The 144,179-nt window shown below is 45.0% G+C and overlaps 2 long non-coding RNA genes across 7 annotated transcripts; one reads left to right on the forward strand and one right to left on the reverse strand.

The window, feature by feature from the left end:
- Positions 1-38,125: 38,125 nt before the first annotated feature.
- LOC130272580 (uncharacterized) lies at positions 38,126-54,940 on the reverse strand. 6 transcript variants are annotated; one of them, XR_008843624.1, is made up of 5 exons: positions 53,989-54,030; positions 53,770-53,827; positions 50,856-50,965; positions 48,424-48,531; positions 38,126-38,407 (listed from the first exon to the last, which is right to left on the reverse strand). It is a non-coding gene; the product is annotated as an uncharacterized LOC130272580 (long non-coding RNA). The 6 variants fall into 6 exon arrangements; XR_008843620.1 differs by lacking the exons at positions 53,770-53,827; positions 53,989-54,030 and adding an exon at positions 54,813-54,940; XR_008843621.1 differs by lacking the exons at positions 53,770-53,827; positions 53,989-54,030 and adding an exon at positions 54,411-54,564.
- A 1,363-nt stretch (positions 54,941-56,303) lies between these two features.
- Positions 56,304-108,037, forward strand: LOC130273401 (uncharacterized). The gene is made up of 4 exons (XR_008843983.1): positions 56,304-56,364; positions 100,958-101,028; positions 107,843-107,867; positions 107,960-108,037. It is a non-coding gene; the product is annotated as an uncharacterized LOC130273401 (long non-coding RNA).
- The last annotated feature ends 36,142 nt before the right edge of the window (positions 108,038-144,179 follow it).

Consider the following 144,179-nt stretch of genomic DNA (forward strand, 5'->3'; position numbering starts at 1 on the left):
TCCAATTCGTGTCAAAATTCTGGAGGGCTCTCTGTAAACAACTCAAGATTAAATTAAACTTTTCTTCTGCTTATCATCCTCAGTCCAATGGGCAAGTAGAAAGAGTTAACCAGGTCCTGGGTGATTATTTACGGCATTTTGTTTCCTCCCGCCAGGATGACTGGGCAGATCTTCTACCATGGGCCGAATTCTCGTATAACTTCAGAGTCTCTGAGTCTTCTTCCAAATCCCCATTTTTCGTGGTGTACGGCCGTCACCCTCTTCCCCCCCTCCCTACTCCCTTGCCCTCTGGTTTGCCCGCTGTGGATGAAATAACTCGTGATCTTTCCACCATATGGAAAGAGACCCAAAATTCTCTCTTACAGGCTTCATCACGCATGAAGAAGTTTGCTGATAAGAAAAGAAGAGCTCCCCCCATTTTTTCTCCCGGAGACAAGGTATGGCTCTCCGCTAAATATGTCCGCTTCCGTGTTCCCAGCTACAAATTGGGACCACGCTATCTTGGTCCTTTCAAAATTTTGTGCCAGATTAATCCTGTCTCTTACAAACTTCTTCTTCCTCCTTCTCTTCGTATTCCTAATGCCTTTCACGTTTCTCTTCTTAAACCACTCATCATCAACCGTTTCTCTCCCAAACTTGTTTCTCCCACTCCTGTTTCCGGCTCCTCGGACATCTTCTCCGTAAAGGAGATACTGGCCTCCAAGAAGGTCAGAGGGAAAACCTTTTTTTTTGGTCGATTGGGAGGGCTGTGGTCCTGAAGAGAGATCCTGGGAACCTGAGGACAATATCCTAGACAAAAGTCTGGTCCTCAGGTTCTCAGGCTCCAAGAAGAGGGGGAGACCCAAGGGGGGGGGTACTGTTACGCCGAGCGCTCCGGGTCCCCGCTCCTCCCCGGAGCGCTCGCTACACTCTCGCTATTGCAGCGCTCCGGTCAGATCCACTGACCCGGTGCGCTGCGATCCTGCCTCCAGCCGGGATGCGATTCGCGATGCGGGTGGCGCCCGCTCGCGATGCGCACCCCGGCTCCCGTACCTGACTCGCTCTCCGTCGGTCCTGTCCCGGCGCGCGCGGCCCCGCTCCCTAGGGCGCGCGCGCGCCGGGTCTCTGCGATTTAAAGGGCCACTGCGCCGCTGATTGGCGCAGTGGTTCTAATTAGTGTGTTCACCTGTGCACTCCCTATGTATACCTCACTTCCCCTGCACTCCCTCGCCGGATCTTGTTGCCATTGTGCCAGTGAAAGCGTTCCCTTGTGTGTTCCTAGCCTGTGTTCCAGACCTCCTGCCGTTGCCCCTGACTACGATCCTTGCTGCCTGCCCCGACCTTCTGCTACGTCCGACCTTGCTTCTGTCTACTCCCTTGTACCGCGCCTATCTTCAGCAGTCAGAGAGGTTGAGCCGTTGCTAGTGGATACGACCTGGTCACTACCGCCGCAGCAAGTCCATCCCGCTTTGCGGCGGGCTCTGGTGAACACCAATAGTGACTTAGAACCGGTCCACTAGCACGGTCCACGCCAATCCCTCTCTGGCACAGAGGATCCACCTCCTGCCAGCCGGCATCGTGACACCCACTGTATGATAATGGAGCTCCTTCTGCACCCGGCTCCCAATTGCGATCGGCTTCATCATCATCCACAAGTGTCCACGTCACTCTCTTCATCACCACTTGCCCACCTAGCGGAGGAACCAGAGGATGTCTTCTCCACTTCTTGGCTGGGCAGTAGCTGCAGACTGTCATCTATTAGATCATCCTCAGTGAATAGTGGAGCTGAACCCACAGCATAAGATACTTCTTTAGGAGATGGAACAGCATAGGTCAGAGGCATGGGATGACAGGGACTGCTCCCGGGCCATGCCAACTGTGGTTTGTGTCTTAGGAACCCACCGACTGTTGACTGGGGGTATCAGATGTCACTTGTGATTAAGTCGATGACCGTGTTACCCAATTGACGACAGCAGATGGGCTGCTGGTCAAGACACAACCGCTAGCTGATAACGGGAGCTCAGGCCTCTCGCTGCGACACCTGCTGCCACTCGCCCCTAGTCTGCTGAGACCTCTGCCTAAAGGATTTAGGACTCTGCCACTCCTCTGTGCAAGTCCTGGCACTTCTCTGCCTGACATACTTAGTGCGTATATGAGGGGAGTACAATACGCTTCACTTCGCTTAAAACAGTATTTGTCTAGAACAGCAGCAGTTGAGCACTTTTGGCTGTCCTTTCACAGTATCTAGGTCCTTGAAAGATTAACAGGAACAATATAGTACACTACTTAGATGTAGGTATGTGGTATGCACAGATGAGGGCAGAAAAATGCTCTACAGTACACTTAAAAAAGTATCTGAGTACAACACTAGCCGATGAGTACTTTTGGCTGGTCTTTCACAGTATGAAGGACCTTGACAGATTAACAGGTACAAAATCATACACTACTTAGATGTACATACGTGGTATGCACTGATGAGGGCAGAAAAATGTTCTACAGTAAACTTAAAAAAGTATCTGAGTACAACACCAGCCAATGAGTACATTTGCTTGGACTTTCACAATATGTAGGCTCTTGACAGAATAACAGGTACAAAATGGTACACTACTTAGATGTACGTATGTGGCATGCACTGATGAGGGCAGAAAAATGCGCTACAATACGCCCAAAAACTCAGCATTTTTGTAAAACACCTGCCGGTGAGTACTTTTGCTTGAACTTTCACAGTATGTAGGCCCTTGACAGATTAACAGATACAAAATGGTACATTACTTAGATGTAGGTATGTGATATGCACGTATGAGGGCAAAAAATGCGCTACAGTACATTTGGAAAATGTATTTTCATAAAACAACAGCCAGTGATTACTTTCCCCTGGCCTTTCACTGTATGTAGGCTTGGTACAGATTAACAGGTACAAAAAAGTGCACTACTTAGATGTATGTATGTGATATGCAGGTATGAGGGCAAAAAAATGCGCTACAGTAAACTTGGGAAAACGTATTTTTGTAAAACAGCCGGTGATTATTCTTGCCTGGACTTTCCTAGTATCTAGACTTGTTACGGATTTATAGCTACAAAATAGTAGACTGCTGTGATGTAGGTATGTGGTATGCACGTATGAGGGCAGAAAAGTGCACTACAGTCCACTGAAAAATACTATTTTTGCACAACAGCAGCAGTATACAGCAGTGCAGCACACACACAAAAAAGTGTATTAAACCCAAAATTGCACTCTGTCACAGAGTATTAAGAATGTAGTGAACTCAGTGGCGTTGCTAGGGTTGGTGTCACCCGGTGCGGTAGAAAATGGTGTCACCCCCATACCTACCCCCCCCCCCCTTCAGTAAGTTTTTAGCCTGTTGTGACAGACACCACTGTTGTAGCGCATTATGAGAAATTCCAGTATAATAATCAGATATACCAGTTGCCACAGAATGGGAAAGTGTTAAAGAAGTTTTCACCATTGAAATATACAGCTCCCAGAATTACTTAAAGGGGTACTCCACTGGAAAACATTTACTTTTATATCAACTGGTGCCAGAAAGTTAAACAGATTTTTAAATTACTTCTATTTAAAATCTTAATACTTACAGTACTTATAAGCTGGTGTATGCTCCACAGGAAGTTGTGTAGTTCTTTCCAGTCTGACCACAGTGCTATTTGCTGACACCTCTGTCCATGTCAGGAACTGTCCAGAGCAGGATAGGTTTGCTATGGGGATTTGCTCCTACTATGGACAGTTCTTGACATGGACAGAGGTGTCAGCACAAAGCACTGTGGTCAGACAGAAAATAAATTAAAAAGGAAAATAACTTACTGTGAATCGCTTATACAGCAGCTAATAAGTACTGGAAGGATTAAGATTTTTAAATAGAAGTAATTTACAAATCTGTTTAACTTTGTAGCACCAGCTGATTAAAAAAAATGTTTTCCAGTAGAGTACCCCTTTGAGCAGTGGTGAGGTTATGCTGGTAGTTGTAGTTTCACTGACCTAACTGTAGAACTGACAAGTGACTACAGCTCTGATGTAGAGAGGAGAATGTACAATGGTATCAGTGACTACAGGTGACATCTTCTCTATAGTGAGGAGAATACACAATGATATCTGACTACAGGTGACGTCTTCTCTATAGTGAGGAGAATACACAATGACATCAGTGACTACAGGTGACGTCTTCTCTATAGTGAGGAGAATACACAATGATATCAGTCACTACAGGTGACGTCTTCTCTATAGTGAGGAGAATACACAATGATATCAGTGACTACAGGTGACGTCTTTTCTATAGTGAGGAGAATACACAATGATATCAGTGATTACAGGTGACGTCTTCTCTATAGTGAGGAGAATGTACAATGATATCAGTGACTACAGGTGACGTCTTCTCTATAGTCTTCCCTTATCTAATTCAGATGGTACATACCGCCAGGACTTGTTCCAGCTAAAACTTCTCTCTGCAGAATGTGACGCCCAGACGTCTCCTCACTATGTCAGCGCATTCTCATCCTCTATATGAAAACAATTATTATTATAAACCTGAGAGACACTGTATCTTCTAAATATAATACTACTATACACTATACTCTTTGATTATAAACCTTCCATACACTGTACCCTCTGAATATAATACTACCACACACTGTACATTCTGAATATAATACCAACACATACTGTACCCTCTGAATATACATCTGCCACATACTGTGCCCCTGAATATAATACCGCCACACACTGTACCCACTGAATATAATACTACCACATACTGCGCCCTCTGAATATAAATCTGCCACATACTGTACCCTCTGAATATAAATCTGCCACATACTGTACCCTCTGAATATAAATCTGCCACATACTGTACCCCTGAATATAAATCTGCCACATACTGTACCCCTGAATATAAATCTGCCACATACTGTACCCTCTGAATATAAATCTGCCACATACTGTACCCTCTGAATATAAATCTGCCACATACTGTACCCTCTGAATATAAATCTGCCACATACTGTACCTCTGAATATAAATCTGCCACATACTGTACCTCTGAATATAAATCTGCCACATACTGTACCTCTGAATATAAATCTGTCACATACTGTACCCCTGAATATAAATTTGCCACATACTGTACCCCTGAATATAATACCGCCACATACTGTACCCTCTGAATATAATACTACCACCCACTGCGCCTTCTGAATATAATAATTAGAGATGAGCAAACTACAGTAAATTCAACTCGTCACAAACTTCTCTGCTCGGCAGTTGATAACTTTTCCTGCATAAATTAGTTCAGCTTTCAGGTGCTCCCGTGGGCTGGAAAAGGTGGATACAGTCCTAGGAGACTCTTTCCTAGGACTGTATCCACCTTTTCCAGCCCACCGGAGCACCTGAAGGCTGAACTAATTTACGCAGGATAAGTCATCAACTGCCGAGCCGAGAAGTTTGTGACAAATCGAATTTACTGTAAGTTCGCTCATCTCTAATAATACTACCACAAACTGCGCCCTCTGAATATAATACTACCACAAACTGCGCCCTCTGAATATAATACTACCACAAACTGCGTCCTCTGAATATAATACTACCACAAACTGCGCCCTCTGAATATAATACTACCACAAACTGCGCCCTCTGAATATAACGTTGCCATACAGTGCACCCTCTGAATATAATACCACAACTGCAGTAACACCCCTCAACATCCGTTAGCTGATGCTATTACAACGGGAGGGGGGTATTGGTGGTGTTGCTAGTGGATGATGGGGGTGCTACTACTCGGGGGGTGTTGCTGGAGGATGATGAGGGTGCTACTAGCCATCCCCCCTGGCAGTATCATCCCCATCATCCATCGGCAGGATCATCCTCCTGGCAGGAGCACCGCCATCATCCACCATCAGGATCTGCTGATGGAGGTGCTGCTGGGGGGGGGGGGGGGTGTTGCTAGTGGATGATGAGGGTGCTACTGCCAGGGGGGGAGCATTAGGTAGGCAGCAGTTCCCCCACATTAGGTAGGTCGCAGTTTCCCCACATTAGGTAGCATCTATTCCCCACATTAGGCAGCATAGATTCCCCACATTAGGTAGGTCGCAGTTTCCCCACATTAGGTAGCATCTATTCCCCACATTAGGCAGCATAGATTCCCCACATTTGGTACCAGTTCCCCCACATTAGGTAGGTACCAGTTACCCCACATTAGGTAGCAATTTCCCCACATTAGGTAGCACAGATTCCCCACATAAGGTAGCACAGACTCCCCACATAAGGTAGCATAGACTCCCCACACTTGGTAGTAGTTTCCCCACATTAGGCCGCAGGTTCCCCACAATGGGTCAAAGTCTCCCCACAATAGATCGCTGGTTATACACCCCCCCCCCCCCCCCCCCCCCCACACACACACACACACACAAAAACACATACAACACAGAGAGACACACACACAAACACACACACACACACAGTCAGAGAGACACACACTCACAGACACACACAGTCACACACACATGCACACAGTCACACACACATGCACACAGTCACACACACACAGAGTCTCACACACACAAACATAGATAGAGACAGACACACACACTCACCCATCCAGCGCAGCGCTCCTTCTCACCGGGCGCCGTGCGAGTGACGTAACTGACGTCCTCCTGCGCGGCCATACGGTGTGACGTCAAGCCGGCGCAGACGTGGGAGCGGAGGCCGGGCACAATGCTGGAGAAGGTGAGGGGGGTGTGATGATGGACGGGCGCACAGTGCAGGAGAAAGAGGGGGGTTGCTGATGGACGGGCACACACAGCGCGGGGGGTTGTGCTGACGGATGGGAGGCCGGTCGGGCACAGATGGGGGAGGTGGTGTCTGTGTAGCTGGGGGGGGGGGGATGGGGGTGCGGCTACGGAGCGTCTTGGTGTCACCCCATTAGGTTGGTGTCACCCGGTGCGGGCCGCACCCCCCGCACCCGGGTCGCAACGCCACTGAGTGAACTGCTGGTTATTATACCGTCCACAGACTAGTATAAGCAGCAGATGATTTCTTGTGGAAAAAATACACAGAATTGCGCTGAAAAATCATTCATGCTTCCTCTGATAAGGTTGATGAAGTTGAGGCAGCTTGTTGAAATGTATGAGGCAATGAAAAGCTATCTGCCCCTCTCTGATAAAATGCTGAATAAAGTGACTGGGAGGTTAATGGCTGGCATCAAAATCCTTTTCAGTGAGAACAAGCAAAGCACTGCACTGCTCTCTGTCCACAACGCTGATGTGACTAGCAGGTGGAAGGGGAATGCTGTGGTATGATCAATTCAGCATGTCTGTGTAACACACAGAGACACGCAGTCTGTCCTATCCCTCTGCAGTGTATGGCATGAAATGAGCAGCTGCAAAATGGCTGCCGATTAGATAGAGCTGTGACATGACTGAATGCTGATAGGTTGCATCCTGCATGTGATTCAGGGTCATCCCGCCTACCTCCCTTCCCTTCTTTCCTTTCTGCCTTCCCAGCATCCCCTGCCCCTTGTACTGACAAGTGGATCCGCCATTTTAGGTTTCCTGGAGCCTGGAATGCTGTAAAATGGAGTTTAATGAAGCGATTTGCGCAATAGAATCTCGGCGATATTCGCCTTCATTGCGAATCGAATATTTCCTGAAATTCGTAATGAATTTGGGTTTGTCTGCTTCGATTCGCTCATCTCTACTGAACTTTGAAGCCCTCTGACGGCTTCTTAAAGTAAAAACATGTGAACTTTATGATGGATATAAGATACAAAGAACAAAAGATGCCGGGAACTCACTGCTGCTTCTCAGTCTTCTTTATTAGTGCAAAATACTCACATACAGGTCACTGACGGGGAGGGACACATATCGGGAGGGAGGGGGGGTATGAAGGTGACAGCAGCTGTTGTTTTGCACAGGTTATATATAAAGTAGACATATTGTATATGTGAATCAATATATCATGTATTTGTTATGTCTATTTTCCTTACAAGCAGAGAGTGTCAAAGTAAAACAAATGCTAAATTTTTAAGTTTTTCATCAAATTTTGGAATTTTTCACCAAGAAATGATCCAATTATCGACCAAAATTTATCACTGACATAAAGTAGAATAACTATGTCATAATCAGAATGAAAAGTAAAAGCATCCAGAGTTATTAATTTTTAAAGTGGCAGTCGTCAGATGTGCAAAAAATGCTCGGGTCCTTAAGGTGAAAATGGGCTGGGTCCTTAAGGGGTTAAAGGGGTACTCTGGCCCTAAGACATCTTATCCCCCAACCAAAGGATAGGGGATAAGATGCCTGATCGAGGGGGTCCCGCCGTTGGGGACCCCTGCAATCTTTCTATCATCAGCCTCCAGAGCGAACATCTCTCAGGGCCTGGTGAATCACGATCACGGGGCCGCAGTATTGTGACATCACGGCTCTGCCCCCGTGTGACGTCAGTCCTGTTGCAACTCCTAAAAAGGGAAAAACGCTTGGAAAAAGTCACTGTGTCCTCCGATACCTCTGTGTGCATTTTAACCAGGGATACCTTATGCAATAGCAAAAAAAGTAAAATAGTCATCACAACTACCTAATACATGGGTGCACGCTGCTATGGCAAATACAAAGTATACAAAAAATACTTTAGGCAGCATTATTTTAGTGTTAAAAGGTATAAAAACAAGCTATTAGTTACCATGGGTTACCACATGTTGCCATACTTTATCCTTAAAGCCACTCTAATACTACTTTAAATATGCACAGTCAGATATAAAAACTTTTTATATGTTGTACATCTTGGCAAAACAATAGTGTTTCTAATATACTTCTTAGAAACACCAACACTGCCTTCAAAAATCCCACCACTAAGGGTCCCCATACCTCCTGGAACACTGATTAGTCCCACAGCAGCATGAGTGTTTCCAAGGGTCATGGACATTAGATGGCTGATTAAAAAGGCAGCAGGAGGAACACGGCTTGCAGCAACAATGCTGTAACACAGAGTTTTACCAAACATGGGCCTCCAGATATTGCAAAGCTACAACTCCAAGCATGCCTGGACAGTCAAAGTATGTCTGGGCATGCTGGGAGTTGTAGTTTTGAAAAAGCTGTGGGGGTCACAGCTGAAGGCAACACTTCTGTAAAAAAGAGTTATCAATGTACCTCCAACTATTCCAAAACTACAAGTTCCAGTATTACAGGACTGGATGACACACATGAATAACATAGGAAGATGTAAGTTATACATTCACCATATTTTTTTTTTTTTGGTAGAGTACAGGCAATCTCCTATAATCATTGTGTGTACAGCATAAAACCGGAGAGGAAAGGGTTACAGAGCAAGGCTTTTGTTACGCCGAGCGCTCCGGGTCCCCGCTCCTCCCCGGAGCGCTCGCTACACCCTCGCTACTGCAGCGCCCCGGTCAGATCCACTGACCGGGTGCGCTGCGATACCGCCTCCAGCCGGGATGCGATTCGCGATGCGGGTGGCGCCCGCTCGCGATGCGCACCCCGGCTCCCGTACCTGACTCGCTCTCCCTCGGTCCTGTCCCGGCGCGCGCGGCCCCGCTCCCTAGGGCGCGCGCGCGCCGGGTCTCTGCGATTTAAAGGGCCACTGCGCCGCTGATTGGCGCAGTGGTTCTAATTAGTGTGTTCACCTGTGCACTCCCTATGTATACCTCACTTCCCCTGCACTCCCTCGCCGAATCTTGTTGCCATCGTGCCTAGTGAAAGCGTTCCCTTGTGTGTTCCTAGCCTGTGTTCCAGACCTCCTGCCGTTGCCCCTGACTACGATCCTTGCTGCCTGCCCCGACCTTCTGCTACGTCCGACCTTGCTTTTGTCTACTCCCTTGTACCGCGCCTATCTTCAGCAGTCAGAGAGGTTGAGCCGTTGCTAGTGGATACGACCTGGTTACTACCGCCGCAGCAAGACCATCTCGCTTTGCGGCGGGCTCTGGTGAATACCAGTAGTGACTTAGAACCGGTCCACTAGCACGGTCCACGCCAATCCCTCTCTGGCACAGAGGATCCACCTCCTGCCAGCCGGCATCGTGACAGTAGATCCGGCCATGGATCCCGCTGAAGTTCCTCTGCCAGTTGTCGCCGACCTCACCACGGTGGTCGCCCAGCAGTCGCAACAGATAGCGCAACAAGGCCACCAGCTGTCTCAACTGACCGTGATGCTACAGCAGCTACTACCACAGCTTCAGCAATCATCTCCTCCGCCAGCTCCTGCACCTCCTCCGCAGCGAGTGGCCGCTTCCAGCCTACGACTATCCTTGCCGGATAAATTTGATGGGGACTCTAAGTTTTGCCGTGGCTTTCTTTCACAATGTTCCCTGCACTTGGAGATGATTTCGGACCAGTTTCCTACTGAAAGGTCTAAGGTGGCTTTCGTAGTCAGCCTACTCTCTGGGAAAGCTCTGTCATGGGCCACACCGCTCTGGGACCGCAATGACCCCGTCACTGCCTCTGTACACTCCTTCTTCTCAGAAATTCGAAGTGTCTTTGAGGAACCTGCCCGAGCCTCTTCTGCTGAGACTGCCCTGCTGAACCTGGTCCAGGGTAATTCTTCCGTTGGCGAGTACGCCATACAATTCCGTACTCTTGCTTCTGAACTATCCTGGAATAATGAGGCCCTCTGCGCGACCTTTAAAAAAGGCCTATCCAGCAACATTAAAGATGTTCTGGCCGCACGAGAAATTCCTGCTAACCTGCATGATCTCATTCATCTAGCCACTCGCATTGACATGCGTTTTTCCGAAAGGCGTCAGGAGCTCCGCCAGGATATGGACTTTGTTCGCTCTAGGCGTTTTTTCTCCCCGGCTCCTCTCTCCTCTGGTCCTCTGCAATCCGTTCCTGTGCCTCCCGCCGTGGAGGCTATGCAAGTTGACCGGTCTCGCTTGACACCTCAAGAGAGGACACGACGCCGCATGGAGAATCTTTGCCTGTACTGTATCGGTACCGAACACTTCCTGAAGGATTGTCCTATCCGTCCTCCCCGCCTGGAAAGACGTACGCAGACTCCGCACAAAAGTGAGACAGTCCTTGATGTCAACTCTGCTTCTCCACGTCTTACTGTGCCTGTGCGGATATCTGCCTCTACCTTCTCCTTCTCTACTATGGCCTTCTTGGATTCCGGATCTGCAGGAAATTTTATTTTGGCCTCTCTCACCAACAGGTTCAACATCCCGGTGACCAGTCTCGCCAGACCCCTCTACATCAATTGCGTTAACAATGAAAGATTGGACTGTACCATACGTTACCGCACGGAGCCCCTCCTTATGTGCATCGGACCTCATCATGAAAAAATTGAGTTTTTGGTCCTCCCCAATTGCACTCCTGAAATTCTCCTTGGACTACCGTGGCTTCAACGCCATTCCCCAACCCTGGATTGGTCCACAGGGGAGATCAAGAGCTGGGGTACCTCTTGTTTCAAGGACTGCCTTAAACCGGTTCCCATTACTCCCTGCCGTGACCCTGTGGTTCCCCCTGTAACCGGTCTCCCTAAGGCCTATATGGACTATGCTGACGTATTTTGCAAAAAACAAGCTGAGACTCTACCTCCTCACAGGCCTTATGACTGTCCTATTGACCTCCTCCCGGGCACTACTCCACCCCGGGGCAGAATTTATCCTCTGTCCGCCCCAGAGACTCTTGCTATGTCTGAGTACATCCAGGAAAATTTAAAAAAGGGGTTTATCCGCAAATCCTCCTCTCCTGCCGGAGCTGGATTTTTCTTTGTGTCCAAAAAAGATGGCTCCCTACGTCCTTGCATTGACTACCGCGGACTTAATAAAATCACGGTAAAGAACCGCTACCCTCTACCTCTTATCTCTGAACTCTTTGATCGCCTCCAAGGTGCCCACATCTTTACCAAACTGGACTTAAGAGGTGCTTATAATCTCATCCGCATCAGGGAGGGGGATGAATGGAAAACGGCATTTAACACTAGAGATGGACACTTTGAGTATCTGGTCATGCCCTTTGGCCTGTGCAACGCCCCTGCCGTCTTCCAAGACTTTGTTAATGAAATTTTTCGTAATCTCTTATATTCCTGTGTTGTTGTGTATCTGGACGATATTCTGATTTTTTCTGCCAACCTAGAAGAACACCGCCAGCATGTCCGCATGGTTCTTCAGAGACTTCGAGACAATCAACTTTATGCCAAAATGGAGAAATGTCTGTTTGAATGTCAATCTCTTCCTTTCCTAGGATACTTGGTCTCTGGCCAGGGACTACAAATGGACCCAGATAAACTCTCTGCCGTCTTAGATTGGCCACGCCCCTCCGGACTCCGTGCTATCCAACGTTTTTTGGGGTTCGCCAATTATTACAGACAATTTATTCCTCATTTTTCCACCATTGTGGCTCCTATCGTGGCTTTAACCAAGAAGAATGCCAATCCTAAGTCATGGCCTCCTCAAGCGGAAGACGCCTTTAAACGGCTCAAGTCTGCCTTTTCTTCTGCTCCCGTGCTCTCCAGACCTGACCCATCTAAACCCTTCCTATTGGAGGTTGATGCCTCCTCAGTAGGAGCTGGAGCGGTTCTTCTAAAAAAAAATTCTTCTGGGCATGCTGTTACTTGTGGTTTTTTTTCTAGGACCTTCTCTCCGGCGGAGAGGAACTACTCCATCGGGGATCGAGAGCTACTGGCCATTAAATTAGCACTTGAGGAATGGAGGCATCTGCTGGAGGGATCAAAATTTCCAGTTATTATTTACACCGATCACAAGAATCTCTCCTATCTCCAGTCTGCCCAACGGCTGAACCCTCGCCAGGCCAGGTGGTCTCTGTTCTTTGCCCGGTTTAATTTTGAAATTCACTTTCGCCCTGCCGATAAGAACATTAGGGCCGATGCTCTCTCTCGTTCCTCGGATGCCTCGGAAGTAGAGCTCTCTCCGCAACACATCATTCCTCCTGACTGCCTGATCTCCACTTCTCCAGCCTCCATCAGGCAAACTCCTCCAGGGAAGACCTTCGTCTCTCCACGCCAACGCCTCGGAATCCTCAAATGGGGTCACTCCTCCCATCTCGCAGGCCATGCGGGCATCAAGAAATCCTTGCAACTCATCTCTCGTTTCTATTGGTGGCCGACTCTGGAGACGGATGTTGTTGATTTTGTGCGGGCCTGCACTGTCTGTGCCCGGGATAAGACTCCTCGCCAGAAGCCTGCTGGTCTTCTTCATCCTCTGCCTGTCCCCGAACAGCCTTGGTCTCTGATTGGTATGGACTTTATTACAGACTTACCCCCATCCCGTGGCAACACTGTTGTTTGGGTGGTCGTTGATCGATTTTCCAAGATGGCACATTTTATTCCTCTTCCTGGTCTTCCTTCAGCGCCTCAGTTGACAAAACAATTTTTTGTACACATTTTTCGTCTTCACGGGTTGCCCACGCAGATCGTCTCGGATAGAGGCGTCCAATTTGTGTCTAAATTCTGGAGGGCTCTCTGTAAACAACTCAAGATTAAATTAAACTTTTCTTCTGCTTATCATCCTCAATCCAATGGGCAAGTAGAAAGAATTAACCAGGTCCTGGGTGATTATTTACGGCATTTTGTTTCCTCCCGCCAGGATGACTGGGCAGATCTTCTTCCATGGGCCGAATTCTCGTACAACTTCAGAGTCTCTGAATCTTCTTCCAAATCCCCATTTTTCGTGGTGTACGGCCGTCACCCTCTTCCCCCCCTCCCTACTCCCTTGCCCTCTGGTTTGCCCGCTGTGGATGAAATAACTCGTGATCTTTCCACCATATGGAAAGAGACCCAAAATTCTCTCTTACAGGTTTCATCACGCATGAAGAGGTTTGCTGATAAGAAAAGAAGAGCTCCCCCCATTTTTTCTCCCGGAGACAAGGTATGGCTCTCCGCTAAATATGTCCGCTTCCGTGTTCCCAGCTACAAATTGGGACCACACTATCTTGGTCCTTTCAAAATCTTGTGCCAAATTAATCCTGTCTCTTACAAACTTCTTCTTCCTCCTTCTCTTCGTATTCCTAATGCCTTTCATGTCTCTCTTCTTAAACCACTCATCAACCGTTTCTCTCCTAAACTTATTTCTCCCACTCCTGTCTCCGGTTCTTCGGACATCTTTCCCGTAAAGGAGATACTGGCCTCCAAAAAGGTCAGAGGAAAAACCTTTTTTTTGGTTGACTGGGAGGGCTGTGGTCCTGAAGAGAGATCCTGGGAACCTGAGGACAATATCCTAGATAAAAGTCTGGTCCTCAGGTTCTCAGGCTCCAAGAAGAGGGGGAGACCCAAGGGGGGGGGTACTGTTACGCCGAGCGCTCCGGGTCCCCGCTCCTCCCCGGAGCGCTCGCTACACCCTCGCTACTGCAGCGCCCCGGTCAGATCCACTGACCGGGTGCGCTGCGATACCGCCTCCAGCCGGGATGCGATTAGCGATGCGGGTGGCGCCCGCTCGCGATGCGCACCCCGGCTCCCGTACCTGACTCGCTCTCCCTCGGTCCTGTCCCGGCGCGCGCGGCCCCGCTCCCTAGGGCGCGCGCGCGCCGGGTCTCTGCGATTTAAAGGGCCACTGCGCCGCTGATTGGCGCAGTGGTTCTAATTAGTGTGTTCACCTGTGCACTCCCTATGTATACCTCACTTCCCCTGCACTCCCTCGCCGGATCTTGTTGCCATCGTGCCTAGTGAAAGCGTTCCCTTGTGTGTTCCTAGCCTGTGTTCCAGACCTCCTGCCGTTGCCCCTGACTACGATCCTTGCTGCCTGCCCCGACCTTCTGCTACGTCCGACCTTGCTTTTGTCTACTCCCTTGTACCGCGCCTATCTTCAGCAGTCAGAGAGGTTGAGCCGTTGCTAGTGGATACGACCTGGTTACTATCGCCGCAGCAAGACCATCCCGCTTTGCGGCGGGCTCTGGTGAATACCAGTAGTGACTTAGAACCGGTCCACTAGCACGGTCCACGCCAATCCCTCTCTGGCACAGAGGATCCACCTCCTGCCAGCCGGCATCGTGACAGCTTTCATGCTCCTCCAAGAGCAATGAGTCAGCAGAGTGAGGGAGGGGGAGGAGTCATTACAGTGCAGGCAAGAGAGGATAAGCCCCCCCCTTTGAGACAATTGAAAAGACATTGAGCAGCTATAATATGCAATTTTTTTGTGAAATATTGGTCAGAGAAACATAAAAATCATATGATCAGGATGAGGTACTGAGTTACATAACAGTTTTTTTTGTGGGATCTGACAGGAACACTTTAACCCCTTCCCGCTATTGGACGTATGCATACGTCCAGGCGAACTACACGTTCGCGCAAATGGACGTATGCATACGTCCAAGCGATCTCCTGCTCTGCTGCGGGCAGCGCAGGAGATCGCGGGTGGGATTCATCTGTCAATCACAGCCGGAGTCCCACCGCAGCTGCCGGGGCCGCGATCGCGCCGGCCCTGGCAGCATTAACCCCATAGATGCCGTGATCAGTTCTGATCACGGCATCTATGGTGTTTGCAGGGGGAGCGCTCTCCACCTGCCCATCAACGGCGGCGCCGCGATAAAATAAGGGGGATCGGGGGTGTCCAAGACACCCTCGATCCCCCTTGAAGAGATAGGAGTGAGGTGGCAGGGTTGCCACCCCTCCTATCCCTGCTACTGATCGGCGGAGCGACCGACCAATAGCAGACTGGGGGCGGGGGGGTTAAAGTTCGGTTCCCCCCCGCTATGCCCACCCATTGGTGTCCGGGCACAGCGGGGGGAACCGGTAGTAGCGGCGGCGGGGGCAGCGGCGGTCACTTACCCGGCAGTGGCTGTGTTCATGGCAGCGGTGGAGGTGAGTATGGCACTGCGTGTCCGGGAGTCTGTTGCCTAGCAACATCTGCAGGGCGACAGTTTGGAGAGTGGTCTCTAAACTGTGGCCCTCCAGATGTTGCAAAACTACAACTCCACCAGCTGTTTGCTGTGTTGGCATGCTGGGAGTTGTAGTTTTGCAAGATTTAGAGGGGTTCAGGCTAGAGATCACTGACAGTGGTCTCTAAACTGTAGCCCTCCAGATATTACAAAACTACAACTCCCAGCATGCCCAGACAGCAGTTTGCTGTCTTAGCATGCTGAGATTTGTAGTTTTGCAACATCTGGAGGGTCACAGTTTAGAGACCACTGTCAGTGATCTCCAGCCTGAACCCCTCTAAATCTTGCAAAACTACAACTCCCAGCATTCAGGAACAGCAAATGGCTGTCTCGGCATGCTGGGAGTTGTACTTGCGTGCCTCCAGCTGTTGCATAACTACATCTCCCAGCATTCCCTTTGGCAATCAGTACATGATGAGAGTTGTAGTTCTGCAACAGCTGGAGGCACACTGGTTGGGAAATACCGAGTTAGGTAATAGGTTCTATTACCTAACTCAGTATTTTCCAACAAGTGTGCCTCCAGCTGTTGCAAAACTACAACTCCCAGCATGCACGTTCTGTCAGTGCATGCTGGGAGTTGTAGCTTTGCCCCCCCCCCCTCCCATGTTAATGTACAGGTTACATTCACACTGGCGGCGGATTACAGTGAATTCCCTGCTTCAAGTTTGAGCTGCAGCAGCCGCAGCTCAAACTCCTAGCGGGAGACTCAGTGTAATCCGCCGTCAGTGTGATTGTAACCTAAAAACACTACACTACACTAACATAAAATAAAGAGTAAAACACTACATATACACACGTACACTGCCCCCCCCCACCACCCCCCCAATAAAAATGAAAAACGTATCCTACAGCAGTGTTTCCAAAACGGAGCCTCCAGCTGTTGCAAAACAAAAACTCCCAGCATTTCCGAACAGCCATTGACTGTCCAAGCATGCTGGGAGTTTAGCAACAGCTGGAGGCACCCTGTTTGGGAATCACTGGTGTAGAATACTACCTATGTCCACCCCTATGCAAATCCCTAATTTAGGCCTCAAATGCGCATGGCGCTCTCACTTTGGAGCCCTGTCGTATTTCAAGGCAACAGTTTAGGGGCACATATGGGGTATCGCCGTACTCGGGAGAAAATGCCCAACAAATTTTGGGGGGCTTTTTCTTCTTTTACCCCTTATGAAAAGGTAAAGTTGGGGTCTACACCAGCATGTTAGTGTAAAAAAAAACATTTTTGTACACTAACATACTGGTGTTGCCCCATACTTTAAAATTTCACAAGCGGTAAAAGAAAAAAAGCCTCCAAAATTTGTAACGCAATTTCTCCTGAGTACGGAGATACCGCATATGTGGGCGCAAAGTGTTCTGGGGACGCACAACAAGGCTCAGAAGGGAGAGTGCACCATGTAAATTTGAGGTCTAAATTGGTGATTTGCACAGGGGTGGCTGATTTTACAGCGGTTCTGACATAAGTGCAAAACAATAAATACCCACATGTGACCCCATTTTGGAAACTACACCCCTCACAGAATGTAATAAGGGGTACAGTGAGCATTTACACCCCACAGGTGTCTGACAGATCTTTGAAACAGGGGTCTGTGAAAATGAAAAATAAAATGTTTAATTTGCACAGCCCACTGTTCCAAAGATCCGTCAAATGCCAGTGGGGTGTAAATTCTCCCTGCACGCCTTATTACCTTCCATGAGGGGTGTAGTTTTAAAAATGGGGTCACATGTGGGGGGGTCCACTGTTCTGGCACCACGGGGGGCATTGGAAATGCACATGGCCAAATTCTCTCTCCAAAAGCTCAATGATGCTCCTTCTCTTCTGAGCATTGTAGTTCGCCCCCAGTGCACTTCACGTCCACTTTTGGGGTATTTCCATACTCAGAAGAGATGGGGTTACAAATTTTGGGGGGTATTTTCTGCTATTATCCCTTGTAAAAATGTAAAATTTGGGGGAAAACAAGCATTTAGTGTAAAAAAAATCTATATTTTTTTACATATGCAAAAGTCGTGAAACACCTGTGGGGTATTAAGGTTCACTTTACCCCTTGTTACGTTCCCCAAGGGGTCTAGTTTCCAAAATGGTATGCCATGTGTTTTTTTTTTTCTGTCGTGGCACCATAGGGGCTTCCTAAATGCGGCATGCCCCCAGAGCAAAATTTGCTTCCAAAAAGCCAAATGTGACTCCTCCTCTTCTGAGACCTGTAGTGCGCCAGCAGAGCACTTTTCATCCCCATATTGGGGGTTTTCTGAATCGGGCGAAATTGGGCTTCAAATTTTGGGGGGTATTTTCTGCTATTACCTTTTTTTAAAATGTAAAATTTTTGCTAAACCAAGCATTTTTGGTAAAAAGAAATTTATTTTTTTACATATGCAAAAGTCGTGAAACACCTGTGGGGTATTAAGGTTCACTTTATCCCTTGTTACGTTCCTCAAGGGGTCTAGTTTCCAAAATGGTATGCCATGTGTTTTTTTTTCCTGTTCTGGCACCATGGGGGCTTCCTAAATGCGACATGACCCCCGAGCAAAATTTGCTCTCAAAAAGCGAAATATGACTCCTTCTCTTCTGAGCATTGTATTTCGCCCGTAATGCACTTCAGGTCAACTTATGGGGTACCTCCATACTCAGAAGAGATGGGGTTACAAATTTTGGGGGGTATTTTCTGCTATTAACCCTTGCAAAAATGTGAAATTTGGGGGGAAACACACATTTTAGTTAAATTTTTTTTTTTTTTTACATATGCAAAAGTCGTGAAACACCTGTGGGGTATTAAGGCTCACTTAATTCCTTGTTACGTTCCTCAAGGGGTCTAGTTTCCAAAATGGTATGCCATGTGTTTTTTTTGCTGTTTTGGCACCATAGGGGCTTCCTAAATGCAACATGCCCCCAAAAAAACATTTCAGAAAAACGTACTCTCCAAAATCCCCTTGTCGCTCCTTCGCTTCTGAGCCCTCTACTGCGCCCGCTGAACAATTTACATAGACATATGAGGTATGTGCTTACTCGAGAGAAATTGGGCTACAAATTCAAGTATACATTTTATCCTTTTACCCCTTGTAAAAATTCAAAAATTGGGTCTACAAGAACATGCAAGTGTAAAAAATGAAGATTTTGAATTTTCTCCTTCAATTTGCTGCTTTTCCTGTGAAACACCTAAAGGGTTAAAACACTTACTGAATGTCATTTTGAATACTTTGGGGGGTGCAGTTTTTGTAATGGGGTCATTTATGGGGTATTTCTAATATGAAGACCCTTCAAATCCACTTCAAACCTGAACTGGTCCATGAAAAATAGCGAGTTTGAAAATTTTGTGAAAAATTGTAAAATTGCTGCTGAACTTTGAAGCCCTCTGGTGTCTTCCAAAAGTAAAAACTTGTCAATTTTATGATGAAAATATAAAGTAGACATATTGTATATGTGAATCCCCCAAAAAATATTTGGAATATCCATTTTCCTTACAAGCAGAGAGCTTCAAAGTTAGAAAAATGCAAAATTTTCAATTTTTTCATCAAATTTGGGGATTTTTCACCATGAAAGGATGCAAGTTACCACAAAAATTTACCACTACGTTAAAGTAGAATATGTCATGAAAAAATATCTCGGAATCAGATTGATAAGTAAAAGCATTCCAGAGTTATTAATGTTTAAAGTAACAGTGGTCAGATGTGCAAAAAAGGGCTGCGTCCTAGAGGTGAAAATGGGCTGTGTCCTTAAGGGGTTAATACATTCCTATCAGAGTTATTCTGGGCTTTGGAGCTCTTAGGTAGTAATATACATGTGTTTTGAGCTTTATTTCATTGCCGGTTCATGGAGAACTAGTTTGACACAAACCAAACATTTTCTGAAAATTCTGTGAGCCCGGCGAATTGAACTTTTCAAAAGTTCACTTATCTCTACTTATGTCTTATCTAAGGGCAGGGTCAAATGTAGCATATTTTTCTGCATATTTAACTACATAATTGCTGCTGTGTATTGTCCTACCCATTACAGTCAAGGGGTAGCAAAATCAGCTATGTATTTTGCGACCCATTGACTTGGGGAGAAAATATGCCGCAACAAATATGCAGAAAAATAAGGCTTGTGTGACCTTTCCCTAAATCAGAATGTAGCAGCATATGAAATTGACCCTTTCAGAACTGCTCATGATCTGAAACCTATGGTAGCCAGTAGAGATGAGTGAATTTTTGGAGAATTCGATTTAGCCGATTTGCAGAATTTCCTGTAAAAATTAGGTTCGGTCTGAATTTATTCATGGCGAATTGCAGGGCTCGAGTCCTGCAGGAACGCACAGGAGTGGCGTTCCTTTGCTTTTTCCACAGGAGGAACGCCTAATGTAACATTAGTCCTGCAGGACCGACATCTGAATTATTCTTACCCTCCCTCCGTCTCCTCCCCCAGCCCAGACTGCTAGAGGCTGGAGATGTAGGAACTGCGATGATGTCACCATCACATGTTGGGGGCGGAGCTCAGCTGTGGAGGAGAAGAGAGATCGTGGTTGAAGGACCTGTGTGATGCTGTGGAGGAGGCGGGGCTGAGCTGAAGGAGACATGTCACGTAAGGTAATTACATTGAAGGAGATTTGTTACAGTGTGTCACCACAGTAGTAAGGAGATTACATGAGGAGGAGGTTTGTTACAGTGTGTCACCCCAGTAGTAAGGAGATTACATGAGGAGGAGGTTTGTTACAGTGTGTCACCGCAGTAGTAAGGCTATTACATGAGTAGAAGGTTTGTTACAGTGTGTCACCCCAGTAGTAAGGAGATTACATGTGGAGGAGGTTTGTTACAGTGTGTCACCCCAGTTCTAAGAAGATTACATGAGGAGGTTTCATAGAGTGTGTCACCTCAGTAGTAAGGAGATTACAGTGTTATCATGATGGTAGGGACATAAGGAGGTTTTTGTATTATCAGAATGATAACCCCTTAAGAACATTGGGGGAGATATATAAAAACCTGTGCAGAGGAAAATTGGAGCAGTTGTCCAAAGCAAGCAATCAGATCGCTGCTTTCATTTTCAGAGGCCTTTAAAAAAATAAAGAAGCGTCTGATCGGTTGCTATAAATCTCTTAATAAATCTCCCCCATTGGATGTAAATATATATCTTGGTGCCCTGGTACTTAAAGGGATACTCCTCCCCTAGACATATTATCCTCTATCCAAAGGATATGGGATAAGATGTCTGATCGGGGGGGCACCGCTGGGGAACTCCGCGATCTCGTCTGTTGCACTCCGATGTCATCACTGCACAGAGCAAACTCGCTCTGTGCGTAATGACTGGCGATACAGGGGCCAGAGTATCATGACTTCATGACATCGTTCCTTGTGATGTCACGGCCCGTCCCCTTAATGCAAGTCTATGGGAGGGGCGTGATGGCGGAACGTGACGGCGCGAGGGGGGGGGTATGTATTAGATACCTTGGGTGAGTTCCCACACTTTTTTTTTTTCCAGGACTTGACCCCTGGCGAATTGCTATTAGAAACGTTTATTTCCGGGCTACAGAGAGCCTCAATAGGGGTGTAGAACACTTTGCTTTGTTCTAACACACATAGGGAGTGTGCTGTGTTAGTGAAATAATACTGTTATTCAGTATGACATGCAGATTGTTTTGAAAATATCCTTCATGCCATGATAATGTAGTGACAAGAGTTACCTTCCATTTAGTACTTCTTATCTGGCTTTTATGTATCAAAATTATTTATTTAAATTCTATTAAACTTTATTTAAAATTGTACAAGTCACTTTTCATCAATTATAAAATGAAAACATATTTAACCCCTTAAGCACCCATTTTGGCCTTAAGGACTCCGCAAATGTTATTTTTACATTTTCTTTTTTCCTCCCCGCCTTCTAAAAATCATAACTCTTTTATCATATAGTAGAAGAATGAAGCACTCACCCAGACTTACTTGTGATAACTTCTTTATTGTTCACCTGAACATGCGGGATATAGCGTGCAGGGAGGCAGGTGGTGGAGACGCGGGGGTATCAACTGGTGACGGGCCACTATAGCGCTGAAGCGCTTCGTCAGGCCAAGTGAACCTACCTGGCCTGGGCTGATGAAGCGATTTGGCGCGATAACGGCCCGTCGCCAGTTGATACCCCGTGTCTTTACCACCTGCCTCCCTGCACGCTGTATCCCGCATGTTCAGGTGAACAATAAAGAAGCCTGGGTGAGTGCTCCGTTCGTCTACTATATGCTACATGCTCTGCCACTGCTGTTTTCTACATGTCAGCACCTTTACAGACTCATCACAGCTTCCAGGGAGCCGTATTCTGCTTTTTTGGAACAGTGTCATAGAGCCTTTCTCACTGCAAAAGGTAGTGCTGAATACACCTCTCTCAGAACTTCATAACTCTTTTATATTTTCATTCACAGATGAGTATGAGGGATTGTTTTTTTCGTGTCCAGTTGTCCTTTGTAATGACATCACTCATTTTACTATAAAATGTATGGCACAACAAAAAAATTATTTGTGTGGGGAAATTGAAAAGAAAACCGCAATTTTGCTAATTTTTGAGGAGACCATGTAGTGGCTGAATGACACAGCGTTGAGGTGGCGGCAACATGAGGAGACCATTTAGTGACTAAATGACACAGCCTGGAGGTGGCGCCAAAATGAGGAGACCATATAGTGTCTGAATGACACACTTGGAGGTGGCAGCAGCATAAGGAGACCATATAGTGGCTGAATGACAGCGTGGAGTTGGCGGAAGCATGAGGAGACCATTTAGTGTCTGAATGACACAGCGTGGAGATGGTGGAAGCATGAGGAGACAATATAGTTGCTAAATTACACAGCATGGAGGTGGCAGCAGCCTGAGGAGACCATATAGTGGCTAAATGACACAGCCTGGAGGTGGCAGAAGGATGAGGAGACCATATAGTGGCTGAATTACACAGCCTGGAAGTGGCAGCAACATGAGGAGACCATATAGTGGCAGAATGACACAGCGTGGAAGGGGCGGCAGCATGAGGAGAACATATGGTGGCAGAATGATACAGCCTGGAAGTGGAATCAGCATGAGGAGGACATATGGTGGCAGAATGAGACAGCATGGAGGTGGCATCAGCAGCATCAGGAGTCCTGAAAGTGACCCGGTGACAGAGAGGGGCGGTAGGTGGCAATACCAGTACCCAGTGACAAAAGGTGGGTGAAAAAAGGAGAACTTGGCATCAGATGTGTGGCATCAGGCAGGTGGAAGGATCAGAATAGTAGCTGAGGCAGGTAGGCAGAAGAAAAGGTCTCTTTTGTCAAAGTGTTTGTGTGTACAAGTAAGTATTTAGGATATGCATTACAGAAAACTTAACTTTTAATATTATTCTTAGGATAAAATATATGGACCCAAATTTCCTAACAAAAGGATAGGTGTACAAAAAACACCATGTGCCATCTACACCAGTATTGCTGTGATGCAAAGACCTCTAAAAGATGGAAGGGAGCAATGTATGGGCCATTGCAACTGGTGGGGGTAAAAACTTCCCCTGTAAGGCCCAACTCTCGCACTATTAATTACCTTCTTCTTTTTAAGTATTACTCGCCTTAAAAAGGGCGACCTACACACGAACCGCTCCCTATTTTCTCCTAAAAACACTGTCATTTCCAAGAGTTTTTACTTGTAAATAGGGAGAGGTTCCTGTGTGGGGCCGCCTTTTTTAGGACAAGTAACACTTGCCTCCAAAAGGTGGAAGGGAACAAAGTATTGTCCATTGTAGCAGGTGGGGTAAAAACTTCCCCTGTAAGGCCCTCCTCTCGCCCTATTAATTCCCTAAAAGGGCGGTCCCCAGACAGGAACCTCTCCCTATTTCCAAAAAAAAATCCTGAAAAATGGCAGTGTTTTTAGGTGGAAATAGGGAGAGGTTCCTGTGTGGGGCCGCCCTTTTTAAGACAATTAACACTTGCCAAGAAGGAAATTCATAGTGCGAAAGTAGGGCCTTCCATCTTTTAGAGGTCTGTGCATCACATTAATACTTGGTGGTGTATGTGGCTCATGGTGTTTTTTGCACACCTTTCCTTTTCTTAGATATAAAAAAATTGGTGGGTGGAAATCCTGGCTGATCCATGCCTAATTCATCTTGACAAAGGCCAGTCTCTCCACATTTTTGGTGGACAGACAAGTTCTCCTTGGGGTAACTATGGCCCCCGTCACACTAAACACTCTCTGATGTCACACTACTGGTCGGGCAGTACAGCTTTTCCAGGGCAAATTCTGTTAGTTGCGGCCACAAATCAAGTTTGGCTGCCCAGAATTCCTGCGGATCTTCAAAGTGTGTTGGCAGGGTCATGTCAAGGTATACCACCACCTGCTGGTTCAGGTCCTGCTCCAGGTCTACCTGCTGCTGATGAGTTGCTTCACTATGGGTGAAGATAGGTACTCATCAGCGACTGTAGACTCAGGCTGCTGTTGATGGAGCTGGTACTGCTCCTGCCACCCCACCCCTCCCCAGAAGCCAGTGGATGGCAGTGGAAGGTGAGCGCAGAGGGATCCCCGAGTCTGACCTGCGAGAGCATGGAAGACGGTGCAGATAGGCATAGGCCAACTGACTATGTAGGATGTCTCTGTGGTAGGTCAGTTTACCCTCAGCAGGTGTAAAAAAGGACCCCATTTTGCGCCGGTAGCGAGGGTCCAACAATGTGGAGAGCCAGAAGTCATCCTGATGCCGAATGGTGACAATTCAGCTGTCACTACACAAGCAAGTAAGCATGCATCATGCCATTTGTGCAAGTGACTCGGAGGGACTACATTCCTCCATCTTCACTGCATACTACCACGGTGTGTCTGGGTCCTCTGTCTCGTCTTCCTCATCACCCTCTAGCTGCTCTGGCTTCTCCTGCTCCTCCCCTTTCAGATGACTATAAAAAACACCCATTTTGCGAAACCTTGCATGTGCTCCACTGTCTCCCTCCCCCTCCTCCTCTTCCAGGTCAGCCCCCACAGGGCTCATGTCTCCGTGAGATGTAGGCGCCATGTCTCCAGAGCCCTGACCAGCCATCGTTTCCAACATGTGTTGTAGTAAATGAAGCAGTGGAATGATGTAATCCTGGCGACTGACTAATAATGTGGCTTCCTCAAAGGGCCTGAGCAAATGGCAGGTGACACGTATGAGCTGCCACTGGTTGATATTGAAGTTACACAGGGGAGTCCCCCTATATGCTTGGATCATCAAGAAATCGGTGATGGCTTTTCTCTGTTCATATAGTCGGTCCATTATATGGAGGGTGGAATTCAAACGTGTGGAAACGTTGCAAATCAGACTGTTGGGGGATGCCGTTCTGACACTGCAGTGGTTTGTAGTGTACGAGAGGCTGAAGGATATCTTACAGATGGGGGAACACTTCAGGAATGTTACGCCTAGCGCTCCGGGTCCCCGCTCCTCCCCGGAACGCTCACGGCGTCTTTCTCCCTGCAGCTTCCCGGTCAGTCCCGCTGACCGGGAGCGCTGCTCTGCCATGGTCGTTGGGGATGCGATTCGCACAGCGGGACGCGCCCGCTCGCGAATCGCATCCCAGGTCACTTACCCGTTCCCGTCTCCTGCGGTCATGTGCTGGCGCGCGTGGCTCCGCTCTCTAGGGCGCGCGCGCGCCAGCTCCCTGAGACTTAAAGGGCCAGTGCACCAATGATTGGTGCCTGGCCCAATTAGCTTAATTGGTTCCCACCTGTTCCCTGGCTATATCTAGTCTCCTCCCTTGCACTCCCTTGCCGGATCTTGTTGCCCTTGTGCCTAGTGAAAGCGTATTGTGTGTTTAATAGCCTGTGTACCAGTACTTTTGCTATCTCCCCTGACTACGAACCTTGCCGCCTGCCCCCGACCTTCTGCTACGTCCGACCTTGCTACTGCCTACTCCCTTGTACCTCGCCTATCTTCAGTATCTTCAGCAGCCAGAGAGGTGAGCCGTTGCTAGTGGATACGACCTGGTCACTACCGCCGCAGCAAGACCATCCCGCTTTGCGGTGGGCTCTGGTGAAAACCTGTAGTGGCTTAGAACCGGTCCACTAGCGCGGTCCTCGCCATCCCTCTCTGGCACAGAGGATCCACTACCTGCCAGCCGGCATCGTGACAGTAGATCCGGCCATGGATCCCGCTGAAGTTCCTCTGCCAGCTGCCGCCGACCTCCCTACATTGGTCGCCCGACAAGAGCACCAGCTGTCGTACTTGACCACCATGACACAGCAACTCCAGTCGCAGCTACAGCAGCTCCAGTCACAGCAACAGCAGCAACAGTCACAGCTACAGCAAGTTCAGTCTCAGCTACAGCAGCAACAACCATCTCCTCCGCCAGCTCCTGCACCCCTTCCGCAGCGAGTGGCCACTCCTAGCCTCCGCCTGTCTTTGCCGGACAAATTTAATGGGGACTCTAAGTTTTGCCGTGGCTTCCTTTCGCAATGTTCTCTGCACTTGGAGATGATGTCGGACCAGTTTCCTACTGAAAGGTCTAAGGTGGCTTTCGTAGTCAGCCTTCTGTCTGGAAAAGCCCTGTCATGGGCCACACCGCTCTGGGACCGCAATGACCCCGTCACTGCCTCTGTACACTCCTTCTTCTCGGAAATTCGAAGTGTCTTTGAGGAACCTGCCCGAGCCTCTTCTGCTGAGACTGCCCTGCTGAACCTGGTCCAGGGTAATTCCTCCGTTGGCGAGTACGCCATACAATTCCGTACTCTTGCTTCTGAACTATCCTGGAATAATGAGGCTCTCTGCGCGACCTTTAAAAAAGGCCTATCCAGCAACATTAAAGATGTTCTGGCCGCACGAGAGACTCCTGCTAGCCTGCATGAACTCATTCATCTAGCCACTCGCATTGACATGCGTTTTTCTGAGAGGCATCAAGAGCTCCGCCAGGAAAAAGACTTAGATTTCTGGACACCTCTCCCACAGTCTCCACTGCAATCTGCGCCTAGGCCTCCCGCCGAGGAGGCCATGCAAGTGGATCGGTCTCGCCTGACCCTGGAAGAGAGGAATCGCCGTAAGGAGGAGAATCTTTGTCTGTACTGTGCCAGTACTGAACATTTTTTGGTGGATTGCCCAATCCGTCCTCCACGCCTGGGAAACGCACGCTCGCACTCAGCTCTCGTGGGTGTGGCGTCTCTTGATGCTAAGTCGGCTTCTCCACGTCTCTCGGTGCCTGTTCGGATTTCTACTTCAGCCAGCTCTCCCCTCTCAGCCGTGGCCTGCCTGGACTCTGGAGCTTCTGGGAATTTTATTCGGGAGTCCTTAGTGAATAAATTCCGCATTCCGGTGACCCGTCTTGTCAAGCCACTCCACATTTCCGCAGTCAACGGAGCCAAGTTGGATTGCACCGTGCGTTACCGCACGGAGCCCCTCCTAATGTGCATCGGACCTCATCACGAGGAAATTAAATTTTTTGTCCTTCCTAATTGCACTTCCGAAATTCTCCTTGGACTACCCTGGCTTCAACACCATTCCCCAACCCTGGATTGGTCCACTGGGGAGATCAAGAGTTGGGGTCCCTCTTGTTCCAAGGACTGCCTTCAACCGGTTCCCAGTACTCCCTGCCGTGACCCTGTGGTTCCTCCTGTATCCGCTCCTCCTAAGGTCATTAAGGACTCTGCCTGCCTCAGGAAATGCCTCTCCCCCCCTCCCAGTCCCATCAGGCAAACCTCTGTGTCCCCTCATGGCCCTCGTCCTGGTGTCACACTGCCCCGTGCCAGGTCTCGCCCTCTGCCCTCCCTCCCCATTCCTACTCCTGCTGTACTGCCTGCCATTGAGGAAACCATCCATTCCTTCCCGGTGTCCTCATCCCAGGGGAGGCAGTCACCGGACAAAAAAAAGGGGAGACCTAAGGGGGGGGGTACTGTTACGCCTAGCGCTCCGGGTCCCCGCTCCTCCCCGGAACGCTCACGGCGTCTTTCTCCCTGCAGCTTCCCGGTCAGTCCCGCTGACCGGGAGCGCTGCTCTGCCATGGTCGTTGGGGATGCGATTCGCACAGCGGGACGCGCCCGCTCGCGAATCGCATCCCAGGTCACTTACCCGTTCCCGTCTCCTGCGGTCATGTGCTGGCGCGCGCGGCTCCGCTCTCTAGGGCGCGCGCGCGCCAGCTCCCTGAGACTTAAAGGGCCAGTGCACCAATGATTGGTGCCTGGCCCAATTAGCTTAATTGGTTCCCACCTGTTCCCTGGCTATATCTAGTCTCCTCCCTTGCACTCCCTTGCCGGATCTTGTTGCCCTTGTGCCTAGTGAAAGCGTATTGTGTGTTTAATAGCCTGTGTACCAGTACTTTTGCTATCTCCCCTGACTACGAACCTTGCCGCCTGCCCCCGACCTTCTGCTACGTCCGACCTTGCTACTGCCTACTCCCTTGTACCTCGCCTATCTTCAGTATCTTCAGCAGCCAGAGAGGTGAGCCGTTGCTAGTGGATACGACCTGGTCACTACCGCCGCAGCAAGACCATCCCGCTTTGCGGCGGGCTCTGGTGAAAACCTGTAGTGGCTTAGAACCGGTCCACTAGCGCGGTCCTCGCCATCCCTCTCTGGCACAGAGGATCCACTACCTGCCAGCCGGCATCGTGACAAGGAACTGCTTGACAACCATATTGAACACATGTGCCATGCAGGGCGCATGGCTCAGGCTTTCTTGACGCAGCACAGAAAAAATGTTCTTCCCGTTGTCGGTCACCATGGTTCCCATTTCCAGTTTTTGTGTAGTAAGCCATGATTCGATTTCTTGATGAATAACTTTTAGCAGTTCCTCCCCTGTGTGACTCTGTTCGCCAAGGCAAACCATGTAAATAGCAGCGTGACACTGCCGTGCCCTACACACCTGGTATGCTGGAGGGGCACTGAGACCTGTCTGTGCAGTGGAGGCTGAGAACATGGTAGAGGATGAGGAGCAGAGTCACACACTGTCACAGGATCAATGGCCTGAGATTGTGGAGGCGGAAGCAGCGTGACCTGTCCAAGTTGCTGTTGTGGCTGGGCAGGAACCACATTCACCCAGTGAGCCATAAAGGACATGTGTTGTCCCTGACCGTAGTTGCAGCTCCACACGTCGGCGCTGCCGTGCACTTTGGTACACACCGACAGGCTCAAGGACTTGCCCACCTTCTCTTCGCAAAATTGTGCAGGGCTGGTACTGCCTTTTTTTGCAAAGAAATTATGACTTGGGACTCTCCACCTCGGCTCGGCACAAGCCATCAGTTCTCTGAAAGGTGCAAAGTCCACCACTTGTAATGGGAGGGACTGCAGCACCAGCAACTTGGACAGGAGCACATTCAGCTTCTGTGCCGTTGGATGAGTGGGCGCATACTGTTGTCTCTAGGACATGGCTTTGCTGATGGATTACTGGCGGAATGACTGTCTCGAAATAGGAGCATCTGGACCGACAGAAGATGGGTATGACACACAGCAACCTTCGGCTGAGGTGGTGGAGCCTTGGCTGGCTGAAGGAGGGAGCGGCGTGCTACAGGGTGATGCAGCAAGCTGGACCAATGCATCGGAGCCACGGTTTTCCCAGGACGCCTTATGGGGACACTGCATATGTTGACGCAGGCCGTGGTGCCAACATTGGGACCCTGACCAGGCTTCACCTTCTGTCGACACATCTTGCATGTGGCCAAGTTAACATCCTCCGGATGCTTGATGAAAAACTGATTAGCTGATTTCCCCCCCCCCCCCCAACAGTCTGCGCTGATTGACTGCTACTGTCGCCGACTCAAGGAACCCCTGTTCCACTACCTTCCGGGAAGGCAGGCTGCCGCAAAGCAGGAGGTCTACCCCGGGCACGTTTGTCTCCAGACTTTCCACTTCTGCCACCATGCTGACTGCCAGCAATTCTACAGTTAAGGAGTGGCTCTGGTTAGGCCTCGAATGTGAGTGACTGCCGCTGTCCAAATTAGTTTATGCTGAGTGTCACAAGGAATGAACACCAAACAAAAGTTTGGTACAAACGCCTTTCTCAGCAAAGTTTGGAGCGCACACTGGCGAAGGAGAAGTGCCTTTATTTAAGGAACACAATTGTTTTATATAAGGTAATCAAAAAGGGGAGGCTGTTTATCACATAAAAATCATCACGTTATGATTTGATTGGTTCTTTAAGTATATACGCTCATGTAAGCATTTATTAATCATAGTCATATGCCATTATATGATGCAGGCTTCCTGTTTATGAAGATTCCCGATGTAAGTTATTCTCCACCAGCTGCATATTTTTCAGTTAACCTCTTAAGGACTTAGGGCATACCTGTACGCCCTAAGCCCGATCACGGTGTGAAAAACGGGGTCACACCGTGACCCCGCATCACATCGGGTCGGTCCCGGCTGCTAACGATAGCCGGGACCCTGGGCTAACAGTGCGCAGCATCGATCGTTGTGCCGTGGGCTGTTAACCCTTCAGACGCGGCGATCAAAGTTGACCGCCGCGTCTGAAAACGAAAGTAAACGGTTCCCGGCAGCTCAGTCGGGCTGATCGGGACATCGCGATAAAATCGTGATGTTCCGATCAGCTGGGACGCAGGCGGAGGTCTCCTTACCTCTCTCCGCGGCGTCCGATCGGGGATTGATTGCTCCAAGCCTGAGCTACAGGCTTGAGCAATCGAGCCCCTATCTGACTGATCCCTGCAAAGCTATAGCTTTGCAGGGATCAGCATAGGAGATCAGTGTGTGCAGTGCTATAGCTCCCTATGGTAGCTATAACACTGCAAAAAAAGTGGAAAAAAAAGTTAACAAAGGTCATTTAACCCCTTCCCTATTAAAAGTTTGAATCACCCCCCTTTTCCCATTAAAAAAAAAACTGTGTAAATAAAAATTAAAATAAACATATGTGGTATCCCCGCGTGTGAAAATGTCCTAACTATAAAAATATATCGTTAATTAAATTGCTCGGTCAATGGCGTCAGCGGAAAAAAAAATTCCAAAGTCCAAAATAGTGTATTTTTGGTCCCTTTTCATATCATGAAAAAATGAATAAAAAGCGATCAAAAAGTCCGATCAATAGAAAAATGGTGCCAATAAAAACTTCAGAACATGGCGCAAAAAATTAGTCCTCTTACCGGCCCGTACGCGGAAAAATAAAAAAGTTATAGGGGTTAGAAGATGAGAATTGTTAACATATAAATTTTCCTGCATGTAGTTAGGATTTTTTTCCGAAGTACGACAATATCCAACCTATATATGTGGGGTATCAATTTAACCGTATGGACCTACAGAAAAAAGATAAGGTGTTATTTTTACTGAAAAATGCACTGCGTAGAAAAGAAAAACCCCAAAAGTTACAAAATGAAATTTTTTCTTCAATTTTGTCGCACAATTATTTTTTTTTCCGTTTCACCGTGGATTTTTGGGTAAAATGACTAAGTTCACTGCAAATTAGAATTGGTGGCGCAAAGAATAAGCCATCATATGGGTTTTTAGGTGCAAAATTTAAAGTGTTATGATTTTTAGAAGGTAATGAGGAAAAAATGAAAATGCAAAAACGGAAAAACGCTGAGTCCATAAGGGGTTAAATGTTACTTCTCCTTTTTGGACACTGCAAATGCTTTCTTGCTTTTTGGGCTTTGTCCCAGAGAGCAGGTTCCATCTTGGTTACAAGCAAATAAGAAGCTAATATATCTGATAAGGATAATAATGTTTTTCTGCAGCAATCATTTATCATCAATAGCAATATGTAAATCAGCAATCAATATTATCATAATTAGAGATGAGGAATTAGTTTAATATCGCTGTGATTCTATCATGCAAATCGCTTCATTAAACTCCATTTTACAGCGTTCCAGGCTCCAGGACACCTAAAATGGCGAGATCCACATGTCAGTACATGGGGCAGGGGATGCTGGGAAGGCAGGAAGGCAAGGTGGGAAGGGAAGTAGGCGGGGTGACCCTGAATCACATGCAGGATGCAGCCTATCAGCATTCATTCACCCCTGAGATGTCACAGCCCTATATAATGGGCAGCTCATTTCATGCCATACACTGCAGAGGGATAGGACGGACTGCATGTCTCTGTGTGATACACAGACATGCTGAATTGATTAGATAACGCAGCCTTCCACTGCTAACTGCTAGTCACATCAGCGTTGTGGACAGAGAGCAGTGCAGTGCTTTTCTTGTTCTCATTGAGAACAGTCATTAACCTCCCAGTCACTTTATTCAGCATTTTATCAGAGAGGGGCAGATAGCTTTTCGTTGCCTCATACATATCAACAAGCTGCCTTAACTTCATGAACCGTATCACAGGAGGCAGGAATGATTTTTCAACACAATTCTGTGTATTTTTACCGCAATAAATCATCTGCTGCTTATACTAGTCTGTAGACGGTATAATAACCAGCAGTTCACACCATTCTTAATACTTTGTGACAGAGTGCAATTTTGTGTTTAATACACAATTTTTTTTGTGCTGCACGGTTGTGTCCTGCTGCTGTGCAAAAATACGTTTTTTCAGCAGACTGTAGTGCATTTTTCTGCCCTCATACGTGCACATACCTACATCAAAGCAGTCTACTATTTTGTATCTGTAAATCTGTAACAAGTCTAGAGACTGGGAAAGTGCAGGCAAAAGTAATCAACAGCTGGGGTTTTACGAAAATACGTTTTCCAAGTGTACTGTAGCGCATTTTTTTGCCCTCATACGTGCATACCACATACATACATCTAAGTAGTGTACCATATTGTACCTGTTAATCTGTCAAGGGCCAACATGCTGTGAAAGTTCAAGTGAAAGTACTCACCGGCTGGTGTTTAAAAAAAAATACAGAGTTTTTAGGCATATTGTAGTGCATTTTTCTGCCCTCATCAGTGCATACCGCATACGTACATCTAAGTAGTGTACCATTTTGTACCTGTTAATCTGTCAAGGGCCTACATACTGAGAAAGGACAGCCAAAAGTAATCACCGGCTGCTGTTCTAGACAAATACGGTTTTAAGAGTATTGAGGCATATTGTACTCCCCTCATATATGCACTAAGTATGTCAGGCTGAGAAGTGCCAGGACGTGCACAGAGGAGTGGCAGAGTCCTGAATCCTTCAGGCAGAGGTCGCAGCAGACTAGAGGCGAGTGGCAGCAGGAGTTGCAACGAGAGGCTTGAGCTCCCATTATCAGCTAGCGGTTGTGTCTCGACCAGCAACCCATCTGCCTTCTTCGATTGGTTAACACGGTCATCCACTTCATCACAAGTGACATCTGACACCCCCAGTGCAGTCCCTCTCCTCCTATTGCCTCTGTTCTATGCTGTTCCCTCTCCTACAGAAGTATCTTATGCTGTGGGTTCAGCTCCACTATTTACTGAGGATAATCTAATAGAGGACAGTCAGCAGCTACTGCCATGCCAAGAAGGGGAGGAGACATGCGCCGCTTGCTCCGCTAGGCGGGCAAGTAGTGATGAAGAGAGTGACGTGGGAGGCGGTGTTGCCAGAGTTCAGGGTCCTGAAGCAGACACAGTGGAGGAACCTGAGGAGGACATCAGTGACGTGCAGACACTTGCTGATGTTGATGAAGCCGATCACAATTGGGAGCAAGGTGCAGAAGGGGCTTCATCATCATCAGGAGAAGAGAGTTGCAGTTTGCCCTTGAGGCAGCAGCTGAGCCAGGAAGGTGGTAGCATGGTTGGCAGTCAGCGCGGTGGCAGAAGTGGAAATTCTGGAGCCAAACGTGCCCGGGGGAGACCACCTGCTTCGCGGCAGCCTACATTTCCGGGACGTAGTGGAACAGGGGTTCCTGGAGACGGCGGCAGTAGCAGTCAATTAGTGCGGACTGTTGGTGGGAAAATCAGCTACTCAGCAGTGTGGCAGTTTTTTATCAAGGATCCGCAGGGGGTTCACATAGCCACATGCAAGATATGTCAGCAGAAGGTGAAGCGTAGCCAGGATCCCAAATGATGGCACCACGGCCCTGCGTCAACACATGCTTCGTCACCATAAAGCGGCCTGGGAGAACCGTGGCTCTGATGTTCTGGTCCAGCCTGCGGCATCACCCAGTGGCCAGCCGCTCCCTCCTTCAGCCAGCCAAGGCTCCACCACCTCAGCCGAAGAGAGCTGTGTGTCATACTCTCCTTCTGTCACTCCAGATGCTCCTGCTTCTCCCACTGTTAGTCAGCCATTCTGCCAACAATCCATCCATGAAGCCATGTCCTAGAGACAACAGTATGCACCCACTCATCCACGCAGAAGCTGAATGTGCTCCTTTCTAAGATGCTGGTGCTGCAGTACCTCCCTTTTCAAGTGGTGAACTCTGCACCTTTTGGAGAAATGATGGCTTGTGCCGAGCCGAGGTGGAGAGTACCAAGCCATCATTTATTTGCGAAGAAGGCAATACCATCCCTGCACAATTTTGTGGAAGAGAAGGTGGGCCAGTCCTTGAGCCTGTCGGTGTGTACCAAAGTGCATGGCAACGCAAACATCTGGAGCAGTAACTACGGTCAGGGACAATACATGTTCTTTACGGCTCACTGGGTGAATGTAGTTCCTGCACATCCACAACCCCAACTTGGAAAGGTCACACCGCTTCCTCCTCCATGCTGCCAGCCCATTGCTCCTGTGACAGTGTGTGACTCCGCCTCTTCATCCACCACTGCCCGGACAAGTCTCAGTGGCCCTTCAGCATACCATGTGTGCAGGGCACGGCGGTGTCACGCTGTTCTTCACATGGTTTGCCTTGGGGAAAAGAGTCACACAGGGGAGGAACTGCTAAAAGTCATTCGTAAAGAAATCGGAGCATGGCTTACTCCACGAACCATGGGAACCATGGTGACCGACAACGGGAATAACATCTTGGCCGGGCTGCGACAAGGAAGGGTGAAACATGCGCCCTTCATGGCATACGTGTTAAATCTGGTTGTCAAGCAGTCCCTGAAATGTTCCCCCTATTTGCAAGACATCCTAAGAATGGGAATTGCCTGCACTTCAGCTACTCGTACACTGCAAAGCACACCCTCCTTGAGCTGCAACATCAGAATGGTATCCCCCAGCATATTCTGATTTGTGACGTTGCCACACGTTGGAATTCCTCCCTGCATATGTTGGACCGACTGTACGAACAGAGAAAAGCCATCACTGATTTCTTGATGATCCAAGCAGATAGGGGTAATCTCGTGTGTAAGTTCAATGTGAACCAGTGGCAGCTCATACGTGACACCTGCCGTTTGCTCAGGCCCTTTGAGGAGGCCACATTATACGTAAGTCGCCAGGATTACGGGATGAATAACGTCATTCCACTGCTTCATAACCTACAACAAGTGTTGGAAACGATGGATGGTCAGGGCAATGGAGACGTTGTGCCTACATCTCCGGCCACATGAGCCCTGTGGGGGCTGAACTGGAGGAGGAGGAGGAGGATGAGAGGCACAGTGGAGCACAGTTTATGTTTGATGATATGGGCGGTCTTTCTAGTCCCCTGACAGGAGAGGAGGAGCATGATGAACTAGAGGAGCTAGAGGGTTATGAGGAAGGCGAGACAGAAGACCCAGACACACCGTGGCATTATGCAGTGGAGATGGAGGCAGGGAGTCCCTCCGAGTCACTTGCACAAATGGCACAAATAGTGACTGCCGAATTGTCACCATTCGGCAGCGGGATGACTTCTGGGTCTCCACCTTGGACCCTCGCTACCGGCACAAAATGGGTGCATTTTTACACCCACTGAGAGGGAGGACAAACTGACCTACTACAGAGAGATCCTGCATAGTCAGTTGGCTGATGCCTATCGGTGCCATCGTCCATTCACTAGCAGATCTTACTTGCGGGACCCTCTGCGCTCACCTTCCACTGCCATGGCTGCTGGGGAGGGGTGGGGTGACAGGAGCAGTACCAGCTCCATCAGCAGCAGCCTGAGTCTACAGTCGCTGATGAGTACCTTTCTTCACCCACATAGTGAAGCAACTCATCAGCAGCAGGTAAACCTGGAGCAGGACCTGAACCAGCAGGTGGTGGCATACCTTGACATGCCCATGCCAACACACCTTGAAGATCCGCTGGACTTCTGGGCAGCCAAACTTGATTTGTGGCCGCAACTTGCAGAGTTTGCCCTGGAAAAGCTGTACTGCCCGGCCAGTAGTTTGGCATCAGAGCGGGTATTTAGTGTGACGGGGGCCATAGTCACTCAAAGGAGAACTTATCTGTCCATGAAAAATGTGGAGAGACTGACCTTTGTGAAGATGAATCAGGCATGGATCAGCCAGAATTTTCACCCATATAAAGTTAAAAACATTTAAAAAGGAGGCATAGGAAGGGACCCCAAACCTGATCTGGGGCTCCCCCCACAAACAAGGACATCCGTCTAATCTCTCAACAATAAAGTGCAATTTTCTCTCTGTGACTTCTAGCCCCAACACAATAAAGCATATAATACACAGATGGCAGCTGCAATAATACAAGCAAATAATACAAGATAAACAATTTGTGCATAGAAAGTGCTCAACAATAGGTACACAGCAGGGTGAATGGGTATGGGGCGGTAAGTGTGTGTGAAAGGGGGGAGTGACTGGGTTAGGCATGGGTGCACAGTATGATTGGGGTGTTTATGCTCCGTTTGACAGGTTGCAGTGGGGAGCACACAGGTTTTTATTTATTTATAATTGTTTTTCATTCCTACAGACATGTAAATAGGATGATCATCTTTTTTCCCTTTTGAATCCAAAAACATAGGAAGCATAATGGAGGTAAGATTGAGTCAATATGCACTTATGCATACTGTTGAGAGATTAGACAGGTGTCCTTGTTTGTGGGGGGAGCCCCAGATCAGGTCTGGGGTTCCTTCCTATGGCTCAAGGTGACCAAACAAATTTAATAGTGTCACCTTGATAGTGTGCACTAGAAATTGATAGTTGATAGTGTGCACTGGAAATTCTTTCACATCGGCGACTACTAAGGATACTTTTTTTTTATCATGGTTTCTTTTAATTGTGATAGTTCATTCGTCATTTATTTGTTAACATGTGATTGCCACATGCAATATGTTGGCCGCACAGTTCAATCAATACGTGCCCGTATGAATAAACACCGTTCAAATATTAAAAATGGTTTTATGTTGCACAGCGTGTCGCGCCATTTTGCTATGGCACACATAGGAATATTGATGGTTTTAAAATTATGATTCTTGAAATGATTCCTGTGGATGCGGCTAATAGATACCAAAAACTTATTAACCGGGAATCATACTGGATCTTTAAACTGTGCACTTTATTTCCGAATGAACTTAATGAAACTATTGAAAATACCCGTTGATTTTATATTTGTATATCTGTATTTTGGTATTTTTAAGTGTATTTTCAAGTGTTGTGATTATGTGTATGTATATATATATATATATATATATATATATATATATATATATATATACACACACACACACACACACTCTAGCATGCACTTTACAGGTAGTGCAATACTTATAAATGTTTACAGTCTGTACTATTTTTGCACTTTGTTAAGGTGCTGCTGTCTGTCATCACTGCATGTCTGCATGTCTGCATTTTCGGTTAACATGTGATCTCCTTGCTGAATGATTTGTTCTTACAGCAATGGGTTAATTCTCTGGAGTATATATATGTGTTTCCTGTTCCCTTGCCCTTATGCCTGATGAAGCGCAGATGCGCGAAACGCGTTGCATGCTGGGAATAAAACAAATTGTCTACACTATTCTCTGGTCCCTCAGCACCTGAAGTTCCATTTTTGGAGGTGGATTGTGGTATTTCTGGTTATTTGTGGAATAGCAGCAGTGGGCTATTGATATATACCTTTCTCCATGTTGTGCTGGCCGTTGCACAACATTTTTTGGTAAGCGCTCATCCACATTTGGCGTTTGTCATTATTGGCGATAATACACCATGGAGCGCTCCTTCTCTCCCTTTTTCCAAACAAATTTAAGGCACTGCTCTCCAGTTACAAACATTCCAGCCACCATCATCACCGGGTACTGGTATTGCCACCAACCGTGTCACTGGGTCACTTTCAGGACTCCTGATGCTGCTGCCACCTCCAGGCGGTTTCATTCAGCCACTATTTTATCTGCTTATACTTCTGCCAACTCCAGGCTTTGCCATTCAGCCACTATATGGTCTCCTCATGCTTCGGCCAACTCCGGGCTGTACCATACAGACACTAAATGGGCTCCTTATGCTTTCCCCACCTCCAGGCTTTGTCATTCAGCCAATATAATAGTTTCTGATAGTGTGGTTGAGGGTATGTAACAATGGGGTTGTCACAGTTTGCTACTCTCACCCCTATTTTCAGTGTTCCCGAGGGAGACAGACAACAAGGTAATGTGGAGGGTACAAAATGATCGTTTTTCTTTTTAGAGCGCTACTGTGTCGCGACGGGAGTCAGAATCAAACAGATCAAGCCAGCACTTAAACAGGACTAACTTTTATTGGTAAAAGAAGTCAAAAGGTAAGAACAGGATAACGCGTTTCAGCGCACACTCGCATCTTCCTCAGGTCCAGAAATAAAAAAAATTGTAGTTCCACCCGCAGGATCCCTGGCCAGGGCTACACAAAATGGATACTGACCACCGGCTGTTGGAATTGACCATTTTGAAGTTTCTCAGTTCCAGTAGGCTTTAAGTCATTCATTCTGTTGTGGTTCTTCAGTTGCAGAATTAAGTTCTATCATATTTTCCTGTTCCTCCTATGAGCTAATGTCACTGGAACACACAAAACTCATATTGTCATCTAATGAAGGATCCTTTTCTTCAGAGAACATATCTATAATTTTATTATTTTGAATGTCAGGTGGTATTCTGACAATTTCTGATTATAAATGAATTTTATAATCTGGGACACAGGTAAAAATAAGTATTTTTAAGCATACTGTAGCACATTTTCTGCCCTCATTAGTGCATACCACATACCTACATCTAAGTAGTGTTCTATTTTGTACCTGTTAATCTGTCAAGGATCTATATACTGGGAAAGGACAGCCAATAGTACACACCTGCTGCTGTTCTGGATAAATACTGTTTTAAGTGAACTGAAGCTTATTGTACTCCCCTCATATATGCAATAAGTATGTCAGGCAGAGTAGTGAAATTTCAATTACTAAATCCATGATATCAATTTAAAAATCTTAAAATTTTAATTTAAAAATCATAGATTTCAATGGTCTCGTCATGCTGCTGCCAACACCAGGCTGTGCCATTCAGACACTATATGGTCTCCACATGCTTCAGCCAACTCCAGGCTGTGTCATTGAGCCCATATATGGTTTACTGATGCTGCTGGTCCTGGGAATAACATTTTTGTTATAGTAGCACTAGCTTCATTTCAAACTTTGTCTTTTTTTCTTAGGGATTGTGAAGCCCTGGGGTCTCCTCATGCTTCAGCCACCTCCAGGCTGTGCCATTCAGACACTGTATGGTGTCCTCCTACTGATGCCACCTCCAGGCTCTGTCATTGTGCTGACATGTGACATGGGACTCCTTGTTAGATTAGGTCCTTTGTACCCACACGCTGGGGGGCCCGGGACACTAAAACTTGGGAGTTGAAAGTTCCATTTCAAAATCCTCAATTTCAATTTCAAAATCTTATATTTCTATTCAAAATTCTTATATTTCAATTGTCACCTCATGCTTCAGCCACCTTCAGGCTGTACCATTCAGACACTACATGGGCTCCTTATGCTTTCCCCACCTCCAGGCTGTGTCATTCAGCCAATATATTGTTTTCTGATGCTTCTGAGACTGGGATATTAACTGCAAATATGTTCTGGTAGCACTAGCTAACAGAAATGCTTAATTGAGATTTCAAGCTTGATCTTTCAATGTAAGGGGTTATGAAACCCTCTTGGGTACTGCCGATGCCTGCTCCTGACTGCTCCTGTGTCTTTCAATTACATGGCTTACTGATACTTCTGGGCTTGGGCCTTACATTTTTGGATGTTTAGCACAAGCTAAATACATGCTTAATAGAAATTTCAACATTAATCTTTCAATGTAAGGGGTTATGAAACCCTCTTGGGCACTGCTGCTGCCTGCTCCTGTGTCTTTCAGGAATTACTTGGCTTACTGATGCTTCTGGGCTTGGGCCTTACATTTCTGGATGTTTAGCACAAGCTAAATACATGGTTAATAGAAATTTCAACATTGATCTTTCAATCTTAGGGGTTATGAAACCCTCTTGTGTACTGCTGATGCCTGCTCCTGACTGTGTGTTTCAGGAACTACTTGGCTTACTGATGCTGCTGGGCTTGGGCCTTACATTTTTGGATGGTAGCACTAGCTAACATGCATCTTCAATAGAGATTTCAACATTCACCTTTTAATGTTAGGGGTTGGGAATCCCTCTTGCGTACTTATGCTGCTGCCTTCTTCTGTATGTGTCATATAGCAACTACATGGTTTAGTGATGCTGCTGAGCCTAGGGCATTACCTATATATGTTTATGGTAGCACTAGGTACCATACATCTTCAATTGAAATTTCAAAATTCATCTTTTCTTATTAGAGATTGTGAGGCCCTATTGTCACCTCATCCGCAGCCAATATAAGGCTGTGCCATTCAGACACTATATGGTCTGCTCATGTTTCAGCCAACTCCAGGCTGTGCCATTCAGGCAATATATGGTTTAATCATGCTGCTGGGACTGGGTCTGGGAATTAAAATGTTGTTATGGTAGTACTACCTACCCAAAATCTTTGGTTTAAATTTCAGAATTCATCTTGTAATCTTAGGGATTGTGAAGGCCTAGTGTCTACTCATGCTGCCAACTCATGGCTGTGCCATTCAGCCACTATATGGTCTCCTCATGCTGCCAACACCTCCACGCTGTGTCATTCAGCCACTATATGGTCACCTCATGCTGCCAACACATCCACGCTGTGTCATTCAGCCACTATATGGTCTTCTCATCCTGCCAACACCTCCACATTGTGTCATTCAGCCACTATATGGTCTATTCATGCTGCCAACACCTCCACACTGTGTCATTCAGTCACTATATGGTCTCCTCATGCCTCAGCCTCATCCACGCTGTGTTATTCAGCCACTATATGATCTCCTCCTGCTGCCAACACCTCCATGCTGTGTCATTCAGCGACTATATGGTCTCCTCATGCTGCCAACACCTCCATGCTGTGTCATTCAGCCACTATATGGCCTTTTCATACTGATGCCACCTCCAGGCTTTGTCATTGTGCCGCTCTGCAGCAGTGATTCTAAAAGCGATGCCGGTAACCAGCATGTTGTTCTGAATAACAGTATTATTTCACTTCCCCAGCACACTTCATATGCGTGTTAGAACACAGCAAAGTGTTCTACACCCCTATTGAGGCTCTCTGTAGGCCAGAAATAGCAGTTTTTAATATAGATTTGCCGCAAATAAATTCGGATCGAAACAAATTTTTCAAAAGTTCGCTCATCTCTAATCATAATCATCCTTAACACTACCACCCTGCTGGCTCAGCCGCTGCCTCACGGGCAACCTGCAACCCTCTTCTTCTGATGATGAAGCCCCTTCTGCACCCGGCTCCCAAATGCTATCGGCTTCATCGTCATCGAGTTGTGTCTGCACGTCACTCATGCCCTCCTCAGGTTCCTCAGCAGTGTCTGCTTCAGGAGCCTGAACACTCGCAACACCACCTCCCACCCAACTCTCCTCATCACTACTTGCCCGCCTAGCGGAGGAAGCAGTGGATGTCTCCTCCACTTGTTGGCTGAGAAGTAGCTTCTGAACCCACAGCATACAAAACTTCTGTGGGGGAGGGAACAGCATAGGACAGAGGCAATTGGAGGACAGGGACTGTTTACGGGACATGCCAACTAAGGGTTGTGTCTGAGGAACCCACTGAATATTGACTGGGGGTGTCACATGTCACTTGTGATGAAGTGGATGACCGAGTTAACCAATCAATAACTGCAGATTGGTTGCTGGTTGAGACACGACCGCTGGCTGATACCGGGAGCTCAGGCCTCTCGCTGTGACTCCTGCTGCCACTCGCCCCTAGTCTGCTGCAACCTCTGCCTGATGAATTTAGGCCTCCGCCACTCCTTTGTGCACGTTCTGGCACTTCTCTGCCTGACATACGTATTCACCAGCTGAGGACAATACGCTCCACTTCGCTTAAAACTGTAGTTGGCTACAAAATCAGGTGTGTAGTTTTGGCTGGCCTTTCAGAGTAACTAGGCCCTTATGACTTTAATAGGAACAAAATCATTCACCACTTAGGTGTATGTACACTATACACTTATCAGAGGAGACAATATGCTTCACTACGCTTAAAACTGTATTAGACTACAAAAACAAGTGTGTACCTTTGGCTGACCTTTCACAGTAACTAGACCCAAAATAATTTAACAGGAAAAATATAAAGGACACCATGTAGATGTGCATACAGTTTACACTTATGAGAGGAGGACTATACGCTCCGCTACAAATTGTATAAGGCTACCAAAACAAGTGTTTAGCTTTTGCTGGCCTTTCACAGTAACTAGGCCCAAATTAGTTTAACAGGAAAAATATAAAGGACACCACGTAGGTGTACGTAGAGTCTACCCTTATGAGAGGAGGACTATGCGCTCCACTACGCTTAAAACTGTATTAGACTACAGAAACAAGTGTGAAAATCCAAAACTACCCCAATGGGTAACTGATCCCATGCTACTTACAAGAGCATAACAAAGACAAAAAAATGCGTTGTAGAGATCAAACAATACTTTATTAAACACACAGAAGCATTAAAAACCCATAAAAGGGATTGAAAGAAGTACAATACACATTATAATGATGGCCACAATGGACCAGACTAAAGAATGATGGCTACCAATAAGATAGATGTAAAACACAGGAATGTATGTAAACAAATCCTTACTGTTGGGCCTAAACCCACATGAGAAGATATAACATGATAAAACAGGTTGCTCTAGTGCTGAATAGATTATAGCAAAATATATAACAACATATAGAAAACCACAGTGGGACAGAGTATACCTGGGTAACCAACACCTAACCCAACGTTTCGCTACTGCTTCATCCGGGATGAAGCAGTAGCGAAACGTTGGGTTAGGTGTTGGTTACCCAGGTATACTCTGTCCCACTGTGGTTTTCTATATGTTGTTATATATTTTGCTATAATCTATTCAGCACTAGAGCAACCTGTTTTATCATGTTATATCTTCTCATGTGGGTTTAGGCCCAACAATAAGGATTTGTTTACATACATTCCTGTGTTTTACATCTATCTTATTGGTAGCCATCATTCTTTAGTCTGGTCCATTGTGGCCATCATTATAATGTGTATTGTACTTCTTTCAATCCCTTTTATGGGTTTTTAATGCTTCTGTGTGTTTAATAAAGTATTGTTTGATCTCTACAACGCATTTTTTTGTCTTTGTTATACAGAAGCAAGTGTGTAGCTTTGGCTGGCCTTTCACGGTAAGTAGGCCCAAATTAGTTTTACAGGGAAAAAACGCACACCACTTATTTACGCACAGGTTACACTTATGAGAGGACAATACGCTCTGCTACGCAACCTGTATTAGGCACTGAAATCAGGTTACTATGGCTTTTCGTGCTCATCCTAACTGGCCCCTGTTAGCTTTAGAGTTGTAGTACACACTAATGCTGCAGCACAGAGTCGCTGTGTAGTACAGCCCAGTACAGTATTATTATGCACTAATAGCAGGTGACAATGGCTTTTAGTGCTTAGCCTAACTGGCCCCTATAAGCTTTAGAGTTGTTGTACACTCCACTGCAGCAGTACAGAGTCACTGTGTAGTACAGCCCAGTACAGTAATATTATGCACTAATAGCAGGAGACAATGGCTTTTAGTGCTCAGCCTAAATGGCCACTATAAGCTTTAGAGTAGTTGTACACCCCAGTGCAGTAGTACAGAGTCGCTGTGTAGTACATCCAAAAGTGTACTTTCTCTCTCTCACTCTCTCCCTTCCCTGTCAGTGCTTTTCTGCAGTGATTTGGGATTGTGGTGAATCGCTGCTTTGAAGCTGTTTTTCTGTGCAACACACACACTGCTATATCTGTCTCTGCAATAAAACGCTCTCTGTGACATAAAATGCTGGAATGGCTGGCCACAAGATGGCTGCCGATTACATAGGGCTGTGACATCAAAGGGCTGGCTGCTGATAGGCTGAATGCTGCATGTGATTCAGGGTCCTTCTGCCTACTCACCTTCCCAGAGTTCCTTGCCCCATGTCTTCACATGTGGATCCGCCATTTTCGATGCCCTGGAGCCTGGACCACATTAAATGGAGTTTAATGGGGCAATTCGTTTTATCGAATGTCAGAGATATTCGGATTCATTGCAAATCAAATTTTTCTTGAAATTCATAATGAATGTGGATTCGTCAGATTCGATTCGCTCAGCCCTAGTAGCCAGCATCCCCAATATTAAGCTGTTGCTATCCGTTTGGATTACTGTACTTATGTCAGGGGCCTGCATTCTATTCATCCAATAATCTGTGTCTATGCCATAAATATATGTATATGGAATATCTGCTACATGTCTTCCTGGGGCTGGGGGGCAATCTATATATATAAAACTCAACGTGTGTGTGTATGTGTGTGTGTGTGTATGTATGTTCCACAAAAACTTCCAAACGGCTAAAGATATTAACATGAAACTTGGCACACATGTTACTTATATGTCAACAACAAACATAGGATAGGTAATTTAACCCTTACTCACCCCCATTTGCCAGGGACAGGGTTTATGTTTAAAGTCCTATACAAGTCTATGGAAAATATATGTTACTGCATAACTTCCAAAAGGCTGGAGATATTTTGATAAAACTTGGTCACATGTTACTTATATGTCCACTTAAAATATAGGATAGTTAATTTAACCCTTAACTACCCCCATTTGTGAGGATCAGGGTTTTTATTTAAAGTCCCATGCAAATCAATGGGAAATGTATGTTCCCACATAACTTCTGTACGGCTGGAGATATTTCAATACCTGGTACACATATTACTGGTCGGGATATGAGGATGGGATGGGAGGTCGAAATAAGAGGTAAAGATAGGAGGTCAAGATAGGAGGATGGGATGGTCGGGATAGGAGGTCGAGTTAGGAGGTCAGGATATGAGGACGGGATATGAGGTGGAGACAGGAGGTCGGGATAGGAGGTCGGGATAGAAACATAGAATGTGTCGTCAGATAAGAACCATTTGGTCCATCTAGTCTGCCCAATATTCTGAATACTATAATTAGTCCCTGGCCCTATCTTATATGAAGGATAGCCTTATGCTTATCCCATGCATGTTTAAACTCCTTCACTGTATTTGCAGCGACCACTTCTGCAGGAAGGCTATTCCATGCATCCACTACTCTCTCAGTAAAGTAATACTTCCTGATATAACTTTTAAACCTTTGCCCCTCCAATTTAAAACTATGTCCTCTTGTGAATACCAAAGTCCTAAAAAAATGCACCATACACTCCCATGTGCCCCAATGACACCCATAGGGGAGTGTGTACTAATCCTGTCAAGGACAGGGGAACTCCATAAATGAATGTATACAGAGAAATTGGAGTTATAACACCACCTTAAGTATAAACGTATAAATCTTTATTGAAAATGTTTTACATAAAAAACATATAGATGAAAAAAAGTGAAGTATTGCAATGGAAATGCAACACAGAAATATCTGGCGCAGAGTAAGAATAGTACATACAAATGAGTACATAGAAATTGTCCACACCCTATATATAGCAATCTATGAAATAACACAGTTTAGCCACTATGGGCTATACATACAAATGCTGCATAATAATGTATCAAGATTAGCTAGTAATATAGCCTAGAACTGGTGTATAGCCAGGTCTGAGAGTGCATAGTGAAATACAATGATATTGGGGACAACATATCTAAGTACTCAGTAAAAGTCAATGTGTAACCTACCCATGTGGGATAGCGAACTCTGCGACCGACCCCTACGATCGTTTCGGTTTCCCTTTTTCAAGAGATACTGACTATGTGAGTGGTGTGGTGGTTTATATGTGTTGCCATAATGATATAAATTACCTACAGCGGTGTGGAGATTCCATCGGCGCCTGCGCCATGTCCCGCCGGAACAAAGGCTGGCCCCACTTCCGGCGTCTACGTCCATCTGCGCAGGACCGAGAAAAATTGCATTGATTTGTCTATTTTAAAAACGATACCAAGACACTTTAAAGAAAAACATAATTGTGACCCAAACGGGTTAAAAATAAAAGGTATAGAAAAAATTCAAGGTAATATTCGTGGTGGTAATTTGAAAAAAACTTTGGCGCAAAAGGAGTGCCGCTGGATCATTATGCTGGATACGATGGTCCCTAACGGACTCAATGAGCAATTGAGCTTTTCCCCCTTTTTATAGGATAGGGATTATCATTATTATTATTCTTAGATATAGAGTCTCTATAGTGGCATCTCTCTCCCAGTGGTAGATGGTCTTGTTTGTACTCTCTTGGCTTGCAGCTTAAAACCTCCATATCTATTAGTCATAGTAAATTTATGGCCGATTTAATTCCCCAGATAGGGTATACTGGGGGGGGGGGGGGGGGGGGGGAATTCCCTACTTTTCAATTTCTCTCACTCTTCATGTGGTTCAATCTTTTTGATTCAACTCCATACTTTGTATACCCCAGGATATATTCGGGGTGTCATGTATATTAGCATAGGATCTATTGTGCAGCGTCCCTTATTTAAATATATAGGCAAACTATATCCGTCTGTCTCCAATTTGTTTTTAATATATCTTTTACCATGTGTGTCCGTTTTTAACAGTTTGTTTGTTAGCAGAACATTTTTGAGTTTATTTTCTAGGACCCATCTCACATGGTTCTACATGGTGGCTTGGTTGGTTTAGATGTTGGCAATACTGTATTACCCATTTGGTCCATAAGGAACCATCAGTGGATATGAAAATATTATATTCCTTGCATTCACTCTCTTTTTCGCTTGCAGCTTGGTGTATTCACGGTACACATTCATTTCACCATTTATTATAATATATTTTTCATTAGTCAGCTACATATATTTTAGTGGTTGAGACACTTATATTATTATATGATCACAGTTTGGATCTTCATGTGTATCACATTTAATATTCACCATCACACATTATAATATACATCTTATTTTATTATTTTTTTATTTTTATCTTTTTTTAATATAATTTTTGCACTTGATTGGTTATAACCAGTTTTTCTTGTATTTTGTATTTTGTCACACTAATATGATTTTGTGATCATGTTATTTTATGTCTTTTTCTCACTTGTATATTTTTATGATCCTCCAGGTATGTAAGCGAGTGTATAGTGAATGCAGTGATTACTCAGGACATTCTTCTCAGCGGTGCGATGTCCAGTGCGCCTGCGCCGTGTTCTTCGCCAGTGACGCGGCCCTCCGAAGCGACTGGAGTCCAGTGTGCATGCCCGGGAACACTGTTTCTCGGGCCTGCGCAGATGGACGTAGACGCCGGAAGTGGGGCCAGCCTTTGTTCCGGCGGGACATGGCGCAGGCGCCGATGGAATCTCCACACCGCTGTAGGTAATTTATATCATTATGGCAACACATATAAACCACCACACCACTCACATAGTAAGTACCTCTTGAAAAAGGGAAACCGAAACGAACGTAGGGGTCGGTCGCAGAGTTCGCTATCCCACATGGGTAGGTTACACATTGACTTTTACTGAGTACTTAGATATGTTGTCCCCAATATCATTGTATTTCACTATGCACTCTCAGACCTGGCTATACACCAGTTCTAGGCTATATTATTAGCTAATCTTGATACATTATTATGCAGCATTTGTATGGATAGCCCATAGTGGCTAAACTGTGTTATTCCATAGATTGCTATATATAGGGTGTGGACAATTTCTATGTACTCATTTGTATGTACTATTCTTACTCTGCGCCAGATATTTCTGTGTTGGATTTCCATTGCAATACTTCACTTTTTTGCATCTATATGTTTTTTATGTAAAACATTTTCAATAAAGATTTATACGTTTATACTTAAGGTGGTGTTATAACTCCAATTTCTCTGTATACATATGTCCTCTTGTGGTAGTTTTTCTTCTTTTAAATATGCTCTCCTCTTTTACCATGTTGATTCCTTTTATGTATTTAAAAGTCTCTATCATATCCCCTCTGTCTCTTCTTTCTTCCAAGCTATAAATGTTAAGGTCCTTTAACCTTTCCTGGTACGTTTTATCCTGCAATCCATATACTAGTGATAGGAGGTCGAGATAGGAGGATGGGATAGGAGGTTGATATGGGAGGTCGGGATAGGAGGTGGAGATAGGAGGTCGGGATAGGAGGACGGGATAGGAGGTCGGGATAGGAGGACGGGATAGGAGGACGGGATAGGAGGTCGGGATAGGAGGTCGGGATAGGAGGTCGGGATTGGAGGTCGGGATAGGAGGTCGGGATTGGAGGTCGGGATAGGAGGACGGGATAGGAGGTCAAGATAGGAGGACGGGATAGGAGGACGGGATAGGAGGTTGGGATAGGAGGCCGGGATATGAGGACTGGATATGAGGTCAAGATATGATGACGGGATAGGAGGTTGGGATATGGGGTTGGGATATGGGATTGGGATATGACAACAATATATGAGCACGGCATATAAAGTCAAAAGCTTCCTCCTTTGTTTATTTTCCTCCCCAACAAGGATTAGGAAGGAAAAACCGTAAAAGACAACTGCAGCATGCTCACCCTTATCCCCTATCCCCTATCCACGATCAAACTCTTATCCCTTATCCTGCGAATAAGTTGTTTTCGGCTGCAGATAGCCTTTAAACTGGTTTCAATTTACTCTTCCACCTGAAAGCACAAAGGGGAACATTTATCATTGTTGCTTTGGTAAGCGAGTTCTGTAGTCATGTTTTTTTTGTTTTGCTTTGGTTTTGCTTCTGTGTGACATATTTATCATACTATGACAGGAGTTTGATAAAAAAAAAATTGAGCGCACATAAGCAAAAAACAATAAATTACTTTCCATTTTTGTAAGCACACATAAGCAAGAAAAAAAAATGTGTATGTCTTTATTACATTTTTTTTAACACTCCCCCCCCCCCTAAATGTACTAGCCCATTTTTTGTCTTTTTTTCCCTTCTCATTTCAGATCCGTGTATGCAGAGGACTACTTTTTCTTATTCGGTGGACTACTGTCACCTGCTTGTTTTAATTAAATATTAATAAAATGGTTAACGGCTTGTGGGGGAGTGTTTTTTTCTTTTTTTGGAATAAAAGTTTTTTTTTAAACGTGTTGTTTTTTTATTTATTTATTTTTTTATTTATTTACAGGCTTAGTAGTGGAAGTCATCTTATAGATGGAGTCCATTACTAAACCAGGTCATAGCGTTGGCCCCAAAAACAACTAGCACTAACCACCAAATATTACTCTGGTACCCACCGGGGTGCTGGGAAGAGTCAGTACCAACAGGTCCGGAGAGCAAAAAATGGTGCTCCTGGACCTAAGCGGTAACAGGCTGGCGTTATTTAGGCTGAGGCCAGAAACAATGGTCATCGCCCACCTTAGTAACGTCAGGCTGTTGCTGTTTGGTTGGTATTTGAGAATCAAAATAGGGGGAAATTTATTTATTTTTTTATTTAATTATTTATGAAAAAAATAAAAAAAATGAACAATGCATAGGGTTCCCCGTATTTTCATTTTCAGCCAGATACCAACCAAGCAGCAACAGCTTGACTTTACCAGGGTAGGCAAGGACCATTGTTACTGCCCCCCCCCCAGCCTAAATGACGCCAGCCTGTTGCCACCTAGGCCCAGGAGCGTCATTTTTGATGCACTGGGCCTGTTGGTACCAGCTCTTCCAGGCACCCCTGGGGCGGTGGATACTGGGGTAATAACTGGAGTTTAGCACTAGCAGTAATTGGGGCTAATGTTAGCCCTGGCTTAGTAATGGACTCAGTCTATAAGACAGCTTACACTACTAAGCCTGTAAAGTAAATGTAAAAAAACAACAAGTTTTAAAAACTTTTATTCCAAAAAACACTCCCTCATAAGTCCTCGTTAACCATTTTATTAACAGTAAAAAAAAAGTGAGTTATCGTCGTAGTCTACTAAAAAAAAAAAAAAAATGGTTTGCACATTTATGGCGTTTTCCCCTGGAGAGAATGCTCATAAAGCAGGGTTTCCCAAACAGGGAGCCTCCAGCTGTTGCTTATCTACACCCCCCATCATTTCCAGACAGCCTTTGGCTGTCTGGGAATGATGGGAGTTGTGTATCTTGTTGAGCATTGGGTAGTGTTGTTGCAGATCTCATCTAGTTCTGGTAGAAGTTCAAGCCATTCTTCTGGTTTGGGTACAGATGCAGTTAAAAGCATATGGTCGAAGACATGATTCACTCTTCTTTCACAAAACCTTTTCCCTTGGGAAATTCATGGAATTGACAAAGTTCCTGAAACAATTGCACTTCAAATGCTGGCCCACGATCTATGAGTATGGCTTCTGGAAGTCTGAAGGTTTGAACCCCCTAGTTGTATAACATCATGGCTGTAGTTTTTACTGTGGGTCTTTCACAGGTACAACAATGACCCACTTGGAATGGTGGTCCACATGGTAACCTATAGCCAGAACGTGTTGGAACAAGTTTCACATTAACAAGGGCTACGAGCTGGCTTATTACTTTGGATAGTATGAAGTGGTGTTCTTGCATCCCAGTGTCGTTACACCACCATTAAATGTCTCCTCTCATTACAATCCAATAGGAGCATTTGCTAATTGTAGCTTCAGTCTTGTGTACATCAAAATGTCCAGACTGATCATGGTAAGTATCAAGAACCATGTTAGCATCTCTTTTTAGGATCAGGATCTGGTGGTCTCTCAGGATTAGAGACAGGATCCAGGGTATAGTGGTAGATTATACCTTTTTGAATGAAGAAAAGTTTTTTTTCTTTCTACAGACAGTTGAGTTCAAAATGTGAATACGACATAAGCGAGTTGGTACTTTACCATCCATGTTTTGCGCCGAGCTGGCGCTTTCTCAAGAAGGGCTTGAGAAAGCTCCAGCTCGGCACGAAACACTGTTGCCCGGCATCCTCCTTCCTCCCCTGCCTGATTAATCTGCCTCCTGTCGATATCACCCTGAAGCCACCCAAGCAAATGAGATTGTGATTCTACTCACCTGGCTGAAGTGCTGAAGAGGTGAGTTCTCCGTCTGTAGCCTTAGATATTGTATGTTTCATATGGACTGCTTTTCTTACACGTGAGCACCTCCTATCCACATAGTATCACCTGCGGATGACATCTTGGTTAGAATTTGCACTAGCCGTGGCTGTGCGATTAGTGGTTTTACAGTGCCAATGCTGTTTTTCTTTATCATGACAGTTTTTTAAAATACATGCCTGTAGGTATATTGCAGATAGCGTTTTTCGTGTCTGTATAGGCAGTGCAGCAGAGCGTGTGTGCTTTATGACAGGTAAAATTAATGGGAGTAAATTCTCCATTAAGTCCTCCAGAAAAAGGTCTGAGCCAGCCCTGATTAGAACTTAATCTTTCTTATTAGACAGCTTTGATAACTTTTTTCTGCTCTCCTCTTTCTCCAGCCTGTGTGAGCTGTCCTTTGAGGTTTCTCCACCCTATATACTAAATGAGCTGGTGCGCTTGATCAGCTTTTATAAGGTGGTCAGAAATAGATTGTCAGCATTTAAGGTCAAACACTGGTGAGATGGTATTATGCACATGCATCAGGCAAAGGCATTTTCTAAAACAAGCAAAAGGTCAAGGAAGGAGACACATGTTCTGGGTCAAATTAAGGTCAGTCACAAGGGAATCTGTATGGTATAGAAAGGGGCCAGGCATAGAGAGAATTTAGAAGACAATAGTCAATACACAGATACTGTATAAGGAGCAGATTTAGCACATCTTCGTTATGAGTGCTAAGGAAATACAATAAAGCTTAGGCACAACTAAGCATGGGCAGAAAGGGCATGTGCAAGCCCCCAAAATGCACACCTGGTAATATCAGGGGCTTGAGCATGGCAGCGGCAAAAGGAGAGTAGGGTACGAGACAGAAGTGGGCAGGGGTACATGACAGGATGCTGGAGGGGGGCACCCATCGGGGGCAAGGCAGAAGACAGTGAATGACAAGGCACCACTTAAAAGCACTTACCTGTGTTACATTTAGAAGGTTGCTTCATTTTACACTCAGGAAACAAATCAACACTAAAAAAATCGGTACAAAGCTGTCTATAGTCTTAAACCTACAACATGCTGAGATAAAGGTTTCATACAAAGATTCCAGTATAAACACCACCTATTTATTATAAGAGGGGATCACCAAAGATAAATTAATTTTATCCAATATCCAATCTAGTTGCTAATACAGAAACAAAAGATGGAACGTTTTGCAGTTTTTTTTTAAATCCTATTTAGTCAAATGGCTGAGATGACAGGGAAGATTTATATTGCCATTAATTATGCTGCATAAGCTATTAACAAACAAGAAGCATTATTTTATGAATGGAAAAAGGGAAATGAAAAATTAATGATAATGTCTCCCAGATGCTTTATTAAATAGGTTATGTACTTTAGAGAATCAAGAAGAGGACAGGAAGTCTCTTCCAGGGTATTTTAAAGCAGCAAATGTTTATCAAGAGAACAGCAAGATACAATTCTGGTAAAGGTTTTCTTTGAGTGCACATATTGGAAAAAAAAAAGAAACAGTATGGAACTTGTGGTAGAGATCTCTTCCATTTTAGACTTTTCACATTGATAAACTGAAAATCATTATCAGTAGGATAGTGCCCATAGACTCCACTGCTATGGGGCCCATGGGACAGTGGTATCCCTACGTGGTCCGCCTCTATGGGCCCCCCATCCAGGAACCTCATGTATGCTGTCTGGGACACCATCATTGAAGTCTGGAGTCCTGACCAAATTAAACATATAAAGGGGCATGTTATCTTCCTTCCTCCTGCACTGTCTGCAGGGCCCTCCTCCTCCTCTCAGGCTACTTCCTATTTTTTGCTGAAGGAACAGAGGACAAGGGGGTATGGCTGGGTGAGAACACAGTATACTGACCTTGTATGTGGAGTCCCTTAAGCTTTTATGCATTAAAAGCAGGGGTCAAGTCCTGGGGGAAAAAAAGGATGGGCACTCACCCAAAATTTACTCTCAAGGGCTGTTCGTGTATGACTCCTGCTAATGGGAACAGTGCTCCTGCTGTCATAAAAGTACAGGAACTCTGTTCCTATGCATTTCTGCAGGACTTGAACCCTGATTAAAAGGGAGTGTGCCTTTGTGTGTGTGCCTTTGTGTGTGTAAATATATATACTCTGTGTAGTGATCACAACACTAGAGCCTTATAACGTATAATACTCCCTTACAGTACTGGAACCTCATAATTTATAAAATAAAAAAACAGCACTAAAACCTTACAATTTGTAGTGAATTTTATGCCCATCTGACAGAATTAGTATTGTGTCTGACAATTCAATGAATCAAATATCTTAGGAGCAGGGGGAGATACCAAGAAACTTTACAAAAAGGTCTTTAAACAAGGCACTTAAGCTTTTTAATGACTATTAAATCTATTTTTGGGTTTGGGAAAGAATTAATGCAATACCACTGGAAACCTGTACCAGCCTGGAAGGTATTTTGCAGTTCTCCTACTCCGAAATGATGGTTGAGCATCATAAGAAGCACTATAGATTGCACTATAGATTGCCGAAACAGCTTTCGTGACAGGGAGGAGGAAACACAAAGCTTCTCAAATGGAAAGAGAGAACACATGAGGTTCAGGCTAAGGCATTCTCTTGCAACCAAATGCTTGAGTTAAATATATCTCATATACCTATATCTAGCCTATACCTAGGCCATTTAAGTAGGGTGCTGTATGTGTATATATGTAATGTATATATTTATTGCCAATGTAAATATTAGTGCTGTGATTAAGAATCCTGATTCCTCTTTCCCTCTGTTGATGATTTTACCTTGTTGTGTCAGTTATATTCGCCCTCCTCCTTTCCTGCTTTTTAGTAAAGCAGCTGATCAGACTTATGGTCATGTATGTTTATTCGGATAACACTATTATATACCTGTCTGCAAACACTACAGGTGCAATCTAAAATGTAGAAGTAGACAGTAGGGAGGAGCCTGAAAGACATAGAAAAGTGGTAAGTTTCACACATGGAGTGAGATCAGCAGGAGTCTGAACACCCAAGTACTCAATAGACTCCATCTGCAAGTAAAAATGGTGCTCCGAAACATAGCAAGGGGAGTGTGATGTTCATTGCAACACTTTTAGGCATGCTCACATTGGGGGAGATTTATCAAAACCTGTGCAGAGGAAAACTTGCCCAGTTGCCCATAGCAACCAATCAGCTTGCTGCTTTAATTTTTATGAAGGCCTGTGAAAAATGAAAGAAGCAATCTGATTGGTTGCTATGGGCAACTGGGCAAGTTTTCCTCTGCACAGGTTTTGATAAATCTCCTCCATTATGATTACTAAAATGCAAATAAATTGTCAGAGCCCTCAACAAAGTTGGGATAGGTATGCAGAGAGGAAATAAACAGAAGCTGGCTAGTGGAGACTGCCATATCTAAAGCCCTGTATATTTGGGTCAGCTCTGATAGAATGGTCAATATTTTACATTGTGTGTACACTAAGGGACAACTTTTCATTGACTACAATTGAACACATTATTACAATACAAATGGTACATTTTTAACTTTTTACCTTTAACTGTGAAAACTGCAGTTTACAGGCTTTTTATTCATTTGCATATCCAGAAGAATGAAGATAAAGGGCGAACGGCGGGGACAAACCCGGGCATGGTAGGCAGCATATTGACCAGTACTACCAGCCAGTATCCCTGGTTAGTGTAGGGGAGTTTACTGACAGTTTTCCTTTAAGAAAAACAAAACAAAATGGCCACTGGATAGCTAAATAGATTTTTACTCTGTGCGTGCGAACTTCAACACACATCCTGAGCCTTCAACACACATCCAAAGCTGTCTCATACTTAAAGGGGTACTCCGGTGGTTAAGATTTTTGGCTATATTGCATCTTTTTAATGTTCATGTTTTTTGCAATTCACATGTATTATATGTTTGTGTAGCGTGTGTCTTTTTTTCTTACCTGTTTGTGGGCCAGGAAGTTCTGTAGTTCTGTGTTGGATCTCTGACTGTTGTCCACAGGTTAGGATTAGGCTGTGGACAACATGTCATGGCTTTTTTTCTCTCTGTTCTTTCAGAACTGCATGAAAGAGATAGGCCACGCCCCCTCATCTCCCCCTCCTGGAGGATACAGGTGTGCATGAGAGCAAGAAGCCAGAGCAGGGGGAGAGAGGACGTACACAGCTCTTCACCTCCCCTCCCCCCCCCCCCCCCCCCCGACTTTGTCTTCTGAGGACGCAGGTCTGCACTGAAAGAAGATAGAGAAGATAAGAGTGTTATCTGAAGGGGAGGATAACAAAGTGCACGGGCTGGGGATGTATAGACTGCAGGGGAATAAATCTCGGACTGGGGATGATTTCTATGTGTGAAGAAGGGGGGGGGGGGGACTCCTGAATGACACATGCTGGGAGTTGTAGTCCCTGTTATGTGTGTATGCTAGTGTTTACAAACCAGTGTGCCTCCAGCTGTTGCAAAACTACAACTCCCAGCATGCCTGGACAGACTTTGGGCATGCTGGGAGTTGTAGTTTTGCAACAGCTGGAGGCACACTGGTTGGGAAACACTGTCCTAGCCTATTCAGCATATACATGTTACACCAGTGTTTCCAAATCAGTGTGCCTCCAGCTGTTGTAAAACTACAACTCCCAGCATTCCCTGACAGTCTTTGGGCATGCTGGAAGTTGTAGTTTTGCAACAGCTGGAGGCACACTGATTGGGAAACACTGGCCTAGCCTATTCAGTATATTACAAACAAAGTGCATTGTTTCCCAACCAGGGTGTCTTCAGCTTCATCAAAACTACAACTCCCAGCATGCCCGGACAGCTTTTGGCTGTCCAGGCATGCTGGAAGTAGTAGTTTTGAAACACCTGGAGGCACCCTGGTTGGGAAACACTGGTGTATGCCTTATAGAGGTGTGGTGAATTACAACCCCCAGGAGACTACAGAGGCAGTATGCTGATGTTATACCACAGACTGAAGACTCCTGAATGACACATGCTGGGAGTTGTAGTCCCTTTTGTGTGTGTGTATGCCAGTGTATCCCAACCAGGGCTCGTTATATTAGTGTGCTGTGTATAAAGGGCCGACCCGGGAAAATAGTAGGGAGGGTAAAGGGCGGTAAAAAAAAAAAAAAAAAAAAGGAGCCGCCCCAAACCAGCAAGGCATGTGGCATGCTGGGATTTGTAGTTTTCAGCACAGCAAGAAACAGGAAATAGAAGCAAAGATAGGAAAACAAAGTGGGAAATAAAAAGACAACAAAGAACAGAAATAGAGTCGCCTAAACAAGAATAGAAATGAAACAAAACAAATAGGGTAAGTCAAAAATGGAAAAACACATTGACCACCGGAGTACCCCTTTAACAAAAAGCACTTGTTCAGAAACCCATGTTAATAATAATTGCAGTAGAATATGAAAATGGTTTCCTTTTTTTATTTCTGTTTTTCTCTTTATGCAGTGTCAGAAATTGCCTAACTAAAACCTGAGGTTCCCATGGCCACCTTAGCAATAGAGCAGGTAAAGCCTACATTTTCTCTCTCATTAAGTACTGCTCTTAAGATGTTAAACACTTTGTTAAAATAAATGGTTATAATTGATAAATAAATGGACCACGGCTTCTATTGCTGTAAAATGAATAGATCATGTTCTGTGTACAATTTGTAACTTCCCGTGCATCCTCAATCCATTAGCTGCAATTATATTTGATCACCATCCTCACCTGAATTCCGTCAGCTGTTTTTTTTTTTTTTTTTTTTTATAATGTAGCAGTTGTCGCCACATGAAAAAGTAGGACATACTTCTTATCTGTACTTTATTATTCCTAATGACATTTAACAAGGCCATGCATGGAAAAATCACATACATTCTTACTTCTATTATTTTCAACACATACATTTTTGTGCAGCCTTTTACACACGTCATTTCTTCCTACTGCTCAGGAAAATGACCTTCTTATTGACTTGCCAATTGACCTGCAAAGAATTATTGTGTTCTCTTTGATATATTTACCTTTGCTGGTATCCACTAACAAGCAGTGTGAGTGAATCAACATGCTCAATACTGAATACGCTGCAGTATAGTGAGTATTTGATTTCAGCAACTGTTTCCTGTCTGTCATTGATCCTGTCATACCCCTGCCATATGGCTGATGTCACTAGCACAGCATATATACTTGCTTTCCATGATATGTGTATACAATCATCAATTGGAAAATGGCTCACACTGTACATACCCACAAGGATGTTACCTCACTGACGTCCCTGTGTGCGCCTATAGGAGAAGAGCGGAGCAGTGAAGAGGATGCGCGCGCATGGTAAGTCACCAGCGGCATGTCATCTTCAGTGTTCCGACCACCGCTCCTCTCCGGTCCCGGGACCTACTGCTATGGCCCATAGGCCATAGCAGTAGATTGTAAACCCGGAGCAGTGGTCGGAACACTGAAGTGGGCAATAAACAGGCAAACAGCCTCCAGCCATACACTGTATATTGCTGAAGGCTGTATGTCTGTGGGGGAACCTATACTGCACCTAATGTGGGGGAACTGTACTGCACCGAATGTGGGGGAACTGTACTGCACCTAATGTGGGGGAACTGTACTGCACCTAATGTGGGGGAACTGTACTGCACCTAATGTGGGGGAACTATACTGCACCTAATGTGGGGGAATTGTACTGCACCTAATGTGGGTAACTTGTACTGCACCTAATGTGGGGAACTATACTGCACCTAATGTGGGGAACTATACTGCACCTAATGTGAGGGAACTGTACTGCACCTAATGGGGGGGGGGGCTGTACTGCACCTAATGTGGGGGGAACTGTACTGCACCTAATGGGGGGAAACTGTCAGGGGGGGCATCACAATGAAGTGCTCCATCTTCCAGGCAGCCTTAATCTGGCCCTGGCCATGACAAAACAATACGTGTACAAACTTAGAAAAGTTGTACCCATATTGTTTGTCTTTAAAATGGCTCCACAATCTATGACCTTATGGGGGCATAATATGTAAATGTGTGTGTGTAAAAATGAAAAGTAAAACTAAATAAAAAAATATATGAAAAAAATAAATAAAAAAACAGCTTGTACTAAACCCCTGTAAACATCCCCTATACAGAAATGACCATAACAGAAAGGGGCTGCAATTTAAAACATTATCTTTGTTATTTTATGTTGACTTCTGGAGTTATGGTTGGCTCTTTGTATCTTTTATTCACTTTTATGTTTGATGTTGTAGACATTAATGTAATATTAAAAGGGTATTCTGGCCTTAGACATCTTATTCCCTATCCAAAGGATAGGACATAAGATGTCTGATCGTGGGGGTCCTGACCACCCCCACCCCCCCCGATCTTGGTGCAGCATTCTGTGCCAGGTGCTGCTCCCAAGACAGAGACATGATGCCACGCCCCCTTCATTCATGTCCCTCGAGATATCTCTAACAAGAGTAGGGTAAGGTACCAGAGGTACAGGAGTCACCCTTATTAGGGCAAGTCCCCCAGTTACGTACCAAACAGCTAGGGAATAGACTATCTGAGACAAAGCACTTTAGAGGAATACTCTTTTGACTCTTAGTGGTCTGTCCTAGGCTTAGTGAGAGGAGATTGGAAATTGGGGATTTTATACTCAACCCTTGAAATAACTACTGTTCTTAATTTTCCATTTCACTATCCCTATTGAGTGCCTCAACATTATGAGGTTCTGAGTGGCATCTCTGTTATTTATATTATGGGATCATTTTGTCGATTTTAATAACCCCATATTTTAGTACTTCTTACCCCAGTTTCATATTTGATGTGACTTTACTATGGTGGAGTTTTTGAGAATGCAGAGATTCCCAAGGATTCCATTCCTGCATTATCAATATTTTTTGTATTGTCATTTCATCAGATATATAGTATTTCTACCTGCTTTTACATAAATATGCATTAGAAGTGTGGAGATTGAATGCAAAATATGCATAGTAGGTGTCATGAACGGGGGGCAGGAAGAAGTGAGCCATAAAGTTGTCCCTAAGACCACTTTCCCTGCCTACTTGCCCATCCCCCCCTAAATGACAGATCAACAACTAGAAGCCGGTCCCTTCCTTGCGCTAAAGTGCATGGGCGTCGAAGTCAATAAAACAAACTGAACTGTACAAAGTCGGGGAACAAGTCAGGAACATAACAGGAATACAATGACCAACAGTCGGAGAACAAGTCAGGAACATAATGGGGATACAATGACCAACAAACAGATATGTAAATACAAACAAGGCAGAAAATAGCATACTAACCGGTCAGGAAATCAAGAGCACTGTTCACACTGGACTCAGAACAAGAAACACACTAGACACCCCACTCCAATCATGGTGGGACATCAATACCAAAGCCAAATAGGCTCCGAACTAGTGGGCACACTCCACTGAGTGATCAGGATACTAGCCTAAGAGGAAACAAAAATCCTTAATACAAGCAAACACGGGTACGGACACAAGATTAACTCACTCCTAGATAGACGGATTAGCTCAAGGCTCAGAACAGATTTTAACCTAGGAGACCTAGGATCAAACAATGTCAAAACAGGACTGACAAACGCACAGTTTGAATACAGACTTAGAAAACACAAAAGAGAATAAGCAATGCAAGAATACTAAAACCCGCCAAAGTACTCAAACAAGGCAAGTTAAAATCTATTTATCAAACAGGATAGATAACCATGGTTAAAACTCAGGAAACTCAGACAAAATCTAAGATGCAACATAAACAAGACTTGTTAAGAGTACAGGTCTAATAACCAGCCAGAACAGCACCTGGAGAGGCCTTATATATCATCCTAGTACTAAAGTCAGGAAGGTTAACTCTTCCCATCCCAAGGAGAGTTAACACTGAAACTGTTCAGACACAAATCTAATGACAGAACGTGACCCAAAGAAGAAAATACAAATCACAGATTAATGGACATTACAATAGGTCAATTTGTCCGAATTTTCTTTGTTCACTTAGCCATATTGTGTTTCTTCCAGTGTTTAATAGAGATGGGGGATTTTTTTTTGAAAAATTCGATTTGGCCAATTCAACAAATTTTCCAAAAAGATTTGGTTCAGTCTGAATTTATTGGCGGCAAATCTGTATTAAAAATGGCTATTTCTTGCCTACTGAGAGCCTCAATAGGGGTGTAGAACACTTTGCCTTGCTGCAACACGCATAGGGTATGTGCTGGGTTAGTGAAATAATACTGTTATTCAGTATGACATGCAGATTAGAGGCGTCATCATTAGAATCACTGTCGCAGAGCGGCGCAATGACAGAGCCTGGAGGTGGCATCAGTATGAGGAGACCATATAGTGGCTGAATGACATCGTGGAGGTGGCGGCACCATGATAATACCATATAGTGCCTGAATGACACAGTGTGGAGGTGGTTGAAGCATGAGGAGACCATATAGTGGCTGAATGACACAGTGTGGAGGTGGTGGAAGCATGAGGAGACCATATAGTGGCTGAATAACAGTGTGGAGGTGGCAGCAGCATGAGGAGACTATATAGTGGCTGAATGGCACAGCCTGAAGCTGGCGGCAGAAAGAGGAGACCATAAAGTGGCTGAATGACACAGCCTTGAGGTGGCAGAATCATGAGGAGACCATATAGTGGCTGAATGGCACAGCCTGGAGTTGGCGGCAGAAAGAGGAGACCATATAGTGGCTGAATGACACAGCCTGGAGTTGGCGGAAGCAAGAGCAGACCATATAGTGGCTGAATAACACAGTCTGGAGTTGGCGGCAGCATGAGGCTGAATGACACAGCCTGGAGTTGGCTGCAGCAAGAGCAGACCATATAGTGGCTGAATGACACAGCCTGGAGTTGGCTGCAGCATGAGGAGACCATATAGTGGCTGAATGACACAGCCTGGAGTTGGTGGCAACATGAGGAGACCACATAGTGGCTAAATGACACAGCCTGGAGTTGGCGGCAGCATGAGGAAGCCATATAGTGGCTGAATGACACAGCCTGGAGTTTGTGGCAGCATGAGAAGACCAAATAGTGTCTGAATGACACAGCCTGGAGGTGGCTGAAGCATGAGGAGACCGTATAGTGGCAGAATGAGACAGCCTGGAGGTGGCATCAGCAGCATCAGGAGTCCTGAAAGTGACCCAATGACATAGTGGGGTGGTGGGCGGGAATACCAGTACCCGGTGACTAAGGTGGGTGAAAAAAGGAGAACTTTGCATCAGATGTGTGGCATCAGGCGGGGGGCAGGATCAGAATAGTAGATGAGGCAAGGTAGGCAGAAGCAGGAGCAGACCATATAATGGCTAAATGACACAGCTTGGAGTTGGCGGCAGTATGAGGAGACCATATAGTAGCTGAATGACAGCCTGGAGATGGCGGCAGCATGAGGAGACAATATAGTGGCTGAATGACACAGCCTGGAGTTTGCGGTAGCATGAGGAGACCATATAGTGGCTGAATGAGACAGCCTGGAGCTGGCATCAGCATGAGGAGAACATATGGTGCCAGTATGATACAGCCTGGAGGGGGCATCAGCAGCATCAGGAGTCCTGAGAGTGACCCGGTTACATAGGGGGTTGGTGTGTGAAAAAAGGAGAACTTTGGATCAGATGTGTGGCATCAGGCAGGTGGCAGGATCAGAATAGTACCTGAGGCAGATAGGCAGAAGAAAATGGTCTCTTTTGTAAAAGTGTTAGTGTGCACAAGTAAGTATTGAAGATATGCATTACGTAAAATTCATATTTTATCCTAAGAATATTATTAAAAGTTATGTACCAAATTTTTTTTTTAAATCAAACAAAAGGAAAGGTTTACAAAAAACACCATGTGCCACCTACATCACAAAGTATTGATATGATGCAAAGACCTCTAAAAGGTGGAAGGAAACAACGTATGGTTCATTGTAACAGGTGGGGGGTAAAATCTTCACCTGTAAGGCCCTACTCTCGCATTATTAATTCTCTTCTTGGCAAGTGTTACTTGCCCTTAAAAGGGCGGTCCCACACAGAAAACTCTCCCTATTTCCACCTAAAAACACTGTGAAATGGCAGTTTGTAGGTGGAAAGAGGGAGAAGTTCCTGCATGCGGCCGCCCTTTTTTGGGCAAATAACACTTGCCAAGAAGGGAATTAAAATGGGAGAGTATGGCCTTACTGGGGAAGTTTTTACCCCCCACTGGTTACAATGGACCATACGTTGTTCCCTTCCACCTTTTATAGGTCTTTGCATCACATAAATATTTGGTGGTGTAGGTGGCACATGGTGTTTTTTTGCACACCTTTCCTTTTGTTTGATTTAAAAAAAAAAAATGTGGGTACATATATTTTATCATAAGAAAAGTTAAGTTTTAGCTAATGCATGTCCTCAATACCTACCTGTGGTCTCATGACAAGGAATGTTTGTAACTGGGGATCAGTGCCTTAACTATGTTTTGCACTATCCATATTTGTGAAGGTTTGGTGTGGCACCATGGTTAATCTACTCTGATGCATCAGGCATTGGTGGTTTTAAATCCTGCCTGATCCATGCCTGATTCATCTTCACAAAGGTCAGCCTCTCCACATTTTTCGTGGACAGACGAGTTTTCCTTGGGGTTGCCCTCCGCCGCACTAAACACCTGCTCTGATGTCCCACTACTGGCCGTGCAGGACAGCTTTTCCATGGCAAATTCTGCTAGTTGCGGCCACAAGTCAAGTTTGGCTGCCCAGAAGTCGAGGAAGGTCATGTTAAGGTATGCCACCACCTGCTGGTTCAGGTCCTGCTCCAGGTCTACCTGCTGCTGATGATTTGGCAGCAGCAAGAGCTTCACTATGCAGGTGAGGAAATCTACTCATCAGCGACTGTAAACTCAGGCTGCTGCTGATGGAGCTGGTACTGCTCCTGCCACCCCGAGTCAGACCTGCGAGAGGATGGATGATGGCACAGATAGGCATCGGCCAACTTACTACGTAGGATGTCTCTGTAGTAGGTCAGTTTGTCCTCCCTCTCAGTGGGTGTAAAAAGGCCCCCATTTTGTGCCGTTAGCAAGGGTCCAATAAGGTGGAGAGCCAGAAGTCATCCCACTGCCGAATGGTGACAATTCGCCGGTCACTACGCATGCAAATGAGCATGCATCGTGCCATTTGTTCCAGTGACTCGGAGGGACTCCCTGCCTCCATCTCCACTGCATACTGCCACGGTGTGTCTGGGTCCTCTGTCTCGGCTTCCTTATCTTCTAGCTGCTCCTGCTCCTCCTCTCCTGTCAGATGACTAGAAAAACCGCCCATCTTGCAAAACCTAAACTATGTTCCACTGTGCCCCTCCACCTCCTCCTCTAGTTCAGCCCCCACAGGGCTCATGTGGCCGTGAGATGTAGGCGCCATGTCTCCAGTGCCCTGACCAGCCATCGTTTCCAACACGTGTTGTAGTAAATGAAGCAGTGGAATGATGTTGTTCATCCCATCATCCTGGCGACTGACTAATACAGTGGCTTCCTCACAGGGCCTGAGCAAACTGCAGGTTTCACATATGAGCTGCCACTGGTTGACATTGCAGTTACACAGTCCCCCTATCCGCTTGGATCATCAAGAAATCGGTGATGGCTTTTCTCTGTTCGTATAGTCGGTCCAACATATGGAGGGTGGAATTTCAACGACTGGAAACGTCACAAATCAGACTGTTGGCGGATATCATTGTGACACTGCAGCTCAAGGAGGGTGTGCTTTGCAGTGTACGAGTGGCTGAAGTGTATGCAAAGTTTCCTTCCCATTGTCAGGATGTCTTGCAGATGGGGGGGGGGGAACAGTTCAGGAACCGCTTGAAAATCAGATTGAAGATGTGTGCCATGCAGGCTTCCTTATCACAGTGCAGACAAGATGTTCTTTCCGTTATCGGTCAGCATGGTACCCATTTCCAGTATTCGTGGAGTAAGCCATGATTCGATTTCTTGATGATTGACTTTCAGCAGCTCCTCCCTTGTGTGACTCTGTTCGCCAAGGCAAACCATGTGTAGATCAGCGTGACACCGCCGTGCCCTGCACACATGGTATGCTGAAGGGGCACTGAGACTTGTCCGTGCAGTGAAGGCCGAGGACATGGTGGAGGATGAGGAGGCGGAGTCGCACACTGTCACAGGACCAACAGCCTGAGAGCGTGGAGATGGAAGCGGCGTGACCTGTCCAAGTTGCTGTTGTGGTTGTGCAGGGACCACATTCACCCAGTAGGCCGGTAAGGACATGTATTGTTACAGCTCCACACGTCAGCGCTGCCGTGTACTTTGGTACACACTGACAGGCTCAAGGACTTGCCCACCTTCTGTTCTACACAATTGTGCAGGGCTGGTAATGCCTTCTTCGCAAAGAAATGACGGCTTTGGACTCTCCACATCAGTTCTCTGAAAGGTGCAGAGTCCACCAGGGAGGGACTGCAGCATCAGCAACTTGCACAGGTGCACATTCAGCTTCTGCGCCATTGGATGAGTGGGCGCATACTGTTGTCTCTAGGACATGGCTTCGCCAATGTATTGCTGGCGGAATGACTGACTCGAAGTAGGAGAAGCAGGAGCATTTGGAGCAACAGAAGATTGGTATGACACACAGCTCCCTTCGGCTAAGGTGGTGGAGCCTTGGCTGGCTGAAACAGGGAGTGGCGTGCCACTGGGTGATGCAGCAAACTGGACCACCACATCAGAGCCATGGTTCTCCCAGGCCGCTTTATGGTGACGCTGCATATGTTGACGCGTTGCCATGGTGCCAACATTGGGACCCTGGCCACGCTTCACCTTCTGCAGTCACATCTTGCATGTGGCCATGTTAACCTCCTCTGGATGCTTGATAGAAAACTGCCACACCACCAAGTAGCTGATGTTCCACTTCCTCCCGGGAAGGTAGGCTGCCGCGAAGCAGGTGGTCTACCCAGGGCACTTTTGCTCAAGATTTTACCACTTATGCCACCATGCTGACTGCCAAACATGCTGCCACCTTGCTGGCTCAGCTGCTGCCTCACAGGCAACCTACAAACCACTTCTCTTGGTGATGAAGCCCCTTCTCCCAAGTGCAATCAGCTTCATCATCATCGAGTTGTGTCTGCACGTCAATGATGTCCTCCTCAGATTCCTCAACAGTGTCTGCTTCAGGAGCCTGAACGCTTGCAACACCACCTCCCACGCCACTCTCCTGATCACTACTTGCCTGCCTAGCGGAGGAAGCGGCAGATCTCTCTCTCACTTCTTGGCCGGGCAGTAGCTGCTGACTGTCCTTTAGTAGACCGTCCACACTAAGTAATGGAGCTGAACCGACAGCATAAGATACTTCTGTGGGGGAGGGAACAGCATAAGACAGAGGCAATGGGAGGACAGGGACTGCTCCCAGGGCATGCCAACTGAGGGATGTGTCTGAGAAACCCACCGACTGTTGACTGGGGGTGTCAGATGTCATTTGTGGTGAAGTGGATGCCCGTGTTAACAAATCGATTAGAGATGAGTGAACTTTTAAAAAATTCAATTTGGCCGATTCGCCGAATTTTCCGAAAAAATTTGTTTCGATACGAATGTATTTGCGGCGAAACTATATTAAAAACGGCTATTTCTAGCCTGCAGAGAGCCTCAATAGGGGTATAGAAAACTTTGCTGTTTTCTAACACGCATATGGAGTGTGCTGGGGTAGTGAAATAATACTGTTATTCAGAATAATATGCAGATTACCAGCATCGCTTTTAGAATCACTATCGCAGAGTGGCACAATGACAGAGCCTGGAGGTGGCATCAGTAGGAGGAGACCATATAGTGGCTGAATGACACAGTGTGGAGGTTTTGCCAGCATGAGGAGACCAAATAGTGGCTTAATGACAGAGTGTGGAGGTGTTGGCAGCATGAGGAGACCATATAGTGGTTGAATGACACAGCGTGGAGGTGTTGGCAGCATGAGAAGACCATATAGTGGCTAAATGACACAGTGTGGAGGTGTTGGCAGCATGAGGAGATCATATAGTGGTTGAATGACAGCGTGGAGGTGTTGGCAGCATGATGAGACCATATAGTGGCTAAATGACAGTGTGGAAGTGTTGGCAGCATGTGGAGACCCTATAGTGGCTGAATGACACAGCGTGGAGGTGTTGGCAGCATGAGGAGACCCTATAGTGGCTAAATGACACAGTGTGGAGGTGTTGGAAGCATGAGGAGATCATATAGTGGTTGAATGACACAGCGTGGAGGTGTTGGCAGCATGAGAAGACCATATAGTGGCTAAATGACACAGTGTGGAGGTGTTGGCAGCATGAGGAGATCATATAGTGGTTGAATGACAGCGTGGAGGTGTTGGCAGCATGATGAGACCATATAGTGGCTAAATGACACAGTGTGGAAGTGTTGGCAGCATGTGGAGACCATATAGTGGCTGAATGACACAGCGTGGAGGTGTTGGCAGCATGAGGAGATCATATAGTGGTTGAATGGCACAGCCAAGAGTTGGCAGCAACATGAGCAGCCACTAGGCCTTCACAATCCCTAAGATTAAAACATGAATTCAGAAATTTAAACCGAAGATTTTGGAGAGCTAGTGCTACCTACCATAAAATTTTTATTCCCAGACCCAGGCCCAGCAGCGGTATCAGTAAACCATATATTGCCTGAATGACACAGCCTGGAGTTGGCTGAAGCATGAGGAGACCCCAGGGCTTCATAATCCGCAAGAAAAAACACAAGAATTTTTTAAATTTAAAATGAAGATTTCGGATGGCTAGTTCTACCATAACAAAATTTTCAGTCCCAGACCCAGGCCCAGCAGCAGTATCAGTAAACCATATATAGCCTGAATGACACAGCCTGGAGTGGGCTAAAGCATGAGGAGACCATTGAAATGTATGATTTTTTTTAATTTAAATTTAAGATTTTGAAATTTTAATTAATGATTTTGAAATTTAACTTTTTACTCCCAAGTTTTAGTGTCCCGGACCCCGGCGTGTGGGTACAAAGGGCCAAATCTAACAAGCCTCCACAGGGCTCATGTGGTCATGAGATGTAGGCGCAATGTCTCCATTGCCCTGACCAGCCATTGTTTCCAACACTTTTTGCCAAGGCAAACCATGTGAAAAACAGCGTGACACCGCCATGCCCTGTGCACATGGTATGCTGAAGGGCCACAGAGACTTGTCCGGGCAGTGGAGGCTGAGGACATGGTGGAGGAGGAGGAGGAGGAGAAGTCAAACAATGTCACAGGACCAACGGGCTAACAGAGTGGAGCAGGAAGCAGCATGAGTACACAAGAGGGGTTCAAAACCCCTAAAAATAAAAGGTGAATGTTGAAATCTCTATTGAAGATGCATGTTAGGTAGTGCTACCATCCAAAAATGTAAGGCCCAAGCCCAGAAGCATCAGTAAGCCAAGTAGTTCCTGAAAGACACAGTCGGGAAAAGGCATCAGCAGAACACAATAGGATTTCATAACCCCTAAGATTGAAAGATCAATGTTGAAATCTCAATTAATCATGTATGTAAGCTAGTGCAAAACATCCATAAATTTAAGGCCCAAGCCCTGAAGCATCAGTAAGCCAAGTAGTTCCTGAAAGACACAGGAGCAGTCAGGAGCAAGCATCAGAAGTACCTAAGAGGGTTTCATAACCCCTTACATTGAAAGATCAATGTTGAAATTTCTATTAAGCATGTATTTAGCTTGTGCTAAACATCCAAAAATGTAAGGCCCAGGCCCAGAAGAATCAATAAGCCAAGTAGTTCCTGAAACACACAGTCAGGAGCAGACATCAGCAGTATCCAAGAGGCTTTCATAACCCCTTTCATTGCACGATCAATTTTGAAATTTCAATTAAGCATGTAAGTAGCTAGTGCAAACATCCAAAAATGTAAGGCCCAAGGCCAGGATCATCAGTGAGGCAAGTAGTTCCTGAAAGACACAGGATCAGTCAGGAGCAGGCATTCACAGTACCCAAGAGGGTTTCATAACCATAATTGTGAAGTGTTGGTGTAGAAGCATGGTCAATCTACTCTGAGGCATCTGGCATTGGTGGGTGGAAATCCTGGCTGCTCCATGCCTGATTCTTCTTCACAAAGGTCAGTCTCTCCACATTTTTTGTGGACAGACGAGTTCGCCTTGGGGTGACTATGGCCCCGGCAGCACTAAACAACCGATCTGATGGCACACTACTGGCCGGGCAGGAAAGCTTTTCTATAGCAAACTCTGCTAGTTGCAGCCATAAATCAAGTTTGGCTGCCCAGAAGTCCAGTGGATCTTTATGGTTTGTTGGCATGGCCATGTCAAGGTATGCCACCACCTGCTGGTTCAGGTCCTGCTCCATGTCTACCTGCTGCTGATGAGTTGCTTCACTATGCGGGTGAAAAAAGCTACTCATCAGCGACTGTAGACTTAGGCTTTTGATAATGGAGCTGGTACTGCTCCTGCCACCCCTCCCCTCCCCAGCAGCCATGGCAGTGGAAGGTAAGTGCACTTACCCCGAGTCAGAACTGCGAGTGGATGGACCATGTCGCCGAAAGGCATCAGCCAACTGACTACATAGGATCTCTCTGTAGTCGGTCAGTTTGTCCTCCCTCTCAGTGGGTGTAAAAAAGGCCCCCATTCTGTGACGGTAGCGAGGATTTAATAAGGTGGAGAGCCAGAAGTCATCCCGTTGACAAATTATGACAATTCAGGTGTAATTTCGCAAGCAACTGAGCATGCATCGTGCCATTTGCGCCAGTGACTCGGAGGGACTCCGTGCCTCCATCTCCACTGCATACTGCCACGGTGTGTCTGGGTCCTCTTTTTCGCCTACCTCATAATAACCCTCTAGCTCCTCTAGCTGATCCTGCACCTCCTCTCCTGTCCGATGACTAGAAACACCGCCCATCTCATCAAACCTAAACTGTGCTCCACTCTGCCCCTCATCATCCTCCTCTAGTTCAGCCTCACAGGGCTCATGTAGCCGTGAGATGTAGGCACAGCGTCTCCATTGCCGTGACCAGCCATTGTTTAAATCATTTGTTGTAGGCAATGTAGGAGTGGAATTACGTTGCTCATCCCGCAATCCAGGCGACTTACAAATAATGTGGCTTCCTCAAAATGCCTCAGCAAATGGCAGGTGTCACGTATAAGCTGCCACTGGTTCACATTGAAGTTACACAGAAGAGTACCCCTATCTGCTTGGATCATCAAGAAATCGTGATGGCTTTTCTCTGTTCGTATAGTCTGTCCAACATATGGAGGGTGGAATTCCAATGTGTGGCAACGTCACAAATAAGACTATGTTGTGGGATACCGTTCTGACGCTACAGCTCAAGCAAAGTGTGCTTGGCGGTGTACGAGTGGTTGAAGTGCATGCACAGTTTCCTTGCCATTGTGAGGATGTCTTGCAAAAGGGGGTGAAGACTTGAGGAAGTGCTTGACAACCAGATTCAACACGTGTGCCATGCAGGGTGCATGTTTCCCACTGCATTGTCACAGCGCGGACAAGATGTTCTTCCCGTTGTTGGTCACCATGGTTTCCATTTCCAGTTTACGTGCAGTAAGCCATACTCTAATTTCTTGACTAATGAATTTTAGCAGTTCCTCCTCTGTGTGACTCCGTTCACCAAGGCAAACCATGTGAAGAACAGCGTGACACCGCCGTGCCCTACACACATAGTACGATGAAGGGCCACTGAGATTTGTACGTGCAGTGGAGGCCGAGGACATGGTGGAGGATGAGGTGGCAGTGTCGCACACTGTCACAGGACCAACTGCCTGAGAGCGAGAGCGTGGAGGAGGAAGCTGTGTGACCTGTCCAAGTTGCTGTTGTGGCTGTGCAGGAACCACATTTACCCAGTGGGCCGTAAAAGACATGTATTGTCCCTGCCCGTAGTTACAGTTCCACACGTCGGCGATGCCGTGCACTTTTGAACACACCAACAGGCTCAAGGACTGTCACACCTTCTCTTGTACAAAATTATGCAGCGCTGGTACTGCGTTCTTCGCAAAGAAATGACGGCTTGGGACTCTCCACCTCGGCTCGGCACAAGCCATCAATTCTCTGAATGGTGCAGAGTCCACCACTTAAAATGGGAGGGACTGCAGCAACTTGGAAAGGAGTACATTCAGCTTCTGCGCCATTGGATGAGTGGGCGCATACTGTTGTCTCTTGGACATGGCTTCGCCTATGGATTGTTGGCGGAATGGCTGACTACAAGTAGGAGGAGCAGAAGCATCTGGGGTGAAAGAAGGAGGGTATGACACACAGCTCCCTTCGCCTGAGGTGGTGGACCCTTGGCTGGGTGAAAGAGGGAGTGGCGTGCCACTGGGTGATACCACCACATCTGAGCCACGGTTGTCCCAGGCCGCTTTACGGTGGCGCATCATATGTTGATGCAGGGCCGTGGTGTGCACATTGCTACCCTGTCCACGCTTCACCTTCTGCCGACATATCTTGCATGTGGCTGTGTTAACTTCCTCCGGATGCTTGATGAAAAACTGACAGACCGCCGAGTATATGATTTTACCACCAACAGTGCTCAATAATTGACTGCTACTGCCGCCGTCTCCAATAACCCCTGTTCCACTACCTCCCGGGAAGGTAGGCTACCGCGAAGCAGGTGGCCTACCCCGGGCATGTTTGGCTCCTGAATTTCCACTTCTGCCACTATGCTGACTGCCAACCATGCTACCACTTTACTGGCTCATCTGCTGCCTCACGGGCAACCTGCAACCCTCATCTGCTGATGATGATGAAGCCCCCTCTGCACTCGGCTCCCAAGTGCCATCGGCTTCATCATCATCATCGAGTTCTGTCTGCACGTCACTGATGTTCTTCTCAGGTTCCTAAACAGTGTATGATTCAGGACCCTGAATGCTGGAAACACCACCTCCCACGTCACCCTCCTCATCAATAATTGCCCGCCTAGCGTAGGAAGCGGCAGATGTCTCCTCCACTTCTTGGCTGGGCAGTAGCTGCTAACTGTCGTCTAATACATCATCCTCACTGAATATTGGAGCTGAACCCACTGCGTAAGATAATTCTTTAGGGGTGGGAACAGCATAGGACAGAGGCAATGGAAGGACAGGGACTGCTCCCGGGCCATGCCAACTGAGGGTTGTGTCTGAGGAACCCACCGACTGTTGACTGGGGGTATCAGATGTTACTTGTGATGAAGTGGATGACCGCGTCAACCAATCTACGAAGACAGATGGGTTGTCGGTAGAGACACGACCGGTAGCTGATACCGGGAGCTCAGGCCTCTCACTGCGACTCCTGCTTCCACTCGCCCCTAGTATGCTGTGACCTCGGCATGATAAATTTAAGACTCTGCCACTCCTCTGAGCACGTCCTGGCACTTCTCTGCCTGACATACTTAGTGCGTATACAAGGGGAGTAAAATATGCTTCACTACATGCCTTTCACTGTATGTGGGCTTGTTGCAGATAAACAGGTTCGAAAAAGTACACTACTTAGATGTAGCGATGTGGTATGCACATATGTCAGAAAAAAAAGGCTCTAAAGTACACTTGGAAAGTATTTTCATAAAACACCAACTGGTGATTACTTTTGCCTGGACTTTCCCAGTATCTAGACTTGTTACAGATTTACATATACAAAAGAGTAGACTGCTTTGATGTAGGCATGTGGTATGCACTTATGAGGGCAGAAAAATGCGCTACAATGAGCCTAAAAACTGTAAATGGCTGTCCTTTCACAGTATGTAGGCCCTTGACAGATTACCAGGTACAAAATAGTCCATTACTTAGATGTACATATCCGCTATGCACTTAGGAGGGCAGAAAAATGCGCTACAATGAGCCTGAAAACTCTGTAAGTTTTGTAAAACGCCAGCTGGTGAGTACTATTGATTGGACTTTCACAGTATGTAGGCCCTTGACAGATTAACAGGTACAAAATGGTACAATTATTAGATGCATGTACCGGGTATGCACTAATGAGGGCAGAAAAATGCGTTACAATACGCCTAAAAAATTCTGTCTTTTTGTAAAACACCAGCCGGTGAGTACGGTTGCTTGGACTTTCACAGTATGTAGGCCTCTCACAGATTAACAGGTACAAAATGGTACACTAATTAGATGTACGTATGCGGTATGCACTGATGGGGGCAGAACAATGCGCAACAATACGCCGAAACACCAGCCGGTGAGTAATTTTGCTTGTACTTTCACAGTATGTAGGCCCTTGACAGATTAACAGGTACAAAATGATACACTACTTAGACGTACGTACGTACGGAGGTCGAGATAGGGGGTCAGGATAGGAGGACGGGATAGGAGGACAGGATATTAGGTCGGGATAGGAGGTCAGGATAGGAGGTTGGGATAGGAGGACTGGATAAGAGTTCAGCACAGGAGGTCGGGATAAGAGTTCGGCATAGGAGGTCGGGATATGAGGATGAGATGTGAGGATGGGATATGAGGTTGGGATATGATGACGGTATAGGAGGTCAGGATATGAGGACAGGATATGGGGTTGGGATATGACAACAATATATGAGGACGGCATATGAAGTCAAAAGCTTCCTCCTTTGTTTATTTTCCTCCCCAACAAGGATTAGGAAGGAAAAACCGGGCAACGCCGGGTACTCAGTATATATATAGAAAAGCCAGATGAGAGCAGCACATCCCCAGAAAAAAGTGCACGGATGGCTTCAGCCAGGAATCCAGGCCCAGGACTTCACTTGAATATCACCAGAAAGTCAGCAGCAACTCCAAATAAGGTGCAAAAAGAAAGTGTTTATTCACTTGCCTCACATTGTGTGAATAAACACTTCCTTTTTGCACCTTATTTGGAGTTGCTGCTGCCTTTTTGGTGAGATATATATAAATATATATATATATATATATATATATATATACATATACATATATATTCCCCTTACATCCTTTCTTACATATAAGACATAAAAAAACAAAAATACACATTTGATATTGCCATGTCCGCAAGGGCCCGAGTATTTTTTTGAACACTGTAATTTTGCTGTATTTAGTTAATCCGCCTTTGAAAAAGGGAAAAGAAAACAATCAAAAAGTCATATGTACTGCATACTGGTACTAATAAAAACTACAAATTTTTCTGTAAAAGATAAGCCCTAACATAACACCGTCAGGTGTCTAAGGTGGCAACACAAATTATTATAATAATTATTATTTTTTTATTCGCAATGTACTAAAAAAAATATATAAATTTGGCATCTCTGTAAGGCTGGAATTCCACTAGATTTTTGGGGGAAAAACACTAAGAAAAACGCGAATTCGGCAGCATGGCATTTTTTTCGGCCAATAAATGTTGCGGCCACATGTTACATAGTTACATAGTTACATAGTTAGTACGGTCGAAAAAAGACATATGTCCATCAAGTTCAACCAGGGAATTAAGGGGTAGGGGTGTGGCGCGATATTGGGGAAGGGATGGGATTTTATATTTCTTCATAAGCATTAATGTTATTTTGTTCCATGAATGTATCTAATCCTGTTTTAAAGCTGTTAATTGTTCCTGCTGTGACCAGTTCCTGAGGTAGTTCCTGATGTTAGCTCTAAATCAATGAGAAATCATAAAAGAATTTTTCAATTTGGCGTTTTTTCACTCTTTTTTTGGCGTTTTTCAGCTCCTTGGCGATTTTGCAAAATCACAGCATGTGGTTTTTTTTTCCCTTGAAATCTGGGCGTTTTTCTCCCATAGAAGTCTCCGGGAGTAAAAAAAAAAGGCCATGTGGGTTTTAACTTTTTTAACTTAATTTTTTTTATTAATTTTTATTCTATTTTGGACTATAGCGATCCAAAAAAGTGATGGAGATACCTTTTTTAATAAAATTTTGTAGGGTACCATTAAAAAAATGTATAAAAAAGAAAAAGTAGTGATGGAAAAAATTGTATTTAACAAAATTCATCCTTTTTTATAAAACATTTTTTTTTATTAATTTTTAAACAGGGATCAATTTATGTGTGTGGGCAGGTCACTAAAAATATAGCCGACAATAATAAAAATGTAGTATGTTTTTCACTTTTTTTCTTCATTTTTTAGGTGGTACTACTACTACTCCCAGCATGGAACATACTGTTCCATGATGGGAGTAGCAGTACCTGTGCTAATTGACAGATCGCCCCGGGCCCGTTGCGATCCTCCTGCATAATGTTTAGATGCGGCTGGCCGCTCTTCTATGGTCCCCTGCACTGCCGTACATATACACCTATTCATATTTCCCACAGAGAGCTGTGATTGGTCAGATGGTTCCAGCCAATTACAACTCTCTGTGGGAAATATGAATAGGTGTATATATATATAGTGCAGAGGACTAGAGATGAGCGAATCGAAGCTGACGAACCCGAATTTGTTAAGAATTTCATGAAATATTAAATTTGCAACGACTGTGAATATCGCTGCAATTCTATTGTGCGAACCGCTTCATTAAACTCCATTTACTGCGGTCCAGGCTCCAGGGCATCTAATATGGCGGATCCACATGTCAGTACATGGGGCAAGGAACGCTGGGAAGGCGGGAAGGGAAGTAGGCGTGATGACCCTGAATCACATGCAGGATGTAGCCAATCAGCAGCCAGTCATCCCTGTGATGTCACAGCCCTATATATATTCGGCAGCCATTTTGCGGCTCGTCATATCATTCATTACACTGCATAGAGATAAGACGGACATCGCTGTGTGTGTGTTACACAGAAATGCTCATTCCAGCAGCGTTTCACATCCTAGTCACAACAGCGTTCTGGTGGACAGAGAGCAGTGTTTTTTTTTCCTTGAAAAGGATTTTTACTGCAGCCATTAACCTCCCAGTCACTTTCTACAGCATTGTATTACAGAGAGGGACAGAGAGCTGTGTGTTGCCTCATACATTTCAACAAGCTGCCTCAACTTCATAAACCTTAGCAGAGGAGGCAGGAATAATTTTTCTGCGCAATTGTGTGTCTTTGTTCCACAACAAATCATCTGCTGGTTATACTAGTCTGTAGACGGAATAATACCCAGCAGTCCATTCCTAATAGTCTTTGACAGAGTGCAATTTTGTGTTAAGTACACAGCTTTTTTGTGATGCAGCACTGTTGCGTACTGCTGGTGTTGTGCAAAAATATATTTTTTTTAAGCATACTGTACCACGTTTTTCTGCCCTCATAGTGCATACCACATACGTACATCTAAGTAGTGTACTATTTTGTACCTGTTATTGTGTCAAGGGCCTACATACTGTGAAAGGACAGCCAAAAGTAATCACCTGCTGGTGTTTTACTCCAATACATTTATTAAGTGTACTGTAGCGCATTTTTCTGCCCTCACAAGTGCATACCACATATCTACATCTAAGTAGTGTACTATTTTAAACCTGTTAATCTGTCAAGGGCCTAGATACTGTGAAAGTCCAGGCAAAAGTACTCACTGGCTGGTATTTTTACTCAAATACTTTTTTTAAATGTACTGTAGCACATTTTTTCTGCCCTCATAAGTGCATACCACATACCTACATCTAAGTAGTGTACAATTTTTTTACCTGTTAATCTGTCAAGGGCCTATATACTGTGAAAGGACAGCCAATAGTACACACCTGCTGCTGTTTTAGACAACTACTGTTTTAAGTGTAGTGAAGCGTATTGTACTCCCCTCTTATACACAAAAAGTTTGTCAGGCAGAGTAGTGCCAGGACTTGCACAGTGGAGTGGCAGAGGCTTAAATTCATCAGGCACAGAGGTTGCAGCAGAGTATTTTCCGCAGTTGGTTCCTCAGACACAACCCTCAGTCAGCATGACCCTCATGCTGCTGCTGCTGCCACCTCAAGGCTCTGTCATTGTGCTGCTCTATGGTCTCCTCATGCTAATGCTAACACCTCAAGGCTCTGTCATTGTGCAAAACTTAATTAAGGTGCTGGTCCCCAGTTTCAGAAATTCCTCTGCATTACGGTCACTTTCAGGACTCCTGATGCTGCTGCTGCCGCCACCTCCAGGCTGTCTCATTCAGCCACTATCTGGTCTCCTCATACTGATGCCACCTCCAGGCTCTGTCATTGTGCTGCCATGTGATATGTTATATTTCGTCCTTTGTACCCACACGCAGCCGCCTGGGACACTAAAACTTGAAAGTTAAAATTTAAATTTAAAAATCCTCAATTTCAATTAAAAAAATCTTAAATTTCAATGGTCTCCTCATACTTCAGCCACCACCAGGCTGTGTCATTCAGGCAATATATGGTTTATTGATGCTGCTGGGCCTGGGCCTAAATTTTTTTTATGGTAGCACTAGATACCATAAATCTTCAATTTAGTTAGTGGGTTCCTCAGACTCAACCCTCAGTTGGCATGACCCTCATGCTGCTGCTGCTACCTCAAGGCTCTGTCATTGTGCTGCTCTATGGTCTCCTCATGCTAATGCTAACACCTCCAGGCTCTGTCATTGTGCTGCCATATGGTCTCTTCGTGCTGATGCTGCCACCTCCAGGCTCTACAATTGTGCCGCCATATGGTCTCCTCATGCTTATGCTGCCACCTCCAAGCTCTCTAATTGTGCTGCTCTATGGTCTCCTCATGCTGATGCTGCCAACTCCAAGCTCTCTCATTGTGCTGCCATGGATACTGTAAAACTTAATTAAGGTGCTGGTCCCCAGTTTCAGAAATTCCTCTGCATTACGGTCACTTTCAGGACTCCTGATGCTGCTGCGGCCACCTCCAGGCTGTCTCATTCAGCCACTATATGGTCTCTTCATGCTTCAGCCAACTCCAGGCTGTGCTATTCAGCCACTATATGGTCTCCTCATGCTACCACAAATTCCAAGCTGTGCCATGCAGCCACTATAAGGTCTCCCCATGCTGCCACAAACTCCAGGCAGTCATTCAGCCACTATCTGGTCTCCTCATACTGATGCCACCTCCTTATTATATTTGGTCCTTTGTACCCACACTCCGGGGCCCGGGACACTAAAACTTGGAAGTAAAAATTACAATTTAAAAATCCTCAATTCAATATCTTAAATTTTAATTAAAAAATCTTAAATTTCAATGGTCTCTTCATGCTTCAACCACCTCCGGCTGTGTCATTCAGCCAATATATGGTTTACTGATGCTGCTGGGCCTGGGCCTAAAAATTTTTTATGGTAGTACTAGCTACCATAAATCTTCAATTTAAATTTCCACCTGAACAAAAAATCTTTATTACAGATAGCATTGCTTTTATCCTCTCACACAATATTTTGGGTTCGAACCAAAAATATTTCAGCAGACTACCGGAACGGCGATGAGCAGGTGTTTTGCGCCATCATTCGCAAATCTTTATATGGGAGACTTTGAAGACAGGTTCATTCACCAACCACACACTTGGAGCAAGCATATCATATTTAAAAACATTACATAGACGATCTGCTTTTTATCTGGGATGGGACCGAAGAAGAATTTGATTCATTCACTACCCATCTAAATACAAATAAACATAAATCTGACACTAACAGGTAAATGCAAAAAAGAAGAAATAGAATACTTGGATCTGATACTAACATCCGAAGACACCTGAATCATCAATAAAACCTATTTCAAGACGGTGGACTGCAATAGTCTTTTAAACTTTAGAAGCTGCCACTTCCAGAAATGGAAAAAAAAGTGTACCATATGGGCAATTCTACAGAATAAGCCGGAAATTGCACCAAAGAGTCAGACTTTAAACTACAGAGTAAAAGAATAGAAAAAAGACTGAAAGAAAAGAGGTACCCCAGTAATATTATCAAAAATGCCTACAAAAAACTGTGGAATCTCGCAAAAAGAATCACTCTCCAAGCATCCGCAAAACAGATCAAACATCCTTTGATGAGCTAAATTTTATCACCGACAATACAGCAAACTTCAAGACCATTGGGAATATAATAAAAACACATTGGAACATCCTACAACATGACCCTATCTTGAAGAAAATCTTGCCAGATAAACCTGGCTTCACATATAGAAGGGCCAGAACGATCAAAAACAATATTGCACCAAGCCGCCTTAAGAAAATAAACAAGGAGAAACAATGTGGACCACTTGGCTGCATAAGAGGGTGTTTCAAGTGTCGCAACAGAACCTGTAAATTGTGTGACAACATTAGGGATCGAGCGACCACATTCAGCAGCAATCAGACAGGAGAAATCTTCCAGATAAAAACCCGGATGGATTGTAGCTCCACTCATATCATCTATCTAATAGAATGCACATGCCCTCTACAGTACATCGGCCGTATGTCCCAACAACTTAGGACCAGATTTAATGGACATAGATATAATGTTACTCACCAATATCAGAAACACAGCGTGTCAAGACATGCAATGGAGGCCCTCAATAGCAACTTCAAAGAATCCACGGTGACAGTGCTGGAGCAAATCCCAGAAGACACTGTGGACCAGTTTAGACAATTATGCAGACGAGAATCCTACTGGATGTATAGGATGGACACACTCTATCCCTCGGGTCTTAATGAATCACTAGAACACGTCTAGAACACGTCTAACTTCATCCTTCTACCTACAAGAGTCCAATATCAGACAATAACTTTACACCTGAAAATATCAAACCTGCTCGATAAACATCTTTAACAGTGAATAGGAACTTGGTTATTGCAGGATACAATTGTAACTCACAATAATATCAGTTTACCAGTTCCAGTATAAGTAACACTGTATTCCTTTATTCACCACCTGACTTACCACAGGAATAAGGACTCATCAAAAGAATGAGGATTTATCCATGATGATTCATATCTAATATATTTAGTACACCTGCCGATAAGAACTGTCATAGTCTCTGCCGCGCATAATTGGAACGCGGTGACCCTGGCTTCCCGGCTTACAATACCACTCTTCCACAAGTACATTTTGAACATGGAGAACAGTGAACCGAATATAAATATAGGTTGAATAACACATTCTTCACACTCACCCATTCCATCCAGAGTATATGCCCATAGGAGTTGTCAGAGTCCCCGCCGTGCATCTGAGCGCTGTGATCCTGTCTCCCTATCTGCAATGTCACCATCTCACGCATACTGCGTATATCTCAATGCGCAACACAACAGGACCCGGAGCACAACCTGCACGTCTGTTATACATATTAACCCTGATTTGCTAATGTCAACCCGACTCTTTTTGTCGGGCTGTGCGACCAAATTTGTGTCATCAATCCGAGTGTTTTTTAAACCCATCAAAATGGGTGTGGTTATCCCCAAAAGGGGCATGTTCCCAACAAAAAAGAAAAAAAACACTCGAAGTATGATGAAAAACTTACAGGAAATTACTGAAAACCGAGTGAATCCTACCCGCATCATGGAACAGGGTCTGTTCCATGTTGGGGGTAGTAGTACAGGGGCTGAGGGATTGATCGCATCGGGTTTCAAAAGTTATTAAGCAGGGGAGCGGGCGGCGTGCTCCGCTCCCCAGCGATGTACGATGTGTTTTACTTTCATTTTCAAATTCCCCGCCAGGATCCCTGAATGGCTCCTCATTACCGGCGGGGTTCTCAAATAAAAGAGCTGCGGTGGGGGAAAGATATATAGAATTGCTGGGGAGAATGTATATGTCTGGCTCCCCACAGCTTCTATATATCTTGCCCCCTGCTGCGCTATATGTCTTGTCCCCCACCCACCATCATATACCCACCGCAGCGTATGTAAATATATTTATTCCCCCACTATCTTATGCCCCCCACAGCGCATGTATTTATATATGCCTCTGAAGCTATGAATGACAAGGATTCTATTAGCCCACCCCAGCTTCCCAGCCAGATACGCTGCTAATAGAATGCTTGTCAATCATAGCGCTTGAGAGGCATATGTGTATAGAAGCGAAGTGGGGACCAGACATATAGCGTTATCTGGTCCCCACTTTGCTTCTATACACATATGCCTCTGAAGCACTATCATTGGCAAGGATTCTTTTAGCAGCGCATCGGGCAGCGGCTTCCCGCCCAGACGCACTGCTAATAGAATGCTTGTCAATGGTAGCACTGCCAGGAGCTTATGATCGCGATGCGGCAGCATATATATATATATATGATAGCGCCGGGGGGAATATATACTGTATTATATATATATATACACACACACACACACACGCGCGCTGTGGGGGGCATAAGATAGTGGGGGAATAAATATATTTACATACGCTGCAGTGGGTATATGATGGTGGGTGGGGGACAAGACATATAGCGCAGCAGGGGGCAAGATATATACAACACATGCGTTGCTGGGGGCTTATGATCGCACTGTGGGCAGCATATATATATGATAGCGTCAGAGGAATATATACTATATATATATATATACACACACACGCGCTGTGGGGGGCATAAGATAGTGGGGGAATAAATATATTTACAAACGCTGCAGTGGGTATATGATGGTGGGTGGGGGACAAGACATATAGCGCAGCAGGGGGCAAGATATATACAACACATGCGTTGCTGGGGGCTTATGATCGCACTGTGGGCAGCATATATATATGATAGCGTCAGAGGAATATATACTATATATATATATATATATATATATATACACACACACGCGCTGTGGGGGGCATAAGATAGTGGGGGAATAAATATATTTACAAACGCTGCAGTGGGTATATGATGGTGGGTGGGGGACAAGACATATAGCGCAGCAGGGGGCAAGATATATAGAAGCTGTGGGGAGCCAGACATATACATCTCCCCCCAGCAATTCTATATCTCTTTCCCCACCGCAGCTCTTCTATTTGAAAAAAAAGTTAAAGTAAAAGTCCACTGTATATGGCTGGGGAGGAGCATGCCGCCTGCTCCCCAGCTTAATAACTCTGATGCGGGCGACAGATAACTTCCCTGCGACAGAAAAAAAATTGAGACGGGCGACAGATTAGTAAATCAGGGAGAAAAATACTCGGAGTAAACCTGAAATTACTCCAAGATAAACACTCCATTCTTAGTAAATAAGGGCTATTATGTGCACCACTACATACCACTCTATATTAAATAATATACCCCCCTACTCCATGAGGATTCATATCCAATATATCCAGTACACATGCCAATAAGAACTGTCAGTCTCTGCCGCGCAAAATTGGAACGTTGTGATCCCGGCTTTCTGTCTACAATATCATCCTTTCACTGTCCCAAGTACAATGTGAACATGGGCCCATATTTATCATTGTCTTTAGACTGTTTTTTGTGTCTAAAAAAGGGGCAAAAAAGGCGCAAGCAGGGTTTTTTGCGCCTTTTTTGACCCTTTTTGTTTACACATCTCTGCTGATTTTGAGTTGCAATCCACTGATTTTGGCAATAGACATGATATGGAAGGGATTTATCATAGCGCCTTTTTCTAAAAAGGAGCAAAAAAAAGGCGCAAAGCCACTGAAAAGGCTCTAAAACTACACCAGCCCAGACATGGTGTAGCTTTTTGGTGTATGTGTAGACAGAAATTTCAGAAAATGTGGACCTGCACAAAATTATTCAAAGCTCTTTTACCTTTTAATAAATTTGGTGCTCCTACACATTATCAGCACACAAAAAAAAAGGTGTAAAAAATGCTTCACTTGCACTGCCATGATAAATGTGGGCCATGGAGAATAGCAAACTGAATTAAAATATAGCTTGAACAACACATTCTCTGCACTTACCCACTCCATCCAGCGTATATGCCCATAGGAGTTGTCATAGTACCTGCCGCACACGATCTGAGCGCTGCGATCCTGTCTCCCCACCTGTATTGATACCATCACACGCATACTGCGCACATTTCAATGCGCAACAAAACAGGACCCGGAGCACAAGCTGCACGTCGGTTATGTATATTATGTGCATAAACACATACCGCTCTGTACTACTAGTAACAGAGCCGTTTCACGATCTAATCCCATAGTTCAGATCCACAAATAAACTCCTTTTTTTCCTTTCAAACACAAAACACATATCAGAGAATTTATTATGAAGACTTATACACATCAAGAATTTCACACTGCTGACAAGTGCGATCCGCACATAGAAACATATGGCGAAATATTCCTCTACTATCAGACATCACTCTGACAGGTGTGATGGTTATGTCACCAGTGCGCGCAGTTCATATGGGGCGGTCCTGCACCGGACCTGTTCGCGTTTTTTTTTATTGTTTTAAATACTACCTGTATTCTTATATACTGTACAAGCCATTGTTCATTGAGAAAGAGTCAGCAGCCTCGAAACGCATTCGAATTGGCTAAATAAATAACATTTAACCTACCATTGGATGTTACTCTATTCTTGCGGAACGCGCCTGAATACCCGGATTTTCCTTACCTTTTACTTTGATGTCCATGATCAGCTGAGGGAATCAGAGCCTGATCCCCGGGAGGCAGCTCTGCAATCTAGTACCTACAAGCGCTTTATGGTGGTTGTGTCTGGCACACAACCCAGCAAGGTGAGCTCATATCTTATAGAGGCTACCTCCGTTGTCTGCTGCACACCTCCGCAAACATACTGCCCTTAGAAGAAGCTCTGCTCTATCTTTTTCTGCATTAGATATTTCAATTTAACTTTCAAAATTCATCTTTTAATGTTAGGGATTGTGAAGCCCTAGGGTCTACTCATGCTGCTGCCAACTTCAGGCTATGCCATTCAGACACTATATGGTCTCCTCATGCTGCCAACACCTCCGTGTTGTGTCATTCAGACACTATATGGTCTCCTCATACTAATGCCACCTCCAGGCTCTGTCATTGTGCCGCTCTGCGGCAATGATTCTAAAAGCGATGTCTGTAATCTGCATTTCATACTGATCAGTATTATTTCACTACACTCCATATGCATGTTAGAACAAAGCAAAGTGTTCCACACCCCTATTGAGGCTCTCTGTAGTCCAGAAATAGCCGTTTTTAATACAGATTCACCGCAAATAAATTTGAATCGAACCTAATTTTTTTGAAACATTTTTCAGAAGTTCACTCATCTCTACAGGGGACCATAGAAGAGTGGCCGCCCGCATCTATACATTATACAGGAGGATCACAGCAGGTGTCAGGAGTGACATCCGCTGTGATCTTTCCTTAACTAAAGGTACTACAGCTCCCAACATGGATCAGAGTGTGCAGTTAAGGACAGATCACAGCAAGTGTCACTCCAGACACCCGCTGCGATCGTCCTATCTATTGCAGAGATGCGGAGCGGCTTTCTCCTGCACTCCGCATCTCTGCTCTGTACTCCGGCCGGCCAGTGATATGAATAGAACTTTGCTCATTCATATTTCCCTCTGAGAGTGGGGATTGGCTGCAACCATCTGATCAATCACCACTCTGAGCAGAATATATGAATGAGTGATGTTCTATTCACATCACTGGCCAGAGTATAGTGCAGAGATGCAAGAGCTGTATCGGGCTGCTCCGGATCTCTGCTATATTATGGAAGATCGCATCGGGTGTGGGGATTGACACCCGGGGCGATATGTCTATTAGTACATGTAGTACTACTCCCATCATGGAACAGTCATGGAACAGTAGTAATAATACCTAAAAAATAAAAAATAAAATGAGAAGAAAAGGGAAACTGTAGCTCTCATGTTTCTGAAGAACTCCGGTGTATATGGATCCGCTGGATCTGTGTGGCCGATGACTCGGACTGTACCAGGGAGCAGAGTCTAAGGTGCTGCTGGTTTTCACCAGAGCTCGCTGCAAAGCGGGATGGGTTTGCATCTGCAGGCAACACCCAGGTCGCTACCCCTGGCACGGTTCGACCACACAGGCGGCTGAGGAGATGCGAGGCACAGGAGGGATGAGGCAACTCGTAGTCTGGATAGCAGAAGGTCAGGGCAGGCGACACAGTAGCGTAGTCAGGATGTAGCAGGACTTCGGTAGGCAGGCGGCAGAGGAGCAAGGTCAAGTCAAAAAAGCAGGAGATCTGGTACATGGCAAGGCAATACAATGGAACGCTTTCTCTAGGGCACAAGGCTACAAAGATCCGGCAGAGAACTGAGGAGGGTGGAGGAATTTACAAACCAGCCACAGGTGGATTACACTAAATGAGCGTACTGGCCCTTTAAATCTTAAAGCTCAGGTGCGCACACACCCTAAGGGACGGGGACACGCGCACCGGAGCAGAGAGGTGGTGACAGAGGCAGGAGAAACACCCGGAGAGTGACAGACTGGGGCTCGCATGCGGGCGCGTCCGGTGATGAGAGTCCCAGCCCCGTCGGCAGCAGAAGGTAAGGGGACCATGCGCTCACGGCCAGTGTGTGTGGCTGTAGCGCATAGCTTAACAGTAACTCCCCCTTTGGTCTCCCCCTCCTTTTACCAGAGAGAACACTCCTGAGAAGGTCACGGTCTAGGATATTCTCCTCAGATTCCGAAGATCTCTCCTTAGGACCGTGACCCTCCCTGTCGACCAAAAAAAAATTGTTTAACTCTCACAGTTTTTGCAGCAAGAATCTGTTTAACTTTGTAGATGTCAGATGAGCCGGAGACAGGTGTTGGGACAAGATTCTTTTGAGAGAACCGGTTTACGACAAGAGGCTTGAGGAGAGAGACGTGGAATGAATTGTGAATACGTAATGTAGCAGGTAGACATAGTTTGTAAGAGACAGGATTGATCTTTTGTAGAATCTAGAAGGGACCAAGGTAGCGGGGACTGAGCTTGTAACAGGGGATCTTAAAGCGGATGTATTTGGATGAAAGCCACACCATGTCACCAGTGAGAAGGACGGAAGAGGCGCACCAGAGGAGACTGGAAGAGGGAAAGGAGAACGGAGATGGCGTCTGTAGACAACAAAAAAGGGAGACGACCTCGTGGACTCGGAATCTTTAAGATTATATGAGAATTCAGCCCAGGGAAGAAGTTCGACCCAATCATCTTGGCGAGCTGAAACAAAATGCCGAAGATAAGTCTCAAGGATTTGATTAACCCTCTCCACCGGAGAAGTCCAGATTGATGTCTAGACAGTTACAAAGGGCTCGCCAGAACTTAGAGACAAACTGCACACCTCGATCAGAAACGATATGCTGAGGAAGACCATGTAAACAAAAGACATGCAACAAGAAGTACTTTGCCAGCTGCGGGGCAGAAGGAAAACCTGGTAGAAGAATGAAATGAGCCATCTTGGAAAACCGATCTACCACAACCCAGATTGCGGTGTTATTTTGAGAAGGTGACAAATCGGTGACAAAATCCATGGTGATATGGGACCAGGGAGTCTCTGGAATGGGTAAAGGCTGTAAGAGTCCTGCAGGTCTTTGTCAAAGGAGTTTTGTCACGGGCCCATGTTACACAGGACCGAACAAAATCAGAAACATCACGTTCAAGATGGGGCCACCAGTAGTGCCAGGAAATAAGAAGTAGGGTCTTGCGTATTCCAGGATGTCCTGCTGTCAAGGAAGAATGACCCCATTTCAGGACCTTGTGTCTCAATCTGGCGGGCACAAAGGATTTTCCCGGAGGAACTTGCTGAATTTCGGCAGGAATCAAACGGTCAGGAGGAATAATATGCCTAGGCGTGGAGTCCAAACCAAAGACATCAGAGGACCTGGAGAGAGCATCAGCCCTGATGTTCTTGTCTGCTGGACAGAAGTAAATGAAGATGTTGAACCTGGAAAAGAACAGCGACCATCTTGCCTGGCGGGGGTTCAAACGCTGAGCAGACTGAAGGTATAGAAGATTCTTATGATCGGAGTAGATGCTGACCAGATGAGAAGAACCTTCCAATGCTAGCTTGATAGCAAGAAGTTCACGATCTCCAATGGACTAATTCCTCTCAGCAGGAGAGAAAGTCTTTGAGAAGAACCCACAAGTTACACTCTTGCCCTTGGCATTTTTCTGAGTGAGACCAGCACTCACTCCAATGGATGAGGCATCAACCTCCAAAGCAAAGGGCCTCTCTGGATCAGGTCTTATAAGCACGGGAGCAGAGGCAAATGCAGACTTTAAATGGGAGAATGCCTCTTCAGCCTTAAGGCCAAGATTTAGGATTAGATGCCTTTTTAGTGAGAGCCACAATAGGAGCAACCAAGGATGAAAAATGTGGGACAAACGGACGATAATAGTTAGCAAATCCCAGAAATAGCACGCGACGCACGAGGCCAATCCAATACTGCAGACAACTTATCTGGATACATCTGCAGGCCCTGATGAGAGACAATGTAGTCAAGAAATGGAAGACAAGATTTCTCGAACAGGCATTTCTCCAGTTTGGCGTAGAGATGATTCTTCCGAAGTCGCTGAAGAACCAGACGAACATGAGTACGATGCACCTCTAGGTTGGAACAGAAGATCAGGATAGCATCTAGGTATACGACAACACAGGTGTAGAGAAGATCACAGAAGATATCATTGACGAACTCCTGGAAAATGGCTGGAGCATTGCAGAGACCAAAAGGCATTACTAGATACTCAAAATGTCCGTCACGAGTATTGAAGGCAGTTTTTCATTCATCTCCATTGTGGATACGAATGAGGTTATATGCACCGCGTATAACTTGGAGAAGACCTTGGTACCACGTAGACGGTCAAAAATTTCTGAGATAAGAGGTAGAGGGTAACGGTTCTTGACCGTGATTTTGTTTAGTCCCCTGTAGTCAATGCATGGACGGAGTGAGCCATCCTTCTTCCCTACAAAGAAGAAACCTGCTCCAGCAGGAAGAGGACTTACGGATAAATCCCTTTTGGAGATTCTCCTGGATATAGTTAGCCATGGCTTTGGTCTCAGGAACTAAAAGAGGGTACATCCTCCCACGAGGAGGAGTGGTACCAGGCAGAAGATCAATAGGGCAGTCGTAAGGACGACGTGGAGGCAGAGATTCAGCCTGTTTCTTGCAGAAAACGTCCGAGAAATCTTGGTAAGGTGGTGGCAGGCCAGGTAAAGGAGGAAGACGAGAAACAACTTTACTCAGAACAGGTTGGAGGCAAAAAATTTGACAGGATTGTCCCCAGCAAATTATTTCTCCAGTTGCGGGGAATGGCGTTGAAGCCAAGGAAGAACAAGAAGAATCTCAGAAGTACAGTGTGGTAGGACATATAATTCAATCTTTTCTTTATGCGATACTCCCACTTGCATGATGAGAGATTCAGTATGAAAGTGAACCTTACAGTTCAGATTTTGTCCATGAACAGAGGAGATGAACAAGGGCTTGGCAAGCTGAATAAGGGGAAGATGATACTTGTGGACTAAAGCCGCATCAATAGAGTCCCCTGCTGATCCGGAATCCAAAAATGCTGTAGCGCTGAAGGAAGACTTGGCTGAAGCGAAGACTTGTACAGGAATAGTTAAGCATGGATAGATAGTATTCACACCCAGGGATGCCTCTCCCACGTACCCTAGGTGCGGGCGAACTGTACAGTCCTTGAGAAAGTTCTCCGAGCTAGCACAGTACAAACACAAATTCTTATTGCGTCGTCGTGACCTCTCTCCGTGACGAGAACAATCTTCTTGAATAACCTCTTCGGCAAGAGGCGCAAGAGACAGAAGAGGTGGATGTTGGAACACAGGTGTCAGGCAGGCAGATTCCCTCTGAAAGTGCAATTCCTCTTGTCTTTCGGCAAAACGCACATCAATGTGGGACCTCCGCGATCAGACATCTTATCACCTATCCTTTGTATAGGGGATAAGATGTCTAGCAGTGGAGTACCACTTTAAGGCCCCAATGGTATACCAAGGGAAGGGGTTAAAATGTAAATGCGTATTGACAATAGCATTCAAAGGGCACTTGTAATGCTCTGAGCCTAAAAACATTGCAATTTATACATACATTAACATGTTATGTGCATTGAAGAAAACAGAAAATGAGCTATGCTCATTGGAAAACTTTTTTCTCTTTTATTGTCTTATGTAGCATTCATAGCATTCATAGTCATGGTATAATATTGGAAAAAATATTTGTTAAGGCTTGTATTGATCCTGGCTGATGGATTTACAGAACTGAGTCTGTAACTGAGTCATTCTGATTCTAGGGGTAAGCCATCTATTTCTCTTCCTGTAAATGTGACTCTTGCATATGATATATGGACAAAATGGCAAAGATTACTGAACCTTTTTAGCATTATTAAAGATTTGTCAGCATTAAATCTCAGCTGTAATACAGGACAGCAATGATAGTTATATACGCTGTTATAACTAATATAAAACCTTTGTATATTTGAAAGCATTGCCAGATGTCAATGTCAGTAAGAGTTATAAGGATGCTTATATCTGTACCAGTGACACATTGATAGTGTTAGGGTATGCATTCATCTTATTTCATCTTATTAGAACTGAATCTATGGTAACATCATTTGGGGGGAAAAAAGCAAGTTAATGTGACAAAAGATCAGGCTCCTCGTATCATTCTTCCCCTGTATATTTAGAAGACATTAACCTGCAAGAAGCCAGATCATAAGAGGATATCAGGAGACCACACTTGGGGGGATGGGGGCAGCACTATCTTTGTTTACTGCTGCCTAAGGCAAACTGTAAAATGGCAGAAAAATAAACAAAATTAAAAAAAAAATACTGAAATATAATTCATTGGATAGATAGATAGATATAGCTGTGCAAACACCATAGAGGAAGGAGGACTTTAAGTTTCAAACTTTGATCACTTCTTTGTTTTATCTTCTGACAAGTCACATTTCTGATGGTCTATATTCATGAAGGAGTTCATAAGCACATTTGTAAGGGGGTCTGTGATGGTGCTTTTCAACTTTTTCAAGCTCATAACCTCAAATCTTTGTTCACCAAGTTGTTCTCCACATCTATTGTCTTAAAGGGATACTCCAGCACTAAGACATTGTATCCCCTATCCAAAGGATAGGGGATAAGATGCCTGATCGCGGGGGTCCCGCTGCTGGTGACCCCCATGATCTTGCATGCAGCACCCCATTAGAATCAGTTCCTGATTGGGACGAAGCATTATGACGTCCCGGCCCCGACCCCGTGTGACGTCACGCTCCGCCCCCTCAATGCAAGGAGGGGGTGTCACAATGCTCTTGCCCTTTGATAGTCAGTAATCAGACCCGGAGCGAACACGCTCCGGGGACTGATTCTAACGGGATGCTGAGTGTAAGATCACGGGGGTCCCCAGCGTCGGGACCCCCACGATCAGGCATCTTATCCCCTCTCCTTTGGATAGGGGATAAGATGTCTTAGTGCCGGAGTACCCCTTTAACCCCTGCATATTTGTGAGATGTAACCTGTGTGTCTTCTGCTTGTGAGCTTAGATTTGCTTTTAACTTAAAGGAGGGAGGAAGGGAGGAATCCCGAAAAGCTTGTTTCTACAAAATTCTGTTAGTCCAATAAAAAAAGGTATTACAAGATTCTGCAATATGTTTTGATTTTGCGTCTGCATCACTGGACTAATACTTTTTTTTTTTTTCATCCGACGTCCAAAGACTGTTTGCACGCTTGCCTGTCCATTGCAGGCACTTACTCGCTAATTTCAGCTTTATGTGCACAAGCTCATACATGTGAAAGTTGCCTTTTAGTGTAAGTCACAGGATCTACTGAAAGAATGTGATCTCTGCCCTGATGCAGTGCAGGAATTAAGTTGTTTATCAGTTTCTGCACAGTGGAAGAGGAAGGATGCAGACAGGTTGTTCTGGAGATGTATTTGTTTTTAATTTTTTTTTTTTATCCTGGCACATATGGGGGCATATCCTAGGGACATACCTATCCACTGGGTGGTTGGCAGGGGCTACCTATCTACCTACCTGGATACCTGTCAACCTACCTGGCTACCTACCTACCTACCATACTACCTACCTACCAGGCTACCTACGTAGCAGCCTGCCTAGCTACCTGCCTGCCTATCCTCCATACTATTACTGAATAAAAATCATTATGCACGGACCATTATTGCAAATAATCCTATTATACAAAAGGACACAATATACTGGAACACCAGGAACACACATTAACATCACACAGTCACTGGATAATATATTTTATGCCGTTAATAAAGCACAGTACACAAACCAGTATTCTCCAGCCACAATAGAGTGTCGGTTTGTATTTGACTTTTCCTTTTCTGACCTTCTTTTCTCTAGGTATTTACTAATCTGTGACACTTTTCCCGATCTTTTTAGTCGCAGGGAAAAAATCTGTTGCACGGTAATTTCTGTTGCAGGATTCATCTGTCCAATGGTAAAATCTGTTGCAGGGTTAATACTGTCGCACATTAAAATCTGGTGCATGCATAAATCTGGCCCAGTGAAAATTCTGTCAGTTGAGAGAGAGATTAATAAATGTAATACAATTGTATACATATATGTATGTGCACACATATAGATAGATGTATTAAAATGATTATTAAACTGAATTGCTTGAAAAATATGAGGCAAGCAAAGGAGCAAACAGCCAGAGAATTGACTGCACTTTCTGAAACTTTATACATGCTTTAAAGTGTTGGGTTTTCTTCCCAGAAACTTCACATGATTTTCGGAGTGGTTTTCAGAAAAGACGTGTGATTTTGGATGAAATGTAGGGAACACGCCCCTTTTCCCCAAAACAACTCCCATTTTTTTTTTTTTTTCACTCAGAGTGATTCAGATTCTGACAGGCTTTTGTCTGTCGCCCATTCTGTTGTACATTCCGTGCGACAGAATTTAGGTGCAAAACCCCACAAAAAGAGTTGGAATCCTGTTAGTAAATGAGGGCCAATGTGTGTATAGTAGATCCCGGCTGTATACAGGCTCTTCAGAACATATTAGTGATTCTTCTGTATCTGGCCCAGACAGCCATGAAAATTTCTTCCATCCACAACTTGTTTCCTTAAAATCTGCCAGACAAATATCTTAGACTGCTTATGTTTCAACCACTTGTCCTTCTTTACAAACTTCCCATCCATAGTCCCTCAAACAGTAATAATAACTCCTCGGATAAGATATGACACTGGTAAGGTAAATTTTGCTTTTTTAATGCATGGTGCATGAGAAGGCATGGGGCTAAGTATTATACACATTTACATATATACGCATTCTTTACCATAAGAACTGAATTTATGGAACAGACTACCTCAGGAACTGGTCACAGCAGGAACAATTAATAGCTTTAAAACAGGGTTAGATACATTCCTGGAACAAAATAACATTAATGCTTATGCAGAATTATAAAACAACATCCCTTCCACTTATCCCCTTACACTCTTCCCTTCAATTCCCTGGTTGAACTTGATGGACGTATGTTTTTTTTCAACCATACTAACTATGTAACTATGAATTCACATTCAGTATGATTGTAGGAAGAGCTTGCTTCCTCTGTTCCTGTCTTCTCTGTATGTAGAGAGGTGTGTGTGGTCACGTCGAAGAAATAATCTCTAGCATTAAACATACCATAGCAGGGTTGGCCAAATGATTCCTCCTTCCTGCTTGGAGGGCACAGTAGCCTATGTGGCTACATATGATCCACCTTGGATTTATACATATATAGGAGAAGAGTGATCAAAACTTGTGCAGAGGAAAAGTTGACCAGTTGCCTATAGTAACCAATCAGTAAGTAAGCAATGACATTTTTTTTTTTTTTTTACTAATCTGATTATGCAAATTGTATGTTCATCTTCCATTTGGCAAACCACATAAAAACTAAACAAGTTTTCCTGCCTCCTGGGGGGGAGGGGATCTTGGCCATATCTTATGTAAAGAATAGCCTTATTCCTTTCCCATGCATGCTGAAATACTATTCCCATGCTCCTAGACATACTATCCCCCTATCCATGAAACCCCTCGCGATCTCTGTGCCGGCATGGCATCACAAGAGGGCGTGGTGTGACATCATCACCACGGCCAACTGAACCGAGGGATCTGAACATAATGTTCAGAATGCCAGTGCCGGCTCGGAGATCATGGGGGGTCCCAGTGGCTTGACTCCAGCGATCCGACATCTTATTCCCTATCCTTTGTATAGGGGATAAGATGTCTAGGGCAGAGTACCCCTTTAAACTCCTCCATTCTTCACAGGAGCTGGAAAAGCCCCAAGTGAAGCTGGGAAAAATGCTAACTTTTCAGAGAGAGGAAGGCTTAACATCACCTCTGTCCTTGGCACTCTACACCAGACTAAGTCACTAACTTCCCTTTACTCTCTGTAGAGAGGCTAGAGCTAAAGTAATTTTGCAACTTTTGGGGCTGGTTTGTTTTTTATGCAGTGCACTTTAAAGAGTACCTGTCATCAAACCATATTTTCTAAACTAACTCAGATTATCATTCCCTAACTACTCCTAACACCGCTCCTGCCTTTAAAAGAAAAAAATTCTAAGCTTTAAAAAGCTCAGTATCATACCTTTCCCCTTGCTCACATTTTGTGAGCTCCCTGCAGGAGAAAGTGGGTGTTCCCCAGCAGGCGCATCAATCACTGAAGCCTGCGAGAACTGTGGCTCGCCATGCCCCACATGCACTTCTTGAGTATGGTCTCCTGCCAGGCCAGGAGGCCTAATTGTTTGACTTGCGGCAGGGAACAGAACAGAGATATCTAGTGGCCATTTTTTCAATCACATTAAAATCATATAAAGGTTGAGAATATTAACAGCAAGTAAATAGCAAAGTCTTATAATTACATAAGGAACAATATATTAAAAGTTTAGTTTGCTGACAGGTACTCTTTACAGTAAAACTGACATGTTATCTTTATTCTGTGGGTCAATATGATTACAACAACACCCTTGTTTACAAAGTTTTTGTATTATTATACTACTTTTATAAAAAAAATGTCAAACTTTTTTTTAACAAAATAAGTCGTTTTATTAGTACCATTTTTGAGATGTAACCAAACAGCAGCAATCAGTTTTATATAAAAATGGAAAAAGGGCCATCATTTGCATATTTATTTAGATAGAATAATAAAAGAAAATCTTTTTTATATTTATGTACACTTTTTAAGTCCCCACAGGGGACAATTATTAGTGGTCAGTAGATGGCTTATATTAAATAATGCCATGATATTGCATAGCATTACTCAGTGTAAGGGTGCATTCACACCACGTTTTTGCAATACAGTTCCCGTATACGTTTTCAATGTGAAAACCGTACGGAACCGTATTGAAAACCGTATGCATTGACTCTCCATTGAAAACTATATGCCAAAAGATGCATCAGGTTGTGTCCGTTTTGCATCCTGTACGGTTTTGTCAGTTTTTTTTCCCGTACCCAAAACTGTAGTCTACCATGGTTTTTGGTCCGGGTGAAAAACTGTATTAAACCATATACGTTTTTTTTGTTGTTTTTTTTAACATGGGAGTCAATGGAAACCGTACAGAACCCTATGTGCATACGGTTCAAACCGGTTTTCACCAAACGTTTTTTGACTTTGCGCAGTTTTTTTTCTTGGAATTTCAATCAAACAAGTGAAAACTTTATTCAAAATGGAGTGAAAAGTTAAAAATGGATAATTTTTTTTTTTTTTAAAAAGCGAATGCAACCGGACATCATTTTTCAAACCGTATATGGTTTTTAACTGTATATGGGTTGAAATTTGTACACACGTTTTGATACAGTTTAGTCAGGTTTTGAGGAATTCGTTTTTTATCAAAAACCTGATACGGGAACTGTATTGCAAAAACGTGGTGTGAATGCACCCTAACCCTAAAGCAAACTATATCAGCACTTTGTATTTGTTTGTTACTCTATGTCTAAGCTCTTCGGAGCGAAACACATCAGAGTTTTCTGCTTCACTCTAATTGTTTCGATATTCTTAACCAAAAAAGTAAGAAGCCTTCTAAAGCATTCTTGTTGCTGGACATTTCCTTGTTTTGCTTACATGTGTCCGGCGGGTCCGTTGCACAAGTGCTGTGAAAAGCCGAAAGTGAGCTGGAATCCAATTGACTTTATCAGTCAGCAGATTGCTTTTTTTTTTATTTTAACCCCTTAAGGACATTGGTGCCCTGATACTAAACGCACCAGGGTGTACATTTACGCCCTTAGTGGCATACCAACTATGCGAGCGCATGAGCTAGGTTTGCTTATATGCTGTAAGTAATGTCTGCTAACATATAACATATAGTTGGGTCTAATAAGGCAGGAGCTTTACACACAACCTATGAAATATTAGGGGTCTTCTGATTCTAGAACATTTCTAATATCAGGCCAGGCTATCTGTGCTTTTACCTCTTACTGTCCAGCTGCCTTACCATGTTATTTTTTTTATGAATAAGGCTCAATTCTCTCTACCGTCAAGAGCAGGAAAAATTATGAAGTACCTGATCTTTCATATAGACATGTTACAGGTGAAACTCAAAAAATTAGAAAAGTCCAGTGTATTTCACCAATGCAACTTAAATGGAAAGGAAGCATGAAGTGCTCCAAAATCTCTTGGTAGACGGATGTGTTGACTCTGGACTTAATGAAGCACAGTGGACCAACACAAGCAGATGACATGGCTCCCCAAATCATAGTAAATGGGGGCTTTGTGGTTTTCATGAGCTGTAAGCCATAATCACCACAATTATGACAAATCAAGGCTTGAGCTATCTTGCTTTGCATGTAATGAGTCTCTCTCATCTTAGTTTAATATTTTAAGTTTTATTACTAAAATAAATTAACTTTGCACGATATTCTAATTTTTCACCTGTATAATGCATTTGTTGGGTTTCATTGAAAGTCAGTTGTTTTGACAGGAAGAATAGCAATGCATGCTGCATTATTTTGCCTGTCCTATATCTAGGAACTGCTGACAGAGGCTTCGAACCTCTGACTGTTATATGAACAGAGCCTAATAAAAGGTTTTCATGTGGCTGTGATGGTATGGGTTTCAATCACCCTTTCACTTGCATTTTCTATTCTTTTAGCATTGCTGAACTAAAAATAACAGCTCATTTTGACAGTTTGCCTGTCTTTCCAGATATCTTTTGGAAGTCAGGAGTTCATCAGATATGCCCTAGAAGATGACACATTTTGCTGCCATCTCTTCACTCAGATATAACTAGAAGCTAAGTGAATTGTTCAGCTGTATTCACTAAATATAGCAGAATGCAGCTGGTTATCACTGCTTAGCAGCTGTTCAGATCTCCTTTCTTGTGTGCTGGTGACCTAAAATGTAATTCTTCCTAAGTAACCAGTTTAAACTGTTTAAAGAGCATTCCTTCAATAGGATACAGGACATAGAAATACATAAACTCATATGATGGAGTAGAAGATCGGGTAATGTAAACTCTCATAAGGGAGATTTATCAAAAACTGTGCAGAGGAAAAGTTGACCTGTTGGCCATCGCAACAAGATTCCTTCTTCCATTCTTAACAAGGCCTCTGAAAAATGAAAGAAGCAATCTGATTGGTTGCTATGGACAACTGCTCAACTTTTCCTCTGCACAGGTTTTGATAAATCTCCCCCTCATTAAAGGAGTACTCCACTGCCCTGCTTCCGAAGCTCCGCTCCCCAGCATCCGGAAGTTTATTGTTCTGAACGCTGTGCGCAGACTTCAGGGCCGCCCCTCGTAATGTCACGCGAGCCCAGTCAATGAAAGTCTATGGGGAGGGGGCGTGACGGAGGGGGCGGGGGTGACATCATGAGGGGCGGCCCTGAACACGGAAGCCCACGCACAGTTTTCAGAACAATAAACTTCCGGACACTGGGAAGCGGAGCTCTGGAAGCAGGGCAGTGGAGTACTCCTTTAATTTATATGATCCCAAAGATGTTAGATTGTCAGGACTTTTCCTAATCAGGGAAGTAGAGTAGCAGATGTTTATGGATATGTCCACATCTGTGTTGTCAAGCTTAGTAAGGGAGCTCTGCTACAGTTGATAACAGAGCTGGGACAGAGGTTGTCACAACTGACATCAGCAGAACCCGACAAGTCCCATAAAATGTGGTCTGTTGGTTTCCATGAGGCTAGGATTCCACTAGTTTTTTTGTGCTGCATTTTTTCGGATTAAAAAAACGCCAGTGCAATGTCCTGCGTCTGGCATTTTTTCTGGCGTTTTTTCATTTGTGGTCATGACTCGAAGAGCCTTGAGTGGGACCTGTGGAACAATATAATTAACTGTACTTACCGACTGTGGATCATCCAGAGGACCTAAGAAGGAAGTAAAGCTAGCGGATGAGGTGTGCCCAAATACTGCGAACGTGGGCATGCCTATAGTGGGTATGCCTTGGTGTGAGTGGATAGAATAAGGGAGGGTTGGGTGGGAGATGCCAACGTAACATACGCCCCTAGCTGTGGAAGAGGGGTGGTTATATACCCCACGCCACTCCCACAAATAAAGCTAATTAGGCTTAACACTTGTGGTCATGGCTCGAAGAGCCTTGAGTGGGACCTGTGGAACAATATAATTAACTGTACTTACCGACCTGGGACTGTGGATCGACCAGAGGACCTAAGGAGGAAGTAAATGCAAACAGAAAAGAGAGTGGGGGATGGGCACTATACCAGATCCAGCATGAAGATAGAGCTATAGCAAGCTCAAAAAAGCAATAAACAGCAGTAAAGTCAGAAAGAACGTGGGGTGCAGGACACTAGCAGGAATGAGCAATTCCGCAATCACAAACAATGTAGAAAGAAAGTATGTCCGCACTCACCAGGATGTTCAGATGCAATTCATGCTTTATTCATGGCACGATAAAATGAACAGAGTCCGAAACCGCGTGGTCGTTCTGCTGATACGCTCCTGCTCCGGCTGCCGGCTGGTAGCCGTATTCCCTCCCTGCACCCCGGGTGATTTTGCCTATGGACTCTGTTCATTTTATCGTGCCATGAATAAAGCATGAATTGCATCCTGGTGAGTGCGGACATACTTTCTTTCTACATTGTTTGTAAGAAGGAAGTAAAGCTAGCGGATGAGGTGTGCCCAAATACCGCGAACGTGGGCACTCCTATAGAGGGCAAAGAGTCAGAAGTAGGGTGCAACTCTATTTTATTTGTTTTCATAAAGCCAACACTTTAAATACATGTGCCATCTCAGTGGATGGATCTGGGACGTAGCGGTCGAAGCTGGCCGAGTTCCAGCTTCCCAGCTTCTTGATGACATGAGCTGGAGTATTGTGTTTAGAAGCCGCTGAGGCTGCCCCTATCCTGAAGGAGTGACCTGATATGCAAGTGGGATCGTGGCCCAGGATGCTGACTAAGTTGGTGAAAAGTGGGGAAGTAACATATGGTGGCTCCCCATCTACATGTTTTAGTCAAGGGTAGTGAAAGAGTGAAACCTGACCCGTGTGGTGAGAGTTGGCTCATGAGGAGACCACGTGCCGCAGTGTGTGAATTCCCTGGCCTTAAGAAACCGTAGAAGGCTAGGTAGATAGCCAATTTGACAACAGTGGTGAGTTGAAAACCGAAAGGGTGAGTGTCGAGGAGAGAGGACATGGACCGGAAAAGTTCCCCAGTGACTGGTGCGTGAGTGGAAGGCTTAGGACGTGATAGGACAAGAATGCCTTTGAGTTGAGTGCTGCCTTGATAGGGTGAGCTGACAGTAAAGAAAGTGCCTCAGGATGGGCGAGAGATTTGTGATGTTGGAGACCTGCTAAGTGTAACTTGATGGCCTTATGGGAGAGGTGAAGAGAAGAGTGGCATAAACCAACATAAGCTAGGGAGGTGTGCACAGAAATAGTGGCAGGAAGACCTTGACTGTGCATAAAAGAAGAGAAAGACTAGAGCTGCGTCATAAGCTCGTTTGGTGCTGGGTGCTAAGGACTGTCTGATAAGAGAGTTCGCTATGGAAATGAAGTTGGCTAATCCATCAGTAGGTGCTACATTGCGGGAACCAGGGCCCCGACTTAGTCTGCCTCTGGGCGCACCTGAAAGAATAGGTTCACATTACATCGGGATAAGGCATCTGCTGCTATGTTCTTTTTTCCTTCAATATGTACAAATGAGAGATGGAAGTTGTATCTGAGTGACAACCAAACAAACCTAACAAATTGCATTATATGCGGAGACCCGGAATGCCCTTTGTTTAAGATTTCAAAGGCGGCCATGTTGTCGCACATAAAGCGGACAGTGGAGTTGACCCAAGAACTGCCCCACACAGCAGCGGCTGCCACTATCGGGGTAGACCTCGAATAAGGCCGAGGTCTTGTGGAAGTCTGGAATAACTAATGTCCTGAGGCCAGGGGCTGGCCAGCCAGTGACAACCGTAGAGCTGACAGGTCAGATACCACTGTAAGGGACATTTCCGTGACTGCGGGAACAAAGAACGAGATCCCGTTCCGTATGTTGTGCCTCTGACCTGAAACAGAGGGGAGTAAATCCAGAAGTGTTGATATGAAGGATCTGCCTTGCGGTATGATCCGCATTGCGAAGGCCATCATGCCTAAGAGGCCTTGAAGCTCAACCTTGGACACTGTACGACACTTGGAAATTTTTTGGATGACCTCGCGGATCCTTACCAGTTTCTCCTGGGTAGTGTTGCTCGCGAATATTTGCAATGCAAATTTTATTTGCGAATATCGCATATTCGCGAATATAGCACTATATATTCGCAATTACGAATATTCGTTTATTTTTATTTTTCACAGTACACATCACAGTGATCATCCCTCTCTGCTTCCAGCTTGTGTGGTGTACAGAAGGCTCTAATACTACTGCGTGAGACTGGCGTACAAATTTTCGCATATGCAAATTTTTGCTAATTCAAATTTTCACATATGCAAATTTTTCGTATATGCGAAAATAAAACGTGAATATTACGAATATGCGAATTTAGCGAATATATGACTAATATTCATCCAAATATTAGCGAAATATTGCGAATTCGAATATGGCCTATGCCGCTCAACACTACTCCTGGGGAAGGCTGGCTTGCATTTTCACGGTGTCTAGAACAATACCTAAAAAGGTGAGCCGAGTAGAAGGACCTTCGATTTTGTGGGGTGAAATGGGGACCCCAACTTCCTCAGAGACAGCAAGGACCTGAGGTTTGAGGGGCTATGATCAGGGTGTTCTAGCAGAAGAAAGTCGTCTAAATAATGTATGGTATATTGACAGTTGGAAACGTGCTGAAGTGCCCAGTGGAGAGCCGTGGCTAACTGATCGAAAAGCCAAGGGCTGCTTTTAGCTCTGAAGGCGAGTTTCGTGGCAAAGTAATATTCACCTGCCCATTTCACCCCATGCCACTGCCAGAGATCTTGTTTTATGGGAAGTAGCTTTAAAGCGTCGGTGATGTCCGCTTTGGAAAGCCACGTACGCTTGCCTAGGTGCAGTATGGCCTGTATGGCTTGATCAATTGTGGAATACTTCATGGTGAATTGGTCAGAGGGAATCAAAGCATTGATGCTGGGGATGTTAGTAGAGTAAGGCGCGGAGAGGTCGTAGATCAACTTTTTTTATTTGAAAATTTACCAGTGGCTAGCCCCAATGGGCTAACTCTCCAACAAAGAAAAGGGGGTACATCGAAAGGGCCAATCATGAAGCCTTTCGAGAGCTCGGCCTGTATCAGGTCAGACACGACCGTTGGCTCCGAGAGGGCTGACAGCAGGTTTGGGCATTCGTGTGAGCTTTGCGGCAGAGCGACCAGCCCCGTGTGAAACCACCCAAGGAACCCATCCACTAGCCACCAGACCCAGCAGGGATCAGGGTGACTGGCTAGGACCCTTTTGAGAGCAGATGGAGCTGGGGTGGGCCCGGTAACAGAGGTAGCATATATGGAGGAGCCTGCAACTACTGTAGGAGCATGTGGACAAATTAAAGTTATTGCATATCTGGGACTTGCCCAGATATCTCACCGGCCTGCCCAGCCTGTCCAGGGAGGAGGTGTTCCTCTGGCTGGAGGGAGCGGAGGTGTTGGGTCCTTTGCAAGTGCTTAGCTTGGCCTAGTCTTTTACCTGTGGGCACCAGTTGGATGTGTGAGTGGTGACCCCACACCAGTGGCAGGAGGGGGCTTTCAGGCCTGCAAAATGTTCGCAGTAAAGCTCGGTGTCTACGGATCCCCAATTGGTAACGTAGTTGAATTGAGCGGATGCAGTGGCCGCCTTGGCCGCAAATGATTTATGATACTCATAAAAGGTAGATCTGCCATATTTGTACACCATTTGGGCCACTTTGTGGAGGTACAAATCAAGTTCCTCCCTGCGGCTGGCATTGACTTAACAAATGGTATCTCTAAACAGCCCAAAAGCTATGATGAATTCATTTATGGACAACTTCCTGTTGAGCCTGGCGTCTTTGCTCTTGAAAGTGACCGCCAGCTCACCACAAGCAACAGTTTTGGTGTCATTGACATAGGTTGTGGCTATTAGCAACAGGACCAGATTGACATCCTTTCCTTCCAGAATGTCTTTCTTGACTGCTGCCGGGATGAAATGAGCAGGTGTGACATTCGGAGGAGGCTGAGGCATACCTGGGACTACGTCCGTGGTCCTGGAGCATTCCATCTCCTCCAATCTGGCCTGAAACCCGGATACTGAAGAGAGGACCTGGCTCATCATGGTATGCAGCTGAGATAAGGAGGTGCTAGAAGACTGTGCCATAGCTGTGTCTTGCCCTGCCGGGGGGGCTTGGTCTGTATTCAGCAGACTGAACCGCTCCCCTTTTCTGGCTGTGGCTGGGAAGGTGATACCCCTGCTCCTGAGTTCCTGCATCAGCCTGGGGGTAGTCCAGGCATGGTAGGAGGTTGTGCTGCCCCCGTTTGAAGCCCTAGCTGGGGTTTCAGGGACGGAGAGGGCGTCCTCAATGTCCGAGGGCTGCGACATACCAGTCGACACCTGTCTGGGCCAGATATGGGTGCCGGTGAAAAAACACAAATTATGACTGGTGAGAACAGAATTGGTGCATGAGTGGTCCTGGCTGATGGATTTGAGACACTGACCTGTTGAATGCCAAGCTTGCGGAAAGATAGGGGGCCTGTATTAGCGCGACCCGACTCTCAGCTGAAGGGATACATAGGGAAATATTGGAAAAAACGGGAGAGAAGGGTGGCAGCTTAGTGCCTGACATGATGTATGCAGTGTAGATGTGATGAGACTAAGTGTATGCTGTTGCGCTGAAGAAGAGTCAGAACAGCATACGCAGGGGCCCCCACTGAAGTCGTGTCAGCCAAACGGTTGACCCACTGCCTATGTGTAACGAGTTGTATTGCACTGAAGCGGAGTCAGGAACAACAGACTTCACCAGGACCCCGACTGAGCGAATCAGACCTGAGGAGCTTGGTGGGTGAGAGGACGCGCAAGGCTCTGAAAACGTGTCAGTAGCAGCGTCAGTGTGTGCACGAGTAACAGTGGAATCATACAGGTGATGAGATAACATGAATCAGTGGGTACGTGTTTGTGAAAATACATACATATGAGTGTACATATTTCTTTTTAACCATCATCGTAAAATATATATATTTTTTTTATACCTAGAGCTGAAAGCTGAAAGGAAAAGCCACTTGTGGGGCTTTGGTAACCACGAAAACCAACAACAATCTGGAGAGGTTAGTGTGCAAGCATTACAGGTCTGCTGTTACAATACTGTACGGGAGTGTGCTCTGTGCGGGGTTTGGCTGTGAGGAGACCCCCCTCCCCCCAGGGACTCCTGAAGAATGGAGTGACATATCGGCCCTAAGTGAGGAAATTTCTCCCCCCCCCCCCGAGCCCCTACCCCTATACCCACATGACCCCCTGAGGCCCCGCGCATGTGAGCGTCTGCCCAGTGGGCAAATGGCTTGACAGGATAACCATCAGGAGACATCTATAGCTATGTTTGAAGGTACGTGTTGTGGTACATGTTTAAGACTGTGGCTGACTGCCATGTTGTATACATTTTATAAAAGGTGTACATGACTGAGTGACCCCTTGCTGTCGCCGAACACACCGTGAATTTATCCCCCCCCCCTCCCTGTTTCTCTATTTGGGGCTGGGCCTGGCCGCGAGGTGCTTTCCCCGCCGCCAGGCCCCCAGATTTAAACCGATACGCCGATTCCCCCCCCCCCCCGTACCCGCACGGCGAGTGGCAGCGGGGAAGGACAGGGGAGACTCGACCCGAAGTGGTGCCGGCGGCTCGTGCCCCGGCTGCCGGGACCCCGAAGCCCCGCCCCCCGGCAACCGGTCACGTCCTAAGCCACGCCGGGGGCCTGTGGTGGGAAGAGCGCGAGGCCCAGCAGGGCCGGCCTCCCCCCGGTGAGTGGAGCGAGACGGCCAAGGGAGTGAGGTCATCAGCCGTGGCCGGGAAAACCCCGCCCCTACGCCCAGCTGCGAGAGCGAAGCGAGAGCAAAGCGAAGCGAGGGACGGGGCATCGGGCCCGGCGTGAAGACGCCTCACCCTGGGCCCGCAGGCGCCCACAGGCCGGAGCGGGAGGTGGTAAGGTACGGCCCCATGGTTGCCTGGGGAAACTCGGACTCCCGATAGCAGCAGTAAGGCCGGCGGGAGGGTTTGGGACCCCGAGAGTGTAGCCGTGCCCTGCACTACGGAGAGCAATGAAACATGGGGAGTGGAAAAGGGGAGATGGCGACATAGATTGAGCCGGGAACCGGCACTTACCTGACAGACCTCAGAGAGGGACGGGGGATAGGAACATCAACGACACGACTACTCACTCCGGGACGTATGAACTAATATGGTAGACTACTAGGAGCACTACCGCCAACGTAACATACGCCCCTAGCTGTGAGAGAGGGGTGGTTATATACCTCATGCCACTCACACAAATAAAGCCAATTAGGCTTAACACTTGTGTGGAAATTGCATTTTTGGCACCTTTTGGCGTGTTTTTTTTGTACCCAAAATTTTTTGGGTACCACAAAAAAAAAGGATGCAGCAGTGATGGAAAACATTTCATTAAACGGAATGTATATATTTTATAACAAACTTTTCATTATTTTATAATAAACTGTGTGTGTTTCACTTTTTCCCCCTCTATTTTTTACATTTTTTAGGTAGTACTACTTCTCCCAGCATGGAACAGACTGTTCCATGCTGGGAGTAGTAGTACCTGTAGTAATAGACAGATCGTCTCGGGTCTCAGTCCTGACACCCAATACCATTTATACCATTAAAAAAATTAATAAAAAGTGATCAAAAAGTCCGATCAAAACAAAAATCATACCGATAAAAACTTCAGATCACGGTGCAAAAAATTAGTCCTCATACCGCCCTGTACATGTAAAAATAAAAAAGTTATAGGGGTCAGAAGATGACATTTTTAAACGTATAAATTTTCCTGCATGTAGTTATGATTTTTTCCAGAAGTGCGACAAAATCAAACCTATATAAGTAGGGTATCATTTTAACCGTATGGACCTACAGAATAATGATAAGGTATAATTTTTACCGAAATATGCACTGCGTGGAAACGGAAGCCCCCAAAAGTTACAAAATGGCGTTTTTTTTTCGATTTTGTCGCACAATGATTTTTTTTTCCGTTTTGCCGTGCATTTTTGGGTAAAATGACTAATGTCACTGCAAAGTAGAATTGGCGACGCAAAAAATAAGCCATAATATGGATTTTTAGGTGGAAAATTGAAAGGGTTATGATTTTTAAAAGGTAAGAGGAAAAAACGAAAGTGCAAAAACGGAAAAACCCTGAGTCCTTAAGGGGTTAAAAGAAAAAAGGTTTTCAACGGAGTACCCCTTTAAGCTGCTGTCGGATAGCAGTTTAAGCATCGCGGACAGTTCACTTACCTATCCCCGCTGCTCCGGGTCCACTTCGCGATCCTCTGACGTCTTCTGCATCTTCTCCGGGGTCCGGGCTTCGATTTCCGTCGTCTTTATTACGTCGTGCACACGCCGTCCCGGCGCACCAATGTAATAACGTCACCAGAAAGCGAGGCGGAAGAAGCCGAAGAAGACGCTGGAGCAGTGGGACAGCATCGGGAGCCCCTGGGACAGCATCAAGAGCGATGAGGACGCGGTCCGGAGCAGCGGGGACAGGTGAGTATTAAATGCACTTTTTACATTGCACAAATCCCTCAACATACGATGGATTCGACAAACGATGGGTCGTTTGGAATTAATTACCATCGTATGTTGAGGGACCACTGTATGTGTATTTATAAGTCAGGGCAGGGGACCATAGAAGAGCATCCGCCGCTTCTATATATTAACCCCTTAAGGACCGGGGGGTTTTCCGTTTTTTCATTTTCGTTTTTTGCTCCTTGCCTTTAAAAAATCATAACTCTTTCAATTTTGCACCTAAAAATCCATATGATGGCTTTTTTTTTTGCGCCACCAATTCTACTTTGTAATGACGTCAGTCATTTTGCCCAAAAATCTACGGTGAAATGGAAAAAAAAAATCATTGTGCAACAAAATTGAGAAAAAAAACGCTGTTTTGTAACTTTTGGGGGCTTCCATTTCTACATAGTAAATTTTTCGGTAAAAATGACACCTTATCTTTATTCTGTAGGTCCATACGATTAAAATTATACCCTACTTATATAGGTTTGATTTTGTCGGACTTCTGGAAAAAATCATAACTACATGCAGGAAAATTAATATGTTTAAAATTGTCATCTTCTGACCCCTATAACTTTTTTATTTTTCCGTGTATGGGGTGGAATGAGGGCTCATTTTTTGCGCCGTGATCAGAAGTTTTTAACGGTACCATTTTTGCATTGATAGGACTTATTGATCATTTTTAAATGATATAAAAAGTGACCAAAAATGCACTATTTTGGACTTTGGAATTTTTTTGCGCACACGCCATTGACCGAGCGGTTTAATTAATGATATGTTTTTATAATTCGGACATTTCCACACGCGGTGATACCATATATGTTTATTTTTATTTACACTGTGTTTTTTTTTTATTGGAAAAGGGGGTGTGATTCAAACTTTTAATAGGGGAGGAGTTAAATGATCTTTATTCACTTTTTTTTCACTTTTTTTTTGCAGTGTTATAGGTCCCATAGGGACCTATAACACTGCACACACTGATCTTCATCATTGATCACTGGTTTCTCATAAGAAACCAGTGATCAACGATTCTGCCGCATGACTGCTCAGGCCTGGATCTCAGGCACTGAGCAGTTATTTGGCGATCGGACAGCTGTCCTGTCAGCTGTTCGGGATGCCGCGATTAGCCGCACTGAGCTAGCCGGCAACTTTCACTTTCACTTTTAGCCGCGCGGCTCAGCTCTGAGCGTGCGGCTAAAGGGTTAATAGCGCGCGGCGCCGCGATCGGCGCTGCGCGCTATTAGAGGCAGGGTTACTGTGTAACCCCGCGTTATATCAGGAGAGCAGGACCAAGGGCGTACCTGTACGCCCTTGGTCCTTAAGGGGTTAAACAGGAATATCGCAATGGGCGGTCTATTAGTACAGGTACTACTACTCCCATCATGGAACAGTGTTTTCCATGCTGGGAGAAGTAGTACTAACTAAAAAAAATGTAAAAAAATAAAGAAAAAAAATGTGAAAAACACACACACACACACACACACACACACAATACATTTTTATAATTGTCGGCTACATTTTTATTTCCCCCGCCCACATAAATTGATCCCTGTTTAAAAAGTAATCAAATTTTTTTTAAATGTAAAATTTTGTTAGATACAATTTTTTCTTTCACTACTGTATCTTTAAAAAAAAATAATTTAAATGGTACCCTACGAAATTTTATTCAAAACAGGTATCTCCATCACTTTTTTGGATCGCTAAAGTCCAAAAAAAGATAAAAAAAACCGCCTTTCTCACTCCCATAGACTTCTATTGGAGCAAAATGCCACGATTTTGACTAAAAATGACGGTTTGAGCGACATACAGGGTTTTTTCAAAACGCCAAGGAGCTGAAAAAAACGCAAAAAAAGTTTAAAAAAAAAACGCCAAAAGGATAGAAAAAAATGCCAAAGTGAAAAAACGCCAAGTGGAAGTACAAATTTGCGATTTCTCCTTGATTTACAGCTAACATCTGGCCGCAGCGTTTTTTGGCCGAAAAAACGGCATGCGGCAGAATTGGCATTTTTCTTGGCATTTTGGCAAAAAAAAAAAAAAAAAACAAGTGGAATCCTAGCCTAAAGCTATGTTCACATGCCAGAATTGCTGCATGGAATTCTGCATGAAATTTCTGGATGAATTTATAGCCAACACACTTCAATGGGATTTTGCTGTCCCATTCACACAGTAGAATTTCTGCTACAGAATTTCCACAGCAGGAATTTCGTTGAAGCGAATGGGCAATAATTTTCTACAGAATTCACTGCAGAATTTTCATGCAGAATTCCGTGCAGAAATTCTGCCGTGTGAACATAGCCTTAGCGAATGGAGCGAATGGAGCGATGAATGCTCATGTAAACCCGGAATTTCCATGCTAATGCTAAGATTTCGTTATGCAGAATTTCTTGCCAACACACATTCTGGATGGAATTTAGGGTTCCATTGACTTCAGGACTCTGCTGCAGAATTTCACAAAAAGAATCGACACGTTCACTTTTTGCGGAATCTGGAATGCAGAATTTTTCGCAGAGAAAAAAAAAATCAGACAACAGAAATTCAGTGTTCATGTAGCAGAATTTCCAAGCTGAATTTTTCTTCGATTCTGCACAAAAATTCCACCATGTGAACATGCCCTAAGGATAATTTAAAGAACACCAAAGGTGGCCTGTATTAAAGCCTCTTTCAAACACCTCTGGTGGTAGCTTATCTCTCCAAGAACAACAGGATCAGATAGTTACCATATAAGGTCACCTACAGATTAAGCAGTTCTGCATCCTTTGTGTATGAATACTATACAGGGATATTCTATATTATCTCTGCATAATAATGACAACAATTCCTGATCCTTGAGTGAAAAGGGCCTGCTGCAAACCAGACACGGCCCCTTCCCTGGGTAAGCCAAAACTTATCAGGTTAACCTACCATGTTCACCACCCCACCTCTATCTAATACTCAGACTCTGCTTACTCTTTAAATGAGCATTATCATTAAAACATTTTTTGCTATTGCTCTCCTTATGGTAACTAAAAAATCTGTGTACTTTGTTTAAAAAAATAAAGTTTTGTATTTTTTATTTGTGTTTAAAAAAAGCTGCCACTAGGTGTCTCCCTACTTGTCCAGAGCACATTTCCCCAAATCTCTTACTCAGAATTTGGACTCCTGCTGGCCTGGCAGAAGTCCAAAATCAGGAAATGCAGTCTGGAGTGCTGGGGGTGTGTGTGCAGCCTTAGCCAATCATAGCTCACCTCACACACTGAACCGCTCTGGACTGTGTGTAGCAGAGTGTGGGAGGAAGTTCTCCCCTGTATGGCTTCAGATGAGGTCACGCCTGCTGGGGAACGCCCCTTCCCATTCTGTGAATCTGACTGAGTAGAAAATAAAGAGCAATATCAAGGTAGAAAACTTCAACAAATAATAAAAATAAAGGCAGGGGTGGTTTATCATGATAGGGACAGTGAACTGGGAGGATTACGAAATTTAACAAGCTCATGAAAGGTACTCTTTAATGCTGTCTATACTATGAGTCATTAGGGTGGTCCCTGGTGACTTAGTTCTGCCTGCCTCCGGCCTTAATAGATAGATCTCTCTTTATCCCCAAACAGGGATAGATTTATTAGTCAAGACTGGGGAGACGAGAAGGAGCCAAAGCATGAAATTGAGGAAAGGTTCCCTTTTATTATTCCTATATTTAATTTCCAGGGTGAATCGGCGTATGTGCCGTAGAGTAAACCAGCAGCACAAGGAGGGAGGGGGATTACGTAGGGGTGCCTGAAATTCCGGTCATAGCTCTGCTCATGCCCCAAGGACCTAATTTACATACAAAAATAAAGCAGAATAACACCCGCACTAGAAGCCTGTATGACAGATTAGTGCGGGTGATACTGATGACAGATTTCCTTTAAATAAAATTATTCTGTCTATTTTAACAATTATTTCAATGAATAGCAGCCACTAACTCAGTGGAACAGTTCCTCTGCTAGTAAATTGTCATTGAAAATAACAAACTGTAAACTCAATGTTAAAAACCTCTCAAAGATTTATATGTGCCTTAAAATCTCTTACAAAAAATACACATTGTTTCTTTTTTGAATAGATTTAACATTTTTAAATATCCCTTTTTCCATGCACTGCAGCAGATGGCATTGCTCTATCCGATGTGTAATATCCAGTTCTGTTTATTTACATCTTCTGCTTGCCTTCTATTGCTGTTCCAATGTCTAGGTCTAGGTTTTAGTCAAAACATTAAGTGCTGTTACACACACACAGTTTTTACATGTTTTTAGTGCTGTTTTCTAGGCGATTTCTTAACAAGAAAAATGCTACATAAAAAGTTTGGTAAATTTGTAAATACAAATTATTATGTATCTTTTACTCAGGGACGCAACTAAGGGCAGGTGAGAGGTAAGCACCCATCAATATCCCCACTCCATTTAATATGTGCCAAAGCTGCTATTGTATATTTATTCTGTTCCCCTGCACACTGTGCTGCTCAGCTCAAGGGATCAGGATTCTGCAGCTGCCAATCATGTGCTCCTGAATGAAGAGAGGTTCATTGCTTGCTGCCTTATAATACAGGTTCAAACTTGAGAGTAATTGTTCTATGTTATATGGGGAACTATTACAGTGGGAGCCAGGTCTGCCATCAGAAATGTTGGGGCATTTTTTTCGTTATCTAAGTTCCAACACTTACCTGAATATACTGAGTGGCAGTCCTCCCATAATGATAAGACCCGTAAACTAGAAGAAGAGATTCTACATAAGAAACTTACCAAACTCAAAAGAGATAGGGACGACTACCAAAATAACAACATCAAATACTGGCTGAAAACCAACACAACAACCGATACCAAACACCCCCGTAACAACTATCCACCTCGCCAGTATAATAAAATGATCAAAACCTTCAAACCATCCAATAAATCACCATCCCTACTATCACTCAACTCTATGCAGAAGCCATATCCATCCAGAGTTACCCCACACTCTGGAACCCCCCCCCCCCAGATCCAGACCACCCACCTCCCACAACCCAAACCATCATTCAGACAGAAGCATACCCAACACTTCCCACCCTCCCCAGTCCCCAATAAACCTACCATCACAACTCAGCCCGCTACCCACTCTTACCAGCCGCCCAGTCGGGTCCCTCTTGCCGTCATCAACTCCTGCTCCACACATCCCCCTACACAGGCACCCTCCAGCCGTCTTCCATCTGGTCGCTTTTCTGCTTCCGAGTCTGAAACTCTCCTCGAGGATTTCCTCCTTACTGTCCACATCACCACCCCACCAGACAGCAGTGACCATAAACAAGCCTTTTTCACCCCTCTTGATCATCCTCCTACGCACCTGCAGCGTATGACTACCATGACTCTTCCAAACATGGACCTGTCTTTACCCTACAACCAACACAATAACAGTTTTTTTAGACCTCCCCCGCAATATACAGAAAACCCCTCCGCCATTGAATACACCTATGACAATGGAACACGTAGACATAGCTAGGGGGGGAAAGAAAAAACCTTGGAGAAGGGGATGCAGGGGAGGTCGGAAAAGAAACAAGGTTAGATCAGAGGAGAAAAAATAACAAGCCACACAGGGACCCACTAATGTAGGGACAGTCAAAATATTCCATATTTCCACATATACATTAAATGACATTGAGAATAAGAGGCTTATCATTTTGCCCCACTGGCAAATCCAACAGTTTTGACCTGTTCATTGACTTAAATAACTTTGTTAGAAAACTGACTGTAAAACGTTTCTTTAACATTAAAGGAGAACCCGGGGTCGAGTCTAACCCCACTACCGTCAACACCTTCACAGAACCAGCCCCCATCCACACCGAACTTAAACCTAAGTCCAAGTTCTACCCCCTCCAATCCAAAGGTAGCTACCTGGACACCTTTTTAAGTATGGTCGCCTTTGACCTAGAGAAATTGACTAAGCATAACAACATACATTCCAATAACTTAACACACATTGAACACCAAACCCTGAAATAACTAGCTGACAACCGTGATATTGTGATCCGCCCAGCAGATAAAGGAGGAGGGGTTGTCATTTTAAACACGGTAGATTACATCAAGGAAGCCAATAGACTACTAAATGATCCTAAATTCTACAAAACACTCCCCTGGAACCCAACCAGAATATACACGGATGAACTTTGGTTAATTAAGGTTTCCAAACAGGTGTTTAAAATAAAGCAGAGAAGGACTTTATCCTTATTCATGAACCTGCCATGCCCACCATTTATTATCTACCGAAGGTGCATAAAAATGCTGAAAATCCACCAGGTCGACCCATAGTGTCTGGTGTTGGTTCTGTATCCTCCAATTTGTCACATTACCTAGACTTAATGCTGCATAAATATGTTTTTAATCTAACATCTTACTTGAAGGATACCACTGATTTTATTTCCTCGATTTTTAAAGTAGAATGGAAAAAGGAATATACTCTGGTCACTGTAGATATTACCTCCATTTATACCGTTATTGACCATGACCTTGGGATTGATGCAGTAGCCCACTATTTAAACGGTCACCCCAATCTCCCCCAAACCAAACATGATTTTATTCTTAAAGGGCTCCGTTATATCTTAACACATAACTACTTTGAGTTTCAAAAACATATTTATGCACAGCATACAGGCACCGCTATGGGGTCGCGAGTGGTACCCAGCTTTGCTAATTTATTTGTGGGATTGTTTGCGGAAACTTATTTATTCTCATCATTTATTTAAACAGTGTTTATTTTAAGCGTTTTATTGATGATACATTTTATATCTGGAACGGTTCCACCATTTTATTTGATGAGTTTTTATCCTGGGGGCTTCATTTTACACAGAATGTTTTAAGTGACAATGCTGAATTCTTGGATGTGATTGTGTTCCACAATGGCCTTAGATCCCTTAACACCAGAACCTTTTTTTAAAAAGTAGATAGTAACAGTTACCTTGATTTTACTAGCTTGCACTACAAAAAAATGGCTTCTTAATGTCCCCTACGGGCAATTTAAACGTATTAGGCATAATTGTTCCAATAATAGTGATTTTATAGAGCAAAGCAATATTTTAAAAAGGAGGTTCAAGGCGAAAATATATCCTAAGGCCATTGTTGACTCTTCTTTTAAAAGGGCTAAGATTTTGTCACAACATGAGTGTCTAACCAAAATACAAGATACCAAGAAAAAACAACAAAAAAGATTGGTCCACTAACTTTATTACGACCTTCACCAGGGAGCACAAACTCATTAAAGAGATCTTACAGAAACACTGGCCGATCCTATTAAATGACCCCTTCTTACGAGAGACACTTTCTCAAAAACCCGGCATTACATTTAGGAGAGATAAGACCCTGCGTAATATTGTAGCTCCAAGTAGATTAAAAGCCCGCAACCCACAAGCCACGAGCTTCCTCTCCACTATTGATGCTTTTAGATGTGGACATACCCGCTGTAAATGCTGTGCTAATCTTAAACACCGTGCTAAAACATTCACATCTAAAACCACGAGCGAAACCTTCTCCATCAAAACTCTTTTAAATTGTTCATCCCAATATGTTATCTATCTGCTTGAATGTCAATGTGGTGTTCAATATGTGGGGAGGACCATCAGATGTCTACGAGAAAGAATAACAAAACATAGAAACAACACCACCAATGGGTTCCTCCTGCACAGCGTTTCCAAACACATAACTGAACTCCATAATCGGAATTTCAATGTTATTTCCATCACCCCCATAGAACAAATATCCATAGATAATCCCCACAGATTCGACACCCTCCGTAGGAGAGAGAATTACTGGATATATAAACTCCAAACCCTGGCCCCGTCCGGCCTTAACGAAATGATTGAATGTTCCCTTTAAGTTATAATTTTATTAATAACCGGCCCATATCCCTACGTTGGTCTTTTATTAGTCTTTTATGATTCAGTCACTGATTTTTCATTTATTATTCAATATATATATTTTTGTTTTTTTACCGACTTAAGTACCACTACTATATGTACCATCATTTTACAGTAATATCTTTTACAGTAATTTTCTCATATGACACAGTCACTAATTTCATTTTATTATTTATTTATTCATTCATTTTTTATTACCCATTATCGACATTTCCCTCTTCTAGTGCCCACTACCGACCCTGAAGTAGACAGCCGATACATATTATAATATATTATGATCTTGCTCCTATCCTCTAATATTAAACTAATTATGCATTTTTTAGACACAAGCTGTATATATATATATATATATATATATATATATATATATAGACAAAGAATAAGTCAGCCAGCACTTTAGTTGATACCAAACTATTATATGGACCTGGCCTACAGGTGCACGCTACTAGGCTAGATATACAGCAACAGAAGAATGCAGCAGCACACTGCCAGCACAAGGATATAGGGGAAACATGAAAATGCAGTTAAAACATGGAGAGCTATACAGCTATGGTGTAATAGATGCAAATGTGAAACTATGAAATAGTGAGGCACTTAGCTCGCAAATTTGTGGGACGGTCCAAGCTATTTGACTGCCGGCGGAGACAAATTTGCGAGCTCACTATTTCATAGTTTCACATTTGCATCTATTACACCATAGCTGTATAGCTCTCCATGTTTTAACTGCATATTCATGTTTCACCTATATCCTTGTGCTGGCAGTGTGCTGCTGCATTCTTCTGTTGATATATATATATATATATATATATATATATATATATATATATATACACACACACATGTATATATATATATATATATATATATATATATATACACACACATACATACATGCACACACACACACACACACACACATTTTGGGGATATACTGTATACTTTGTCATGTACACCACCCCCCATATAACTCTGTGCTCAATATACTCGAATATGTGCCCCACTATAGTGATTTTATGCTATCATATGTCTTTTTCACATATACCATTAGCCACATGTCATGCATCCAGCCTGGTACTCTATATTACTACTAGAGATGAGCGAACTTACAGTAAATTCAATTCGTCACGAACTTCTCAGCTCGGCAGTTGATGACTTATCCTGCGTAAATTAGTTCAGCCTTCAGGTGCTCCGGTGGGCTGGAAAAGGTGGATACATTCCTAGGAAAAAGTCTCTGTATCCACCTTTTCCAGCCCACCGGAGCACCTGAAAGCTGAACTAATTTATGCAGGAAAAGCCATCAACTGCCGAGCCTAGAAGTTCGTGACGAATTGAATTTACTGTAAGTTCGCTCATCTCTAGTAGTAATATAGAGTACCAGGCTAATCTAGAGTACCATCTCTAATTACTACCTCCATGTGTATATATTATATATGCTGTTTACCATCCTATAATATATGCCTTACTACAATCCTTTTTCATATATACTATTAGCTAGGTCATGCATCCAGCCTGGCATTTTTTATTACTACCCCCATGTTATCTATCTTACACACTCCAGCGGTCATCACACACATCAATCCGTATGTAACTCTCCCCCTCTATACCATGCGTTACATCTATCCCACTGAGTGCCAGATTTGCTCATTTTTTCTCCTCACTGCGCTCTGGCACTCGCTATCAGTGTGAGCTGTCAGCGATCTGTTTACCGTCGGGCGGCTCACACTGCCGGACAAGTGCTACATACTCCTCGCCATCTGATTGGCTGACTGCCGATCACATGGCTCTCCTGCATAACAACGCGTCCCTGGCAACCAGCCGGGCTGCGTCTTTACTATGGAGATTGTACTCCATACACAGAGCTTCCGTTCACACACCGCGGTGGGTCACTTCCGGCCCACTGCGGTTCTACAGCTGTTTCTAAAATACACCTGCCTACCAGCACTGCAACAGTTTTTACACTTATCCTTAATAAATATGTGTTTTTATACATGCTCTTAATATGTATGTTATTATATAAATGTTTTGTACACTATACTGTCATTTTACCTGTTACTGTACACTCCTCCCCTTTGTTTTTGGCGCCCTTTTTGGGGCCATATAAACCTGTCCATCCTGTTATGTCATCCTGATCTGAGGAAGTGAGGGATCCTCCCGAAACGCGTCATCCTGTCCGTTTTTTATTTTCTGCTCAATAAAAATGTCCTGCTGCGGACTTCTCCAGTACTTCTGGCTGCGCCTCATCCTTCTCATCAGAGTCAGCAGCACTTACTTCAAGGGTTTTTTCCAGCCTTGCTTCCAGCTTCCTGCATATGGGCCTGGTCAAAAAACCCAGTGTCAGACAGTACTGGAGCGGGGACGTCCTATACAAGACCCCGCTTTACAGTATGGTCATGACATGGAGGCGGTTCGAGGCCATTTGGAAATGCCTGCATTATGCAGATAATGCGCATGTCCCCCCGAAGTGATCCCACCTATGACCGGCTTTACAAAGTGAGGCCGCTCATCGATCACTTTGGGGCCAAATATTTTGAGCTCTCGGTCGATGAGTCTCATCAATTTTAAGGGGAGACTCATCTTCCGCCAGTGGTATGGCATGAAGCTCTATCAACTTTGTGAGAGTACCTCCGGGTACACTCTCAACTTTAGGGTGTATGAGGGACGAAATTCCTGTATTGAACCCCCAGATTGTTCCCCCACTCTGGGTGTTTGCGGGAAAATCAATTGGGAGCTTGTGCACCCATTGCTGGATAAGGGTTACCACGTGTATGTGGACAACTTTTATACCAGCACCCCTCTCTTCACATCCCTTGCCGCCAGATCCACGTCCGCTTATTGGAACCTGCGGAAAAACCAGAGAGGCCTCCCTCTAAATTTGATTTAGACACCTATGCCCAAGGGTGAGTCTCGTGCCCTTGCCCATGAAAACCTGTTGCTGGTCAGGTATAAGGATAAGAGGGATGTCCTTATGCTGACCATTATTCATGGTAACGGCAGCTCACCTGTCCCTGTGTGAGGTACCACAACAACGGTCCTCAAGCCCGATTGTATTCTGGACTACAAGCGATATATGGGGGGGAGGGTGAATTGATCTTTCTGATCAAGTCCTCAAGCCATACATGGCCATGCGGAAGACAAGGGTATGGTACAAGAAAGTTGCGGTCTACATGGTACAGGTTGCCATGTACAACTCTTTTGTACTGTCCCAGTACGCTGGCAACACAGGGACATTCCTCCAGTTCCAAGAAGAAGTCCTAAAGGTCCTGCTCTTTGGCGACCGGGAAAGAGCAGGCCGGACTTCCCAAGGAACTGAAGTAAAAGGTACCAGGATTGTCCCAGGCCAACACTTTCCAGGTGAAGTCCCCCACACTGGAAAAAAGGGACGATCCCAGAAAAAATGCAGAGTGTGTAACAGGAGGGGGATTCGGAAGGACACAACCTATTAATGTGACACTTGCCCCGATCATCCAGGCCTCTGCATTAAAAACTGTTTCAGGGAGTATCACACTTCCATGCAGTACAACATTTTCCCTTTTCATTCAAATTTTCCATAATTTGACCCCAAAGTACCAAGTCCAGAGTACATTGCAAATTTTAACACCATAGAACCACTAAATTACCCAAAAAACTCTTCTAAAAAAGAAAAAAACTAACAAACTGGGGTATTTTTTTCTCTGGGTCATGGGTCACTTAGTCACTATCATCAGGGACTTTTTATGTTGCCTCAAATGCACAGCGCTCTCTCTCCCCCTGAGTGGGGTGCGCATTTGAGGCAACAGGTTAGGGACGGCCACACACGTCACATTCCCAGAATGATTATTCAGAGCATAGGGTTGGGGCGGGCATATTTTTTTGTGTAGTGCGCCCAAAGTGCACTTGACGTCCACACATGGGGTACTTCCAAACTCAGAAGAGATGGGGTTACAAATTTTGGGGGGCATTTTCTACTATTACCCCTTGTAAAAATAAAAAATTTGGTGGAAAACCAGCATTTTAGTGAAAAAAATAATAATTTACACATCCAACTTTAACGAAAAGTTGTCAAACACCTGTGGGGGTTTACGGCTCAGCGGACCCCTTGTTACGTGCCTTGAGGGGTGTAGTTTCCAAAATAGTATGCCATATGTTTTTTTTGCTTGTCCTGGCACCATAGGGGCTTCCTAAGTGGGACATGCCCCCCAAAAACCATTTCAGCTAAATTTTCTTTCCAAAATCCAAATGTGACACCTTCTCTTCTGAGCATTGTAGTGTGCCCGCAGTGCACTTGACGCCCACACATGGGGTATTTTTATACTCAGAAGAGATGGGGTTACAAATTTTGGGGGGTATTCTCTACTATTACCCCTTGTAAAAATGTCAAATTTGCTGGAAAACCATCATTTTAGTGAAAAAATAATAATTTACACATCCAACTTTAACGAAAAGTCGTCAAACACCTGTGGGGTGTTAAGGCTCAGCGGACCCCTTGTTACATTCCTTCAGGGATGTAGTTTCCAAAATAGTATGCCATGTGTTTTTTTTTTCTGTCCTGGCACCATAAGGGCTTCCTGAATGGGACAAGCCCCCCAAAAACCATTTCAGACAAACTCACTCTCCAAAATCCCACTGTCGCTCCTTCCCTTCTGAGCCCTCTACTGCGCCCGCCGAACACTTCACATACACATAGGAGGTATTTCCTTAATATAGAGAAATTAAGTTACAAATTTTAGGAAGATTTCTCTCCTTTTACCCCTTGTAAAATTTCAAAAACTGGGTTTACAAGAACATGCGAGTGTAAAAATTTTAGATTTTGAATTTTCTCCTTCAATTTGCTGCTATTCCTGTGAAACACCTAAAGGGTTAACACACTTACTGAATGTCATTTTGAATACTTTGGGGGTGCAGTTTTTATAATGGGGTCATTTGTGGGGCATTTCTAATAGGAAGGCCCTTCAAATCCACTTCAAAACAGAACTGGTCCCTGAAAAATTCCGCTTTTGAAAATTGTGTGAATAATTGGAAAATTGCTGCTATACTTCAAAGCCCTCTGATGTCTTCCAAAAGTAAAAACATGTCAACTTTATTATGCAAATATAAAGTAGACACATTGTATATGGGAATCAAGATATAATTTATTTGGAATATTCATTTTCCTCACAAGCAGAGAGCTTCAAAGTTAGAAAAATGCAAAATTTTCAATTTTTTCATCAAATTTTGGGATTTTCATCATGAAATTATGCAAGTAGCGACAAAAATAAACTAACATAAAGTAGAATATGTCACGAAAAAACAGTCTCCGAATCAGAATGAAAGGTAAAAGCATCCCAGAGTTATTAATGCTTAAAGTTAAAGTGTTCAGATGTGCAAAAACGCTCTGGTCCTACAGTGGAAATTGGCCTAGTCCTTAAGGGGTTAAAGGGGTACTCCGGTGGAAAACCTTTTTTTTTTCCAACTGATGCCAGAAAGTTAAGCAGATTTGTAAATTACTTATAGTAAAAAAAATCTTCATTCTTCCAGTACTTATTAGCTGCTGAATACTACAGAGGAAATTATTTTCTTTTTGGAATTCTTTTCTGTCACAAACACACAGTGCTCTCTGCTGACACCTCTGTCCATTTTAGTAACTGTCCAGAGTAGGAGAAAATCCCCATAGCAAACATGTGCTGAAATGGACAGAGATGTCAGCAGAGAGCACTGTGTTTGTGACAGAAAAGAATTCCAAAAAGAATTGTAGTATTAGTAATAAGATTTTTTAATAGAAGTAATTTACAAATCTGTTAACCTGCTGGCACCAGTTGATTTAAAAACAAGTTTTCCACCGGAGTACCCCTTTAAAGAATGACACTCTATAAACAATTTTCATTCTAGCTTGGAAGAGCAATAAAAACATAACCGCTACATAGTCTTTTTTATTTTAAATTTTTACATTTCTTAATAACAGTCTCACTTTTTTTTTGTATTTTCTTGCAATTCCGGGTACATACTGTATAAATTTTGGTGGCATTATAAAAATTATTTACTCCCTCTCTTATTTTTTTGAGGAAGCCCCTAGTCCTAGCCTCACCTAGTGTAGTCTGCTCCAGCTGTCATCACACCCTCTCCGGGAGATTGACAGCCCACGTCACTGCTTTGCTCCCTAAGAAGACGGAGCAGATTGATGTTGCGGACTGTGCTTGGGCTGTCAATCATGCTGGGGTTGCGTGAGATGGGCCTGTCTCTTTATTAATATTCATATTAATAAATAATAAAGAGACATTGGGGACACACATGGCACAAGTGAGCATGGAAATCAGCCCCCAGTGCACCATGGGTGCTCATTTGATAGAAATTAGCAAACTTTTGAAAAATTTTATTCGGCCGAATTTATTTGCGGTGAATTGCTATTAAAAACTGCTATTTCTGGCCTACAGAGAGCCTCAGTAGGGGTGTTGAGCACTTTGCCTTGTCCTAACACGTGTGTTAGTGAAATAATAATGTTATTCAGTATGACGTGCAGATTACAGGCATTGCTATTAGAATCACTGCTGCAGAGCGTCGGTGTGGTAGCAAGGAGTCCATATGGTGTCAAAATTGAAGAGAATAAAATATTTTTTCTGTAATTTTAATTTATTTTAATTTATTTAAATTTTTTGAGTACCCATTCTGGTGAGAATCCACAGGTAATATATGATGTAGATGAGCATAGGGCCTCAGTCTTATAAAAATTACTTCTATTTTTTTAAATTTAAAATTTATAATAGATTCCCAAGTTTAATGTCCCGGTGTATAGTTTGTTTGAACCAATACTGTATGACCACAAAACCCAATCTAACTGTTAGGGACCGATCGGGTAACAGGGAGAGTGAGCCCTAAACTGACCCTAAAACCATCTCTCTCTGCCTACTTGCCCACTCACCCTAAACAGTGAGTCGACAACTGGGCGCCGGTCCCTCCCTGAACTAAAGTGCTGGGGCCTAATTAAAAACACATACTAATAAATAGTCGGTCACCAACCAGAAAACTAACAGGAACATACAACTCTATGATATATAAGTTCAGAGGACACAGATCAGGTAGCAGCACAGAGGACACCATCAGCGGACATGAACAGAGGACACTAATGATCATTGGACATGAACAGGGGGAACAGTGGCCATGACCAGAGGGCTATAGAGATCTGTGCTAATGAACAGAGGTCACTATAAATAAGTAGACATGTAAAAAACTCAAGAGTTCAGCACACCAGAAATAATAAACACAAAGTTCAAAACACTAGACAGGAAAACGGATAAGAATGATTCACAGAATGAATATTGCAGTACCCAATGTCAAATCAAAATTCACAGAAGGGGTATAACAATTTAAAACTTAACGTTTAATGTGCAGTATAAAACCACAAGACCCCACTGACAATACAACAACAGATATTTGTCACATAAAACAATGACCCAGAGACCAAGAAAGCTGGTATAGCAGTCTGAGCCTGTGTCAAGGATTGGCCAGAGAAAAGTGGTCAGAGGTATAATAGAGATGTCCATGAGGGGTAGGGATGGTAACCCTGAAAAGCCCTGATGGGGAGATGTAGTGCCGCTACCCCTGCTCGCTCAGGGAACTGTCGGGCACTCGTCCTTGAAAGGACAACCCCTGCCCCGGTCTACCCCTTTGTCACCCCCTACACTTAAGAAAACAAGTGAACCTGCCCAACAAGTTTCCCCCAAGTTGATGGGTTCGTCAGGGGCTAGAAGGCACAGTGTAGTCAATCTTATAGAGTAGAAATCAAGGTAAAAAAAACATATAAAACGATTAGAAGCCACGGCCAATAAAGTGCATCATAATCAATAACGTGCACAAAACATAATCATTCCATCGCTATTACATCCACTGTTCATAGATAACCCATCATTACAGAATATATTGACTGGGAAAGCGATGTGCTAAGAACCCAGGGCAGAGCCCTGCTCCTGGGTATGGACTCACGGATACCACAATGGTGGTCAGCGAGAGGCTGGCATCTGCAGTGGCGGTATGCCTAGCTATGGCGTCTGTTATCCGCTGCTGGAAGCAGTGACAACGGGGCCTATTTAAAGCACTTACCTAGGTCAGACGCTACCATGCTCAATTTGCCCGCGCCGCTTCCGGATGCCGACGTCACTGAGCGAGTCCGCGTCACTTCCGGGGGCACGTCGTTGCTGCTGAGCGGAGCGTCTGTCGTTGCTATGCGATGCCCGCGATGCAAAGCGCAGGCGCCACTGCAACTGATTATTGTATCAAGAAACAAGAAAGAGTATTCTGTAGCTGGAATTCGTCAGAGGACCTGATAAATGACCTGAGAGGTAGTAAAACACTACTATAAAGGTGGCATAAGGGTCCATCATAATGGATAAACACGTTAATCAATTAGATATTAAAAAAAATACATAATAGGGTTATAATTCAACCCAGGATTAACCCTACATACTAAAGGGCCATGGGTAAGATATTGTTAGTATGTAATAGGGTGAGTATACGAGAATAAAGTAGGGGAGGAGAAAACCGGCATAAGAATAAAACAGATAAGTCAACAGACGGATAAGTCAACAGACGGATAAGTCAACAGACTTCAGGAACAGACAAGAATATAGCATAATCCCCCAGAACGTCCAATAGACTCCAAGTCCATGGACAAGAAACAGGGATCTCTACATACACAGGAATTATAGAACACAGTTCACACTGAACACAAGACAGGAAACCGCAATCCCTCAGGAACATCCAGTAGACTCCAAGAGGGACATTTATCAATATTTGCTTATGTATTCTTTTTTTTAGTAATTTTTTCCTTACTTTTTTTATGTGCGACTTATTTATCAACTAGTTTCAGCCTGTTGATATTTTCTTTCACGTAAGCAATTTTTCCTTTTTTTACTTTGGTAGTAGCTTTTTCTGCTCCATGTTTGAGCTGGAGTAAATTTAGTCAATTTTTAGCCCTGTTGCAACTTTTTTTTGCGCAGTTGCGACTGTCGCAGTTAATAAATACCTGACTACCCATAGTCCATTTTAAAATTATTACTACGTAGTTAATTTTTGGAAAACTTGCTTTTCTCGCTTTCCAGTCAAAATGTCACCCGAAAAATCGCGTAGTCGCAGTTGCGACAATTTTGCGACAATTATAGTAAAGAAAACCTGACAAAACCCGTTGATAAATGTCCATACAAGTCCCCATGGACCAGAAACAGGGATGCCAGATATAGGACACTGTTTACACTGGACATACAAACTTGACACTCCACTCCACTATAGGAATAACCATTAACCCCATGGGGACGGAGGGTTTTCCAGTTTTTGCACTTTCGTTTTTTCCTCCTTACCTTTTACAAATCATAACCCTTTCAATTTTGCAGCTAAAAATCCATATGATGGCTTATTTTTTTGCGCCACCAATTCTACTTTGTAATGACATCAGTCATTTTACCCAAAAATCTACGACGAAACAGAAAAAAAAAATCATTGTGCGACAAAACTGAAGAAAAGATGCCATTTTGTAACTTTTGGGGCTTCCGTTTCTACGCAGTTCATTTTTCGGTAAAAATGACACCTTATGTTTATTCTGTAGGTCCATACAATTAAAATTATACCCTACTTATATAGGTGGGATTTTGTCGTACTTCTGGAAAAAAGTCAGAAGATGACAATTGTAAACGTATAAATTTTCCTACATGTAGCAGAAAAATGTATACGTTTAAAATTGTCATCTTCTGACCCTTATAACTTTTTTAAAATTCGGCGTATGGGCTGGTATGAGGGCTCATTTTTTGCGCCGTGATCTGAAATTTTTAGTGGTACCATTAATGTATTGATTTATATCATGATAAAAAAATGACAAAAAATACGCTATTTTGGTCTTTGGAATTTTTTTGCGCGTACGCCATTGACAGTGCAGTTTAATTAAGTATATGTTTTTATAATTCGGAAATTTCCACACAGCGATACCACATATGTTTATTTTTATCTACACTTTTTTTTTTTTTTTTTTTAAGGGAAGGGGTTAAATGATCTTCACTTTTTTACAATGTTATAGCTCCCATAGGGGCTATAACATTGCACAGACTGAGCTTTTACATTGATCAATGGTTTCTCATAGGAAACCATTGATCAATGATTCTGCCGCTTGACTGCTCATGCCTGGATCTCAGGCACTGAGCAGTTATTCGACGATCGGACAGCATGGAGACAGGTCATTCCTGCTGTCTTTACAGAAGTTCGGGAATGCTGCGATTTCATTGCGTTATCCCGAACAGCCCCCTGAGCTAACCAGCAGTGCTTCACTTTCACTTTAGATGCGGCATTCAACTTTGAACACCGAGTCTAAACTTTGAATGCCGCACGCTATTAGCCACGGGTCCCGGACGTTGTTGGAGGCCGGGTCCCGCGTTATAGAAAGGGAGTGGGCTGAGGGCGTATAGGTATGCACTCCGTCCCCAAGGAGTTAATAATAAATCCAAATAGACTGCTGACTAGCGGCACACACACCGCAGTGTGGTAAGGATGCTGGCCCAGTAGTAAAACAAATAAAAACACAGAACTTGACATAGATGGATACAAGAAAATACACAGTGTGAACAGACCCATAACAGAAAGGATAATAAAATCCTAAAACTGACTAAACAAGCACAGCTTAAAATCTACTAAGAGCATGACTAAAACCTGAAAATACAAAAGGTGCATGCTAAAACAGATATAGTAGATAAAAGCACAAACAATGAGTGTTTCACCCGGCTTCCATAGCAGCATGGCAGTAGCAAGCTAGCAGCAAGACATCAGGAAGTGTCTGTGATCACCGGCAACCAGAGACTTGCCTGGGCTGACAATAAATAGACACACCCTAGCAGCTATTGGCTAACAGAGGCCTGGGCTGAAAAGGCCTGAAACATTTAACCGTTCCCTGGCCAGAAAACCTAAAACTGTTCACACACACCCAATGCAATTGCTGTGTGTGTGTGTGAACACAGACCAATACAGACATGACACTAACAAGGAGTCACATGGCAGCACAATGACAGAGCCTAGAGGTGGCTGGAGCATGAGGAGACCATAATCTGTCAGAAGGACACAGCCTGGAATTGGCGGCAGCAAAAGACCATATAGTGGCAGAACGATCCAGTCTGGAGGTGGAAACAGCCTGACAAGACCATATGGCCTCACAATAGAGAAGATTAACCCCTTGAGGACCGGGGTTTTTTCCGTTTTTGCATTTTCGTTTTTTGCTCCTTGCCTTTAAAAAATCATAACTCTTTCAATTTTGCACCTAAAAATCCATATAATTGCTTATTTTTTGCACCTCCAATTCTACTTTGTAATGACGTCAGTCATTTTGCCCAAAAATCTACGGTGAAACGAAAAAAAAAAAATCATTGTGCGACAAAATTGAAAAAAAATTTTGGGGGCTTCCGTTTCTACGTAGTACATTTTTCGGTACAAATGACACCTTATCTTTATTCTGTAGGTCCATTAAAATGATACCCTACTTATATAGGTTTGATTTTGTCGTACTTCTGGAAAAAATCATAACTACATGCTGGAAAATGAATACGTTTAAAATTGTCATCTTCTGACCCCTATAACTTTTTTAGTTTTCTTTGTATGGGGCAGTATGAGGGCTCATTTTTTGCGCCGTGATCTGAAGTTTTTAACGGTACCATTTTTGCATTGATAGGACTTATTGATTGCTTTTTATTCATTTTTAAATGATATAAAAAGTTACCAAAAATGCACTATTTTGGAATTTGGAATTTTTTTGCGCGCACGCCATTAACCAAGCGGTTTAATTAATGATATATTTTTGTAACTCGGACATTTCCGCACGCGGTGATACCATATATGTTTATTTTTATTTACACAGTGTTTTTTTTATGGGAAAAGGGGGGTGATTCAAACTTTTAATAGGGGAGGGGTTAAATGATATTCATTCACTTTTTTTTTCACTTTTTTTTTTGTAGTGTTATAGCTTCCATAGGGACCTATAACACTGCACACACTGATCTTTATCATTGATCACTGGTTTCTCATAGGAAACCAGTGATCGACGATTCTGCCGCTTGACTGCTCATGCCTGGATCTCAGGCACTGAGCAGTCATTCGGCGATCGGACAGCGAGGAGGCAGGTAGGGGCCCTCCCGCTGTCCTGTAAGCTGTTCGGGATGCCGCGATTTCACCGCGGCTATCCCGAACAGCCCACTGAGTTAACCGGCATGGTTTCACTTTCGCTTTTAGCCACGCGGCTCAGCTCTGAGCACACGGCTAAAGGGTTAATAGCGCTATTAGCGGCGGGTCCCGGCTTCACTATGACGCCGGGCCCGCCGTGATATGATGTGGGGTTACCGTGTAACCCCGCGTTATATCACGGGAGCAGGACCAAGGACGTACAGGTACGTCCTTGGTCCTTAAGGGGTTAAAGATATTTTTGAAATTTTAAAATTTAAGATGTTAGATATATTAAAATTATAAAAGTTTAATTTAAAGGTGCCAACAGCATAAGGAGGCCATATGGTGGCACAATGACACAGCCTGGAGCTGGCGGCAGCATGAGTGGGCACTAGGGCTTCACAATCACTAAGATTAAAAGATAAATTTTTTTAATGAAATTGAAGATTTTCAAATTGAAATTAAAGATTACACTCCCAAGTTTTGATGTCCGGTGCCCAGGGTGTGGTTACAAAGGACCAAATCTAACATGGAGTCACATGGCGGAACAATGAAAGAGCCTGGAGGTGGCATCAGTATGAGTAGAACATATAGAAGCTGAATGGCACAGCCTGGAGCTTGTGGCAGCATGAGTGTTGGTGTGGCACCATGGTCAATCTATTCTGATGCTTCTGGCTTTGGTAAGTTGAAATTCTGGCTGATCCATGCCTGATTCATCTTCACAAAGGACCTCCTTGGGGTGACTATGTCCCCCGCTGCACTAAACACTTGCTCTGATTGCATACTACTGGCCGGGCAGGACAGCTTTTTCAGGGCAAACTCTGCTATTCGCGACCAAAATCAAGTTTGGCTGCCCAGAAGTCCAGCGGATCTTCCAGGTCTACCTGCTGCTGCTGAGTTGCTTCACTATGCGGGTGAAGAAAGGTACTCATCAGCGACTTTAGAATCAGGCTGCTGCTGATGAAGCTGGTACTGCTCCTGCCACCCCACCCGTCCCCAGCAGCCATGGCAGTGGAAGGGGAGTGCAGAGGGCCCCCCCGAGTCAGATTTGTGAGAGGATGGACGATGGTGCCGATAGGCATCGGCCAACTGACTACGTAGGATGTCTCTGTAGTAGCTGAGTTTGTCCTCCCTCTCAGTGGGTGTGAAAAAGGCCCCCATTTTGTGCTGGTAGCGAGAGTCCAATAAGGTGGAGAGCCAGAAGTCATCTCGCTGACGAATAGTGACTATTCGCAAGCAAGTAAACATGCATTGTGCCATTTGTGCATGTGAATTGGAGGGACTCCCTGCCTCCATCTCCTCTGCATACTGCCATGGTGTGTCTGGGTCCTCTGTCTCACCTTCTTCATAAACCTCTAGCTCCTCCTCTCCTGTCAAATAACTAGAAAAAGCGCCCATTTGGCGAAACTTAAACTGTGCTCCACTGTGCCCCTCCCCCTCCTCCTCCAGTTCAGCCCCCACACGTGGCCGTGAGATGTAGGCGCCACAACTCCATTGCCCTGACTAGCCATCGTTTCCAACACGTGTTGTAAGAAATTAAGCAGTGGAATGACGTAGTTAATCCCATAATCCTGGTGACTTACATAAAAAGTGGCTTCCTCAAAGGGCCTGAGCAAACGGCAGGTGTCACGTATGACCTGCCACTGGTTGACATTGAAGTTACACAGGGGAGTACCCCTATCCACTTGTATCATCAAGAAATCGGTGATGGCTTTTCTCTGTTCGTATAGTCGGTCCAACATATGGAGGGTGGAATTCCAACGTGTGGCAACGTCACAAATAAGACTATGTTGTGGGATACCGTTCTGACGCTGCAGCTCAAGGAAGGTGTGCTTGGCGGTGTACGAGTGGCTGAAGTGCATGCACACTTTCCTTGACATTTTCAGGATGTTTTGCAAATGGGGTGAAGACTTGAGGAAGTGCTTGACAACCAGATTCAACACGTGGGCCATGCAGGGCGCATGTTTCACGCTTCCTTGTCGCAGCGCGGACACAATGTTCTTCCCGTTGTCTGTCACCATGGATCCCATTTCCAGATTTCGTGGAGTAAGCCATACTCGGATTTCTTTACGAATGAACTTTAGCAGTTACTTCCCTATGTGACTGCGTTCGCCAAGGCAAACCATGTGAAGAACAGTTTGACACCGCCGTGCCCTACACACATGGTACGATGAATGGCCACCGAGATTTGGACGTGCAGTGGAGGCCGAGGACACGGTGGAGCATGAGGAGGCGGCGTCGCACACTGTAACAGGACCAACTGCCTGGTAGCGAGAGCGTTGAGGATGAAGCGGTGTGACCTGTCCAAGTTGCTGTTGTGGCTGTGCAGGAACCACATTTACCCAGTGAGCCGTAAAAGACAAGTATTGTCCCTGCCTGTAGTTACAGCTCCACACGTAGGCGATGCCGTGCACTTTTGAACACACCGACAGGCTCAAGTACTGGCCCACCTTCTCTTGTACAAACGTATGCAGGGCTGGTACTGGAGGGGGGAATTCCAACATGTGCAATATCGCAAATCAAACTATGTTTTGGGGATACTGTTTTGACGCTGCAGCTCAAGGAGGGTGTGCTTTGCGGTGTACGAGTGGCTGAAGTGCATGCAAAGTTTCCTTCCCATTGTTAAGATGTCTTGCAAATGGGGGGAACACTTCAGGAACCAATTGACAACCAGATTGAACGCATGTGCCATGCAGAGGGCGTGTCCAAGGCTTCCTTGTCGCAGCGCAGACAAGATGTTCTATCCGTTGTTGATCACCATGGTTCCCATTTCCAGTTTTCGTGGCGTAAGCAATGATTTGATTTCTTGATGAATGACTTTTAGCAGTTCCTCCCCTGTGTGTCTCCGTTCGCCAAGGCAAACCATATGAAGAACAGCGTGACACCTGGTAAGCACACATGGTATGCTGAAGGGGCACTGAGACTTTTCTGGGCAGTGGAGGCTAACTACACGGTGGAGAATAAGTAGGCGGAGTCGCACACTTTCACAGGACCAATGGCCTGAGAGCGTGGAGGAGGAAACGGCGTGACCTGTCCAAGCTGGTGTTGCGGCTTTGCAGGAACCAGATTCACCCAGTGGGCCATAAAGGACAAATATTGTCCCTGACCATAGTTACACCTCCAGACATCGGCGCTGCCATTCACTTTGGTACACACCGACAGGATCAAGGACTGGTCCACCTTCTCTTCCACAAAATTGTTCAGGGCTGGTAATGCCTTCTTTGCAAAGAAATGACAGCTTGGCACTCTCCACCTCGGCTCGGCACAAGCCATCAGTTCTCTCAAAGGTGTAGGGTTAACCAATTGAAAAGGGAGGGACTGCAGCACCAGCAACTTGGACAGGTGCACATTCAGCTTCTGGATGAGTGGGCGCATACTGTTGTCTTTTGGACATGGCTTTGCCGATGGATTGTTAAGAGAATGACTGACTAAAAGTAGGAGGAGCAGGAGCATCTGGAGTGACAGGAGGGTATGACACACAGCTCCCTTTGGCTAAGGTAGTGGAGCCTTGGCTGGCTGAAAGAGGGAGCGGCGTGCCACTAGGTGATGCAGCAGGCTGGACCACTACATAGGAACCTCGGTTCTCCCAGGCCGCTTTATGGTGGCTCAGCATATATTGATGCAGGGCCGTGGTGCCAACATTGGGACCCTGACCACGCTTCACCTTCTGCAGACACATCTTGCATGTGGCTATGTTAGCCTCCAACGGATGCTTGATAAAAAACTGCCACACCGCCGAGTAGCTGATTTTCCCATCAACAGTCAGCACAAATTGACTGCTATTGCCTCCATCTCCAGGAACCCCTGTTCCACTTCATCCCGGGAAGGTAGGTTGCCGCGAAGCAGGTGGTCTCTCCGGGCACATTTGGCTCCAGAATTTCCCCTTCTACCACCATGCTGACTGCCAACCCTGCTACCACCTTGCTGGCTCAGCTGCTGCCTCACGGGCAACCTGCAACCCTCTTCTCCCCATGATGATGAAGCCCACGGCTCCCAATTGTAATCGGCTTCATCATCATCAAGTGTCTGCACGTCACTGATGTCCTCCTCAGGTTCCTCAACAGTGTCTGTTTCAGGACCCTGAACGCTGGCAACACCTCCCACGTCACTCTCCTCATCACTACTTGCCCACCTAGCAGAGGAAGCGGCAGATGTCTACTCCACTTCTTGGCTGGGCAGTAGCTGATGACTGTTCTCTATTAGAGCGTCCACAGTGAATAGTGGAGTTGAACCCACAGCATAAGATACTTCTTTAGGGGAGGGAACAGCATAGGGCAGAGGTAATGGGAGGGCAGGGACTGCTCCCGGCAATGCCAACTTAGGGTTGTGTATGAGGAACCCACCAACTGTTGACTGGGGGTATCAGATGTCACTTGTGATGAAGTGGGTTGCTGGTTGCTGGTCGAGACACGACCGCTAGCTGATACCGGGAGATCAGGCCTCTCGCTGCGACTCCTGCTGCCACTCGCCCCTAGTGTGCTGCGACCTCTACCTGCGCCTGATGAATTTAGGCCTCTGCCACTCCTCTGTGCACGTCCTTGCACTTCTCTGTCTGACATACTTAGTGCGTATATGAAGGGAGTACAATATGCTTCACTACGTTTAAAACAGTATTTGTCTAGAACAGCAGCAGGTGTGTACTTTTGGCTGTCCTTACACAGTATCTATGCCCTTGGCAGATTAACAGGTACAAAATAGTATGCTTGTCACGATGCCGGCTGGCAGGAGGTGGATCCTCTGTGCCAGAGAGGGATTGGCGTGGACCGTGCTAGTGGACCGGTTCTAAGTCACTACTGGTTTTCACCAGAGCCCGCCGCAAAGCGGGATGGTTTTGCTGCGGCGGTAGTGACCAGGTCGTATCCACTAGCAACGGCTCAACCTCTCTGACTGCTGAAGATAGGCGCGGTACAAGGGAGTAGACAGAAGCAAGGTCGGACGTAGCAGAAGGTCGGGGCAGGCAGCAAGGATCGTAGTCAGGGGCAACGGCAGGAGGTCTGGAACACAGGCTAGGAACACACAAGGAAACGCTTTCACTGGCACAATGGCAACAAGATCCGGCGAGGGAGTGCAGGGGAAGTGAGGTATACATAGGGAGTGCACAGGTGAACACACTAATTAGAACCACTTGCGCCAATCAGCGGCGCAGTGGCCCTTTAAATAGCAGAGACCCGGCGCGCGCGCGCCCTAGGGAGCGGGGCCGCGCGCGCCGGGACAGGACCGACGGAGAGCGAGTCAGGTACAGGAGCCGGGGTGCGCATCGCGAGCGGGCGCCACCCGCATCGCGAATCGCATCCCGGCTGGAGGCGGTATCGCAGCGCACCGGGTCAGTGGATCTGACCGGAGCGCTGCAGTAGCGAGAGTGTAGCGAGCGCTCCGGGGAGGAGCGGAGACCCGGAGCGCTCGGCGTAACAGTACCCCCCCCCTTGGGTCTCCCCCTCTTCTTAGAGCCTGAGAACCTGAGGAGCAGACTTTTGTCTAGGATATTGTCCTCAGGTTCCCAGGATCTCTCTTCAGGACCACAACCCTCCCAATCGACCAAAAAAAAAGTTTTCCCTCTGACCTTCTTGGAGGCCAGTATCTCCTTTACGGAGAAGATGTCCGAGGAGCCGGAAACAGGAGTGGGAGAAACAAGTTTGGGAGAGAAACGGTTGATGATGAGTGGTTTAAGAAGAGAAACGTGAAAGGCATTAGGAATACGAAGAGAAGGAGGAAGAAGAAGTTTGTAAGAGACAGGATTAATCTGGCACAAAATTTTGAAAGGACCAAGATAGCGTGGTCCCAATTTGTAGCTAGGGACACGGAAGCGGACATATTTAGCGGAGAGCCATACCTTGTCTCCAGGAGAAAAAATGGGGGGAGCTCTTCTTTTCTTATCAGCAAACTTCTTCATGCGTGATGAAGCCTGTAAGAGAGAATTTTGGGTCTCTTTCCATATGGTGGAAAGATCACGAGATATTTCATCCACAGCGGGCAAACCAGAGGGCAAGGGAGTAGGGAGGGGGGGAAGAGGGTGACGGCCGTACACCACGAAAAATGGGGATTTGGAGGAAGATTCAGAGACTCTGAAGTTATACGAGAATTCGGCCCATGGTAGAAGATCTGCCCAGTCATCCTGGCGGGAGGAAACAAAATGCCGTAAATAATCACCCAGGACCTGGTTAATTCTTTCTACTTGCCCATTGGATTGAGGATGATAGGCAGAAGAAAAGTTTAATTTAATCTTGAGTTGTTTACAGAGAGCCCTCCAGAATTTTGACACGAATTGGACGCCTCTGTCCGAGACGATCTGCGTGGGCAACCCGTGAAGACGAAAAATGTGTACAAAAAATTGTTTTGCCAACTGAGGCGCTGAAGGGAGACCAGGAAGAGGGATGAAATGTGCCATCTTGGAGAATCGATCAACGACCACCCAAACAACAGTGTTGCCACGGGATGGGGGTAAGTCTGTAATAAAGTCCATACCAATCAGAGACCAAGGCTGTTCGGGGACAGGCAGAGGATGAAGAAGACCAGCGGGCTTCTGGCGAGGAGTCTTATCCCGGGCACAGACAGTGCAGGCTCGCACAAAATCCACAACATCCGTCTCCAGAGTCGGCCACCAATAGAAACGAGAGATGAGTTGCACGGATTTCTTGATGCCCGCATGACCTGCGAGATGGGAGGAGTGACCTCATTTGAGGATTCCGAGGCGTTGGCGTGGAGAGACGAAGGTCTTCCCTGGAGGAGTTTGCCTGATGGAGGCTGGAGAAGTGGAGATCAGGCAGTCAGGAGGAATGATGTGTTGCGGAGAGAGCTCTACTTCCGAGGCATCCGAGGAACGAGAGAGAGCATCGGCCCTAATGTTCTTATCGGCAGGCCGAAAGTGAATTTCAAAATTAAATCGGGCAAAGAACAGAGACCACCTGGCCTGGCGAGGATTCAGCCGTTGGGCAGACTGGAGATAGGAGAGGTTCTTGTGATCGGTGTAAATAATAACTGGAAATCTTGATCCCTCCAGCAGATGCCTCCATTCCTCAAGTGCTAATTTAATGGCTAGTAGCTCTCGATCCCCGATGGAGTAGTTCCTCTCCGCCGGAGAGAAGGTCCTAGAAAAAAACCCACAAGTAACAGCATGCCCGGAAGAATTTTTTTGTAGAAGGACCGCTCCAGCTCCTACTGAGGAGGCATCAACCTCCAATAGGAAGGGTTTAGATGGGTCAGGTCTGGAGAGCACGGGAGCCGAAGAAAAGGCAGACTTGAGCTGTTTAAAGGCGTCTTCCGCTTGAGGAGGCCATGACTTAGGATTGGCATTCTTTTTGGTTAAAGCCACGATAGGAGCCACAATGGTAGAAAAATGTGGAATAAATTGTCTGTAATAATTGGCGAACCCCAAAAAACGTTGGATAGCACGGAGTCCGGAGGGGCGTGGCCAATCTAAGACGGCAGAGAGTTTGTCTGGATCCATTTGTAGTCCCTGGCCAGAGACCAAGTATCCTAGGAAAGGAAGAGATTGACATTCAAACAGACATTTCTCCATTTTGGCATAAAGTTGATTGTCACGAAGTCTCTGAAGAACCATGCGGACATGCTGGCGGTGTTCTTCTAGGTTGGCAGAAAAAATCAGGATATCGTCCAGATACACAACAACACAGGAATATAAGAGATCACGAAAAATTTCATTAACAAAGTCTTGGAAGACGGCAGGGGCGTTGCACAGGCCAAAGGGCATGACCAGATACTCAAAGTGTCCATCTCTAGTGTTAAATGCCGTTTTCCATTCATCCCCCTCTCTGATGCGGATGAGATTATAAGCACCTCTTAAGTCCAGTTTGGTAAAGATGTGGGCACCTTGGAGGCGATCAAAGAGTTCAGAGATGAGAGGTAGGGGGTAGCGGTTCTTTACCGTGATTTTATTAAGACCGCGGTAGTCAATGCAAGGACGTAGGGAGCCATCTTTTTTGGACACAAAGAAAAATCCGGCTCCGGCAGGAGAGGAGGATTTGCGGATAAAGCCCTTTTTTAAATTTTCCTGGATGTACTCAGACATAGCAAGAGTCTCTGGGGCAGAGAGAGGATAAATTCTGCCCCGGGGTGGAGTAGTGCCCGGGAGGAGGTCAATAGGACAGTCATAAGGCCTGTGAGGAGGTAGAGTCTCAGCTTGTTTTTTGCAAAAAACATCCGCAAAGTCCATATAGGCCTTAGGGAGACCGGTTACAGGGGGAACCACAGGGTCACGGCAAGGAGAACTGGGAGCCGGTTTAAGGCAGTCCTTGAAACAAGAGGAACCCCAACTCTTGATCTCCCCAGTGGACCAATCCAGGGTTGGGGAATGGTGTTGAAGCCAGGGTAGTCCGAGGAGAATTTCGGAAGTGCAATTGGGGAGGACCAAAAACTCAATTTTCTCGTGATGAGGTCCGATGCACATTAGGAGGGGCTCCGTGCGGAAACGTATGGTACAGTCCAATCTTTCATTGTTAACACAATTGATGTAGAGGGGTCTGGCGAGACTGGTCACCGGGATGTTGAACCTGTTGATGAGAGAGGCCAAAATAAAATTTCCTGCAGATCCGGAATCCAAGAAGGCCATAGTAGAGAAGGAGAAGGTAGAGGCAGATATCCGCACAGGCACAGTAAGACGTGGAGAAGCAGAGTTGACATCAAGGAATGTCTCACCTTTGTGCGGAGTCAGCGTACGTCTTTCCAGGCGGGGAGGACGGATAGGACAATCCTTCAGGAAGTGTTTGGTACCGGCACAGTACAGGCAGAGATTCTCCATGCGGTGTCGTGTCCTCTCTTGAGGTGTCAGGCGAGACCGGTCGACCTGCATAGCCTCCACGGCGGGAGGCACAGGAACGGATTGCAGGGGACCAGAGGAGAGAGGAGCCGGGGAGAAAAAACGCCTCGTGCGAACAAAGTCCATATCCTGGCGGAGCTCCTGACGCCTTTCGGAAAAACGCATGTCAATGCGAGTGGCTAGATGAATGAGTTCATGTAGGTTAGCAGGGATTTCTCGTGCGGCCAGAACATCTTTAATGTTGCTGGATAGGCCTTTTTTAAAGGTCGCGCAGAGGGCCTCATTATTCCAGGATAGTTCAGAAGCAAGAGTACGGAATTGTACGGCGTACTCGCCAACGGAAGAATTACCCTGGACCAGGTTCAACAGGGCAGTCTCAGCAGAAGAGGCTCGGGCAGGTTCCTCAAAGACACTTCGAATTTCCGAGAAGAAGGAGTGTACAGAGGCAGTGACGGGGTCATTGCGGTCCCAGAGAGGTGTGGCCCATGACAGAGCTTTTCCAGACAGAAGGCTGACTACGAAAGCCACCTTAGACCTTTCAGTAGGAAACTGGTCCGACATCATCTCCAAGTGCAGGGAACATTGAGAAAGAAAGCCACGGCAAAATTTAGAGTCCCCATCAAATTTATCCGGCAAGGATAGTCGTAGGCCTGAAGCGGCCACTCGCTGCGGAGGAGGTGCAGGAGCTGGCGGAGGAGATGATTGCTGAAGCTGTGGTAGTAGCTGCTGTAGCATCACGGTCAGTTGAGACAGCTGGTGGCCTTGTTGCGCTATCTGTTGTGACTGCTGGGCGACCACCGTGGTGAGGTCGGCGACAACTGGCAGAGGGACTTCAGCGGGATCCATGGCCGGATCTACTGTCACGATGCCGGCTGGCAGGAGGTGGATCCTCTGTGCCAGAGAGGGATTGGCGTGGACCGTGCTAGTGGACCGGTTCTAAGTCACTACTGGTTTTCACCAGAGCCCGCCGCAAAGCGGGATGGTCTTGCTGCGGCGGTAGTGACCAGGTCGTATCCACTAGCAACGGCTCAACCTCTCTGACTGCTGAAGATAGGCGCGGTACAAGGGAGTAGACAGAAGCAAGGTCGGACGTAGCAGAAGGTCGGGGCAGGCAGCAAGGATCGTAGTCAGGGGCAACGGCAGGAGGTCTGGAACACAGGCTAGGAACACACAAGGAAACGCTTTCACTGGCAAAATGGCAACAAGATCCGGCGAGGGAGTGCAGGGGAAGTGAGGTATACATAGGGAGTGCACAGGTGAACACACTAATTAGAACCACTTGCGCCAATCAGCGGCGCAGTGGCCCTTTAAATAGCAGAGACCCGGCGCGCGCGCGCCCTAGGGAGCGGGGCCGCGCGCGCCGGGACAGGACCGACGGAGAGCGAGTCAGGTACGGGAGCCGGGGTGCACATCGCGAGCGGGCGCCACCCGCATCGCGAATCGCATCCCGGCTGGAGGCGGTATCGCAGCGCACCGGGTCAGTGGATCTGACCGGAGCGCTGCAGTAGCAAGAGTGTAGCGAGCGCTCCGGGGAGGAGCGGGGACCCGGAGCGCTCGGCGTAACAATGCTCTTTAGGTGTAGGTATGTGGTATGCACTTATGAGGGCAGAAAAATTTGCTACAGTATGCTTAAAAAAATGTATTGCAGTAAAACACCAGCCGGTGATTACTTTTTACTTGACTTTCACAGTATCTAGGCCCTTGACAGATTAACAGGTACAGAATAGTACACTGCTAAGATGTAGGTATGTACTTATGAGGGCAGAAAAATGTGCTACAGTACGCTTCAAAATACATATTTTTGCACAACACCAACAGTACACAATAGTGCGGCAGCACCCAAAATTGGACTCTGTTAAAGACTATTAGGAATGGACTGCTGGGTATTATGCAGTCTACAGACTAATATAACCAGCAGATGATTTGTTGAGGAACAAAGACACAGAATTGCGCTGAAGAATTATTTCTGCCTCCTCTGCTAAGGTTTATGAAGTTGAGGCAGCTTGTTGAAATGTATGAGGCAACACACAGCTCTCTGCCCCTCTCTGTAATACAATGCTGTAGAAAGTGACTGGGAGGTTACTGGCTGCAGTAAAAATCCTTTTCAGTGGAAAAAAGCGCTGCTCTGTCTAGCTAATGTGACTTGGAGGTGAAACGCTGCTGGAAAAAGCTTTTCTTTTCTTTTTTCACACACAGGCTGTCCGTCCTATCTCTCTGCAGTTATTTATGTTTGTTATGTAATAAATATTTTTTCCTATGGAAATTATTTGTGTTTTGATTTTTATTGCATTATTGTCAAGACATGATTATAGTTTAGGAACTGCTGGACCCACCCCTTTTATGGAACACTGGTGTAACTTACTAAGCTATTTGTACTCCAAACTTAGTTCATCACATACAATAAAAAAATTGTAATGAAAAGAATTTAGTCACAAAATTTTATAACCAAAGTTTTATTAACAAACAATAATTTGAAATAAAATAACTTGTTTGTAAAACGTGTCCAAAAGGTAGCACAGAACATGACTTTGCTGAGGGAAGGGGAAGACCACACCGGAAGGTAGATGACTTGCTTGAAGGTATCCCATGAGATGACGGCTTTGATGACCGCATCAACTGTGGCCTCATCCAACTGCTTTGCACAGGTGAAGATCCTCCACTTACTACTCATGATCCCGAAGGTGCATTCCATGAGGCGTCGTGCCCGGTTCAGCCTTGCATTGAAAACCCTCTTTCGGGCATTCAGTCCCCTTTGTGGGTATGGGCGCAGCAGGTTAGTCATCAGAGGAAAAGCCTCATCCGATACCATGACGAAGGGGACTGGATGCGTGGTACCCGGAAGAGGTTTTGGTGGAGGCAGAGTCACCTGATCTTGCAAAACTTGCCGCCCAAATTCAGATGTCCTCAGCACCCGTGAGTCCCCAGTACTATCATAGGCGCCGACGTCAATGGCAATGTACTTATAATTGGCATCAGCCACCGCCATCAGGACCACAGTAAAGTACTTCTTGTAATTGAAGTACTGGGATCCTGATCCCGGTGGCTTCTGCACTCGTACATGCTTCCCGTCGACGGTGCCTATGCAGTTTGGGAATTGTGCTACAGACTGAAAGCATGCTGCTGCCTGTAGCCACGTCTCCTGGGTTGGACTGGGCATTGAAATGGGCTGCAAGTGTTGCCAGATCACGTGGCATGTTGACTTCACAATTCCAGAGATGGTTGATTTACCAACCCGGAATTGGAAGTGTAACGATGCAAAACTCTCCCCTGTTGCCAGAAATCTGAAAGAGAAAAAAAAAAAATTGTACAATATCCACAAAAACATGGTAAAAAAATGATAATTACAGTGTTCCCTCAACATACGATGGTAATTTGTTCCAAATGAACGATCGTTAGTTGAAACCATCGTATGTTGAGGGATACGTGCAACGTAAAGTATAGGACAGTGGTCTCTAACCTGCGGACCCCCAGATGTTGCAAAACTACAACTCCCAGCATGCCCTGACAACCAACTAATGGCTGTCTGGGCATGCTGGGAGTTGTAGTTTTGCAACATCTGGAGGGCCACAGGTTGAAGAACACTGGTATAGGAGGTAATACAGTACTCACCTGTCCTCACCGCTCACCGCTGCCCTGGATGTGTCCCTCCATCGCTGTTGTCACGTCCCCGGACCGTCTCTGCTGCGTCTCTTCATCGCCGTTATCATGTCGCTGCGCACACCGCTCCTATTGGATGACGTGACGGCATGCACAATGATGTGATGACGACGATGGAGAGCGCAGGGGATGCCGAAGAGGACGGTCAGGAGTGCCGGTACAGGTGAGTGACACACACCGGACCACACGGGGCACCTTAAACAGCTATCCGGTGGCAGCTGAAGCAGTCTGCGCTGCCGGATAGCCATTTATGTGATGGCCCCGACATAAAAAAGCATCGTATGTTGATGCTGCCTTCAACATGCGATGGCCTCTGAGAGGCCATCGCATGTTGAAATTATCGTATGTCAGGTGCCATCGTAGGTCGGGGGTTCACTGTACAGCATACACCAAAAGTCAAAATCAAAGCCTGTTGCAACAGTACATTTTATATGGTGCAACATGCTGGGATTTGTAGTTTTGGGTCAGCTGCAGAGGTGTAGGTTGCATCTGGGCATGCAGAGTGTTGCATGTACCAAAAATATTGGAAACAGCCTATGGCTTTGCATCTGTCCAAAAAACTACAAAACCATGCAAGGAACATTATCCCCTTTAGAATATAATATACAATCATTTGAAATAGAAAAAAAAAGTTAAAAAAAATTACCGCAACGTGATCATCAAACGTTCTCTGGGACTGATGGCTTGACACATTCTTGTATCCTGAAGCTGGAGTTGAGGATCAAGAATCCAGCAATTTGTCAAAGGCCTCCATAGGCATCCTCACAAAGTTTAACCCCTTAAGAACCCAGCCAATTTTCAGTGTAGGACATGGCCATTTTTTGCACATCTGACCACTGTGACTTTGAACATTAATAACTCTGGAATGCTTTTACCTTTCATTCTGATTCCGAGATTGTTTTTTCGTGACATATTCTACTTTATGTTAGTGGTAAAATTTTGTCGATACTTGCATCATTTCTTCCAAAATTTAAGCTCTCTGCTTATAAGGAAAATGATTATTCCAAATAAATTATATATTGATTCACATACACAATATGTCTACTTTATGTTTCCATAGTAAAGTTGACATGTTTTTACTTTTGGAAGACATCATAGAGCTTCAAAGTATAGCAGCAATTTTCCAAGTTTTCAGGGACCAGTTCTGTTTTGAAGTGGATTTGAAGGGCCTTCTTATTAGAAATACCCCACAAATGATCCCATTATAAAAACTGCACCCCTCAAAGTATTAAAAATGACATTCAAAAGGTTTGCTAACCCTTTAGGCGTTTCACAGGAATAGCAGCAAATTGAAGGAGAAAATTCAAAATCTTCATTTTTTACACTGGCATGTTCTTGTAGACCCAGTTATTGAATTTTTACAAGGGGTAAAAGGTGAGAAATCTTCCTAAAATGTGTAACCCAATTTCTCTCGAGTAAGCAAATACCTCATATGTGTATGTCAAGTGTTCGGCGGGCGCAGTAGAGGGCTCAAAAGGGAAGGAGCGACAGTGGGATTTTGGAGAGTGAGTTTTTCTGAAATGGTTTTTGGGGGGCATGTCACATTTAGGAAGCCCCTATGGTGCCAGAACAGTAAAAAAAATAAAAATGGCATACTATTTTGGAAACTACACCCCTCAAGACACGTAACAAGGGGTCCAGTGAGCCTTAACACCCCACAGGTGTTTGACGACTTTTCGTTAAAGATGGATGTGAAAATGTTGGTTTTCCCTCAAATAAATTTTTTTTTTTATAAGGGATAATAGGACAAAATGACCCCCAAAATTTGTAAACCTATCTCTTCTGAGTATGGAAATACCCCATGTTAGGACGTAAAATGCTTTGAGGGCAAACTACAATGCTCAGAATAGAAGGAGTCACATTTAGCTTTTGAAAAGCAAAATTTGCTGAAATGGTTTTTGGGGGGCATGTCCCATTTAGGAAGCCCCTGTGGTTCCAAGACAGAAAAAAAAAACACATGGCATACTATTTTGGAAACTACACCCCTCAAGGCACGTAACAAGGGGTCCAGTGAGCCTTAACACCCCACAGGTGTTTGACGACTTTTTGTGAAATTTGGATTTGTAAATAAAAAAAATTTTACACTAAAATGCTAGTTTTCCCTCAAATATTTTTTTTTTTACAAGGGGTAATAGGACAAAATGCCCCCCAAAATGTTAAATCCCATCTCTTCTGAGTATGGAAATACCCCATGTGTGGACGTGAAGTGCTCTGCTGGCGCACTACAATGCTCAGAAGAGAAGGAGCGCCATTGAGCTTTTGGGAAAAAAATTGTTTGGAATGGAAGTCAGGGGCCATGTGCGTCTACAAAGTCCCCCGTGGTGCCAGAACAGTGGACCCCCCACATGTGACCCTATTTTGGAAACTACACTCCTCACAGAATTTAATAAGGGGTGCAGTCAGTATTTACACCCCACTGGCGTTTGACAGATCTTTGGCACAGTGGGCTGTGCAAATGAAAAATAAAATTTTTAATTTTCACGGACCACTGTTCCGAAAATCTGTCAGACACCTGTGGGGCGTAAATGCTCACTGTACCCCTTATTACGTAAGGGGTGTAATTTCCAAAATGGGGTCACATGTGGGTATTTATTTTTTTGCGTTTATGTCAGAACCGCTGTACAATCGTCCACCCCTGTGCAAATCAATTTAGGCCTCAAATGTGCGCTCTCACTCCTGAGACTTGTTATGCGCCCACAGAGCATTTTACGCCCACATATGGGGTATTTCTGTACTCAGGAGAAATTGCGTTACAAATTATGGGTGTTTTTTTTCCTTTTAACGCTTGTGAAAATAAAAAGTATGGGGCAACACCAGCATGTTAGTGTAAATTTTTTTATATTAACAAGCTGGTGTAGCCCCAAACTTTTCCTTTTCATAAGGGGTAAGAGGAGAAAAAGCCCCCCAAAATCTGTAGTGCAATTTCTCCCGAGTACGGAGATACCCCATATGTGGCCCTAAACTGATTCCTTGAAATACGACAGGGCTCCGAAGTGAGAGAGCGCCATGCGCATTTGAGGACTAAATTAGGGATTGCATAGGGGTGGACATAGGGGTATTCTGCGCCAGTGATTCCCAAACAGGGTGCCTCCAGCTGTTGCTAAACTCCCAGCATGCCTGTACAGTCAGTGGCTGTCCAGAAATGCTGGGAGTTGTTGTTTTGCAACAGATGGAGGCTCCGTTTTGGAAACACTGCCATACAATACATTTTAAATTTTTATTGGGGGGGGACAGTGTAAGGGGGTGTATATGTAGTGTTTTACCATTTATTATGTGTTAGTGTAGTGTAGTGTAGTGTTTTTAGGGTACGTTCACACTGGTGTGTTTCGGTGAATTTCCCTAGGAGTTTGCGCTGCGGCAAAAAATTTGCCGCAGCCCAAACTTGAAGCAAGAAACTTACTGTAAACTAGCCCGTGTGAATGTACCCTGTACGTTTCCATGGGGGAGGGGGGGGGGGGGGGAGCAAACCTCCAGCTGTTTCAAAATTACAACTCCCAGCATGTACTGACAGATCGTACATGCTGGGAGTTGTAGTTTTGCAACAGCTGGAGGAACACTGGTTGGAAAACCTTCAGTTAGGTGCTGTTATCTAACTCAGTATTTTCCAACCAGTGTGCCTCCAGCTGTTGCAAAACTGCAACTCCCAGCATGTACTGATCCCCAAAGGGCATGCTGGGAGATGTAGTTATGCAACAGCTGGAGGTACACAACTACAACTCGAAGGATGGCGAGACAGCTGTTTGGGCATGCTGGGATTTGCAGGAGGGCTACAGTTTTAGAGAATACTGCAAAGTGATCTCCAAACTGTGACCCTCCAGATATTGCAAAACTACAAATCCCAGCATGCACGGACAGCAAACAGCTGTTTGGGCATGCTAGGAGTTGTAGTTTTGCAAGATCTGGATGGATACAGTTTAGAGACCACTAGATAGTGGTCTCAAACTGTAGCCCTCCAGCTGTTGCAAAACTACATATTCCAGCATGCCCAAACAGCTGTCTGGGCATGCTGGGAGTTGTAGTTTTGCAACATCTGGAGGGCTACAGTTAGAGACCACTATCTAGTGGTCTCAGACTGTACCCTCCAGATGTCACTAGGCAACTCACCGACTTCCGTAGGATCCAGCCGCACAATGTCGCCGCCCTCCTTTGCCCGCAGCCTCCGGATCGGTAAGTGGACTTTGGCACCGGTCCCTGTCGGGTTTCCCCTTCCTGCCCTGCCTATTGTGGGTGGGCAGGACGGAGAAAACGAAAGTAAACCCCCCCCCCCCGCCCCCGATCTGCTATTGGAGGTCGTGTCTACACCACCAATAGCAGGGATAGGAGGGGTGGCACCCCTGCCACCTCACTCTTATCCCTTCAGGGGGATTGTGGGTGTCATGGACACTCACAATCCCCCTTCTATACCGGGTCACCATAGACCCGTAATGACCCGGAATCGCGCAAATCGCAAGTGTGAATTCATGGGGGGGTTTGATGACGCCCACTGGGCCTTTGCACGTGATGCCTGCTGAATGATTTCAGCAATCATCCCAGTCCGATTCCGCTCAAATTACGTGCGCATTCCGTGTGAATTACACGCGAAAACGTTGTCGGGCGGAAAAATACATTTCTATTGATTTAAATGGGATTCTGCTAGCGGATTCCGCTTCAAAAATGAACATGCTCTTTCTTCAAGTGGAGATGAATTCCGCAGCGAAATTCTGCGAGCGGAATTTCCACAGTGTGAATGGAAAAGCGGAAAATACATTAAAGTCAATGCCAGATGACATGTTCAATGTGTGGAAGCAGAAAATTCAGGCGGATTTACTCGAGTAAATTCCTCTAGAATTACTCTGTGTGAATGGGGCCTTAAAGGGGTACTCCGGTGCTTAAACATCTTATCCCCTATCCAAAGCATAGGGGATAAGATACCTGATCGCGGGAGTCCCGCCGCTGGGGACCCCCGGGATCATGCTCGCGCCACCCCGTTTGTAATCAGTGCCCGGAGCGTGTTCACTCCGGGTCTGATTATGGTCGACCGCAGGGCCGGCGGCGTGTGACGTCATAGCTATCACGGCCCCTCCCATAGGCTTGCATTGAGGGTCGGAGCGTGACGTCACACGGGGCGGAGGCGTGACGTCACAAGCCGCCCACCCTGCGGTCGACCATAATCAGACCCTGAGCGAACACGTTCCTTTGGATAGGGGATAAGATGTTTAAGCACCGGAGAACCCCTTTAAGCAAAGGAGATTAGTAGTCAATTCTTAAATTCTAAGTACTGTATGGTCATACATGTTTAAAAGTAATATAATATGTAAATGTACTTGATTGATCCAACTCACCACTAACCTGTATTTTATTGTGAAAAAGATCAGTTTAGTGGGCAGTGGGTTAAACTGAGTAAAATAAAAAGGGATTTCATCTTAAATTGTAGCATTTGCAAGCTGGGGAATTGGCATATGGAGGTCATATAGGTTCTTAAGACATAATTTGCTTTATCAGATGAATGGAGATGCATACAAATAAAGTATGTCTTAAGTGCAGTCTGTCTGCCTCTGCCAAGACTAGCTAATTTACAGTGAAAATATGCCAAGAGTTTGAGAAGACATCTTCATAATATGCAGCATAGGCAGATGAGGGGAGAAGCAGAGTATTCCTCCAGACTGCAGCATGGCACCAAACCAACATTTGTATTTTCTGGAGACAGAGACATAGGCCAAAAATAAAGTGATGTTTTAGCAAATAAAAAAGCAATTATGTTTAATGCATGCATTTGTTGACTATATTCCATGGTGGAGTGGCCATAGCCTCTGCTTGTCCAGCAATGACAGTGCATGAAAGACTATGAGAGAGTTATATTTATACTTTAACCCCTTAAGGACACAGCAGGTTTAGCCCTCCATCCATAAAAGCCTTAATTCTTTTATTTTTCTATCTACAAAGCCATATGAGGTCTTGTTTTTCACACACCCAGCTATACCATGCAATGACACCATAACATTTTACATGAAATGTACGACGAAACAAAAACAAAAAAAAGTAATAATCTGAAGTAGGAAACTGAAAAAACAAACAATTTAACAGCTTTTGATGGGTTTTGTTTCTATGCAGTGAAATTTTAATAAAAACTGACATGTTATCTTTATTCTGTGTTTTAATAACATAAGTATGCTTAAAATTGCACTCTTCTGACCCCTATAAAACTTTTTTTTATATTTTTTTATTATTTTATTTTCATAGACAACTTTTATAAGCAATTATTAGATTGCTAACATGAAAAAAAATGCTATGCTACTGCATAGCATTGCTCAGTGTGATCGGTGCTCCGCTAATACAATCTTCTTTAAGGCAGGCCCTATTAGCAGATTGCCCCATGGTAACCAGCGCAGACAATGTCAGGAGAACTCCAGCTGCCACAGATAACAACCCCCCTCCACACAGTTGCATTGTGTGTGTGTGGGGGGGGTCATAGTTTTTGATTAAATTGGTGATCAGAGACTTCACTGTAAGTCATGACCACCTATGAAGCAAGTGCAGCTCCTGTGTTCGTATTATAGACTCACTGCACTGCATTATGCACTTGTATGTTACTGTCGCCAAGCCTCAGACGTTGCATGTTCCGTCGAGGTCAATAATTGGATCTAGAGTGAAACCTCTTAAAATGTGTTAAAACCACATAGCGTTTCTCATGGTGTTTTTTTTCTCCTTTAGAAGTCTTTGGTAGAAAAAAATGGCACGATTCCCTGAAAAAGTGCAATAGGTACAGCATGCAGTGATTTTTGAAAACTGCCACTGAGTAACAAAATGACAATGAAGAGGGAAAAAACATAGGATAAAACGCCTACTGCGATTGGCGTTTTATATTTCTCTATTAACCCTATACTTACGGAGCATTTTTGCTGCAAAAAAAAAAACTCAGTACAAGATTGTGGCATGTTTGGGGGCTTAACAAAAAAAATAAAAAGTGCAAACATAGCTTTACCCCTTAGGGACGGAGCCCCTTATGACCATAATGACGGGAGCATTTTTTTCAAATCTGACCTCTATCACTTTATGCATTTATAACTCTGGGATCTTTTACTCATAAATTTTAATTCCAAGATTGTTTTTTCATGACACATTTTACATTATGTTAGTGGTAAATTTACATCGATACTTACATCATTTCTTGGTGAAAAATTCCCAAATTTCAGGAAATATTTGAAAATTTAGCATTTTTCTAACTTTGAAGCACTCTGCTTTTAAGGAAAAGGGACATGTGAAATAAATTACATATTGATTCACATATAAAATATGTCAACTTTATGTTTGCATTATAAAGTTGACATGTTTTTACTTTTTGAAGACATCAGAGGGCTTCAAAGTTCAGCAGCAATTTTCCAATTTTTCACGAAGATTTCAAAATCTGAATTTTTCAGGTAATATCAGGGTCTTTTTTGGGGGGGAAAATCCCCTATAATAGACCCCTTTATGAAAACTGCACCCCTCAAAGTATTCAAAAAGTTTGTTAACCCTTTAGGTGTTTCACAGGAATAGCAGGAAAACAGAGGAGAAAAATCAAAATCTCCATTTTTTTTACACTAGCATGTTGTTGTAGTCCCATTTTTTTTTTTTTTTACAAGGGAAAAAAGGTAAAAAGGCCCCCAAAAATTAATTTTCTCTTGAGTAAGGAATACCTCATATGTGGATGTAAAGTGCTCTGTGGGTGCGCTGGAAGGCTCAGAAGAGAAGGAGCGACAATGGCATTTTGGAGAGCAAATTTTGCTGAAATGGTTTTAGAGGGGCATGTCACATTTAGGAAGCCCCCATGATGCCTGAACAGTACCCCCCCACATGGCACACTATTTTGGAAAATACACCCCTCAAGGAACTTAACAAGGGGTATATTCTTAACAAGGGGTAAATTGAGTCTTTATACCCCACAGGTATTGACCAATTTTCGTTAAAGTGGGACTTGAAAATGAAAAATTTGGTTTTTAGCACTTAAATGCTGGTGTTAACCCAAATTTCATAATGAGTAATAGGAGAAAATTCCCTCCCAAAATTTGTAACCTCATTTCTCTCTAGTAAGGAAATACTTCATATGTGGATGTAAAGTGCTCTGTGGGTACACTAGAGGGCCCAGAAGGGGAGGAGCGAAATTGGGCTTTTGGAGAGCGAATTTTGCTGAAATGGTTTTTTTTTTTTGGGGGGGGGGGGGGGGGGAATGTCGCATTTAGGAAGCCCCCATGATGCCAGAACAGTAAAAAAAACAACACAT

The sequence above is a fragment of the Hyla sarda genome, chromosome 5 (genome assembly GCF_029499605.1).
Source record: "Hyla sarda isolate aHylSar1 chromosome 5, aHylSar1.hap1, whole genome shotgun sequence".
Classification (NCBI taxonomy): domain Eukaryota; kingdom Metazoa; phylum Chordata; class Amphibia; order Anura; family Hylidae; genus Hyla; species Hyla sarda.